At 42.7% G+C, this 144,179-nt stretch overlaps 2 protein-coding genes and 1 long non-coding RNA gene across 3 annotated transcripts; all 3 read left to right on the top strand.

The window, feature by feature from the left end:
• The first annotated feature begins 15,789 nt into the window (after positions 1–15,789).
• Positions 15,790–18,448, top strand: LOC117507940 (dnaJ homolog subfamily B member 9-like). Its single transcript, XM_034167692.1, has 2 exons — positions 15,790–16,038; positions 18,061–18,448. The coding sequence occupies exons 1-2, from the start codon at positions 15,813–15,815 to the stop codon at positions 18,381–18,383; spliced, it is 549 nt and encodes a 182-aa protein (XP_034023583.1). The 5' UTR covers positions 15,790–15,812; the 3' UTR covers positions 18,384–18,448.
• A 24,797-nt stretch (positions 18,449–43,245) lies between these two features.
• si:dkey-28n18.9 (sorting nexin-6) lies at positions 43,246–77,349 on the top strand. The gene is given in 15 exon segments (XM_034166729.1): positions 43,246–43,590; positions 43,707–43,814; positions 52,117–52,224; positions 56,138–56,198; positions 56,371–56,495; positions 66,284–66,367; positions 66,450–66,458; positions 66,461–66,526; positions 73,996–74,026; positions 74,355–74,442; positions 74,533–74,572; positions 74,646–74,732; positions 74,890–74,979; positions 77,018–77,083; positions 77,164–77,349. Coding segments are annotated over 15 exon segments (1,104 nt in total). The 5' UTR covers positions 43,246–43,587; the 3' UTR covers positions 77,302–77,349.
• Positions 77,350–80,577: 3,228 nt separating this feature from the next.
• Positions 80,578–100,123, top strand: LOC117507939. The gene is made up of 3 exons (XR_004559897.1): positions 80,578–81,853; positions 95,198–95,204; positions 100,113–100,123. It is a non-coding gene; the product is annotated as an uncharacterized LOC117507939 (long non-coding RNA).
• Positions 100,124–144,179: the final 44,056 nt, after the last annotated feature.

Raw genomic sequence — 144,179 nt, 5'->3', positions numbered from 1 at the left:
AAAGTACCCAAAGTATAAATCCAAAATGCTTCTCTACATAAAAGTTTTTTTAATGATGTCACCTCCTCTGGGTGGGACTGTAATTTTCTCAATCCCCCAGAATTTTAAAGATGCTGGAGAGCCATGACCGGCCTGTTTATAATGCCTCGCCATGGCATAAGTTAAGATTCTGAGTACGGATTGCTGTTTTATGTTTCGTAGTGATGGGTAGATGAGGCGTCATGAAGCGTTTTGACACATTGCCAAACTGTATTGATACAGTATTGCCCTCTGCCAGGTATCTCTGCACCTCCTGGATGGCATCAGCTGTGGCACTTTTGGTCTGCCTGCCCACTTTGACATCGAGATGATGCCAAAGGTTATCTAACAAACAACAAATTGGCATTTTAGTACATGATTTCCAAACAACAAATAATGCTGAATAACATGACTGAAGTGGTTGCAGACAGCTGTTGTGAAGACGGTCCCGGCTGGGGCTCATTTGTACATCCGATTACAGACGCACATTCTGACCGCAGTCTGCTGATGGCCTCAATGCACTTGGAGAAACTGCGGAACTCGGGTGATTTAAATCTGGGGTCTAGAAGTGTTGCTTAGGCGTTGACAGATACGCTTCCTTATAAACACAGTTTGGCACGTTAGTCTTCTTCTTTGTCTTTCGGCTGTTCCCGTTAGGGGTCGCCACAGCAGATCAATCGTTTCCATCTCACCCTGTCCTCTGTATCTTCCTCTGTCACACCAACCACCTGCATGTCCTCTCTCAGCACATCCATGAACCTCCTCTTTGGTCTCCCTCTTCTCCTCCTGCCTGGTGGCATCCTTCTCCCTATATACCTTGGGTCCCTCCTCTGCACATGTCCAAACCATCTCAATCTCGCCTCTCTGACTTTGTCTCCAAACCGTCCCACCTGAGCTGTCCCTCTGATATGTTCATTCCTAATCTTGTCCATTCTTGTCACTCCCAAAGAGAATCTCAACATCTTCAGCTCTGCCACCTGTCTTTTTGTTAGTGCCACTGTCTCTAAACCATACAACATATCTGGTCTCACTACTGTTTTGTAAACTTTCCCCTTCACTCTTGCTGATATTCTTCGGTCACAAATCACTCCTGCCACCTTTCTCCACCCACTCCACCCTGCCTGCACTCTCTTCACCTTTCTACCACACCCTCCATTACTTTGAACAGTTGACCCCAAATATTTAAACTCATCTACTTTCACCACTTCTACTCCTTGTAACTGCACTATTCCACTGGGCTCTGTTGTGAAAGTGTAGGAACACGGACCCACAACAGGGGGCGCAAATGAACGGACAATGGAGGAATCAAATAACACTGTTTTTACTGTTGTGAAAACAGGCACAACAACACAGCCGATTACAATATTGAGACTGAGTCCAATAACAACGGTGTCGTGTGGGCAGGCTCGACGATAGGAGACGTCTGTCCAAGTCGAACCGGAACCAACCCGATTTCCTCTGCCACCGAACCCCGGGAATACTGGAGCCGCCAAGTCCCGAATCCCCAGGTGGCCACTGCCTCCGCTCGTCGGATCCGGTACTGCTGGCAAGGAACAAAAACAGTCAGGTGTGGATGCGGCTGCACCCAGTAACACGGAGGGTGGAGAGTCCACCTCCACCTCTCGTTAACAACGATACAGGAGTGTAGGAAGGTGAGTACTTATCCAAAAGTCGTTCAGTAGTCAGCTGTCCTACAAATGCTCCACAAGAAATACAACAATGGTTAGTTATATGTATGGGCAGAGATTGTTACCTCTTTGGTCAGGCGATATCTCGGCAAATGAGGTGGAGATGCCGTCCTGCTGATATACCTCTGTATTGATTGGGATCAGCTGTCTCCAGTGATGGATGACAGCTGTCGTCCTGGCTGCTCCCGTAAGGCGGCAGCGCCCTCCGGTGCCTGGAGCCCGCACTCCAGGCAGGGCGCCCTCTAGTGGTGGTGGGCCAGCAGTACCTCCTCTTCAGCGGCCCACACAACAGGACCCCCCCCTCAACGGGCGCCTCCTGGCGCACGACCGGGTTTGTCAGGGTGGCGACGGTAGAAGTCGGCCAGGAGGGCCGGGTCCAGGATGAAGCCCTTCTTCACCCAGGAGCGTTCTTCGGGGCCGTACCCCTCCCAGTCCACCAGATACTGAAAACCCCGGCCCATTCGTCGGACGTCGAGGAGCCGGCGCACGGTCCAAGCCGGCTCTCCGTCGATGATCCGGGCAGGAGGTGGCGCCGGACCCGGAGTGCAGAGGGGTGAGGTGTGATGGGGTTTAATCCTGGAGACGTGGAATACTGGATGAATCCGCAGTGAGGCCGGAAGCTGGAGCCTCACTGCGGCGGGATTGATGACCTTGAGTATCTTGTAAGAGCCGATGTATTGTTCTTGCAGTTTTGGGGAGTCCACTTGAAGGGGAATGTCCTTGGTGGACAACCACACTTCCTGCCCAGGATGATACGTGGGAGCCGGGGCCCGCCGCCGGTCTGCATGGTTCTTCGCCCTCGTCCGGGCCTTTAACAAAGCAGAACGGGCGGCACGCCACACCCGACGGCACTTCCGTAGGTGGGCCTGGACCGAGGGCACACCGACCTCCCCCTCAACCACCGGAAACAACGGGGGTTGATACCCCAAGCACACCTCGAAAGGGGAGAGGCCGGTGGCTGACGACACTTGACTGTTGTGGGCGTACTCGATCCAGGCCAGGTGGGTACTCCAGGCCGTCGGGTGCGCGGCTGTCACACAGCGTAGGGTCTGCATCTGGTTGGCCCGTTCTGCTTGTCCGTTGGTCTGGGGGTGATACCCGGACGAGAGACTGACCGTGGCCCCCAGTTCCCGGCAAAAGCTCCTCCAAACATGCGAGGAGAACTGGGGACCGCGATCGGAGACGATGTCTGATGGTATCCCATGCAGACGGACGACGTGGTGGACTAGGAGGTCCGCTGTCTCCTGGGCCGTTGGTAGCTTCGGGAGGGCCACGAAGTGGGCCGCCTTGGAGAATCGGTCCACTATCGTGAGAATGACGGTGTTTCCCTGGGACGGCGGGAGACCCGTGACAAAATCCAGGCCGATGTGAGACCAGGGGCGATGAGGCACGGGCAGCGGCTGTAGAAATCCCGATGTCTTGCGGTGGTCGGCCTTGCCCCTGGCGCAGGTGGTACAGGCCTGGATGTAACCCCGGACGTCGGCCTCCAGGGACGCCCACCAGAAGCGCTGCCGGACGACTGCCACGGTTCTTCGCACCCCAGGATGACAGGAGAGCTTAGAACCGTGACAGAAGTCCAGAACTGCAGCCCTGGCTTCTGGTGGGACGTAGAGTTTGTTCTTCGGTCCGGTTCCGGGGTCCGGGTCTCGTGTCAGGGCCTCCCGGACGGTCTTCTCCACGTCCCAGGTGAGGGCGGCCACGATAGCGGACTCCGGGATGATGGGATCCGGGGGATCCGACGACTCCGTTTTGACCTCATCTTCATGTACCCGGGACAAAGCATCCGATCTTCGGTTTTTGGTCCCGGGACGGTAGGTGATCCGGAAGTCAAAACGGCCGAAGAACAGTGACCAGCGGGCTTGCCTGGGATTCAGCCGCTTGGCGGTCCTGATATACTCCAGGTTCCGGTGGTCAGTGAAAACCGTGAATGGCACAGACGTTCCCTCCAACAGATGTCTCCACTCCTCAAGAGCCTCTTTCACCGCAAGGAGCTCTCGATTGCCGACGTCATAGTTCCGTTCGGCTGGGGTCAACCTGCGGGAAAAATAGGCACACGGGTGAAGGACCTTATCGGTCTTCCCGCTCTGGGACAGCACGGCTCCTATCCCTGAGTCCGAGGCGTCCACTTCAACCACTAACTGGCGACTAGGATCGGGCTGCACTAGAACAGGTGCAGACGAGAAGCGCCGTTTCAACTCCTTGAATGCGGCATCGCACCGATCCGACCAGGTGAAGGGGACTTTTGGTGAGGTCAGGGCTGTCAGGGGGCTAACTACCTGACTGTAGCCCTTAATGAACCTCCTGTAGAAATTAGCAAAGCCTAGGAACCGTTGCAACTTCCTACGGCTTGTGGGTTGGGGCCAGTCTCTCACCGCCGCAACCTTGGCCGGATCAGGAGCGACGGAGTTGGAGGAGATAATGAACCCCAAGAAGGACAAAGACGTGCGGTGGAACTCACACTTCTCGCCCTTCACAAACAGCCGGTTCTCCAACAACCGCTGCAGGACCTGACGTACATGCCGGACATGAGTCTCAGGATCCGGAGAAAAGATGAGTATATCGTCTAGATATACGAAGACGAACCGGTGCAGGAAATCCCGCAAGACATCATTAACTAATGCTTGGAATGTCGCAGGGGCGTTTGTGAGGCCGAACGGCATGACCAGGTACTCAAAGTGACCTAAGGGGGTGTTAAATGCCGTTTTCCACTCGTCTCCCTTACGGATCCGAACCAGATGATACGCATTCCTAAGATTGAGCTTGGTGAAGATTTGGGCTCCATGCAGGGGTGTGAACACCGAATCCAACAGGGGCAACGGGTATCGGTTGCGAACCGTGATTTCGTTCAGCCCCCTATAATCAATGCATGGACGAAGTCCGCCGTCTTTTTTACCCACAAAAAAGAAACCTGCGCCCATCGGGGAGGTGGAATGCCGGATCAACCCGGCAGCTAATGAGTCCCGGATGTAGGTCTCCATTGATTTGCGCTCAGGCTGTAAGAGGTTGTACAGCCTACTGGACGGGAACTCACTGCCCGGAACCAAATCAATGGCACAATCATACGGACGGTGGGGGGGGGAAGTGTGAGAGCCAGATCCTTGCTGAACACGTCGACAAGGTCGTGGTACTCCACCGGCACCGTCCCCAGATTGGGCGGGACTCTGACCTCCTCCTTAGCTTGGGAGCCGGGAGGAATCGAGGAACCTAGACACACCCGATGGCAGGTCTCGCTCCACTGAACCACTACCCCGGACGGCCAATCGATCCGGGGATTGTGCTTCAACATCCAGGGAAATCCTAAAACCACACGGGAGGTGGCCTGAGTCACAAAAAACTCGATCACCTCCCGGTGATTTCCTGACACCACCAGAGTTAGAGGTGGTGTCTTATGCGTGATCGGAGGGAGTAGGGAGCCATCTAGTGCCCGAACCTGTACAGGCGAGGTAAGCGCCACCAGAGGGAGCCCTATCTCCCTGGCCCATCTGCTGTCCAACAGATTCCCCTCAGAGCCCGTGTCCACCAGTGCTGGGGCCTTCAGGGTTGAGTCCTCATAAAGGATCATAACTGGGAGTCGTGTGGCAATGTGGGTGTGTCCCACGTGAATGTCTCGGCCCACCCCTAGCCCAGTTTCTAGGGGGCGGGCGTTGGAGTTTAACCGCTCGGGGCAGTTTCTCATATGGTGCTCTATTGCACCACAAACAAAACAAGCTCCGTGGGCCCGTCTCCTCTGTGCATCTGGTGCCCTAAATGTTGCCCTACTCGTGTCCATAGCTTTGTCAGCAGGGGGAGCTGTGGCCCCACGGAGCACAGGGGCCGTGGAGCGTGGGGAAGGCGGAGCGCGGTCGGAACCGGAAGGAAGAGGGACGGCGCGTGCCCGGCTACGCCCTTCGTCACGTTCCCGCCGACGTTCTTCTAACCGGTTGTCTAACCGTATGACAAGATTGATGAGCTCATCTAAATCCCGCGGTTCGTCCTTAGCCACCAGGTGCTCCTTAAGAACCAAAGACAGTCCGTTTCAAAGGCGGCGCGGAGGGCAGTGCTATTCCAGCCGGACCTCGCAGCCGCAATGCGGAAGTCGACTGCATAGGCAGCTGCGCTCCGACGCCCCTGTCTCATTGACAGTAGCACGGTTGAAGTGGTTTCTCCTCTATTAGGGTGATCGAACACGGTTCTGAGCTCCCTTACAAACCCATCATATGTCAGAAGGAGCCGTGAATTCTGCTCCCAGAGCGCTGTAGCCCAAGCGCGTTGCCTCACCGCGAAGCAGGTTATTACATAAGCTACTTTGCTAGCATCAGTCGCGTACATGACGGGACGCTGTGCGAAGACGAGCGAGCACTGCATAAGAAAATCTGCGCACGTCTCCACACAGCCTCCGTACGGTTCTGGGGGGCTCATGTAAGCTTCAGGGGAAGGTGGGTGGGGTCGTTGAACGACCAGTGGAACATCGCTGTACGCACAGGGTCGACGGGAGGGAGAGCCGCAGCGGCGCCCGGGGGGCGCGCTTCCACTTGTGCGGCGAGAGCCTCCACCCTGCGGTTCAGGAGGACGTTCTGCTCGGTCATTAAATCCATCCGAGTCGTGAAAGCGGTGAGGATCCGCTGCAACTCACCGATCACCCCTCCCGAGGACGCCTGCGCGTCCTGTTCTTCCATTGGCCGTTCAACAGCAAGTTGACGCCCCTCGGGATCCATGACGCTGGCCGAGATATCCTGTTGTGAAAGTGTAGGAACACGGACCCACAACAGGGGGCGCAAATGAACGGACAATGGAGGAATCAAATAACACTGTTTTTACTGTTGTGAAAACAGGCACAACAACACAGCCGATTACAATATTGAGACCGAGTCCAATAACAACGGTGTCGTGTGGGCAGGCTCGACGATAGGAGTCGTCTGTCCAAGTCGAACCGGAACCAACCCGATTTCCTCTGCCACCGAACCCCGAGAATACTGGAGCCGCAAAGTCCCGAATCCCCAGGTGGCCACTGCCTCCGCTCGTCGGATCCGGTACTGCTGGCAAGGAACAAAAACAGTCAGGTGTGGATGCGGCTGCACCCAGTAACACGGAGGGTGGAGAGTCCACCTCCACCTCTCGTTAACAACGATACAGGAGTGTAGGAAGGTGAGTACTTATCCAAAAGTCGTTCAGTAGTCAGCTGTCCTACAAATGCTCCACAAGAAATACAACAATGGTTAGTTATATGTATGGGCAGAGATTGTTACCTCTTTGGTCAGGCGATATCTCGGCAAATGAGGTGGAGATGCCGTCCTGCTGATATACCTCCGTATTGACTGGGATCAGCTGTCTTCAGTGATGGATGACAGCTGTCGTCCTGGCTGCTCCCGTAAGGCAGCAGCGCCCTCCGGTGCCTGGAGCCCGCACTCCAGGCAGGCACCCTCTAGTGGTGGTGGACCTCCTCTTCAGCGGCCCACACAACAGGCTCCCTCTCATTCACACACATGTACTCAGTCTTGCTTCTACTGACTTTCATTCCCCTTCTCTCCAAAGCATATCTCCACTTCTCCAGACTAGACTCAACTTGCTCTCTACTCTCACTACAGATCACAATGTCATCTGCAAACATCATAGTCCATGGGGACTCCTGTCTGATCTCATCTGTCAACCTGTCCATCACCACAGCAAACAAGAAAGGACTCAGAGCTGATCCTTGGTGTAATCCCACCTCCACCTTGAATGAGTCTGTCATTCGACTGCACATTCTCACCGCTTGTCACATTATTCTTGTACATGTCCTGCCCTACCCTAACCATACTTCTCTGCCACTCCAGACTTCCTCATACAATGCCACAACTATTCTCTTGGCACCCTATCATAAGCTTGTAACTCAATGTAACTCTTTCTGTCCTTCTCTGTACTTTTCCAACAGTATTCTCAGAGCAAACATTGCATCTGTAGTGCTCTCTCGGCATGAAACCATATTGCTGCTCACAGATCTTCACCTGTTTTCTAAGCCTAGCTTCTACTACTCTTTCCCATAACTTCATGCTGTGGCTGATCAGCTTTATGCCTTTCCACTCTTCATCCTCTTCATAGCAGCCCTCACTTCATCCTTGCTAATCTCTTTTACTTCCTGATTTACTCTCACCACATAATCCAGCCTTTTCTCTCGCTCATTTTCTTTATTCATCAACTCTTCAAAATATTCCCTCCACCTTCTCAGCACACTCCTCACTTGTCAGCACATTACCATGTGCATCTTTTACCACCATAACCTGCTGCACATCCTTTCCAGCTCTGTCCCTTTGTCTGGCCAATCGGTACAAGTCCTTTTCTCCTTCCTTACTATTCAACTTCTTGTGCAGCTCGCAATATGCCTTTTCCTTTGCTTTTGCCACTTCTCTTCTCGCCTTACGCCGCATCTCCTTGTACTCCTGTCTACTTTCTTCATCTCTCCGACTATCCCAAAACTTTTTCGCCAACCTCTTTCTCCTTATGCTTTCCTGGACCTCTTCATTCCACCACCAAGTCTCCTTGTCTTCCTTCCACTGTCCAGATGTCATACCCAGTACTGCCCTAGCTGTCTCCCTCACCACATCTGCAGTACTTTTCCAGTTGTCCAAAATTGCTTCCCCTCCAACTAGTGCTTCTCTCACCTGCTCGCTAAATTTCACACAACAGTCTTCCTCCTTCAGCTTCCACCATCTGATCGTTTGTTGAGCTCTCACTCTCTTCTTCTTCTTTACCTCTAAAGTCATCCTACAACCATCCTATGCTGTCTAGTGACACTCTCTCCTGCTACCACCTTACAGTCTGATTTCTTTAGCTTGCATCTCCTATAAAGAATGTAGTCCACCTGTGTGCACCTTCCTCCACTCTTATGTTACCCTGTGCTCCTCCCTTTTCTTAAAGTAGGTATTCACCACAGCCATTTCAATCCTTTTTGCAAATCAACTACCATCTGTCCTTCCCCATTCCTATCCTTGATACCATATCTACCCATTACTTCCTCATCACCTCTGTTCCCTTCACCAACATGCCCATTGAAGTCTGCTCCTATCACCACTCTTTCATGCTTGGGCACACTCTCCACCACCTCATCTAACACACTCCAGAAATCTTCTTTCCCCTTCATCTCACAACCTACCTGTGGGGCATATACACTGATGATATTCATCATCACCCCTTCAATTTCCAACTTCACACTCATCACCCTGTCAGAGCACTCGCTTAACCTCCAACACACTTTTAACATACTCTTCCTTTAAAATGACCCCAACACCATTTCTCTTCCTGTCCTCACCATGGTACAACAACTTGTACCCACCGCCGATGCTCCTGCTGTTACTTCCCTTCCACTTGGTCTCTTGCAACACACAATATGTCTTACCTTTCTCCTCTCCATCATATCGGCCAGCTCTATCCCTTTACCAGTCATACTACCAACATTCAAAGTCCCCACTCTCATTTCCACCCTTCTAGTTTTCTTCTTCTCCCGCTGTTCATGGCAACGTTTTCCTCCTCTTCTTCATCGTCTTTGCCCAGCAGTAGCCCCAATTTCCACCGGCACCCTGTTGGGCAATAGCACCGGTGGCGGACGTTGTTAACCCGGGCCACGACCGATCCGGGTATGGGAATTCGATTCTGAGTCTGCATAGTTGGGTTGGCTTGTTTTACGCCGGATGCCCTTCCTGACGCAAACCCTCCTCATTTATCCGGGCTTGGGACCGGCACTCAGAATGTACTGGCTGCACACCCCAGTGGCTGAGTTTGGCACGTTAGTGTTAATTCAAAACAGCTCCTTGTATTGGTCCACGTGACTTTCTTAAAGTGATACACGCACCGACACGAGGTTTTGCTCTGAGCTCGACGCATGTGCCGACACATTGGTGTTGCCGGACCCATCAATAATGTTCAGCTATCGTTATTTGAGTTGATGTTTTGTTTGGCCTATATATGCCAATCCACAAGAACATTTTAGAAGGATACTACGTGCAAGGTTGGGTAGGATTACTTTGAAGGAATACATGTATGTATGTACATACATTTGGATTACTTGTAATCTGATTACATTTCAAAGTAATCCTACCCAACCTTGACTATGTGTGTAGTGTTACAGTTGATAAAAGAAGAAATGGAATATTGCTTACCAGTACAGGGATGAGAGAAGCATTTCACGTTGGTGTAATTAGAACGTTGTACACAATTACTGCATCTAAAGAAACCTTTCGGTGGACTGGAAAGGCAAGTAGTCGAGACAGCACGTCTGAATAGAAATTTGGGTGGCTCAGCACAGATGTCTTTAAGTGTCTGATCACTCTTAAGAACATGCCAATATTTGTAAATTGTGTTTTTTATTCTTCCCACTAGTGGAGTATACCAGGTAGAAAAAAAAAACAATTTAGATGTTGAAGATTTATATTTCTTCTTAAGTAAAGAGGCATGATCAGTATTTAGAGTTCTGTCCCATGCTTTGACGATATCAGTTTTATCATAACCACGTTGTTCAAACTGATGTGCTAAAAGAGCTGCTTTTGACATAAAATCAGTACTACAGTTTCTTTTAACTCGCAAAAACTGACCCACTGGTATGTTACAAACTAAATGAGATGGATGATACGGTCTGCTCTCAATAAAGTGTTTCTACTAGTTGTTTACAGTAAATAGTAGATTGCAAAGAATTTTTAACATCCTTATAAACAGTGAGATCTAAGAAGTCAGTGGAGTGAAAATTATAATTCATAGTGGAAGAAACAAAATCTGTGGTGGAATTGACATAATTCAAAAATTAATGTAACTCATCAAATGTGGCCCTCCAAATTAAGGACATCATCAATATACCTACGCCATAATGATATTTGGAGTGGAAAGGGTTATTTTCAATACCGATAGTCGTGTTTCTCTTCCCAAAAACCCATCACAAACAGGCGTACGATGGAGCAAAAGCATTCCCCATAGCGTTCCCTGTAATTGTAAATAATATTTACCAGAATATTTGAAAAAGATTAGATAAAACGATCTCAACCAAATTATCAAGAAATTCTGAAGGTGGCAACACATCAATCAATCAAATCAATTTTTTTATATAGCGCCAAATCACAACAAACAGTTGCCCCAAGGCGCTTTATATTGTAAGGCAAGGCCATACAATAATTATGTAAAACCCCAACGGTCAAAAACGACCCCCTGTGAGCAAGCACTTGGCTACAGTGGGAAGGAAAAACTCCCTTTTAACAGGAAGAAACCTCCAGCAGAACCAGGCTCAGGGAGGGGCAGTCTTCTGCTGGGACTGGTTGGGGCTGAGGGAGAGAACCAGGAAAAAGACATGCTGTGGAGGGGAGCAGATATCGATCACTAATGATTAAATGCAGAGTGGTGCATACAGAGCAAAAAGAGAAAGAAACAGTGCATCATGGGAACCCCCCAGCAGTCTACGTCTATAGCAGCATAACTAAGGGATGGTTCAGGGTCACCTGATCCAGCCCTAACTATAAGCTTTAGCAAAAAGGAAAGTTTTAAGCCTAATCTTAAAAGTAGAGAGGGTGTCTGTCTCCTGATCTGAATTGGGAGCTGGTTCCACAGGAGAGGAGCCTGAAAGCTGAAGGCTCTGCCTCCCATTCTACTCTTACAAACCCTAGGAACTACAAGTAAGCCTGCAGTCTGAGAGCGAAGCGCTTCTATTGGGGTGATATGGTACTACGAGGTCCCTAAGATAAGATGGGACCTGATTATTCAAAACCTTATAAGTAGAAAGAAGATTTTAAATTCTATTCTAGAATTAACAGGAAGCCAATGAAGAGAGGCCAATATGGGTGAGATATGCTCTCTCTAGTCCCCGTCAGTACTCTAGCTGCAGCATTTTGAATTAACTGAAGGCTTTTTAGGGAACTTTTAGGACAACCTGATAATAATGAATTACAATAGTCCAGCCTAGAGGGAAAATAAATGCATGAATTAGTTTTCAGCATCACTCTGAGACAGACCTTTCTGATTTTAGAGATATTGCGTAATGCAAAAAAGCAGTCCTACATATTTGTTTAATATGCGCTTTGAATGACATATCCTGATCAAAATGACTCCAAGATTTCTCACAGTATTACTAGAGGTCAGGGTAATGCCATCCAGAGTAAGGATCTGGTTAGACACCATGTTTCTAAGATTTGTGGGCCAAGTACAATAACTTCAGTTTTATCTGAGTTTAAAAGGCAGGAAATAGAGGTCATCCATGTCTTTATGTCTGTAAGACAATCCTGCAGTTTAGCTAATTGGTGTTGGTCCTCTGGCTTCATGGATAGATAAAGCTGGGTATCATCTGCGTAACAATGAAAATTTAAGCAATACCGTCTAATACTGCCTAAGGGAAGCATGTATAAAGTGAATAAAATGGTCCTAGCACAGAACCTTGTGGAACTCCATAATTACTTTAGTCTGTGAAGAAGATTCCCCATTTACATGAACAAATTGTAATCTATTAGACAAATATGATTCAAACCACCGCAGCGCAGTGCCTTTAATACCTATGGCATGCTCTAATCTCTGTAATACAATTTTATGGTCAACCAGTATCAAAAGCAGCACTGAGGTCTAACAAACTACATGGTGAGGTATGCATGTATACAGACTTTGTACATCCAAAGACACAAAGATATCATCACTTTGCACAATTCCAATTATTGATTAAGTTTCAAGTATCAATAGTATCCCCAAGATACAAAGGTAAACTGTGAACAAATTTTCCCAGAAAAAAACAAAAAACAAACAATTGTGAAAGGGGTTCAGTAAGACTCCCTATCCCAGAGACAATAGGTCGTAAAGGGGGATCATTGATTGTTTATGAATCTTGGGTAAACCATAGAATACTGGACAAGGTATTCACTTAAGAAAGCCTTCTCTGTCAAGGCTCGAGGATGCATGGCACAGATATGGGAGGCACAAAGGCAGACTCGAGTGAAAGGTGTTATAAGTAGAAAATTAATCTATCATTTTCACCAGCAGGGTATGGTACACGGAAAGGCAGGCAGCGAAACAGAGGTATAGACAAGTGCGAGGCAAAAACGTGGTCAAGACAGGCTGGGTTCAAAAACACTGAGATACTGTATCATAAGCCGAGGCAACAATTGGGTCCGGTAAACAAACCAAGGTCGAAACACACTGAGGCAGAAAAAAAGACAAAATCAAGACAAAAACCAATCCCACCGAAGGGCTACCTGAAAGGATCCCCGATGCCAAAAACCGAAACAGAAAACCTGCCCAGGGGGAGACAGTCCACAGTCAAAACCACAACCGGGGGATCGACTAAGACAGACCAACACCAAAAGCAGGAGGGCAACCATGAAAACCAAAGGTTCCCAACTTCTTGGGGAAACGGTGGGCAAAATGACCAGAAGCCAGGGCAGGGATAGAGGAAGACCTAAAGGGAGAAGCAGGAGTCAAAACCTCAGAAAAACCAGACCCCTTACTGGGAACAAATCGTTGGGGACCAACATAGCGGCGGGACAAATTAAAGAAATAATGGACCGAAAAGCCATGTGTGCCTACGTCTGGAATGAAAACATAAAGCGGAGAATCAAAAGAAACAAAAAACCAGCCACCAAAAACCAAGTAACCCACCAAAAAAAAAAAAAGAAAAAAAAAAAAGAACCAACTGAGTAAAGGAGGGACAGGCGAAAAACAAAGGGGACCTGAACTCAGGAAAAATGGAATATACCATGTGGAAAAAACAAAACAAAATAAGGATTTCGGCCAGAAGGAACCTAGGTTAACTAAATCAACAAAAGAACTGTGATGAGTGAAAACCAACAAAAGACATAATAAATGGGCAAAAACGAAAAAGTCAGCCATAAAAACCGTTACCAGGGCAACAAATTGGAAACAGATTAATAACCGACCAATCAGGGCCTCCAAACTGAGAAAATGAGGTAAGAAAAACAAACATACCATAAAGGGGGCAAATGAAAACAGACAAACCACTGGAAGAGATGGGAAAAGACCAAAAGAAAAATTTTACTTGGACTTAGGGCCCAACCAACAAAGAAAGCAACATGTCATGAATACACTGGGACACCAATAAGCCAAAACAAATTAATGGGACCCAAACCATAGCAGGCAAATGAAAAAAAAAACAAACTGGCGGAATGTACTTGAGGACTGACAAAAAATGGGTAACTTAAGCCAGGAACAGAAGGAGAACTTTATCCATACGTCATGCAGGGAAATTATTGGTTTCCCTTTTGATTTTAACACAGGTAAAAAAAAAACAGAAAAACAGGGCATACCAAACCAGAGAAAGGATTATAACTGATGTAACATGATGACTTGACGAAAAAGGAACCAAACATTGCTTTAGGATCAGACTGCATGTCTAATGAAAACAATAGAAACAAACACAGCCAGCAGAGTTGTCCAAATGAATAAAAAAAAAAAAAGCAAAACTCAGAGTCATGAAGGCAATGGGGTCATGGTTTGTTTTGGTGAATCCACAGCAGTGCAGGGAACCCGTGAAAGTCCTGAAGTAGTGTTCTGGGGTGAATTCTCCTCCGTGGCGCATGCTGGAGATGAGCTCGGTGCCGTGTGCGCAACTGATTCAGAGGTTGTGCATGGAGCGATACATTCTGGAGCCGCTTTAAGGTGTGAGACTGCTGGTGGGAGTGCTGGAACTGCCTCTGTTGGCACCCTAGATGTCTGTGGAGTGGCGAGCATTGTTATTGCGTCAGCTGATGCTGCTGCTGTTGGTGAAGAAGCGTGCGCCGGGATGGTTTCATCCAAGGCCAGGGAATGTGACAGAGTCGTGCGTGTCGTAGTTGATGCGATCGCTGCTGGTGTGATCCGTGGTGGCGTGTGCCACAAAAGCTTCAGTAGGTGGGGCTGCGGAGAGCCCACTGAGATGCTCCGAGGCATCGGAACCGGAGTTTCCCCAGAGCCGGTGCGCCGGTGAAGGTGGAACAGTTAACGCGTTGCTTCCTGAAGGTCCTGCTGAACAGGGAAGACAGGCAACCTGACAGCTTCCAGAGACATAGGGGGAGTGGTTGCAGGTGGCGTTTACTGGAACTGAGGTGCACGTAGTTTCTGTGGAGCTGGTGTGGGTGTGGCCAGCACAGGTGCTCCGTGGCCATGACTTGGATTCTTTGCGGGTCCCGCATCTGTACCCATGGAGGCAGTGAGCGAAGGGAGAGCACGCGCATTGTGTTCTGCGTGTGTCTATAATCTTCTCGCCCAGAAGAAAAGAGTGTGTTTACACAGGAGAGAAAAGTGATAAAGTTAATGCCTGTTTGAGAAAAGTGTATAAAGTGTGTGTTTCTCCAGGTAAAACTAGCTGCGTCAGGAAGGGCATCTGGTGTAATACCTGTGCCAAATACCGATGCGGATCTGACTGTATCTGCTGTAGCGACCCTGATAATGCGGCAACAACAACAGGGCTCAAAAGTTAGACATTGCTCCATTTTGGTAAGATAAAGACGCAAACTTTTGGTTGAGATTTACAGATTTGATCCTTGATGTGTTTGTCTGATATCTGGTGATGTGACTGCTGAATATCCTTTTTTGAATGAATTTGGGACATCTACATAATTGTGTTCAAAATTATAGCTCCAGACCCCAGAAATGGATTGCACGTGTATAGAAAATGAATAATAATGGTTGCTATTACACTTTGCTTTAAAAAGCAGTTTTAAAAAGCTTCCAAAATTGTTTTCATCATCAGACGTCTGTGCTGCTGATTGTTGAATAAGATACTAATTATTTCCTGCATTTCAAAACATCTGGCAACTAATTGATGCGCGCACTGATAATTTGACAGCGCCGTTTAAAGGGGGGTTGTACGCGCGTTCCATGATGCAGAACACAAATGATCAGTGTAACAACTCTTTACCTTTGAAGTCCGTTTCCTGTCCACTTCTGTGAAGATCACTGACCGTGATAAAAGAACAACCTAACGTGGATTTAAGGGATTGCGTTGCCACGTGCGCATCCAGGTGATGTAAGAGGGCCCAGGTCACAGGATGCAGTGTCTTCACGCTGTGCACCGCTGTTGTCGTGGGCGTGTCACCACGAGTGTCATCAGGAAACGGAAAAAACACGGAACCTGTTGTGCTGACGTGTTGTGTTCTTGGTGTTATTTGCGCGTGTTGGTGAAGGAGCGCACCGAGGATGACCGTGCGTGGTGTTTTCCACGGGAGAGGAGCCTGCATGGTCCTGCTGCTGTGGGTGTCTGCAGCCTCACAGACCCACACTAACTACTACGCCACTCTGAGCGTGGATCCCACTGCCACAGACACGCAGATCAAAAAAGCTTTCCGCGCGCTGGCCGTCAGGTACCATCCGGATAAGAACAAGAGCGCAGATGCAGAGAAGATTTTCAGAGAGATTGCTGAAGGTAAAAAAAAAAAAAAGAAAAAAAAAAGAGCATTCGATACTTCATGGAGGTATAGAACGTCCTGACAGACTGTTAATCTTGAATTGATTTTATACAATACACTAATTCAGGAACTCTGACAATCTGCACAATTATGTTTTTGCCCCTGTTTGTTTTTTGTTTTGTGAACGCCTGGAACCCACAATTCTTCATATTTAGGATCTTTTTAACAGGGAATTCATATCCTGATAGGCAAGAACTGATTCAGTTCAACCCAGTCTCAAAAATTCCTATAACACTGAATGAATTTTCAAAAAATCATAACTCCATCAAAAAATCAAATTTCTTTCATATTTGAGAGCATTATGCAGGATGGTATCCTTTATCGACTGAGAAAGATTGATCCAGATCTGATCTGGATTACAGGTTTTGTGGCCATTGAAAACCCCATTTAATATGTTTTACATTATAGCTTAATCAAATGTGCCCATTAGATCTTTAAGCAAACATGCCCCAATCAGTTCAAATATTTGAAAGTGAGGTGCAGACTGGCACTCACTGTCACCTGACGAAGTATGATCCAGATTGAGGATTTTGTGGACATTTGAATTTAATATTGAAAAGCCCATTTGGTGTACATTTTTGCATTATATCAATCAAAAAGTGCCTCAGTCACTTTGATTTGTAACAATGAGGTGCAAACTGGTACTCTCAATGAATAGACTAAGTTTTATCTGCATCTGCTGTATTGCGGATATAGTGGATATTTGATTTTAACATTGAAAAGCCCTTTAGATCTCTATTTTGTGTTTTATATTTTAGCTTATGAAAAGCCACTTCTAACTTTGACCTTGCATATTTTTTCTATGATAAAAAAATCTGTGGAATTGGAAACTAGTGTTGACACAGGTTTGCGCTCTGAGTGCGGTGCTCTCGTTTTAAATGGGTCTCAGATTTCTTCTTTTTTTATGACACAAGAAAATCAATTTTTACTCATGGAGTATCTACTAAAATGGTTTAATTACACATGCTTAGCTATGTTTTGAGCTGGCCAATAGCAAGTGACTCTATAACTATTTAACAGCTACAAAGTCTTGGCCTAATAATAAAGAATTACTCTGAATGCCTAGACACCAAAGCCACACTCCTCCCTTCTTTGGCACATCTGCTCAGCACATTTTGTGCATTGTGATCCGGACCATAGAATTGTACTACTGTGAAACATTCATGGAAGTGTGCAAAGTTGTGGCCCAGAAGTGAAAGCATTGTTCAGACTTCCAAACGTTGTGCGTAGTTTACAAAAATGTCATTTTAATCCAGACATTCTAATTTGAGCCTGAAAACATTTAGGGTAAACTGTGTTGCAAGGCCACTAAGTGGCTTTTGGTGGTTTTACCTACATTAATGATAATGTCACCAGATAGATGTTGCTCCATTTCAAGAACCTTGAGTACAGTCTGCTGTGGGACACCGCCAATGATGACTAACCTGTTGCTTAAATTAGTATATATACAAAGTACCACTCAGTTTGAATTTACTTTCTCATTCAATTGAGAGGCTCAAAATGGCCACTCTTTCTGCAAAGTTCTGCTTCTGTTTTTTGTCAAATACAAGTTAACCTTTGACATAAGTGTCTAAAACCCAAAAATATGAATTTAAAAACTTTAACCTGCAAGTTGCTCTTAAACATGACAGTGGATTAGTAGTGAAATAATTAACTTCCACATACTTTTCTTTAGTCTGCACTGAAAAAGAGTACCGAATTGAATTGCTTCAGCTGACGTCATTTGTGTGTGTGTGTGTGTGTGTGGGTATTAATTTATTTATTTGACCATCTTAATAAAGTGCTTCAGTTGAGAACATCATTAATAAGGTTATTCCAAAAGAACATAAGTAATATTTGCACCAATTTATCTTAATTTGGATAAACTGAATTCACTTGTGTGTTAGAACTGACAGTTTATTTAGTTGGGCGAACTTTTTTTTCAGTGTGAAAACTTTTGTGCAATATCTATAAACTGATATCTATATCTGTTTTAAAAGCCTACACAGTGCTGTCCAACAAGGAGAAGAGGAGGCTGTATGACCACTTGGGCCATGAGGCTTATCTAAAAAATGAGGCCTCCCAGGACCCCGGCGATGGACAGGACCCGATCTTTCACTTCAGTTTTGCTGACCTGTTTGAAAACCTCCATGACGATCCTTTTATGGAAGAGCCAGTCTTTCGCTGGACTTTCAACCAGGATGGGATGGATGAAGAAAACCTGCAAGAACATTACATTTTCCAAGACTCTTCTATTTTTGAGCCGATGGATTTCATGTTTTTTGGGGATGGTGATGAAAAAGAGGAAGAATCCAACAAGTAGACTAAAATACCAGCATTGAAAGTCTTGTTCTGTGTGGAATATTTTGTCCCTGATGTATTTTAATGGAAATAGAGTGTAAAATACTATCTTTTAATGTTCCACCTGTTTTTCCCAGTAACACAATTTAAATTGTTGTTTAACTGGGGCATTGCTAGGTGTAAATAAAGCTCTACTGGGGCACAGATCCCTGTTATTCGTATCAGATTTGTTTATGTATTTATTTTTAAAATCCTGTTGCATGCATGAAATGTGCTACAGTACATCCTATACCAGCTTCCTTTGCTTAGCTTATTATTACTGTCACACTACTGAAACAGCTACTGGTAAAGGTAAAAATATTGTATATACAGTAGTGTTCAGAATAATAGTGCTATCTGACTAAAAAGATTAATCCAGGTTTTGAGTATATTTCTTATTGTTACATGGGAAACAAGGTACCAGTAGATTCAGTAGATTCTCACAAATCCAACAAGACCAAGCATTCATGATATGCACACTCTTAAGGCTATGAAATTGGGCTATTAGTAAAAAAAAAAAAAAAAGTAGAAAAGGGGGTGTTCACAATAATAGTAGTGTGGCATTCAGTCAGTGAGTTTGTCAGTTTTGTGGAACAAACAGGTGTGAATCAGGTGTCCCCTATTTAAGGATGAAGCCAGCACCTGTTGAACATGCTTTTCTCTTTGAAAGCCTGAGGACAATGGGACGTTCAAGACATTGTTCAGACGAACAGCGTAGTTTGATTAAAAAGTTGATTGGAGGGGGGGAAAACTTATACGCAGGTGCAAAAAATTATAGGCTGTTCATCTACAATGATCTCCAATGCTTTAAAATGGACAAAAAAAAACAGAGAAGTGTGGAAGAAAATGGAAAACAACCATCAAAATGGATAGAAGAATAACCAGAATGGTAAAGGCTCACCCACTGATCAGCTTCAGGATGATCAAAGACAGTCTGGAGTTACCTCTAAGTGCTGTGACAGAAGACGCCTGTGTGAAACTAATTTATTTGCAAGAATCCCCCGCAAAGTCCCTCTGTTAAATAAAAGACATTTGCAGAAGAGGTTACAATTTGCCAAAGAACACATCAACTGGCCTAAAGAAATGGAGGAATATTTAGTGGAGTGATGAGAGTAAAATTGTTCTTTTTGGGTCCAAGGGCCGCAGACAGTTTATGAGGCGACCCCCAAACTCTGAATTCAAGCCACAGTTCACAGTGAAGACAGTGAAGCATGGTGATGCAAGCATCATGATATGGGCATGTTTCTCCTACTATGGTGTTGGGCCTATATATCACATACCAGGTATCATGGATCAGTTTGGATATGTCAAAATACTTGAAGAGGTCATGTTGCCTTATGCTGAAGAGGACATGACCTTGAAATGGGTGTTTCAACAAGACAATGACCCCAAGCACACTAGTAAACAAGCAAAATCTTGGTTCCAAACCAACAAAATTAATGCCTTGCAGATGTGAAGAAATCATGAAAACTGTGGTTATACAACTAAATACTAGTTTAGTGATTCACAGGATTGCTAAAAAAAAAGCAGTTTGAACATAATAGTTTTGAGTTTGTAGCGTCAACAGCAGATGCTATTATTGTGAATACCCCCTTTTCTACTTTTTGTTTTTTTTACGAATAGCCCAATTTCATAGCCTTAAGAGTGTGCATATCATGAATGCTTGGTCTTGTTGGATTTGTGAGAATCTACTGGTACCTTGTTTGCCATGTAACAATAAGAAATATACTCAAAACCTGGATTAATCTTTTTAGTCACATAGCACTACTATTATTCTGAAAACTACTGTATAGTAGTGATTTTGTGTTTACATTTACTTCAATTCTTTTTATTTATTTACATACAGGTGCTGGTCATATAATTAGACTATCATGAAAATTTTGATTAATTTCAGTAATTCCATTCAAAAAGTGAAACTTGTATATTGTACTCATTCATTACACACAACCTGATTATATTTCAAGCGTTTATTTCTTTTCATTTTGATAACTGACAACTAATGAAAATCCCAAATTCAGTATCTCAGAAAAAGAATATTACTTAAGACCAATACAAAAAAAAAAGAAAAAAAAAGAAGATTTTTAGAAATGTTGGCCAACTGAAAACTATGAGCATGTACAGCACTCAATACGTAGTTGGGGCTCCTTTTGCCTGAATTACTGCAGCAATGCGGCGTAGCATGGAGTAGATCGGTCTGTGGCACTGCTCAGGTGGTATGAGAGCCCAGGTTGCTCAGATAGTGGCCTTCAGCTCTTCTGCATTGTTGGGTCTGGCATGTCGTATCTTCCTCTTCACAATACCCCATAGATTTTCTATGGGTTAAGGTCAGGCGAGTTTGCTGGCCAATTAAGAACAGGGATACTTACTTAGCCTATTTCCCCTCCTGGGGCATAGGCCGTCAACCAGGGTTCGCCAAGCATCTCGGTCCTGGGCTGTCCTCTCCAGCTGTCTCCATGACTGGCCCATCGCCTGGATTTCAGCGCTTAGTTCCCTGCGCCAGCTGTTTCTCGGTCGTCCCCGCTTCCTCTTGCCTTGGGGGTTCCAGCTGAGTGCTTGTCGCATGATGTTTGATGTTTGTTTACGTAGCGTATGGCCTATCCATCTCCATCGGCGCCTTCTGATCTCCAGTTCCATTGGTTGCTGGTCTATTATGCTCCACAACTCTGTGTTCTTGATTGTGTCTGGCCATCGTATCTGCAGTATCCTCCTTAGGCACGAATTTACAAAGGTTTTTTACTCTTGTGGTGTTCATCGCATTTGTTCTCCATGTTTCAGATCCATATAGAAGTATGGATTTGACGTTGCTATTGAAAATCCTGAGTTTGGTTTTCCTGGCTATTTCTTTGGCACTCCAAACGGCTTTCAACTGGATAAGGCTGCCCTGGCCTTTCCTATTCTAGCTTTGATGTCCGCTTCTGTACCTCCTAGCCTATACCACACTTCCTAGGTATGTGAAAGAGTCCACTTCCTCAAGTTGGCTCCCGTCGACTGATATTGGTCTGTTTGTTGTGTTTGCCTTCATAATTTGTTTTTCCTTTATCCGTAGTCCAACTTTCGCTGCAATTTCTACTACTACTCGTTTTCTCTTGCATTTGTTGCTTGGTGTGTGACAATAGGACCAGGTCATCTGCGAAGTCTAAATCTTCCAACTGTTTGAAGGGGGTCCACTGAATTCCTGTGCGATTGTCTGCTGTTGCCATTTTCATAACCCAGTCTATTGCCACCAGAAAAATAATCGGTGAGAGCAAGCAGCCCTGACGAACACCGGTTTCTACATCAAACTTATCTGTCAACTGTCCTTCATGTACGATCCTGCATGCCATCCCCTCATACGAGTTTTTGATGATGTTCACGACTTTGCTGGGTATTCCATAGTGCCGGAGAAGTTTCCACAGTGTCTCTCTGTGTAAACTGTCGTACGCTTTCTCAAAGTCTATAAAATTCATGTACAGGGATGAGTTCCATTCCTGAGATTGCTCTATGATGATTCTCAAGGTGGCTATTTGGTCGGTACACGATCTTTCCTTGCGGAAACCTGCTTGCTGGTCTCAACTCCTTGTCTAGTTGATCCTTTATTCTGTTCAGTAACACTCTGTTGAAGACTTTCCCCACAGTTGATAGTAGCATAATACCTCTATAATTTCCGCAGTCACTCAAGTCTCCTTTCTTCGTAATCTTTATCAAATGTCCTTCTCTCCATTCCTGGTATCTGTTCCTCTTCCCAAATCTACACAAAGAGTGGGTGTAGCATCTCCACTGTGGTTCCAATGTCTACTTTTAGCGCTTCTGCTGGTATGTAGTCAGGCCTGGCTGCCTTGCCATTCTGCAGCTGGCCTGTCGCTATCCGGATTTCTGCCTTGGTTGGGGCGCTGCAATCTATCTGTAGATCCTGTTGCCCTGGCTCTAAGTCTGGTGGGTTCGCTCTAAGTCTGGTTGTTTAGCAGCTCACTGAAATGCTCTATCCACCTCTGTTTCTGCTTTGTGGTGTTAGAGATTGGTTTGCATCCTTGTCTTTAATAGGTCTCTCCGGTTTTCCAACTTCCCGACAGCTTTTTGGTCGTGTCATACAACCTCCTTCAAATTCCCTTTTCTTGCTGCCTCCTCCGCCTCCGTTGCAAGTTCTCTACATAGTTCTTTTTGTCCTCTCTAATCTTGTTCACTCTCGTTTGCTGTCGTGTATGCTTCCTGTGGCCGCTGCTTTCTCTGCTTGTGTTCTACTATTGTTCAACTTGCTTTTTTCTCCTTCCTCTCCTCAATCTCCAAGACAAGAAGAACAGGGATACCATGGTCCTTAAACCAGGTACTGTAGCTTTGGCAATGTGTGAGGTGCCAAGTCCTGTTGGATAATGAAATCTGCATCTCCATCAAGTGGGTCAGCAGCAAGAAATAAACCACTTGAAATATATCATCTGTGTGGAATGAATTATACATTATACAGTTTCACTTTTGAATGAATTACTGAAAATAAATCAACTTTTTCATGAGATTCTAATTGTATGACCAGCATCTGTATGATAATAATAAAACGGCCTACTCAAGTCATTCAACTTTCTGGCAAGAATGTTAGCTAACTTGTTGTTGAACTCCAGCCAGATTTTTTTTTATCTCAGTCATCTTCATTTCTCCTCCCTTCTTCTCCGTTTGTTTGGTCTGAATCACAGACCGCGAGGATGGCGTGAGATTCACAACTGTGAAACAGATTAAGATAATCACATTGACTTAAAACCTTACTTTGTTGCATTAGTGTTGTTTGCATACCACAAGTCTAAAACTCCAGTTTCATGCAGTGCATCCGGAAAGTACTAGATAAGATAAGATGCCTTTTATTGTCAATGAATAAAATTCAACAAAATTTTAAGTTGCAGCTTCATCTTGTCTAGCATGAAACCTCATACAATAATTTAAGACAAAGGACAAAATTATTTTACAGCGCTTCACTTTTTTCCACATTTCATGTTACCAGCCTATTCCAAAATGGATGTAATTTTTTTTTCTCCCTCAAAATTCTACACACAATACCTCATCATGACTCCCATGATGCACTGTTTCTTTCTCTTTTTGCTCTGTATGCACCACTCTGCATTTAATCATTAGTGATCGATCTCTGCTCCCCTCCACAGCATGTCTTTTTCCTGGTTCTCTCCCTCAGCCCCAACCAGTCCCAGCAGAAGACTGCCCCTCCCTGAGCCTGGTTCTGCTGGAGGTTTCTTCCTGTTAAAGGGAGTTTTTCCTTCCCACTGTAGCCAAGTGCTTGCTCACAGGGGGGTCGTTTTGACCGTTGGGGTTTTACATAATTATTGTATGGCCTTGCCTTACAATATAAAGCGCCTTGGGGCAACTGTTTGTTGTGATTTGGCGCTATATAAAAAAAATTGATTGAATTGACGATGTACGTAAGTATTCACAACCTTTGCCATGAAGCTCAAAATTGAGCTGGGGTACATCCTGGTTCCCCTGATCATTCTTGAGACATTTCTACAGCTTACAGAAATGGAAAACAGCTGGGGCAACACAGAATAGGTGCTGAAAAGTTTAAGGTGCTAAAGACATAGAAAAAGACTAATGTTTCGATGTGCAAATAACATCTTCATCAGAGTCTTGAAAAGACCTGGATGGTACAGCCCCTAAATACTAACAGAAGCCAGGTGTCATGATGCATAAAGGGGGAGTGACCATCCGTCAATCAAGGCACTCACTCAATTTATAATTCATAATTAGAGACACACCATCCCAATTAAAAAAGAACACGCATAAAAAAAAAAGACAGTAACCCAGAGGGAAAAAAAAAACAAAACATAAATATTAATGTTAAAGAAAACAAGTTAAGCTCAATTCTTCATTCAAACCAAACAGCTCCAAAGTACCCAAAGTATAAATCCAAAATGCTTCTCTACATAAAAGTTTTTTTAATGATGTCACCTCCTCTGGGTGGGACTGTAATTTTCTCAATCCCCCAGAATTTTAAAGATGCTGGAGAGCCATGACCGGCCTGTTTATAATGCCTCGCCATGGCATAAGTTAAGATTCTGAGTACGGATTGCTGTTTTATGTTTCGTAGTGATGGGTAGATGAGGCGTCATGAAGCGTTTTGACACATTGCCAAACTGTATTGATACAGTATTGCCCTCTGCCAGGTATCTCTGCACCTCCTGGATGGCATCAGCTGTGGCACTTTTGGTCTGCCTGCCACTTTGACATCGAGATGATGCCAAAGGTTATCTAACAACCAACAAATTGGCATTTTAGTACATGATTTCCAAACAACAATAATGCTGAATAACATGACTGAAGTGGTTGCAGACAGCTGTTGTGAAGACGGTCCCGGCTGGGCTCATTTGTACATCCGATTACAGACGCACATTCTGACCGCAGTCTGCTGATGGCCTCAATGCACTTGGAGAAACTGCGGAACTCGGGTGATTTAAATCTGGGGTCTAGAAGTGTTGCTTAGGCGTTGACAGATACGCTTCCTTATAAACACAGTTTGGCACGTTAGTCTCTTCTTCTTGTCTTTCGGCTGTTCCCGTTAGGGGTCGCCACAGCAGATCAATCGTTTCCATCTCACCCTGTCCTCTGTATCTTCCTCTGTCACACCAACCACCTGCATGTCCTCTCTCAGCACATCCATGAACCTCCTCTTTGGTCTCCCTCTTCTCCTCCTGCCTGGTGGCATCCTTCTCCCTATATACCTTGGGTCCCTCCTCGCACATGTCCAAACCATCTCAATCTCGCCTCTCTGACTTTGTCTCCAAACCGTCCCACCTGAGCTGTCCCTCTGATATGTTCATTCCTAATCTTGTCCATTCTTGTCACTCCAAAGAGAATCTCAACATCTTCAGCTCTGCCACCTGTCTTTTGTTAGTGCCACTGTCTCTAAACCATACCAACATATCTGGTCTCACTACTGTTTTGTAAACTTTCCCCTTCACTCTTGCTGATATTCTTCGGTCACAAATCACTCCTGCCACCTTTCTCCACCCACTCCACCCTGCCTGCACTCTCTTCACCTTTCTACCACACCCTCCATTACTTTGAACAGTTGACCCCAAATATTTAAACTCATCTACTTTCACCACTTCTACTCCTTGTAACTGCACTATTCCACTGGGCTCTGTTGTGAAAGTGTAGGAACACGGACCCACAACAGGGGGCGCAAATGAACGGACAATGGAGGAATCAAATAACACTGTTTTTACTGTTGTGAAAACAGGCACAACAACACAGCCGATTACAATATGAGACTGAGTCCAATAACAACGGTGTCGTGTGGGCAGGCTCGACGATAGGAGACGTCTGTCCAAGTCGAACCGGAACCAACCCGATTTCCTCTGCCACCGAACCCCGGGAATACTGGAGCCGCCAAGTCCCGAATCCCCAGGTGGCCACTGCCTCCGCTCGTCGGATCCGGTACTGCTGGCAAGGAACAAAAACAGTCAGGTGTGGATGCGGCTGCACCCAGTAACACGGAGGGTGGAGAGTCCACCTCCACCTCTCGTTAACAACGATACAGGAGTGTAGGAAGGTGAGTACTTATCCAAAAGTCGTTCAGTAGTCAGCTGTCCTACAAATGCTCCACAAGAAATACAACAATGGTTAGTTATATGTATGGGCAGAGATTGTTACCTCTTTGGTCGGCGATATCTCGGCAAATGAGGTGGAGATGCCGTCCTGCTGATATACCTCTGTATGATTGGGATCAGCTGTCTCCAGTGATGGATGACAGCTGTCGTCCTGGCTGCTCCCGTAAGGCGGCAGCGCCTCCGGTGCCTGGAGCCCGCACTCCAGGCAGGGCGGCACTCTAGTGGTGGTGGGCCAGCAGTACCTCCTCTTCAGCGGCCACACAACAGGACCCCCCCCTCACGGGCGCCTCCTGGCGCACGACGGGTTTGTCAGGGTGGCGACGGTAGAAGTCGGCCAGGAGGGCCGGGTCCAGGATGAAGCCCTTCTTCACCCAGGAGCGTTCTTCGGGGCCGTACCCCTCCCAGTCCACCAGATACTGAAAACCCCGGCCCATTCGTCGGACGTCGAGGAGCCGGCGCACGGTCCAAGCCGCTCTCCGTCGATGATCCGGGCAGGAGGTGGCGCCGGACCCGGAGTGCAGAGGGGTGAGGTGTGATGGGGTTTAATCCTGGAGACGTGGAATACTGGATGAATCCGCAGTGAGGCCGGAAGCTGGAGCCTCACTGCGGCGGGATTGATGACCTTGAGTATCTTGTAAGAGCCGATGTATTGTTCTTGCAGTTTTGGGGAGTCCACTTGAAGGGGAATGTCCTTGGTGGACAACCACACTTCCTGCCCAGGATGATACGTGGGAGCCGGGGCCCGCCGCCGGTCTGCATGGTTCTTCGCCCCTCGTCCGGGCCTTTAACAAAGCAGAACGGGCGGCACGCCAACACCCGACGGCACTTCGTAGGTGGGCCTGGACCGAGGGCACACCGACCTCCCCCTCAACCACCGGAAACAACGGGGGTTGATACCCCAAGCACACCTCGAAAGGGGAGAGGCCGGTGGCTGACGACACTTGACTGTTGTGGGCGTACTCGATCCAGGCCAGGTGGGTACTCCAGGGCCGTCGGGTGCGCGGCTGTCACACAGCGTAGGGGTCTGCATCTGGTTGGCCCGTTTCTGCTTGTCCGTTGGTCTGGGGGTGATACCCGGACGAGAGACTGACCGTGGCCCCCAGTTCCCGGCAAAAGCTCCTCCAAACATGCGAGGAGAACTGGGGACCGCGATCGGAGACGATGTCTGATGGTATCCCATGCAGACGGACGACGTGGTGGACTAGGAGGTCCGCTGTCTCCTGGGCCGTTGGTAGCTTCGGGAGGGCCACGAAGTGGGCCGCCTTGGAGAATCGGTCCACTATCGTGAGAATGACGGTGTTTCCCTGGGACGGCGGGAGACCCGTGACAAAATCCAGGCCGATGTGAGACCAGGGGCGATGAGGCACGGGCAGCGGCTGTAGAAATCTTGATGTCTTGCGGTGGTTGGCCTTGCCCCTGGCGCAGGTGGTACAGGCCTGGATGTAACCCCGGACGTCGGCCTCCAGGGACGCCCACCAGAAGCGCTGCCAGACGACTGCCACGGTTCTTCGCACCCCAGGATGACAGGAGAGCTTAGAACCGTGACAGAAGTCCAGAACTGCAGCCCTGGCTTCTGGTGGGACGTAGAGTTTGTTCTTCGGTCCGGTTCCGGGGTCCGGGTCTCGTGTCAGGGCCTCCCGGACGGTCTTCTCCACGCCCCAGGTGAGGGCCGGCCACGATAGCGGACTCCGGGATGATGGGATCCGGGGGATCCGACGACTCCGTTTTGACCTCATCTTCATGTACCCGGGACAAAGCATCCGATCTTCGGTTTTTGGTCCCGGGACGGTAGGTGATCCGGAAGTCAAAACGGCCGAAGAACAGTGACCAGCGGGCTTGCCTGGGATTCAGCCGCTTGGCGGTCCTGATATACTCCAGGTTCCGGTGGTCAGTGAAAACCGTGAATGGCACAGACGTTCCCTCCAACAGATGTCTCCACTCCTCAAGAGCCTCTTTCACCGCAAGGAGCTCTCGATTGCCGACGTCATAGTTCCGTTCGGCTGGGGTCAACCTGCGGGAAAAATAGGCACACGGGTGAAGGACCTTATCGGTCTTCCCGCTCTGGGACAGCACGGCTCCTATCCCTGAGTCCGAGGCGTCCACTTCAACCACTAACTGGCGACTAGGATCGGGCTGCACTAGAACAGGTGCAGACGAGAAGCGCCGTTTCAACTCCTTGAATGCGGCATCGCACCGATCCGACCAGGTGAAGGGGACTTTTGGTGAGGTCAGGGCTGTCAGGGGGCTAACTACCTGACTGTAGCCCTTAATGAACCTCCTGTAGAAATTAGCAAAGCCTAGGAACCGTTGCAACTTCCTACGGCTTGTGGGTTGGGGCCAGTCTCTCACCGCCGCAACCTTGGCCGGATCAGGAGCGACGGAGTTGGAGGAGATAATGAACCCCAAGAAGGACAAAGACGTGCGGTGGAACTCACACTTCTCGCCCTTCACAAACAGCCGGTTCTCCAACAACCGCTGCAGGACCTGACGTACATGCCGGACATGAGTCTCAGGATCCGGAGAAAAGATGAGTATATCGTCTAGATATACGAAGACGAACCGGTGCAGGAAATCCCGCAAGACATCATTAACTAATGCTTGGAATGTCGCAGGGGCGTTTGTGAGGCCGCACGGCATGACCAGGTACTCAAAGTGACCTAAGGGGGTGTTAAATGCCGTTTTCCACTCGTCTCCCTTACGGATCCGAACCAGATGATACGCATTCCTAAGATTGAGCTTGGTGAAGATTTGGGCTCCATGCAGGGGTGTGAACACCGAATCCAACAGGGGCAACGGGTATCGGTTGCGAACCGTGATTTCGTTCAGCCCCCTATAATCAATGCATGGACGAAGTCCGCCGTCTTTTTTACCCACAAAAAAGAAACCTGCGCCCATCGGGGAGGTGGAATGCCGGATCAACCCGGCAGCTAATGAGTCCCGGATGTAGGTCTCCATTGATTTGCGCTCAGGCTGTAAGAGGTTGTACAGCCTACTGGACGGGAACTCACTGCCCGGAACCAAATCAATGGCACAATCATACGGACGGTGGGGGGGGAAGTGTGAGAGCCAGATCCTTGCTGAACACGTCGACAAGGTCGTGGTACTCCACCGGCACCGTCCCCAGATTGGGCGGGACTCTGACCTCCTCCTTAGCTTGGGAGCCGGGAGGAATCGAGGAACCTAGACACACCCGATGGCAGGTCTCGCTCCACTGAACCACTACCCCGGACGGCCAATCGATCCGGGATTGTGCTTCAACATCCAGGGAAATCCTAAAACCACACGGGAGGTGGCCTGAGTCACAAAAAACTCGATCACCTCCCGGTGATTTCCTGACACCACCAGAGTTAGAGGTGGTGTCTTATGCGTGATCGGAGGGAGTAGGGAGCCATCTAGTGCCCGAACCTGTACAGGCGAGGTAAGCGCCACCAGAGGGAGCCCTATCTCCCTGGCCCATCTGCTGTCCAACAGATTCCCCTCAGAGCCCGTGTCCACCAGTGCTGGGGCCTTCAGGGTTGAGTCCTCATAAAGGATCATAACTGGGAGTCGTGTGGCAATGTGGGTGTGTCCCACGTGAATGTCTCGGCCCACCCCTAGCCCAGTTTCTAGGGGGCGGGCGTTGGAGTTTAACCGCTCGGGGCAGTTTCTCATATGGTGCTCTATTGCACCACAAACAAAACAAGCTCCGTGGGCCCGTCTCCTCTGTGCATCTGGTGCCCTAAATGTTGCCCTACTCGTGTCCATAGCTTTGTCAGCAGGGGGAGCTGTGGCCCCACGGAGCACAGGGGCCGTGGAGCGTGGGGAAGGCGGAGCGCGGTCGGAACCGGAAGGAAGAGGGACGGCGCGTGCCCGGCTACGCCCTTCGTCACGTTCCCGCCGACGTTCTTCTAACCGGTTGTCTAACCGTATGACAAGATTGATGAGCTCATCTAAATCCCGCGGTTCGTCCTTAGCCACCAGGTGCTCCTTAAGAACCAAAGACAGTCCGTTTACAAAGGCGGCGCGGAGGGCAGTGCTATTCCAGCCGGACCTCGCAGCCGCAATGCGGAAGTCGACTGCATAGGCAGCTGCGCTCCGACGCCCCTGTCTCATTGACAGTAGCACGGTTGAAGTGGTTTCTCCTCTATTAGGGTGATCGAACACGGTTCTGAGCTCCCTTACAAACCCATCATATGTCAGAAGGAGCCGTGAATTCTGCTCCCAGAGCGCTGTAGCCCAAGCGCGTGCCTCACCGCGAAGCAGGTTTATTACATAAGCTACTTTGCTAGCATCAGTCGCGTACATGACGGGACGCTGTGCGAAGACGAGCGAGCACTGCATAAGAAAATCTGCGCACGTCTCCACACAGCCTCCGTACGGTTCTGGGGGGCTCATGTAAGCTTCAGGGGAAGGTGGGTGGGGTCGTTGAACGACCAGTGGAACATCGCTGTTACGCACAGGGTCGACGGGAGGGAGAGCCGCAGCGGCGCCCGGGGGGCGCGCTTCCACTTGTGCGGCGAGAGCCTCCACCCTGCGGTTCAGGAGGACGTTCTGCTCGGTCATTAAATCCATCCGAGTCGTGAAAGCGGTGAGGATCCGCTGCAACTCACCGATCACCCCTCCCGAGGACGCCTGCGCGTCCTGTTCTTCCATTGGCCGTTCAACAGCAAGTTGACGCCCCTCGGGATCCATGACGCTGGCCGAGATATCCTGTTGTGAAAGTGTAGGAACACGGACCCACAACAGGGGGCGCAAATGAACGGACAATGGAGGAATCAAATAACACTGTTTTTACTGTTGTGAAAACAGGCACAACAACACAGCCGATTACAATATTGAGACCGAGTCCAATAACAACGGTGTCGTGTGGGCAGGCTCGACGATAGGAGTCGTCTGTCCAAGTCGAACCGGAACCAACCCGATTTCCTCTGCCACCGAACCCCGAGAATACTGGAGCCGCCAAGTCCCGAATCCCCAGGTGGCCACTGCCTCCGCTCGTCGGATCCGGTACTGCTGGCAAGGAACAAAAACAGTCAGGTGTGGATGCGGCTGCACCCAGTAACACGGAGGGTGGAGAGTCCACCTCCACCTCTCGTTAACAACGATACAGGAGTGTAGGAAGGTGAGTACTTATCCAAAAGTCGTTCAGTAGTCAGCTGTCCTACAAATGCTCCACAAGAAATACAACAATGGTTAGTTATATGTATGGGCAGAGATTGTTACCTCTTTGGTCAGGCGATATCTCGGCAAATGAGGTGGAGATGCCGTCCTGCTGATATACCTCCGTATTGACTGGGATCAGCTGTCTTCAGTGATGGATGACAGCTGTCGTCCTGGCTGCTCCCGTAAGGCAGCAGCGCCCTCCGGTGCCTGGAGCCCGCACTCCAGGCAGGGCACCCTCTAGTGGTGGTGGACCTCCTCTTCAGCGGCCCACACAACAGGCTCCCTCTCATTCACACACATGTACTCAGTCTTGCTTCTACTGACTTTCATTCCCCTTCTCTCCAAAGCATATCTCCACTTCTCCAGACTAGACTCAACTTGCTCTCTACTCTCACTACAGATCACAATGTCATCTGCAAACATCATAGTCCATGGGGACTCCTGTCTGATCTCATCTGTCAACCTGTCCATCACCACAGCAAACAAGAAAGGACTCAGAGCTGATCCTTGGTGTAATCCCACCTCCACCTTGAATGAGTCTGTCATTCCGACTGCACATCTCACCGCTGTCACATTATTCTTGTACATGTCCTGCACTACCCTAACATACTTCTCTGCCACTCCAGACTTCCTCATACAATGCCACAACTATTCTCTTGGCACCCTATCATAAGCTTGTAACTCAATGTAACTCTTTCTGTCCTTCTCTGTACTTTTCCAACAGTATTCTCAGAGCAAACATTGCATCTGTAGTGCTCTCTCGGCATGAAACCATATTGCTGCTCACAGATCTTCACCTGTTTTCTAAGCCTAGCTTCTACTACTCTTTCCCATAACTTCATGCTGTGGCTGATCAGCTTTATGCCTTTCCACTCTTCATCCTCTTCATAGCAGCCCTCACTTCATCCTTGCTAATCTCTTTTACTTCCTGATTTACTCTCACCACATAATCCAGCCTTTTCTCTCGCTCATTTTCTTTATTCATCAACTCTTCAAAATATTCCCTCCACCTTCTCAGCACACTCCTCACTTGTCAGCACATTACCATGTGCATCTTTTACCACCATAACCTGCTGCACATCCTTTCCAGCTCTGTCCCTTTGTCTGGCCAATCGGTACAAGTCCTTTTCTCCTTCCTTACTATTCAACTTCTTGTGCAGCTCGCAATATGCCTTTTCCTTTGCTTTTGCCACTTCTCTTCTCGCCTTACGCCGCATCTCCTTGTACTCCTGTCTACTTTCTTCATCTCTCCGACTATCCCAAACTTTTTCGCCAACCTCTTTCTCCTTATGCTTTCCTGGACCTCTTCATTCCACCACCAAGTCTCCTTGTCTTCCTTCCACTGTCCAGATGTCATACCCAGTACTGCCCTAGCTGTCTCCCTCACCACATCTGCAGTACTTTTCCAGTTGTCCAAAATTGCTTCCCCTCCAACTAGTGCTTCTCTCACCTGCTCGCTAAATTTCACACAACAGTCTTCCTCCTTCAGCTTCCACCATCTGATCGTTTGTTGAGCTCTCACTCTCTTCTTCTTCTTTACCTCTAAAGTCATCCTACAACCATCCTATGCTGTCTAGTGACACTCTCTCCTGCTACCACCTTACAGTCTGATTTCTTTTAGCTTGCATCTCCTATAAAGAATGTAGTCCACCTGTGTGCACCTTCCTCCACTCTTATGTTACCCTGTGCTCCTCCCTTTTCTTAAAGTAGGTATTCACCACAGCCATTTCAATCCTTTTTGCAAAATCAACTACCATCTGTCCTTCCCCATTCCTATCCTTGATACCATATCTACCCATTACTTCCTCATCACCTCTGTTCCCTTCACCAACATGCCCATTGAAGTCTGCTCCTATCACCACTCTTTCATGCTTGGGCACACTCTCCACCACCTCATCTAACACACTCCAGAAATCTTCTTTCCCCTTCATCTCACAACCTACCTGTGGGGCATATACACTGATGATATTCATCATCACCCCTTCAATTTCCAACTTCACACTCATCACCCTGTCAGACACTCGCTTAACCTCCAACACACTTTTAACATACTCTTCCTTTAAAATGACCCCAACACCATTTCTCTTCCTGTCCTCACCATGGTACAACAACTTGTACCCACCGCCGATGCTCCTGCTGTTACTTCCCTTCCACTTGGTCTCTTGCACACACAATATGTCTACCTTTCTCCTCTCCATCATATCGGCCAGCTCTATCCCTTTACCAGTCATACTACCAACATTCAAAGTCCCCACTCTCATTTCCACCCTTCTAGTTTTCTTCTTCTCCCGCTGTTCATGGCAACGTTTTCCTCCTCTTCTTCATCGTCTTTGCCCAGCAGTAGCCCAATTTCCACCGGCACCCTGTTGGGCAATAGCACCGGTGGCGGACGTTGTTAACCCGGGCCACGACCGATCCGGTATGGGAATTCGATTCTGAGTCTGCATAGTTGGGTTGGCTTGTTTTACGCCGGATGCCCTTCCTGACGCAACCCTCCTCATTTATCCGGGCTTGGGACCGGCACTCAGAATGTACTGGCTGCACACCCCATGTGGCTGAGTTTGGCACGTTAGTGTTAATTCAAAACAGCTCCTTGTATTGGTCACGTGACTTTCTTAAAGTGATACACGCACCGACACGAGGTTTTGCTCTGAGCTCGACGCATGTGCCGACACATTGGTGTTGCCGGACCCATCAATAATGTTCAGCTATCCGTTATTTGAGTTGATGTTTTGTTTGGCCTATATATGCCAATCCACAAGAACATTTTAGAAGGTATACTACGTGCAAGGTTGGGTAGGATTACTTTGAAGGAATACATGTATGTATGTACATACATTTGGATTACTTGTAATCTGATTACATTTCAAAGTAATCCTACCCAACCTTGACTATGTGTGTAGTGTTACAGTTGATAAAAGAAGAAATGGAATATTGCTTACCAGTACAGGGATGAGAGAAGCATTTCACGTTGGTGTAATTAGAACGTTGTACACAATTACTGCATCTAAAGAAACCTTTCGGTGGACTGGAAAGGCAAGTAGTCGAGACAGCACGTCTGAATAGAAATTTGGGTGGCTCAGCACAGATGTCTTTAAGTGTCTGATCACTCTTAAGAACATGCCAATATTTGTAAATTGTGTTTTTTATTCTTCCCACTAGTGGAGTATACCAGGTAGAAAAAAAAACAATTTAGATGTTGAAGATTTATATTTCTTCTTAAGTAAAGAGGCATGATCAGTATTTAGAGTTCTGTCCCATGCTTTGACGATATCAGTTTTATCATAACCACGTTGTTCAAACTGATGTGCTAAAAGAGCTGCTTTTGACATAAAATCAGTACTACAGTTTCTTTTAACTCGCAAAAACTGACCCACTGGTATGTTACAAACTAAATGAGATGGATGATTACGGTCTGCTCTCAATAAAGTGTTTCTACTAAGTTGTTTACAGTAAATAGTAGATTGCAAAGAATTTTTACCATCCTTATAAACAGTGAGATCTAAGAAGTCAGTGGAGTGAAAATTATAATTCATAGTGGAAGAAACAAAATCTGTGGTGGAATTGACATAATTCAAAAATTAATGTAACTCATCAAATGTGGCCCTCCAAATTAAGGACATCATCAATATACCTACGCCATAATGATATTTTGGAGTGGAAAGGGTTATTTTCAATACCGAAGTCGTGTTTCTCTTCCCAAAAACCCATCACCAAACAGGCGTACGATGGAGCAAAAGCATTCCCCATAGCAGTTCCCTGTAATTGTAAATAATATTTACCAGAATATTTGAAAAAGATTAGATAAAACGATCTCAACCAAATTATCAAGAAATTCTGAAGGTGGCAACACATCAATCAATCAAATCAATTTTTTTATATAGCGCCAAATCACAACAAACAGTTGCCCCAAGGCGCTTTATATTGTAAGGCAAGGCCATACAATAATTATGTAAAACCCCAACGGTCAAAACGACCCCCTGTGAGCAAGCACTTGGCTACAGTGGGAAGGAAAAACTCCCTTTTAACAGGAAGAAACCTCCAGCAGAACCAGGCTCAGGGAGGGGCAGTCTTCTGCTGGGACTGGTTGGGGCTGAGGGAGAGAACCAGGAAAAAGACATGCTGTGGAGGGGAGCAGATATCGATCACTAATGATTAAATGCAGAGTGGTGCATACAGAGCAAAAAGAGAAAGAAACAGTGCATCATGGGAACCCCCCAGCAGTCTACGTCTATAGCAGCATAACTAAGGGATGGTTCAGGGTCACCTGATCCAGCCCTAACTATAAGCTTTAGCAAAAAGGAAAGTTTTAAGCCTAATCTTAAAAGTAGAGAGGGTGTCTGTCTCCCTGATCTGAATTGGGAGCTGGTTCCACAGGAGAGGAGCCTGAAAGCTGAAGGCTCTGCCTCCCATTCTACTCTTACAAACCCTAGGAACTACAAGTAAGCCTGCAGTCTGAGAGCGAAGCGCTCTATTGGGGTGATATGGTACTACGAGGTCCCTAAGATAAGATGGGACCTGATTATTCAAAACCTTATAAGTAAGAAGAAGAATTTTAAATTCTATTCTAGAATTAACAGGAAGCCAATGAAGAGAGGCCAATATGGGTGAGATATGCTCTCTCCTAGTCCCCGTCAGTACTCTAGCTGCAGCATTTTGAATTAACTGAAGGCTTTTTAGGGAACTTTTAGGACAACCTGATAATAATGAATTACAATAGTCCAGCCTAGAGGAAATAAATGCATGAATTAGTTTTTCAGCATCACTCTGAGACAAGACCTTTCTGATTTTAGAGATATTGCGTAAATGCAAAAAAGCAGTCCTACATATTTGTTTAATATGCGCTTTGAATGACATATCCTGATCAAAAATGACTCCAAGATTTCTCACAGTATTACTAGAGGTCAGGGTAATGCCATCCAGAGTAAGGATCTGGTTAGACACCATGTTTCTAAGATTTGTGGGGCCAAGTACAATAACTTCAGTTTTATCTGAGTTTAAAAGCAGGAAATTAGAGGTCATCCATGTCTTTATGTCTGTAAGACAATCCTGCAGTTTAGCTAATTGGTGTGTGTCCTCTGGCTTCATGGATAGATAAAGCTGGGTATCATCTGCGTAACAATGAAAATTTAAGCAATACCGTCTAATACTGCCTAAGGGAAGCATGTATAAAGTGAATAAAATTGGTCCTAGCACAGAACCTTGTGGAACTCCATAATTAACTTTAGTCTGTGAAGAAGATTCCCCATTTACATGAACAAATTGTAATCTATTAGACAAATATGATTCAAACCACCGCAGCGCAGTGCCTTTAATACCTATGGCATGCTCTAATCTCTGTAATACAATTTTATGGTCAACAGTATCAAAAGCAGCACTGAGGTCTAACAAACTACATGGTGAGGTATGCATGTATACAGACTTTGTACATCCAAAGACACAAAGATATCATCACTTGCACAATTCCAATTATTGATTAAGTTTCAAGTATCAATAGTATCCCCAAGATACAAAGGTAAACTGTGAACAAATTTTCCCAGAAAAAAAACAAAAAACAAACAAATTGTGAAAGGGGTTCAGTAAGACTCCCTATCCCAGAGACAATAGGTCGTAAAGGGGGATCATTGAATTGTTTATGAATCTTGGGTAAACCATAGAATACTGGACAAGGGTATTCACTTAAAAGAAAAGCCTTCTCTGTCAAGGCTCGAGGATGCATGGCACAGAATATGGGAGGCACAAAATGCAGACTCGAGGAAAAGGTGTTATAAGTAGAAAATATAATCTATCATTTTCACCAGCAGGGGTATGGTACACGGAAAGGCAGGCAGCGAAACAGAGGTATAGACAAGTGCGAGGCAAAAAACGTGGTCAAGACAGGCTGGGTTCAAAAACACTGAGATACTGTATCATAAGCCGAGGCAACAATTGGGTCCGGTAAACAAACCAAGGTCGAAACACACTGAGGCAGAAAAAAAGACAAAATCAAGACAAAAACCAATCCCACCGAAGGGCTACCTGAAAGGATCCCCGATGCCAAAAACCGAAACAGAAAACCTGCCCAGGGGGAGACAGTCCACAGTCAAAACCACAACCGGGGGATCGACTAAGACAGACCAACACCAAAAGCAGGAGGGCAACCATGAAAACCAAAGGTTCCCAACTTCTTGGGGAAACGGTGGGCAAAATGACCAGAAGCCAGGGCAGGGATAGAGGAAGACCTAAAGGGAGAAGCAGGAGTCAAAACCTCAGAAAAACCAGACCCCTTACTGGGAACAAATCGTTGGGGACCAACATAGCGGGCGGGACAAATTAAAGAAATAATGGACCGAAAAGCCATGTGTGCCTACGTCTGGAATGAAAACATAAAGCGGAGAATCAAAAGAAACAAAAAACCAGCCACCAAAAACCAAGTAACCCACCAAAAAAAAAAAAAGAAAAAAAAAAAGAACAACCAACTGAGTAAAGGAGGGACAGGCGAAAAACAAAGGGGACCTGAACTCAGGAAAAATGGAATATACCATGTGGAAAAAACAAAACAAAATAAGGATTTCGGCCAGAAGGAACCTAGGTTAACTAAATCAACAAAAGAACTGTGATGAGTGAAAACCAACAAAAGACATAATAAATGGGCAAAAACGAAAAAGTCAGCCATAAAAACCGTTACCAGGGCAACAAATTGGAAACAGATTAATAACCGACCAATCAGGGCCTCCAAACTGAGAAAAGATGAGGTAAGAAAAACAAACATACCATAAAGGGGGCAAATGAAAACAGACAAACCACTGGAAGAGATGGGGAAAAGACCAAAAGAAAAATTTTACTTGGACTTAGGGCCCAACCAACAAAGAAAGCAACATGTCATGAATACACTGGGACACCAATAAGCCAAAACAAATTAATGGGACCCAAACCATAGCAGGCAAATAATGAAAAAGAAAAACAAACTGGCGGAATGTACTTGAGGACTGACAAAAAATGGGTAACTTAAGCCAGGAACAGAAGGAGAACTTTATCCATACGTCATGCAGGGAAATTATTGGTTTCCCTTTTGATTTTAACACAGGTAAAAAAAACAACAGAAAAACAGGGCATACCAAACCAGAGAAAGGATTATAACTGATGTAACATGATGACTTGACGAAAAAGGAACCAAACATTGCTTTAGGAGATCAGACTGCATGTCTAATGAAAACAATAGAAACAAACACAGCCAGCAGAGTTGTCCAAATGAATAAAAAAAAAAAAAGCAAAACTCAGAGTCATGAAGGCAATGGGGTCATGGTTTGTTTTGGTGAATCCACAGCAGTGCAGGGAACCCGTGAAAGTCCTGAAGTAGTGTTCTGGGGTGAATTCTCCTCCGTGGCGCATGCTGGAGATGAGCTCGGTGCCGTGTGCGCAACTGATTCAGAGGTTGTGCATGGAGCGATACATTCTGGAGCCGCTTTAAGGTGTGAGACTGCTGGTGGGAGTGCTGGAACTGCCTCTGTTGGCACCCTAGATGTCTGTGGAGTGGCGAGCATTGTTATTGCGTCAGCTGATGCTGCTGCTGTTGGTGAAGAAGCGTGCGCCGGGATGGTTTCATCCAAGGCCAGGGAATGTGACAGAGTCGTGCGTGTCGTAGTTGATGCGATCGCTGCTGGTGTGATCCGTGGTGGCGTGTGTGCCACAAAAGCTTCAGTAGGTGGGGCTGCGGAGAGCCCCACTGAGATGCTCCGAGGCATCGGAACCGGAGTTTCCCCAGAGCCGGTGCGCCGGTGAAGGTGGAACAGTTAACGCGTTGCTTCCTGAAGGTCCTGCGTGAACAGGGAAGACAGGCAACCTGACAGCTTCCAGAGACATAGGGGGAGTGGTTGCAGGTGGCGTTTACTGGAACTGAGGTGCACGTAGTTTCTGTGGAGCTGGTGTGGGTGTGGCCAGCACAGGTGCTCCGTGGCCATGACTTGGATTCTTTGCGGGTCCCGCATCTGTACCCATGGAGGCAGTGAGCGAAGGGAGAGCACGCGCATTGTGTTCTGCGTGTGTCTATAATCTTCTCGCCCAGAAGAAAAGAGTGTGTTTACACAGGAGAGAAAAGTGATAAAATGTTAATGCCTGTTTGAGAAAAGTGTATAAAGTGTGTAGTGAGGGGTTTTACACGAAGCAAGATTACACGAAGCAGGATTTGCACAAACGCCAGACCAAATCAAGCACCGGTGGAAGACGTGTGTTGCTGTTTAGATGGGGATATTCCAAATGATACCAATGACCATGTATACAGGAGTAACTCTGTCTGCTTAAGCATGTAAACGGGTTATTCGTAATGATACAGAAACCGGAATATTGACCTTAACCCGAATATTAACAGCATGTAAACGTCACACAGATTTCATGGCCTAGTACAGTGAGAAAAATAAGTATTTGAAGACCCTGCGATTTTGCAAGTTCTCCCACTTAGAAATCATGGAGGGATCTGAAATTTTCATCTTAGGTGCATGTCCACTGTGAGAGACATAATATAAAAAAGAAAAAATCCAGAAATCACAATGTATGATTTTTAAATAATTTATTTGTATGTTACTGCTGCAAATAAGTATTTGAACACCTGTGAAAATCAATGTTAATATTTGGTACAGTAGCCTTTGTTTGCAATTACAGACGTGAAACGTTTCCTGTAGTTTTTCACCAGGTTTGCACACACTGCAGCAGGGATTTTGGTCCATTCCTCCACACAGATCTTCTCTGGATCAGCCAGGTTACTGGGCTGTCACTGAGAAACACAGTGTTTGAGCTCCCTCCAAAGATTTTCTATTGGGTTTAGGTCTGGAGACTGGATGGCCACTCCAGAACCTTGATATGCTTCTTACGGAGCCACTTCTTGGTTATCCTGGCTGTGTGCTTTGGGTCACTGTCATGTTGGAAGACCCATCCATGACCCATCTTCAATGCTTTAACTGAGGAAAGGAGGTTGTTCCACAAAATCTCGCAATACATGGCCCCGGTCATCCTCTCCTTAATACAGTGCAGTCGTCCTGTCCCATGTACAGAAAAACACCCCCAAAGCATGATGCTTCCACCCCCATGCTTCACAGTAGGGACGGTGTTTTTTAGATGGTACTCAGCATTCTTCTTCCTCCAAACATGGTGATAATATGAGTAGTAAATTAAGAGTCACTTTGAAATTAATATGAATTCAGATAGATCAAGTGGAAACTCTGAGAGGAGCTGGATGAAACAAGGAAATTAAAACATACCTTATTTTCCGATATGACATCAAAATGATCCTACACGGCAGAAACTTTCCTATTTGTTTGGTTCTGCTCCATGATGTTTGGTGGATTTGATGATATACTGCAAAAGATGTGAGATTCTTTTGGCAGATACATCCCGTTGACAGATACGCTTCCTTATAAACACAGTTTGGCCACTTTGGCGCGTCAGCATCAGTGTCAGTGTCAGTTCAAAACAGTTCCTGTATCGGTCACGTGACTTTCGCAAAGCGATACGCACACCGACACGGGATTTCGCTCTATCAGCTTGACGGATGCGCCGACGCATCGGTGTTGCTGGGTCCATCACTAGTTGAAACACACTGAGACAGAAACAAGACAAAAATCAAGAGGCTGGAACATAGATACATGGATCACGACGAACTGGCAGGGGAGTGGAGAAAGTGAAGGCCTTAAATACACAGGTGGTGTAATTAGGTTAACAAGGTGCACATGTGGAAGAAAGTTCTAGAACGGAGGTGTGGTCAGGTGAATCCAAGAGGAGGGAAGAGATGCAAGAGAGTGATGGAGTGATCAAGGCAGACAGACAAAGATGAAACAGGCAGGTGCAAGAGTGTCAATGAACACACAGGGAGTAGAGACAAAGATGAAACAGGTAGGAGCAAGAGTGTAAGTGAACACATGGGGGGGGGGGGACAGAGACAAAGTTGAAAAAGTCAGGTGCAAGGGTGTAAGTGAAGGACATACAAACGGAGAACAAAATCAGTGGCTACTAAGGTAACAAACTAAACACATGGCTGAAGTCTAAAATATAATAACCATAACAAAGTAACCTATAGATAAACAGCATAATAGAAAACAAAACCCAAGACAACTGTATTAAGTGTAGCACAAAAAAGGAATGAAACAATGAAAGACTGCATAATAAGAAACAGAAAATAAAACCAGAAACAAAAACATAATACAATGGAAAAAAAAAACCAATAACTGGACAGAGCCTACAACTGAATAAACCACGTGACTAAAGTAACAAAAACAGAAAATACATAATACACAGGAAACAAAACCAGGATACAGAATACTGAACAGAAAATAAATGATGAACTCAGAATGAAACTAATAACTAGAAAATTGAGCTGTGGAAAGGGGAAATAAGAGAACCGACCCCACCCCGGGGTCGGAACCTGACGTTCTCTTTTTCTGTAATCCAGCCTTTCTTATAAGATGCATCAATAAATTCATGAATCATGCTGTTGATATTAGAAGTGGGATTAGAAAGTAAAGGTTGACAGTGTTTTATATTGTTTAGCAGTTTCAAATCAAATCTAGTTGCACAGGATTTTTGTGCTGTACAGAAGTGCAAACTCTCCTTTTTTATTTCTACAGCTTAATTGGAGTCCACCTGGGGTAAATTCAGTTAATTGAACATGATTTGGAAAGACACACAGCTGTCTACATATAAGGTCCCACAGTTGACAGTGCATGTCAGAGCACAAACCAAGCATGAAGTCAAAGGAATTCTCTCTAGACTTCTGAGAAAGGATTGTCTCAAGGCACAAATCTGAAGCATTTCTGCTGCTTTGAAGGTCCCAATGAGCACAGTGGCCTCTATCATCCATAAATGGAAGATGTTCAGATCCACCAGGACTCTTCCTAGAGCTGACCGCCCATCAAAACTGAGTGATCGGGGAAAAGGTGAACAAGAACCCGATGGTCACTCGGGGAGGTGTGTGTGGATCGGGAGGTCTGGGCGGCTTTGCTTGAGCTGCTGCCCCCGCGACCCGACTCCGGATAAAGCGGAATAAAATGGAATGGTATGGAACATTAATTAAATTTCCACATGTAATATCATATTAAATAGGGCAGATAAAAGAAGAATAACACACAATTTAAATCCCATAGCGTTGTTTTATCATGATTACATCCGAAAAACAATCAGATATTTCAGGTCATTTTTAAACTTTATTACAAATGTGAAAATCTTGTTTTTATGAGCTATCATGGCCCACATGCAGTATACAGGATGATCAGGAATGATTAATTGTAGTTGACTCAAAAACTTATTTCACCTTACAGTAAATACAGATGGAAATAGTTGTAGTGTTGTTTACTTTATATCAACTGGTCTTTTTTTAATAATTTGTTTAAAATCCACATAAACTGGCGGTGTATTTTCTTCATTAAAATCGTTTCAGCTTACTTGAAAAACTAAAATAAAAACGCTTTGAACTTCATCTATAATCATTTTTCTGTCTTAGTAAGATTTACTCAAACAAATGAAAGAGTTTTAGAGTTTGTACAATGTTAGCATATTGAGCAGAAAAATCTGATGGTTGCTTAAAAACTCAACTTGTTTGATTCAACACATTTGATCTGTAATGTCACACAATTCATTCACTTTTACCCGATATATAACCTACAATATCGTATCTTTTGCAGCCCGTCGCACATTAAAACGTTTGTCCACGTAGTTGCCACATCTTGAAAATGTTGAAAGCACTCCTAGGAATAATTTCTGTTTGAAAACGATGAACATTCGATTTACAGTCTCACCTGTACAGCCAGCAGGTGACTGCGATGTACTTTGCATACAAAACAGTTTATCCAACGCACCATCAACGAAACATTACTTTAAAAGTAACCCAGGTAACTCAAGACCTGGCAACACTGTATGCTGCTGGACACGTACGCACACTGCTGTGCACAGAAATACAAACGTCTGTATGGGATTAATGCTTTAATACATTTGGATTAGAAAAGTATCGATTATTTTCCTCGTATTGTCAGTCTAAATCAATCCACTGCCAAATAAATGATGTTCTTTAAACTTGAGCCTGGGATTTTTTTTTTTTTTTTTTTTTTTTTAATGGGCATCATCAGATAGATCCGGGGCACGTGCCTCCAGTGAAAGGGTTCTGACCACGCCCATGTAACGTTTTTGATAGCTGCGGAAACGATCCGACTGTTATGTCGGTTGGCTCTCGTGGGCGTGTCAGTGGGCCTGAGTTACTGACTAACGCACCAGTTACTCTTCTTTTTCCCTGCGCCAGCGTTTTGTGTTTGGTATTGTTTGTCTCACAAGACCAGCGTGCACTTTGACCTAAAGGATATCCTGTGCCTGCTCGGCAGCTGGAGACAGAGAACACTGTCAAACAGCACGGGACTGAAGCTTCGTACAGCTTTTACGCACATTTACTAACATTAAAGGGGATTTTTTTTTTCTTTCTGCACAACAGAAGGTGGAAACGTTAACTTGATGGTAAGTTTGCTGGAAAATCTCAGCATGCTGTGACTTCCCTGTGATAATGTTTAATGTTTTCACAAAATGTGCTGTAATTTCACAGATTTCAACTAGAATATTTTTTTTTATTGCAGGAGGAGACAAAAGAAGGGACAACTCTGCCTGTGCACAGCCAAAGCATCAAGGTTACAGACGTGCTGAAAGATGGGGAGACGCTTACTTTTGTAGTTGTGTCTCAGAAGGTGGGAAAGTGATTTGTTTAGTGATGTCATGACTGCAAATATAGATATAAATACAACCGCAAGTAATATATCCACAGCTTGCACCTTGCATTTGTGTGCTACTATTAAGCAAACTTAAATAAGATTGTCTTTACACACACCAGTTGTCACGTTCAGTAATTGTATTGTATTACATTTAGCTTGATTAGTTTGTTCCTGACCATCTGAACCACTTTCCTCTCAGCTGAGTGGGAATATTTGGATTTTCTTCCACAGGTTGGCAAAGTAGCAACATCTGCCAACTTGTACTTGCACACATCTGTTTGAAGTGATGATCTTGGAATTTCAGACCCCTACGTCATCATCAAAAACCATAAAATCAAATAGAATTCCTTGTTCTTGGCTTGTTTCCTATTAAAGCTGTGTTGTTGTAAATCAATCTGCTCCAGAAAAAGAACAGTTCATAGAGATCACTGAAAGTCCAATTTTATCCCGAAATGTCTGTGATGTGTGTATGTAAATGTCTGACCACCACTTGTAATGGTTGCAAGCCACCTTTCTAACAGTTCCATAGGTGTAAACAGTGGGGGAATAAGCATTTCTATGTTGCAGCTCAATTTTACTCTGTTTTAAACTTTTATATGCCAATTTAAGGTTGTTTGCCAAAATAGAATACCTAATTTTACAGACAGTTTTCTTCACAACCTGAAAATCTGGATATTTCTTATGATTTGTTTGTTTGACCATGACAATTTTTATTTATGTCCACTATGGGCTTCAATTTTTCACTTTAAAAATTTTTTTAAGAATTGTGCATACTGTAAATTGTTTAAAAAAACAACATAACTTAGGCACAACAGTCCCACTCCCCAAATGCTTTGTGTGTGTGTGTGTGTGTGTGTGTGTATATATATATATATATATATATATATACACACACATCAGTAGCGGATGCTGGTCTTTCAAGGAGGGGAAGCTCAATTTCGGCCTACATCATAAAATGTGTCGGTTTATTTTATACGTAAATTCTACCCTCCGTTCCTTTTCAAGAAAATGATCTGTGACCCTGTCGTACCAACAAGGCGTCTTTTCCAGGGACTTGACTAGTGTCCTCTCAATGGCCAGCAGAGCTAGGCTGCTGAAACGGCCTTGGCCCATGGTGTTGTGGGTGTAAGACTTGAGCCGCTTTAAACAGGAGAAGCTCCTCTCTGCACCTGCAGATGTAGCTCCAATCGTTGCCACTAATGACAATAGTTTGTACACCTGAGGCATTGCACTGTCCAACTCCATGTCTTTCAGAAACAGCAAGAAATCACATAGCTTTCCCCTGTTGCCCTGCAAGTCCTGGTTTGAATATAGGACTTGAAGTTCAGACCTCAGTCTCCCTGAATCAAAGAACTGGCCAAAACTTTTCAGGACACTCTGAAATGCCTCCTCTGGAAACACTTGTCTCATCTCATCAAATTTCCCTGGATTGACCAATTCCAAGAAGCGCAGACTTTCCAAATTTGCAAAACGCCGAGGTAGCTGCTCTGTGAGATTGTCTAGGATGGCCATGTACAGATTTCTGTAGCGCTCCTTGGGATCCTGTAGTTGTGACAGACGACGTTTTCTCATGGGCTCAGTTTGTGGGTCTGATGTGAGATCTGCTGCTTTGGCATAAACAGCTTGGAAAGCCCCCTCTGACCTCTTCTCTGACAAAAGCAAGAAGAGACTCAGTTCTTTTCTTGCAGTACAGAACATCCATAGCTCTCTGCTGGACAATGTCAAACACCACATCAGTCTCAGAGAAGATTTGTTCATATGTGTACAACATGAAGACAAACTCAAAATCCTCCAGTTTCATCAGAAGGCCTTTGGCACAGTCTAATGTGTCATCATCCATGGACTTATGTGCAATGATCATCTCAAAAGTTTGCAGGAGGGCATCATAATTGTTTGCCACAGTGCTCACTATCCGTGATGTGAAATTCCATCGAGTAGGAGCATTTTTGGGCAACCTTGAGCAGCCTGCTGACTCAAGAAAAGACATCCTCTTTGTGGATTTCGAGAAAAATGTGGCAAACCCAGAGAGTGATGCAAAAAATATTCTGCACTCAGATAATAATTTAGCCCCCTGAGACAGAACCAGATTCAGTCTGTGTGCATAGCAATGCACAAACATTGCACTGGGGGCTATTGCTTTAACTTTGGCCTGCAAACCATTGAGAGCTGAAGTCATGACAGCAGCCCCATCATAGGTTTGCGCCACAAGTTTCTCCCTGAAATTGTAGCCCTGCATGTTCTCATTCAAGACTTCAAAAACAGACTGAGCATCTCTTCTCCCAGAAACATCAAAAAATCCAATAAAGCCCTCCTGAATTTTACCTGCCCTATCCACATAGTGAACACTGACAGAGAGTTGAGCATGGCAAGCTATATCAGTTGTTTCATCCACCTGCCATGCAAAAAAGGGAGCAGCCTGGATTTCATCCTTGATCTCATCAGAAACAGTGGCTGAAAGAGCAGAGATCAAGTCATTTTGGATTGCATGGGACATACCAGAAAACACAGCTGATGACTGGAATTGTGTGGCCAGGACAGAGACATATTTAGCTAATGTTTCATTAAACTCCCTGTAATTCCCCTTGTTGGATGATTCAACACTCTTATCATGCCCCCTAAATGACAGCTCCTGACGGCCAAGCAAGGAAGTCACATCAATAAGGCGGTTTAGGAAAGCTCTTTTGTTTAACTGCTTCATTATGTTTTGCCACTTGAATGCGAGCGCCTTCATTGATAACATGCTCAACCCTGACTCTGCCCAGGCAACTTAACCTTGCACATGCACTCACATGTTCATTGCTTTTTTTCATGCCTTTTGTATGCCCTGTCAAAGTTGGACAGATCCCCAAAACCCACTTTTGACCAGACAACACATCCCTGAGATGGTTTCATCAAGAGGCATGGCCAACAGTACATTTTATTTGTTACAGCACTTCCAGTCAGCCAGCTCACTTTGTCATACCAGGACAGCTGAAAAGACCTGTTACTTTTCCCCACCTTTTGCACCAAATTAATCTGAGGAGTTGATCTGCCCTGCTGTTTAACTCTAAGTTTTTCTTCGTAAGGAAGACTATCAAATGGCTTCACCAAAATCCGGTCCACAACATTCAAATTGTCTGCCATTATGTGCAGCTTGCTACCTAGCTAGCTCGCTAGCTGGGACTGGCGCGAGGCTAGTGTGAAGTTTGTCCGCCTGTGAGTGCTTTGTGACGGTGGAGGAGCTCAGCAGCACCTGCTGCTCGGTAGGGACAGAAACTGCGATATAAGTCAGAAACAGTCCAAACACAAGCAGCTACAAAAAAAAACAAAACAAAAAAACACCAGAAATAGAAGCTTGATTTGTCGCTAGTCTTTTTAACAAAGAAAATGCCGCTAAGAGGATTAGTAAAGTCTCCGGTTCAACTCAGAACAGAATGAAAATTAAAAAATGCTCCCATGAATGTTTACACCAAAAGATCGCTGATTCGCTCATTTCACTGTCAATCAAAAAGGGATTCAGCCTCAGACAGATCATCCAATCATCATGCAGAAGCTGAGCGTCCGGGCCAGCCGAGTCCAGCCCACTGCCCCATAGACCCCCAGACACGCTGAGCGTCCGATGGGCGGGACAAAGCCCAGCATTTATCCAATGACTCGTTTCGTTTCGCTGTATGTTTTGTGTCGCTATTGAAGTCTGTGATCAGCGTCCACACTGTTTAAAGCTCTGTGAAGCTGCGGGTTTGAGTGAGTGGAAAGCTGCGTCGTTACCAATGATAAGAAGCTGATTCTGAACAAAAGTTGAGCGCGTTGTAGCGCATATTTAGTCAATGACATGTACACACAACAGTATATACAAGGGCTGTCAATAAAGTATAGGTCCTTTTTATTTTTTTCAAAAATTATATGGATTTCATTCATATGTTTTTACGTCAGACATGCTTGAACCCTCGTGCGCATGCGTGAGTTTTTCCACGCCTGTCGGTGACGTCATTCACCTGTGAGCACTCCTTGTGGGAGGAGTCGTCCAGCCCCTCGTCGGAATTCCTTTGTCTGAGAAGTTGCTGAGAGACTGGCGCTTTGTTTGATCAAAATTTTTTCTAAACCTGTGAGACACATCGAAATGGACACGGTTCGAAAAATTAAGCTGGTTTTCGGTGAAAATTTTAACAGCTGATGAGAGATTTTGAGGTGATACTGTCGCTTTAAGCACTTCCCACGGTGCGAGACGTCGCGCAGCGCTCTTAGGCGCTGTCGTCAGCCTGTTTCAAGCTGAAAACCTCCACAGGAAAAACACCTCCGTGTTGATAACCATTTGTAAAATCCAGGCGGCTTTTGATGGCTTTCAGTGGAGTGAGTATCTGAGAAATTGTTTAACAGCTGGGCATGTTCCAACTTTTCCTTAAGGCTTAATCTGTCCGCACGTCTTTCATTAAAAAAAAACAAATCTCCTTTAACAGTGGAATATCCGGATAAAATGCTGAAACCAACTTCTTATGAAACTTCTGTTCTGTCACGACATCCTGGATCAATAGAGCCTGAAATGTGGAGGTTTTCAGCTTGAAACAGGCTGACGACGGCGCCTGGGAGTGCTACGCGACGTCTCGCTCCGTGGGAAGTCCTTAAAGCAACAGAATCACCTCAAAATCTCTCATCAGCCGTTAAAATTTTCACCGAAAACCAGTTCCGCGCTTCATCACGGCGTTGCGTCATCACGGCGTTGCTTTGCGCCATGCAGCTCCACCGCAACGCGCGGAATTCCTTCGCACGTCTGTCTCAATGTGCGGAAAAAGTGCTGATGTCCACGTCTTTTCACAATTCCTGTGCTAGTCAGAGGACATACCTGATCAAGACAGCGTCCAGTTTAAAAATGAACGGCACATTTCACTGTTACAGGAGTTTTTGTCATGGAAAGAGGAACAAAGGTCGCGGCGGAGCTGCATGGTGAAAAGAAATGCCGTGATGAAGCCTCACAGGACATGTTCTGGCATGTTCAGCTCATGCCCAATCACAATCGGATATTCACACAACTGGAAAGCAACCGGAATCCGTCTGAAATCCACCTTTAAGCCGTCCTGTGAGACCAACACCGAGGTGGTTTTGTCCCGCGTAATGAACGGCTCCGTGACGCGTCCCTCGGCTTCTTTTTCCATGAAAAAAAAAAACTCCTGTAACGGTGGAATGTGCCGGAAAAAGTGCTGATGTCCACATCTTCTGCCTTTTTGTGAAAGTCAGACGAGGTCCCGGATCAACAAAGTTTTCACGTTGGAAATGATCTGGTTGTTTGTGCAGGGTGTCAGCCTGTCCATTGGCGTTGGGAGCGCGCCGCGCTCTCAGCAGTTGTGGGCCGTCCTTAAAGGGGCAGTAAGACTCCTTAATCTGTTTAATCCCCATAAAATCGTCCCTGAAAGCCATATTAATTTTTCGAACGGTGTCCACCTGGAGGTCTCTCACAGTTTCTGGAAAAAAATTGATGCAGCAAAGCTCCATATCGTTAATTTATTCGCAATAAAAAATAGACGAGAGGGGTGGACCACACCTCACTCAAAGCCTGCTCACAGGCGAATGAAGCAACCAACAGGCGTGAAAAAACTCACGCATGCACACGAGGGTTCAAGCTTGTCTGATGCAATCACACGTGATTCAAATCCATATGGTTTTTGAAAAAAATAAAAAGGTCGGATACTTTTCTAACAGACCTCGTGTGTGTGTGTGTGTGTGTGTGTGTGTGTGTATATATGTATATATATGTGTATATGTATATGTATATGTATATATATATATATAAACTAAAATTGCATGTACATAAGTATTCACATCCTTTGCTCAATCCTTTGGCAGCAATTACAGCCTTAAGTCATCCACACAGGATGCTGCCACCACCACTTCACTGTAGGGATGGTGCCTTGTTTCCTCCAAACATGATGCCTGGCATTTCAAAGAGTTCAATCTTTGTCTCATCATGGTCTAAGAATCCTTCCAAATTGAAACTGTTTCCAAATTTTATGTTAATCTCATTCCAAAATGGAGGAAATTAATTTATTTTCCCCTCAACATTCTACTCACAGCACCCAACATGAAATGACAACATGAAAAAGGTTTTTGGAAATGTTTGCAACTTATTAAAATAGAAAAAAATAATAAATGACATGTACGTATTTATTCACACCCTTTGCTCCATAGTTTGTTGATGCACCTTTGGGAGCGATTACAGCCTTAAGTCTTTTTGAATATGTTGCTACATTTATTTTCAGATCTCTCCAGAAATGTTCAACCAGATTCAGGTATGGACTCTGGTTGGGCCACTCAAGGACATTCACAGAGTTGTGCTGAAGCCACTCCTTCAATATCTTGGCTGTATGCTTTGGATCATTGTCCTGCTGAAAGATTAACCATCTCCTCAGTCTGAGGTCAAGTGCACACATTGCTGCATTCATCTTTCCCTCAGTCCTCACAAGTCTCCTAGTTCCTGCCGCTGAGAAACATCCCAACAGCATGATGCTGCCACTACCATGCTTTAATGTAGGTCACCATAACCACTGTACTGTGGTTGTGGTGCCTGGGTTCCTCCAAACATGACGCCTGGCATTCACGCCAAAGAGTTAAATTTTTGTCTCATCAGACCAAAGAATTTTGTTTCTCATGATCTGAGAGTCCCTCAGGTGCCTTTTGGCAAACTCCAGGTGGCCTGCCATGTGCCTTTTACTCAGGAGTGGCTTCCGTCTGGCCTGATTGGTGGATTGCTGCAGAGATGGTTGTCCTTCTGGAAGGTTCTCCTCTCTCCACAGAGGAATGCTGGAGCTCTAACAGTGTGACCATCAGGTTCTTGGTCACCTCCCTGATTAGCCCCGGTCACACAACACTAACAAAGGTCACCGAAGCCAAAACGAAACAAGAAATCTGGACTTACGTTGACTTTTAGAAACATAGTTTAACTGTCATCCAGCTTCTTTTCTGTAGCGCTTTATCAGAATTTTCAAACTGTTGAAAAATGTGAACGAATCCTGACAACCTCAATTTGTCCGTATTCCGTTTTGCTTTGTCTTGATGGTTCCTCATCGTTTGCGTCCAACTTCGTCCAACCTCCAGCCTCTCAACATCTCTTGGCTGTGATGTGCATGTGCGTGCACACGTTATCAAAACAGTGCAGCTGCAGGTGGCTGTGAACAGCACAGAGTTGCTACAGAAATGATCATATGCTGACGCTTCGTTTTGATTTTGTTTAAGCATAAGGTTGCTGTTTGCTTCATTTTTCTTTTGTTAGTTTCGGTTTCATTTCTGTCTTTTATGCGCTGTACACTCGCAGGCTTTTCGGTGACTGGCGAAGTCCAGGCTCATTCACCCACTTTTTCTCAATGATTTGTGACTTTGGGACTTTTTTCCTTCGTTCAGCAAATGCTGTGTGCCGTGTGACCGGGCCTTAAGGCCTTTCTCCCCGATCACTCAGTTTAGACGGGTGACCAGCTCTAGGAAGAGTCCTGGTGGATCCGAATTTCTTCCATTTGTGGATGATGGAGGCCACTGTGCTCAGTGGGACCCTCAAAGCAGCAGAAATGCTTCTGTTCTCTTCCCCAGATTTGTGCCTCATGACAATCCTGTCTTGGAGGTCTACAGACAATTCCTTTGACTTCATCCTTAGTTTGTTCTCTGACATGCACTGTCAACTGTGGGACCTTATATGTAGACAGGTGTGTGCCTTTCCAAATCAAGTCCAATCAACCGAATTTACCCCAGGTGGACTCCAATTAGCTGTTGAAACATCTTGATGATCAGTGGAAACAGGATGCACCTGAGCTCAGTTTTGAGTTTCATGGCAAAGGCTGTGAATACTTGTGATTTCTTGTGAAGTCTTGGAATTGTTTTTCACATTATTATGGGGTACTGTGTGTAGAATTTTGAAGAATAAAATGAATTTATTTTATTTTGGAATGAGGCTGTAACATAGCAAAATGTGAAAAAGTGAAGCCCTGTGAATACTTTCCAGATGCACTGTATATACAGAAATGTATTATTGAATAAAAAATATAGCTCACATATTGACTTTTGTTGGAACTGATTCTGTTGACATTCCAATAAATAAGGGGGTGGAGGGAGGGACATCAAATGCTACTTTTATTATAATTCGTTGGTGCCGTGTGTGTGTGTGTATATGTGTGTGTATGTATGTATGTATATATATATATATATATATATATACACTGTATTTTTCAAGAATTTAAACTTCTTTAGTATAGTTCTTATGTATTTGAAAATTAAAAATTTGTGTAGTTTATATTGTGCATCTTTGTGTGTGGTGAGTTAGCACTCTGGGATGGGGGAGTACCATGTGCACCGGACCTATGATGACTTTGAATGGCTGCAGCAGCACCTGTTCTCACAGGAGGATGTTCCTGGGATCCACGGTGTCATAGTCAGTATTTTGTTTGCTCTTAATCCAGGTTTGAAAGATGAATGTAGACACACTTTGGGCAATAATAAATCAGGAAACTTTAAATCAAATTAAATTGTAAATTTAAATTGTAGTTGAACTCTTGCACCAAAGATTTGTTTTCATTTACAATGCACCTTAACCTGTCCTTTGTAAAAGAAATATTATGCTTCCCTCAATTCCAATACAATGGTTTACTTAAAAAATAAAAAGTCAAAACAGTCATTCCCACCTGAAAACAATATTATCTGCAAGAGCTTTATGCTGCTTGTGTTTTCTGAATCATTTTACACTGTGGCATTTGTTCACTTACCCTCTAAGTGTTTTGCAACTTCAATATGTACAATTACATATTCCAGTTAATATAGGAGTGAATTTGAGGAACATTTCTTGGAGGTGATGGATGGATGAATGTAGTCTCTAGCGTCTGTGACATCTGTTGTCATGCAACAGGATTTTGAGATCCCTTGTTTTACACATTTAAGCTCTTTTGTGACATCAGATTTAAAAATGGAAAGAAAAAAAAAATCAGGCTTTTCTGGATCAAAATTTCAAAAATGATGTCCTGTAAAACAAATTGTGATAAGTGTGTGTGTTGAACTTAATTTCCACAAATAATTAAGAAATACAAATAGTATAATGTTTGGTAAATCTGTCTAGAGTCCACAATTCTCTCCACCAGCTGATTCTGTATTGTATGAAAAAAAAAATCCACTTTCATTGCCTTCAGCCCATGGGGAACTTTGTAAACATAAACCTAATCTGAGACATCTTGCATTCATTAGGACAGAATCGCTCTCGAACTCTGCTGATCAAATTGGCTTCTAAAGTCTTTAGCCTTTGTTTTATTTGATTTAATAAAAAGGTCACTGTCCTCAAAATCATTGCTGATTAATGATCTAATTGTGGAACATCATTTCGTCATGATTGACTTATGTGAAACCTGGTTGGATACCCCCCCCCCCCCCCCCCCAAATGAAGCCTGCCCACCTACATACATATTTAGCCATGGTCCTTGTGATACAAAGCAAGATGGAGGTGTCGCTTTAATTCATAAATCTGGGTTTCGCTTAATGGCTCCTAGTCGTCCCAAATATAATCCATTTGCACAAGTCTAGAAATCTTGATTACAAATGGTGTAGTTCAAAACTAGAAGTCTTCCATTTTGCATGACATGATGCTATTCTGGACTATAAGCGTGCACTATTGGGCACTGTAGTTGTTTGAGGGTGGGCACTGAAGGGTTCAAATATGATGCAATAATCCTACATCCAGGGACAGCCCTCGTCTGTCCCCATCAGAAACATGGCACTTTCTCTGAGTTTTTGGCCAAATTACACAGCAAACAAAATGAAAATGCAAAGAAAAAGTGAAGATGCGGCAGAAAGTGGGCATGTGTTGCGGTTTGTTTAGGACCCGGAGCTCAAACATGTTGAGGCGGTTGCACAGGATAGAGACCGCAGATACTCTGGCCAGGTGTGTAGGCTAACACTTACCGACACGACCTCTCCTATTTGCTTCGTCTTCCCTTCTCCACTGGGAACTGAAAAATCTACACTTTTCGTGACTGCTTTAGTGATTGCAGCCAAAAACAAAACAGTACACCATTTTTCCATTAGACGTGATGCTGTGTTTGTCCAGGCTGTCCCCGGAAATGGTCAAATCCCGTGATGTCACGCAGGGGTTCAAACGAGACTGCGCTGCCCCAGTGGCTACTAAGTGGGTCTATATCAGGGGTGGGCAATCATGTGCCATGAAGGGCCGAGACCCTGCAGGTTTTCCTTGCTACCAATAAACTCAGCAGGTGATTTCATTAATGATCAGGTGTTTATGCTCAAGGGAGAAGCTAATCAGCAACCCACCTGCTGAGGTAATTGGTTGCAAGGAAAACCTGCAGTGTTTCGGCCCTCGTTGCCCACCCCTGGTCTATATACTACTCTGATTAACATAAACAAGCATGATTCACTTGTTTGACACTGTGGCTACACTACAATTCCACTTTCCATTTACTATTCAGTGTGTCTTAGGTTACTTTGAAGAGAAAATAGGATATTAGGTCAGATATATCCCAGCATGTTCTAGTTCCACCACTAGATCCTGCTGCTGATGTGGGTGTCATGTCTGACAGGTGCCGAGACATTCTGAATGTGATACTGTTCTGCTGGGTGTACTGACAAAACTTCTGCTAAAAGCACAACCTGTCTTTCTGGTCTGTTTTAAGGACCTGCAGGTTACACTTGGGCCTACTATGTTGAAATTTTTAACCTGTCATTAGCCTCCGGTTCTGTTCCTAAAAGTTTGATATCTGCAGTGATTAAACAATCCTTAAGAAACCTAACATGGACTCTGGTTTAATGGAAAAGTATAGACTAATATCAAACTTATCCTTTTGCTCTAAAATCTTTGAAAAAAGTGGTTTCACAGCAGCTTGTGGTCCATCTTACTGAGAAGGACCTTTATCCACTGTAGTCTGCTTTTAGAATGCACCATTCTGTGAAAACAGCACTTACTAAAGTATTGAATGATCTTCTGCTTGACTTATGTTTGCACTTTGTTCATTTGCACTATATTTCATGCCCTCTGTTACTGTTAGAATGACCTGAGCAGTGGGCCACCCCTCTGAGTCTGGTCTGCTTTAGGTTTCTTCCTCAAAAACAAACAAAAAAAAAAAAGGCAGAGGGAGTTTTTCCTATGTGCTTGCTCAGGATGGGGGGTGGGAGTAAGGTTAGATCTTACCAAAGAGAAGTGCCTTGGTACAGTATAAACAAATTGAATTCTCAAATACTGAGTGTGGGAAGCCACTCAGACACCTTTTACAATTCTGAAAGTATTATAGGCTTCTATGGTTGTGATTAGAGAGACTGAACAAAGTGCAGCTTTTATCTTTTGTATCACCACTTACAGAGCAGACTTTGTTACAAGAAAATAGATTAAATTTAAGGTAAGTCTGCGAGTCATAGAGCTTTCTCTTATCGTGTCCTGTTCTGTGGAATGATCCTCCTGCCTCAATAAAACAGTCAGATTCTGTAGAGACTTTCAAGTCTCTACAGAAACTCATTCATTCAAGTCCAGACTTAAGACGCACTTATTTTCCCTTTCGTATAACTGGCATAGTATGTTTCCTCACTTTATCTAAATTCTGGGTCTTTTAGTGAAGCTTAGGGCTAGTGGCCGTCAATCACCTTAGTATTTCTTCTGTGTTTCTTGTTGCTTAATGCTGACAAATTACACTGTATTTGTCTTTCTGATGCTTGATTCTGCTTTTCTTTTTTTTCTTTTTTTTTTTCTTTTCCCTCTATTTGAGGTGTGGCTCCATCCAGAGATGGTTGTGGTATCTGTTCCAGAAACCGTCCTGTGCACCGGCAACATTTCCTGTATGTTCGTTTTGTGAATTGTTTTGTAAATTGTGTCTGTAGCATGGCCCAAGCAGAGGGTCACTCCTTTGAATCTTGACTTGGGACTTGCAGATTCATGATTTGAGAATGACTTGACAGTGACTTCATCCCACCTCTGAATATATATAATATAATGAGATGGTGTCTTGGTGGCTTCCCCCATCATCCTTCATACATGGGCTCTCAGTATTTTACAGTAATATTCTACACAGATTTACTGTCATGATGTCATAAAAATTCTAAATGTCTGAAAGTCCAAAGTTTTCCATGCAGCTGTATTTTTCCAAAATATGAGCACACACAATCATATATGATTGAACACAAAAACATCTGCCAACTTTGTGTTATGTAAAGCCGCAACGAAAAACCCTGAGCCCATCAGTAGTGGCCTTTTATAAGCCCCACTCCCTAACTGACCCGCTAACACTGAGCTGTAAAAAAACAAGTCATTTTTTTTAATACTGTGATGAAGTGATATTCCTCCTCTTCTCCTCCACAAGTTTCCTCCTCTTCCTCCAAAGGCTCAGCTGAATGCATCTGGGAAGGTTCTAAAACAGCTTGGTGAGTGCATCAAACAACCCAAAACCTGTATCAGTGGGGGGGGAAAGTAAAATGAACCAATATCATATTTAAATGTCCATGTGGTTCCTGCTACATTATGTTGTGTTTTTTGTATATGTGTGCTGTTTGATTAGAAGTGTTAGAATCACAATGTTGTTGAAAAACCCTGCAGGCTTCCTCAGTTTGGGAGAGTGGCAACCGTACAGTACAGCTTTGGAAACTTTTCTCCATCAGGTTGCTGCACACAGCTTACTCAGTAAAAATAAAGCTGTGGAGATCTTTCTCACAAGCTCTGAGGCAAGTACACACAAGTAGGTTAGTAGTTTATTTTTAATACACCACACAAAGAGAGCAAACATGAGTTTTATGAGTGGAAAAGACAAATGGTAGTTAAATTTTTACTGACGCTGCTTCAGAAGAAAATGCAGATGGTGAATCTATCACAGTAATTTGCATTTCTGTCGTAATGTGTGTGTGTGTGTGTGTGTATATGTATACACACACCAAGCAAAATGTCCAATGTAGAATAAAAATATTCCAGTATATGAAGAAAGACGGACACCAGATTCCTTCAGTATGGGTTGTGAACTGTTAACAGTTTTTCCTCTTGTGCTCCTGCTTGTAATCCATATGGGCTCAAAACTCTGAGTCAAATAGTTTTGACCTTTTAAGGTCACGGTTCATGTTACCCAAAGAAAGGTGATCTTTGACTTCATTTTTGCGTTTCATAATAACCATGGGTGTGCCTTTAACCACTTCCTTAAACGTTTACATTCGGCTGTAAATATCTTTGATAAGCACTGGGCCAAAATTTTGACCTTAGCCTGTGATGACCTTTTAGATTTTTCTCCAAATCACTTTGCACTTGGCTGAATCTCAAACATTTCATCAATTTTTTGATCCAAATTGGATCAATTCAAAAACTGTGAATTGTATACATGCACACCCAAAATCAAAAATAACCTGATATTTTTAGACACTGAAGTTTCATTTTTCTCTTGAATAATTTGGGCCTTGTTGCCTTTAATGGAGAAAAGTTATTCATGTTTGCATTCGACACATGGTACACATAGTTTGTTTGTCTATAGAAAAGTGTATTTTTGTGCTGAAGTGTTGAAAGGCCTGATGATTGTGATGATGATATATGAACTTTCTGCAGCTATAACTTGCTGTGTGGCTGAGTCTCGTGCAGTGTGGAATGCGGCATATCAAGGTTTTGTTTGTCCAGCTCTTCTCTGCAGTTTATAGATGACACCATACACAAGAATGCAGGGACTTGGAAACAACACACTATTATATTTTAGAATAGTGGAGTCGTAGTACATGGAAATACCAGGCTGTTTAGGGAGCTGGGAAAGTGGGCTGTGATGCCCCTGAATAGAAAAGGAGGCATTTTTTGAGAAGAATCTGTGATGAGATGATACATCGATAGTCTAGTAACCCTCAGCCTGCTTACAGAGGAATCAAAGTGCTACAGTCCTCCAACCCTGCAGTTTATAGTTATGGCAGCTGATAGCTGGTTCCATACATTTGGTACCATTGCACTCTGCATGCACGCACATGCAACCCAATAGATGGGGATGGGGAAATGATGGGGATTTGGGTGCTTAAATGGTTTTTATTTAAACACAAGATCATTTCAGTGGTGTTCGGCTTGAGTCTGTTCCTGTTCTTTGTTGCTTCCTCCCCAGTTGTGGAGAAGACCCTTTCACACAGCACAGACGTTACTGGCATATGAAGATTTTGTCCATCTTGTAAAGAGTTGGATAAACAGCTGCCTCCATCCTCCTTATCTCTCCTTTCCTCACACTCACTACACAGACTGTCACACAAACACTTACTCATCCACTAACTAACCTATTAATCTGTTTCTGTGTGTGTACGTATATATAGTGTCTGAATGTCTTTGTGCTAACGTGAGTGTATAAATGTATGATGTTTATTTAATCTAATGTTAATCTGACCTAAATCTCTCTCTGGTTGTCAATCGATGAAAATATACTAATAACACACAGCAAAACTCTCCTCAACACACCCACAAAGTTCAGAGGGATTGTGCCGATTTATAAGCTCTACGAGGGTTTGATAACTCCCGCCCTGAATTCAAATCAGTGTGACACATCACCAATACGTGTACAATGTAATGAAACTTCATTTGGAGCGTCACGTGATTTTTCACAGGGTGAAGGGACACTTCTGCTTTGAAAGAGCGATGCAGTGTTGAGCCGTCTGCTTCAAGCATAACATCACTACATGACAGATGCATCTGTTGTACTGTCCAATTACTGTGGCTACTTTGAGCAGTTGTATAAGGTTGATACTTCTGCCAGGAAGAAGACCTCCAGTACTTGGGATCTGGTGGCAGGTTCTCCGGTCAACTGAGCCAGCAAATGTTACTGAGATCGCAAAGGCAGTGAAGCAGCTATTCACAGCTTTTGCCATGAGCTCAAAATTGAGCTCAGGTGCACTTTTCCCTGATCATCCTTGAGATGTTTGTATGGCTTAATTGGAGTCCACTTGGGGTAAATTCAGTTGATTGGGCATGATATGGAAAGACACACCTGACATTAGCCCACAAACCCCTGCCTTGTCCCTTCCATTACAAAGAGGTGAAAACTGTCCACGGCGCGTCCCTCCCTTTCTTTCACCTCACTTCTGTGAACTCTGACAGCAAGTAGGGTGCCTGCAGGGGGCACCAATTTGCCAATTCCCCACCCAGTGACAAGAAAACCATTTTGCGGTGGAGATTTTCTTTTTTCCTCCAGTGCTTGTGCCCACTGTGCAGCCCCACCATAAATGCCACTCCAGGCAGCGGCCCGGATGGTCTGTACTAAAAACCGGCACTAGTCTGTCGACCTCCAAGACAGGATTGTCTCGAGACACAAATCTGGGGAAGGGTACAAAGATAGGTGCACCAAATAGACCGGGAGCCCACAGGGGTCAGCCTAGCTGGAAAGGAAACAAAATTTGTTGTGCCCAGCAAGGATCTTTGTACTTGGACAAAGAAAGAAATGAAAGTCTGCAGGTCCCTTGCTGGTGGGTGTGGTCCTCAGGGGCAGGATAATAGATGGAAAACTTGAGCTAGCTTAGCTCTTATAAGTGACAAAGAAAGCAAGTCAAAATGTAATAAGCATGATAAAGTGTATTAGAAATGACCAACACCAATGACAGAAGTTTTTGGTGGTGGTGGTGCACCTGCCAGACCTAAAAAAAAACAAAAAAAAAAAACCAAATCGTGCTAGATCAGCTTGTTGGGGTAACAACTTCAAATTCATCAGTAGGGCCCATTTTAACAGAAATGAGCAGTGACAGACATTTTCAGTGGTGGGGGTCCGAGCCAGACACCCCCAAAGTACCATGGCCTGAGGCTGAGCGAGCTCAGCTTATGGGGTAACAACTTCAAACCAGCTTCAAATTTATTAGTACGGACCACTTTATCAGAAATGAGCAATGACAGACATTTTCAGTGATGGGTGGTCCGAGCCAGACACCCAAAAGTAGAGTGCCTTGATAGAGAGCATGGCGACATGACGAATCGAAAAAAAATCTGTCATGTGACTCTTGGTGCCATCTTGGGTTCAAAATGGCATTCGCTGTTAATGTCTGCATGTAGCTCTAGCTATTTTATTTATTTATTCGCTGAAAATGACGGGTTTTTGTGCATTTGGAGGCGCAAATCGACACTACAAGGGCTTCAAGATGTACAGATTCCCTTCAGATCCGAACAGAAGAATAATTTGGGAAAATAAAGTCAGCTGTGTGTGATGGAAGCAACTTCATCGTCAAAGCTTTGAGAGGTAAATTCATTGTTCAGTCCCATGTACAGTAAAACTCACCTAAACCGTCACTGTATAAACCAGATATTCGCAGTCACTGTACAGCAGATTTTTCACTCACATCAGATAAAATGTCCCATCCGATCGCAATGCATTTCCATTAAACCCCTCGCATGTGGGACTGGAGCGAGTCATTTATGTGATTAAAAGCCCATCACTTTCCATGAGAAAACTTGATTTGCAGTAACCCTTTACTAAGCCTGGCTCCATATAGTTGCAACATATTGCGGCAGTCCACCATCAAAGATCTGTGCATACTCCTGTGGAAGGTCCTTTTTCTGTAAACAGTATCATCTGCATGGACTCCAGCTTGTTGAGCAGCGCTGCCTTGTCCGTCATCACACGTGACCCATCACAGTGTGCAATTGACAGGGGATACGAGATGATCGGGAAGTAAAGGACATTGCAAAGGTCGAAGATTGTTTCCTCTGCGACTGCAACGGTCAGATGGATGAAAGCATCTTGCAAGCTCTCAGCATTGGTAATGTCTTTCTGCAGAGCTGGTACTTTGACCTTTCTCTTGACATTTTCAGCAGTGAAGTTCTGTACCTTGGTCCTTTTGACTGGCTGGAGAAAACGTCCACTGTTACTTTTCCACTCTTCTTTGAATTTTTCCCTGGCATCCGATCCCCGTTGGAGAGTTGTCAGCAAGTAGTCCTCAGTGGTCTTGGATGCTGCATACCCAGTCGCAACATTAACTAAGTTTGTCGGAGCATGCACTGTAAAAGGATTGCAAGACTCATCAATCTTCTCACTGAGGGATTTCATTTGGTTGTTGTCCTTCCTGATGCATGAAGGCCGGGCATTGCGCAGTTGCCTCTTCACTAATTTCATGTCAGGTGAGTGCTTGAAGTTCAGTCACAGTCAAAGCTCTGTGTCATTGTGATTGACCACTGTCGCAATGCAGTTTCAGAGTTCCGGAAAGAAACAACACCCCTCATACTTGATGTGGAATCCCTATAGATGGACTGCTTGAGAGAGAGATCAACTGCACATCTGCTGTAATTCTTTGAGGTTCTCTGTACAGAAAAAGCTCCTTTTTGAACAACGTCTCACAAGGCTGTGTCCACAGTCAACAATCTTTGAATGAAGAGTGTCCCCCATCTGGCATAATTTTGGACGGTGTAGGGGAAAGAACATATCTACACGTGCTGGAAAGACACTGATGTAGCCATCCACATCATGCAACTTTGCAGCTCCCTGTGGATGCGATTGATGAGGAACATGTATATTCCCCAAAATTGCGCTGTTGTGCACCTCCAGAAAGAAGTCCTCGAACTTTCTCAAATATTCCAAGATGACTGGAAAAACCACCCAAAAATTTATCGGAAGCTACAGATTGTCTCCGGTACACTTGCATCAAGCTGTTTTTGAGTTTTAACACCACAATTGCTTATGGTAGCATCAAAGGCAACTACAGACCCAAACAATGAATCTTTGAGCACCCTGCCCACTGCTGGAAGCTCCTGTTTATTACATGGCTTCCAGTAACAAAGCAGTTGAGAGAAGCAGCGAAGCTCAACTCTCTACTCAGTAACAGTGTTGCTGTGAGGCGAAGGTCTTGGAAAATAAAGCAGTGCTGACTCATAGTTTTGAGTTATAAATAAAATTAATACTGATAGAATAACTCCATTAATGTCAATTCTGTCATTTGTACAACGTTAAAATATAACACATCTTTTAATGTTGAATAATGCACTAATTCTGAAGTTTTGTAACAAACACAGACAGATGGCAAAGGGTTATGGGTAAAGTGTGCCTCCGCTAACACTGATTGGTTGACTCATTCATTCTATGTTAACCAACATGTTAATGTGAGGTGTGTTGTGTGTTCGTGTTTACAGATAAATGTGATTTTGTAAAATATGCCATTTTTTTTTATTTGTAAAAAAAAAAAAAAAAAAAAAGCATTTAAAAAAAAAAAGCCAAGTTGTAATTAGATAACGGTCTGCTATAACCGGTGTCAAAATAAATAGAACACTGCCATCTACTGGACGCTCAGTACTAGGGTGAATACTGTTATGAACACTACTGGGCGCATGCCAGTCTGTGGGCCCCGTGCCCTGCCTCCCTGGAGGAGTTTCATTCATCCAGGAACAGTTTAGGGGGAAGTCCACATTTGAGTGTGAGAATATATTCACGAGAGTTTTAGGCACAATATACAAAGAGTTGAATGCTGTTGTCCATCTGGAGCCTGATCAGAGCGTCTCAAATGCATTTCATCAGTCGTGAATGTACTGAGGTACCCATAATGCACTGGGCACAGCATCTCCACACTAAAACCTTCAAAATTAGTGCATTACTTAAAACTAAAACATATCTGATATACATATCTTTATAAAAACTTAAATAACTTGTCCGAAATTAGTTTGGTTAAAATTTTAACCATAAATTAAAATTTATGCCTCTGGATGACTTGGGTGATAATTCCAGTGTATTAGTATGGGGTCAAAAGAAATGAGTTTTTTTTTAGTTGTTGTTTTGTGACCAGTTCTCCTTTGCCCGTAGAGGATAGAGCAGTTTCTACTAGAACCAGCTCTCCTCTGTTTATGGAGGATAGAACTGCGCATCTTCTATAAAACATTTAACAGGTAGGTACTCAACTGATTTTAGAGTTCATAGATGTTTGTAACTATTCAGCTTTGTTTACCATGGACCAAAACTTATCGGAAGATAATTAGTCCAATTTCAAAGTTATCTGAAAAGCTAATCCGATAATGAAAACATTATCTTCAATAATTAGCGGATTAGCAGAACTGTGCCCACCACTGTGTATCAGTAATGGATCCTGTACATACAAGCTGATGAAGCCAGAATGAAGGGGTGTGTTTCTATCCCGGAGCCTCCAAAGCCAGTACAGGTCAAGGGGTTTCAGCTGGATCTTTGTCTCATCAATGTTGGTTACATCACTTCTGCATACAAACGTTGCTTCTTCAGAGGTTGTCTGAATGGTTCAGTGTCACGTGGAGCCTCTACAAATTGTCGTCCGTTCCTTCCCTCTCAAATGCCACTTGCATTTGTAGTTGGGCGTGTCATGCCTGGCAAAACATTCTGGTACGTGTGACCAACAGTTGTGTGAAGGGTTGCCTTTCCCTCCAAAGTTTCCACATTGGCATCATTATCCCACACAGATGCTGTTGCAAGGCCTGGATTCAACTTTATGCCATCTGGTGCATGGCGATCGCAGGACTCCACAGAATAAGCAAATTCTGTTTCTAGACCCTTTGCCTTGCTGTAATTTATATTGTGCCTGACCTGTTCAAAATTTGCAGCATGAGCCTGGATCCGTAAGTGAAGCTATCCTAATCCCAAAGCACCCTTGTGCTTCCATGGTTTGACTGTTCCTCTAGTGACATTAAAAATGGCATTGGATGCCATCAAAGTTATACTTAATTTATAGTCAATACCATCCTTATGCACCCCATGGAAATTTGGTGTTAGGACACCTAGAAGACTCCTTTAAAAAAAAAAAAAAAAAAAAGTCTAACTGTGCTGGAATGTTTGAGGCAGACTCCTTCAGATTCTGAATGGTAGCTGGATTTTGTGTCCTTGATTTAGAGAGCTTCAATATCTGGCTTCTTAAATTAGAGCTTTGAAGTAATCAGGAAATTCCAGACAGATTTGGTTGTATACATGTTTGTGATTTATCTAAGCCTCTTGACCCAAGCTTGAAAATATCCTCTGGCATTGGTCATGTGAGATTCACTGGATGGGTTATGTGTTGATACGAGGTCTGTCCATAAAGTATCGTACCTTTTTTATTTTTTTTTTAAACTATATGGATTTGATTCATATGTTTTCACGTCAGACAAGCTTGAACCCTTGTGCGCATGCGTGAGTTTTCCACGCCTGTCGGTGATGTCATTCGCCTGTGAGCACGCCTTGTGGAAGGAGTGGTCCTGCCCTGTTGTCGAATTTTCATGTCTGGAAATGGCGGAATGATTTGGGGTTTTTTTTTCCATCAGAATTTTTTCAGAAGCTGTTAGAGATTGGCACCTGAAACTATTCGAAAAATTTATCATGGCTTTTCGGTGAAAATTTTATGGGCTTCACAGAGAATAAGAACTGTTACTACGCTTAAGGACCCCTTTAAGGATGCTCAGCGCGCCGAGCTGCGACGATACGGCACAAGCCACCGGACCATTTCTGAGCTGATGGCTCTGTGGATACGAGAACCGCCGTGGCTCTTTCTCTGGTTATCACAAGAGCTGGACATCAGCCATTTTCCGGCCGATTTCGCTTTTAACAAGAGATTTTGGTCATGGAAAGCTGCGTGGAGGCTTGCGCGTCACGACTGATTTGCTTTGGAAGCGAGACAAAGGAACACCTCCGTTTCAGAGTGTCAGAGGACAAGTTTGGGACATGTCTATCTCGGCTTTCAATGCTTACCAGTCCAGTAAGTATCAGTGAAATGTGTGCGGTGGCGGCGGCACAGAAAAAAAACACCTCCGGGTTGATAACCATTTGTAAAATCCAGGCGGCTTTGATGGCTTTCAGTGGAGTGAGTATAGAGAAATTAACAGCTGGACATGTTCCAACTTGTCCTTAAGGCTTCCAACAGGAGGTGTTTTTCCTTGGTGGGCGAGCGTCGCTGCAGCTGCGAGCCGACGCTGCAATCCGCCCCACGTCTTCATTAAAAAAAAAATCCTCCTTTAACAGTGGAATTCTGGATAAAATGCTGAACCGACTTCTTCTGAAACTTCTCTGTTCTCTCACGATGTCCTGGATCAATAGAGCCTGAAATGTGGAGGTTTTCAGCTTGAAACAGGCTGACGACGGCGCCTGAGAGCGCTGTGTGACGTCTCGCACCGTAGGAAGTCCTTAAAGCGACAGTATCACCTCAAAATCTCTCATCAGCCGTTAAAATTGTTCACCGAAAACCAGCTTAATTTGTTCGAACCGTGTCCACTTCGATGTGTCTCACAGGTTTAGAAAAAATTTTGATCAACAACGCGCCAGTCTCTCAGCAACTTCTCAGACAAAGGAATTCCGACGAGGGGCTGGACGACTCCTCCCGCAAGGAGTGCTCACAGGCGAATGACGTCACCGACAGGCGTGGAAAAACTCACGCATGCGCACGAGGGTTCAAGCATGTCTGACGTAAAAACATATGAATGAAATCCATATAGTTTTTGAAAAAATAAAAAGGACCTATACTTTATTGACAGCCCTCGTATGTCCATTTTTGGGCTGGAGCAAAGAAAAAGGTTTAGATTTACCCATGCTGACCGGGTATTTAATGGAAAAAAAAGTTACTGGCATGGTATTTGAGGGTGTCTGGCTCGGACTCCCACCACTGAATATGTCTGTCCTGCTTATTTTTGATAAACTAGGCCTTACTGATATATTTGAAGCTGGTTTGAAGTTTATTACCTCATAAGCTGAGCTTGCTAAGCTGCAGGGCATGGCACTTTGGGGTGTCTGGCTCGGACCCCCCACCACTGAAAATGTCTGTCACTGCTCATTTCTGTTAAAGTGGGCCCTACTGATAAATTTGAAGTAGGTTTGAAGTTGTTACCCCAACGAGCTGATCTAGCATGATTTTTGGTGTCCTTTTAGGTCTGGTAGGTGCACCCCACCACCAAAACCTCTGTCATTGCTCATTTCTAATACACTTTATCATACCTATTACATTTGACTTGCTTTCTTGTTACAAAAGCTAAGCTAGCTCAAATTTTCCATGTATTATCCTGTCCCTGAGGACCACACCCACAGCAGGGGACCGGCAGACTTCCTTTCTTTGTTTTTCCAAGTCCATAGATTCTTGCTGGGCACAACAAATTGTACCTTTCTGTGGGCTTCCAGTCTAAAACTTGTGGTATCATATTCAAGAAGACTTGGAGGCTGTAATTGCTGTCAAAGGTGCATCACCGAAGTATTGAGCAAAGGGTGTGAATACTTATGTAACATGTGGTTACTTACTTTTTTATTATTAATAAATTTGCAAAAATTAAAAAAAAAAAAACTTCATGTTGTCTCAATGGAGTCTTGAGAATAGAATTTTGAGAGGGGAAAAAAATTAATTTACTCCATTTTGGAATAAGGCTGTATCATAAGGAAAAAGTGAAGCGCTGTGAATACTTTCCGGATGCACCGTATGTTTGGCAATTCAAAAGTGGCCGTTTAGCTTTGCTGTGTTGTTATGCGTCTATCCGTCCATTTATGATTGTAGTTTGTTGTGCAGCATGTACTGTTTCTTCATCTGTGTTTTTGGGAAACTGTTAAAATTGTTATGTGCTTTGTGTGCAGCCACCAGGGAAAGACAAAGTGAGGAAAAACATCTTCAACCGACTGAGTCAAGCTGTGGAAGAAATGAGAAAAGAAGGTCATAAGGTAAACTTCTGGACTCCCCCAGACACTCAGGACTTAGAGCCTCTGCCACCTCATGTCCTTTTAAATGCGACTGTTTCTGCAGGATGTGGATTGAGTTCTTTCAAACTGAACTGTGATCATAACCTCCTTCTAACCGGGCTCACCAAAACAGCAGCTGAAGTGAGGCAAGTACCTTTTTTTTTTTTTGGATATTTTTGGATGCATTTCCTGTTTAATTCTCTCATGATATCACTTATGTCTACAGACCTATATAAACTCTGTGAACACTATGAAAAACAGTATTTTAATAGCTTTGCATCACCTCACTAATGTTTTGAGTTCCTTTTACCAGCAGCATCTGTGGTGTAATGTGGTTTGTTGGCAAAAAACACAAGTTTTTTTTTTCCAAGGTTTTTTGTTACATTTGTGAATTTAATTTCATATAATTTCTGATGTTTTATTTTCTTTTTCTGTTTTCTCTTGAAGGTTGCATCTTTAATTTCAGAGAATATTCACCAGTTTTTTTATGATAGATTTGTGGTATTTTTCTAATAAATGTGCAACTTTAATCTCAGAAATTTTAAGTTTTCAATTTTGTATTTTTTCCACAATTTTCATAAATTGGTCTATATAATTTTAGAGAATATGCAACTATTTTCCTGCCAGGTTTGAGTCCCCCCCCACCCCCCACTCATACATATGGCAAAAAACATTTTTTAGATATCTTATTTTAAATGCTTAAATGAGGATTTTTTGTTGTTTGTTTTTTGTAAATTTGCGTCATAAATTTCTGACTATAATCCGGTACGTTTGTCTTTATTATTTCAGAGAATATTTACCTCCCCCAAGGAAGCTGAGTGGAGGTTATGTTTTTGCCCAAATGTGTTGCAGGCATCCATTTCAAAATGAGCAAATATTTGCACAAAAACAACAAAGTCTATCAGTTTGAACATCAAATCAAATCAATTTTATTTATATAGCGCCAAATCACAACAAACAGTTGCCCCAAGGCACTTCATATTGCAAGGCAAAGCCATACAATAATTACAGAAACACCCCAACTGTCAAAACGACCCCCTGTGAGCAAGCACTTGGCGACAGTGGGAAGGAAAAACTCCCTTTTAACAGGAAGAAACCTCCAGCAGAACCAGGCTCAGGGAGGGGCAGTCTTCTGCTGGGACTGGTTGGGGCTGAGGGAGAGAACGAGGAAAAAGACATGCTGTGGAGGGGAGCAGAGATCAGTCACTAATGATTAAATGCAGAGTGGTGCATACAGAGCAAAAAGAGAAAGAAACACTCAGTGCATCATGGGAACCCCCCAGCAGTCTAAGTCTATAGCAGCATAACTAAGGGATGGTTCAGGGTCACCTGATCCAGCCCTAACTATAAGCTTTAGCAAAAGGAAAGTTTTAAGCCTAATCTTAAAAGTAGAGAGGGTGTCTGTCTCCCTGATCCAAATTGGGAGCTGGTTCCAGAGGAGAGGAGCCTGAAAGCTGAAGGCTCTGCCTCCCATTCTACTCTTACAAACCCTAGGAACTACAAGTAAGCCTGCAGTCTGAGAGCGAAGCACTCTATTGGGTGATATGGTACTATGAGGTCCCTAAGATAAGATGGGACTGATTATTCAAAACCTATAGTAAGAAGAAGAATTTTAAATTCTATTCTAGAATTAACAGGAAGCCAATGAAGAGAGGCCAATATGGGTGAGATATGCTCTCTCCTTCTAGTCCCTGTTAGTACTCTAGCTGCAGCATTTTGAATTAACTGAAGGCTTTTCAGGGAACTTTTAGGACAACCTGATAATAATGAATTACAATAGTCCAGCCTAGAGGAAATAAATGCATGAATTAGTTTTTCAGCATCACTCTGAGACAAGACCTTTCTAATTTTAGAGATATTGCGCAAATGCAAAAAAGCAGTCCTACATATTTGTTTAATATGCGCATTGAATGACATATCCTGATCAAAAATGACTCCAAGATTTCTCACAGTATTACTAGAGGTCAGGGTAATGCCATCCAGAGTAAGGATCTGGCTAGACACCATGTTTCTAAGATTTGTGGGGCCAAGTACAATAACTTCAGTTTTATCTGAGTTTAAAAGCCGGAAATTAGAGGTCATCCATGTCTTTATGTCTGTAAGACATCCTGCAGTTTAGCTAATTGGTGTGTGTCCTCTGGCTTCATGGATAGATAAAGCTGAGTATCATCTGCGTAACAATGAAAATTTAAGCAATGCTGTCTAATAATACTGCCTAAGGGAAGCATGTATAAAGTGAATAAAATTGGTCCTAGCACAGAACCTTGTGGAACTCCATAATTAACTGTGAATTAATCTGTGAAGAAGATTCCCCATTTACATGAACAAATTGTAATCTATTAGATAAATATGATTCAAACCACCGCAGCGCAGTGCCTTTAATACCTATGGCATGCTCTAATCTCTGTAATAAAATTTTATGGTCAACAGTATGAAAAGCAGCACTGAGGTCTAACAGAACAAGCACAGAGATGAGTCCACTGTCTGAGGCCATAAGATCATTTGTAACCTTCACTAATGCAGTTTCTGTACTATGATGAATTCTAAACCCTGACTGAAACTCTTCAAATAGACCATTCCTCTGCAGATGATCAGTTAGCTGTTTTACAACTACCCTTTCAAGAATTTTGAGAGAAAAGGAAGGTTGGAGATTGGCCTATAATTAGCTAAGATAGCTGGGTCAAGTGATGGCTTTTTAAGTATGGTTAATTACTTGCCACCTTAAAAGCCTGTGGTACATAGCCAACTAATAAAGACAGATTGATCATATTTAAGATCGAAGCATTAATTAATGGTAGGGCTTCCTTGAGCAGCCTGGTAGGAATGGGGTCTAATAGACATGTTGATGGTTTGGAGGAAGTAACTAATGAAAATAACTCAGACAGAACAATCGGAGAGAAATAGTCTAACCAAATACCGGCATCACTGAAAGCAGCCAAAGAGAACGATATGTCTTTGGGATGGTTATGAGTAATTTTTTCTCTAATAGTTAAATTTTATTAGCAAAGAAAGTCATGAAGTCATTACTAGTTAAAGTTAAAGGAATACTCGGCTCAATAGAGCTCTGACTCTTTGTCAGCCTGGCTACAGTGCTGAAAAGAAACCTGGGGTTGTTCTTATTTTCTTCAATTAGTGATGAGTAGTAAGATGTCCTAGCTTTACGGAGGGCTTTTTTTTATAGAGCAACAGACTCTTTTTCCAGGCTAAGTGAAGATCTAAATTAGTGAGATGCCATTTCCTCTCCAACTTACGGGTTATCTGCTTTAAGCTGCGAGTTTGAGTTATACCACGGAGTCAGGCACTTCTGATTTAAAGCTCTCTTTTTCAGAGGAGCTACAGCATCCAAAGTTGTCCTCAATGAGGATATAAGACTATTGACGAGATAATCTATCTCACTCACAGAGTTTAGGTAGCTACTCTGCACTGTGTTGGTATATGGCATTGGAGAACATGAAGGAATCATATCCTTAAACCTAATTACAGCGCTTTCTGAAAGACATCTACTGTAATGAAACTTATTCCCCACTACTGGGTAGTCCATCAGAGTAAATGTAAATGTTATTAAGAAATGATCAGACAGAAGGGGGTTTTCAGGGAATACTGTTAAGTCTTCAATTTCCATACCATAAGTCAGAACAAGATCTAAGGTATGATTAAAGTGGTGGGTGGACTCATTTACATTTTGAGCAAAGCCAATCGAGGCTAACAATAGATTAAATGCAGTGTTGAGGCTGTCATTCTCAGCATCTGTGTGGATGTTAAAATCGCCCACTATAATTATCTTATCTGAGCTAAGCACTAAGTCAGACAAAAGGTCGAAAATTCACAGAGAAACTCACAGTAACGACCAGGAGGACGATAGATAACAACAAATAAAACTGGTTTTTGGGACTTCCAATTTGGATGGACAAGACTAAGAGACAAGCTTTCAAATGAATTAAAGCTCTGTCTGGGTTTTTGATTAATTAATAAGCTGGAGTGGAAGATTGCTGCTAATCCTCCTCCTCGGCCCATGCTACGAGCATTCTGGCAGTTAGTGTGACTTGGGGGTGTTGACTCATTTAAACTAACATATTCATCCTGCTGTAACCAGGTTTCTGTAAGGCAGAATAAATCAATATGTAGATCCATTATTATATCATTTACTAACAGGGACTTAGAAGAGAGAGATCTAATGTTTAATAGACCACATTTAACTGTTTTAGTCTGTGGTGCAGTTGAAGGTGCTATATTATTTTTTCTTTTTGAATTTTTATGCTTAAATAGATTTTTACTGGTTGTTGGTGGTCTGGGAGCAGGCACTGTCTCTACGGGGATGGGGTAATGAGGGGATGGCAGGGGGAGAGAAGCTGCAGAGAGGTGTGTAAGACTACAACTCTGCTTCCTGGTCCCAACACTGGATAGTCACGGTTTGGAGGATTTAAGAAAATTGGCCAGATTTCTAGAAATGAGAGCTGCTTCATCCAAAGTGGGATGGATGCCGTCTCTCCTAACAAGACCAGGTTTTCCCCAGAAGCTTTGCCAATTATCTATGAAGCCCACCTCATTTTTTTGGACACCACTCAGACAGCCAGCAATTCAAGGAGAACATGCTGCTAAACATGTCACTCCCAGTCCGATTGGGGAGGGGACCAGAGAAAACTACAGAGTCCGACATTGTTTTTGCAAAGTTACACACCGATTCAATATTCATTTTAGTGACCTCCGATTGGCGTAACCAGGTGTCATTACTGCCGACGTGAATTACAATCTTACCAAATTTACGCTTAGCCTTAGCCAGCAGTTTCAAATTTTCTTCAGTGTCGCCTGCTCTGGCCCCCGGAAGACAATTGACTATGGTTGCTGGTGTCGCTAACTTCACATTTCTCAAAACAGAGTCACCAATAACCAGAGTTTGATCCTCAGTGGGTGTGTCGCCGAGTGGGGAAAAACGGTTAGAGATGTGAACGGGTTGGCGGTGTACACGGGGCTTCTGTTTAGGACTACGCTTCCTCCTCACAGTCACCCAGTCGGCCTGCTTTCCCAGCTGCTCGGGATTTGCCGGGAGGGAAACAGCGGCTAAGCTACCTTGGTCCGCACCGACTACAGTGGCCTGGCTAGCTGTAGGATTTTCCAAGGTGCGGAGCCGAGTCTCCAATTCGCCCAGCCTGGCCTCCAAAGCTACGAATAAGCTACACTTATTACAAGTACCATTACTGTGGAACCACAGTTAAAGAAAGCTGGATTGGATTCTACAGAGCTCAAGAACTTTAGGCCAATATCTAAAACCCCTTTCTTGGCCAAAGTCTTGGAAAAGGTAGTCTGTGCTCAATTGAGATCGTTTTTGCAGGCTAACAACATCCATGACACTTTTCAATCTGGGTACCGTGAGTTTCATTCTACTGAAACAGCCCTGTTGAAGGTGTCTAGTGACATGATGATGGCAGCTGACACTGGCAAATGTTCTGTGCTGATTCTGTTTGATCTGTCTTCGGCGTTTGATACCGTTGACCATGGCATTCTGATAAACAGATTGCGGGATTTGGTTGGAATGTCAGGTTGTGTTTTAGAGTGGTTTACCTCTTACCTGACTGGTAGAACTTTTAGTGTGACGGTGGGCAATGCAGATCTTCTGTGGGGTGTGCCACAGGGATCGGTCTTGGGACCTGTTTTGTTCTTGTTGTATCTCCTTCCTCTCAGCAAGCTGATCCAGCAGTTCAGTGATGTGTCCTATCATTTGTATGCTGATCTGCAGCTGTACTGCTCTTTTAAGACAACTGAGCCACAGAAACTCTGCTCTCTCACAAATTGTTTGGCCAAAATTAAGGAATGGCTCACTGAGAACAGTCTGCAGTTAAATTCCGATAAGACTGAGACTCTGATTGTAGCACCAGATAGTGCTGTACCTGGAATTAAGCAGCATCTCGGTAGCCTAAGCTGCACAGTCAAAAGCAGCCTGCGTAACCTGGGTGTCATTTTGGATGGAGGGATGTCTTTGGAGCAGCACACAAATTACCTGGTTAAGAACTGTTTTTTCCGAATTCGGAACATCTCTAAGCTTCGTAAGATGGTGACTTTAAAAGAGCTTGAGATGATTGTTCATGCGTTCGTCTCATCGCGTTTGGATTATTGTAACAGTCTCTTCACCTGTCTGAATAAGGAGTTGGCCCGCCTGCAGGTTGTGCAAAATTCTGCTGCGCGCCTGCTTACCCGCACCCGAAAGAGGGACCATATTACTCCTATTCTTAATACTTTGCATTGGCTGCCTGTCTCCTACAGGATTCATTACAAAATCCTGGTATTGACTTTTAGAACTCTGCATGGACAGGCACCGGAGTACATCAGGGACCTGATCCAGCCTTATGCTTCCTCCAGGAGCCTCAGGTCGTCCAATCAGAACCTGTTGATGGTTCCTCTGACCCGTTTTAAAACTCGCGGGGACAGATCTTTTAAAGCGGTGGCGCCTAGCCTCTGGAATGAGCTTCCCTGTGCCCTTCGTTCTCTGGATTGTATAGATACTTTTAGAAGGCAACTAAAGACTAAAGTATTTTATTGTTTTCGTATGTTATTTTTAGATTGTTTTTGTATGCCATGTGCAGCGCTTTGTGACCCTGGTCTGTGAAAGGCACTTTATAAATAAAGCTTACTTACTTACTGCTAAAGGATGCCGAGGAATAACTAAATATTTCACACCCAGAGCAGAAAAGTGCGGGAGAGACAGGAGAAGCCGCCATGCTAAACTGGCTAAGAGCTAGTAGCTGCACTAAGCTAGCAGATTCCTAAAAACACGCAAAGTGAATAATGTGTAAATAATTTAGAGGTGATTCAGCAGAGGGAGTACTTTAGTTAAGGCACGTGAAGATTACACTGTGAAACAAATCGTTATCTAGTTATCTAGATCAATCTAACTGCGCAGATTAAACAGCTAACAGATACAGAAAAACACCGCTGTGCTCCAGAACAGGAAGTGATACAATACCGCAGTGAGAGCCAACCACCAGTTAAATATCTTGTCTTTGTGGTGTATTCAATTGAATATAGGTTGAAGAGGATTTTCAAATCATTGTATTCCGTTTTTATTTACATTTTACACAAAATCCCAACTTCATTGGAATTGGTGTTGTAAGTAAAGTGTGCTGCTTACTACCTGACCTGAGTACCATGTAAACTGTGAAAGTAAGGGCTCCAGTGAGCGGGTCGTGATCTAATATGTAAGGGTGGGTGTGTGTGTATGCGTGCGCGCACGTATGCTTTCAACCTAAAGGCCCCAGTAACCTCCCCTTTGGTGCCCCAGTCACCATAGCAAGTTTGGTGTTGATTGCTTAATCACTGTGGCAGTGTATAGCAAACACACACGCGGTCAGCTTTATATATATTCTATAGTGTATAATAAATGAATTATTAACCTCGCTGGCTCAGTCTATATGGGAATATCAGACCTCTGTTTTTCGCGCTGATCTCACTAACACTCAGTCCATACTGTCAACACCTCCGGTCTGATATTTTTTCATACAGACCTCACGCTCAGTTAATAATCCTGTAGTATTATTATTATTATTGGCCATAATGACGCTAGTCGAGGTGGATTTAGGCTTTTAGTTTTGAATGTGTCCCCTTTCTTTTTCTTTCAGAGATTCCTGGATGTGGTACAAACTGAGCAAAGTAAGAAAACTTGTTTTAATTCCATAATGCACAACGCAAACTCAGACACATGGTGCCGCCGATTGTTTGTCGACCCGCCCGTTGTTTGCCGCATTAATGAGCAAGCAAAACTGTATACGTGTATACTGTTTCTAAGTATCTTTATGTAGTTCTACAAGTGTGGAGTGGCTATTTTATGCTGTGAAAATATATTGCACATCAGAGATTTAAAACTTTTTGCCCCTTTTTCCATCGTGCCCCGTTTTAAACCCCAAATTCACATTATCTAAATTCCATCATGGCTGTAAATGATGAGCTGAGCTGTGGTGTTTGTTCCGTTTGTTTGCAGAAATAGCAGTGGCCTGTGGGCACTTCTCAGCTGCTCTGCACCTCTGTGTGGAACCCGGAGATGATCCTGACAAGCAGGATTTTTCTAAGTGAGGCCCGGAACACCACGTGCTTCAAAATCAATTGCTTCTGGACAATGAATGTTTATAAGTTTGATTAAAACTGCACTGTTATTACAGGACCTGTGTGAAAATATCAGAGGTCTTTGAGTTAATTAAGGTATGATAATGCACCCTACAGAGTGAAATCCCTGTGCACTGTGTGTGTGATGATTGTGTGTGTGTTTGTTCAGAAAAACATGAGCAGTGTTGCTGAGAATAATGTGTGCACTCTTGGCTTTGGCCTGGACCTGGAGTCACGCTGCCAGGATGCAGAAAAGGTTTGACCTGTTTTCTCTTTTTATGCTGTATTTATTTATTTATTTGTAGCTTTAGTTTGATCATTTGTTTCTCTTATGAGCACATTCTGTGAACACTGACTCATGACGTGTTGCCAAGTGTGTGTTGTGTGTGAACCCTCATTTTGTGCTAATACAGGAAATGTTGTTCAGAAGAACCTGTAAACTAGTGGAAATGGAGACGGCCATTAGGAATGCAGAGAAAGCGAAACCTGTAAAGAAAGCTGCTGTGAGTGTCTGTTGCCGTACGCACTTGTTTTAACCGGATCACGTGCTCAGAATACGGCAGCCAATAGTGGGCGCAACACTTACATATTAGGACACCAGCAAATACAGATTATGCTGACAAATACAAAACAAAAAACACCTACATCAGTTCAACAAGGGTCAAAGGTTAGGGGCTCTTTGCTTCAAGAACGTCTTGCAAAATTTAAAAAATGCTATCAAACACAGAAAACACAATATAACCTGAAGCACATGCAACAACTGAATGTGATAATGTGTCTGCTGCAATTTCATATTTTGCATGCAAAAACACACACACTGCAAATGTCTCTACCACATCTGAAGTACTAGAAACACAAACACAGGCGAACTTTAAGTTGAAATTGTAATGAATTGCAGTTGGGGGGGGGGGGGGGGTTAAAGCTGTACAGTCTTTCAAATTTCACAAAACTGACTGACAAAATTTAGTTTCTACCAAAATCCAAGCCTTATAATGTAGGTTTATTTTTGAAACATGTTGCAAAATTACATTTCATCTTAATGAAGAAAGCATATCTACCTGGGGGGATTTTATTTTTCTTTTAACATTGTCTACCAGAGAGTGTGCATGCAAGAGATTTTAAAGTTACCATAATTTACCTTTGACCTTGCATGATATGTGTACATGGGGCATGCACGCTAACATCCATGAGATGTCTTGTACATCACCTTATTTCTTGCTACCTTTTACAAAATATATAAAACATATTAGATTCATACAAAAATAAGTTGTTTCAGAGTGTTTTCTGCCATCTTCATTTATTTTGTTCGAGCTAGCTGCCAACGATGTCACTGTGCCTCTCTGTACTCTGATTGGCCGTCGCTGTGTGCTTCTCAGCATCCCTCACACAAGCCGGCGGAAGCCCCCGCGTGATCTATGATGGTGCTGTGGTCCCTACCGTAGACTGTATGGGTCACTACCAACTGTAGTTCAAGGCTGTCTGTTTGACAATTTTTTTAATTTTTTTTTTAAATTATGATTCATCTTTTACAGACAGTGTGAATTTTGATCATATTGGCAATGCCATATTATGAATCGCTTATTTAAAGGCTAAGGAATAAAATTATAGCAGCTCAAAAGAAAATTCTTTGTTTGACTTAAATCTTAAAAAGTCCAGTGGCTCTATACTTTTTAATGTTTGAACATCTTGAAAATTAAGCCATTAAAACAAACAGCACAGTGATGGAATATCTCACTTCACCAAGGAAACCTTCCCGGACACTGTACAGTTTTCCAATGCCAAGGTTTTACACTGTCAGCCTCTAGGATGCATATCTGTGAACAATGAGAATGGAGGTCAGTCACTGAATAGGTCTGCAAAATTTCTGTAACTCTGTAAAAATCCACTTCATATTAAAAACCACTGCAAATTCAATTCTGACATTGTGGGTTCCTATAGGACCAGTGAATACCCTATGATGGGTAACATTGGCATTTTTTTAGCATGCACAAGGCAAACAGCTCAGTGGTTAGAATGCTGGCGAGGCTTACCATGTGAGAGGTCACTTGTTCGAGTCCTGGCTTGGCCTGGCACCTGCTGCCCACTCGGCAGTAAAAAGAAAACCTATCTGTATACAAGTATGAGGCAGTGAGGTTGTCAACTGGCCACCTTACCTCATCATGCTGTGGTTCCTCATATGTGCAACTCTATCTAGCATGTCCCTGTGGCCCAGTAAAAAGAACATGGGTCTTACCCTTAACCTTTAAAGGCAAAGAGCCTGTGTTTCTCTTGAAGACTAAATTCAGGGTGCTGTGGTCATTAATGCCATTGTATTGGTATTTAAATTATTAAAATTTAAACTTGTAGAATCTGCATTCTGGTTTGTTTCAGTAACAGCACACTACCAGAGCAGTTGTGCGTCTTGCTTGTGGCCACCAGGTGTCAGAAGTGCTTTGCTGGTACTTAATTGGGACCTGATAGTTGATAAGAATGTAGGCACATGACAAATAATCAGTATCTTTAGTCTGATGGCGGTGTATTATGCCCCTTTATTTTTCTCAGATGGAGGAGTTGAAGAAGGCAGCAGAGAAGGATTTTGCACAAATCTGTGAAGTGGCTAAACAGGAGGTACGTGCAGCATCCATATTAAAACTAGATTGTTCACAGATCGCCTGTCTCATTGTCTTCAGTGATTTGATGTGTCTCAGATTGCACAGTTCCAGGAAAAGCGTGTGGACGCGCTGCAGTGTGCTTTGGTTGAGTGGTGCAAGAAGCAGCTTCACACAGCCAAGGAGAGCGCCGCCCTCTACGACCAGCACCTCCAAGCCTTCAAAGCCATGGCCTAGTGACCTCACGAGCACGCCTCTACCCGAAATAAAAACCTCTTCAGTACATCTAAACATAGCCTGTTCTTGCACAAACATGCCCCTCGTGCTGAGGTTTGCTGTTTTTGTTGCATTTTCCTGCACTTCACCTGCAATTTATTATAGAATTCTCAAGGATGTAAATCAGTGGTGGTGGGCACAGCAATAAGTTAGCTTTCATAATCGCTAATCTGCTAACTGAAGCATTAAGAGTGTTCATGCTAAACTGCAAAAAAAAAAAAAAAAAAACATTTAGCTGAAGGTACTGATAACCGCAAGCTTTTATTATATAAATTTAGCTTGGATTCTTGGGGCTCCAGAAACCCTCAGTAGCAGATGTAAAGAGCTGAAATTTAAACATGTGTAATCATAAACATAGAACTTCCCAAAAAGATTGTGTGCCGAGATCAGCTGAGCAACAGGTACATAAATAATTAAATTAACAAATGAAAATAAATGGTAGTTTCCATTCAACATACAGTTTATTCATAATACAGAAAGTATTAAACTAATAAGAATACACATGGTAAATGATTTTCACAATTTAATGAATGTATTTACTCTAGCATGACCTCCTGCACCTTCAACACCTTGAGGTGATGCTTGTTGCCTTTAGTAGAGAAGCTTGAATCTTCGACTGGACTGGGTTGCTTGACGCGCTTGTGTCAAGCAACCCAGTCCAGTCAAAGATTCAAGCTTCTCTACTATGGACACCACCTGGACAACTGAGAGCCTACACAGAAACCTGTTGCCTTTGCGCAATGTATTTATTTACATATAGACCATTTCATGGCTCTGTAATTCATTGCGCATGTGATGTTCCTGTCTGAACCTGCATTAATTCAGCTGTCAACAGATGCTTGAAAATCAGTTATCAAAAGCTTTCAGAAGCAACGCAGTTTTTGCTGTGTGCCGTAATCAGAACAGAAAAGGCACGTTGAGTATAATTATTGTGTAACATATACTATATATAAAATATGTAATTTTTTTAAGGCTATATAGTGACAGAATACGCACACCCTATGAGCATTATCATAAAAATCTAAATTAAAACACATAAAACAGTTTATCTTGTGAGGGAACAATTTGCAGTTTGAACAATTAAATTCATAGAGTGCATCCAAGGTCTGCTAATGTTTTTTTTTTATATATATATATATATATATATATTTATCCTACAACCCCTGGCAAAAATGATGGAATCACTGGCCTCGGAGCATGTTCATTCAGTTGTTTAATTTTGTAGAAAAAAGTAGATCACAGACATGACACAAAACTAAAGTCATTTCAAATGGCAACTTTCTGGCTTTAAGAAACACTATAAGAAATCAGGAAAAAAAATTGTGGCCATCAGTAACGGTTACTTTTTTAGACCAAGCAGAGGGAAAAAAATATGGAATCACTCAATTCTGAGGAAAAAATTCTGGAATCATGAAAAACAAAAGAACGCTCCAACACATCACTAGCATTTTGTGGCACCTCCTCTGGCTTTTATAACAGCTTGCAGTCTCTGAGGCATGGACTTAATGAGTGACAAACAGTACTCTTCATCAATCTGGCTCCAACTTTCTCTGATTGCTGTTGCCAGATCAGCTTTGCAGGTTGGAGCCTTGTCATGGACCATTTTCTTCAACTTCCACCAAAGATTTTCAATTGGATTAAGATCCGGACTATTTGCAGGCCATGACATTGACCCTATGTGTCTTTTTGCAAGGAATGTTTTCACAGTTTTTGCTCTATGGCAAGATGCATTATCATCTTGAAAAATGATTTCATCATCCCCAAACATCCTTTCAATTGATGGGATAAGAAAAGTGTCCAAAATATCAACGTAAACTTGTGCATTTATTGATGATGTAATGACAGCCATCTCCCCAGTGCCTTTACCTGACATGCAGCCCCATATCAATGACTGTGGAAATTTACATGTTGTTTTCAGGCAGTCATCTTTATAAATCTCATTGGAACGGCACCAAACAAAGGTTCCAGCATCATCACTTTACCCAATGCAGATTCGAGATTCATCACTGAATATGACTTTCATCCAGTCATCCACAGTCCACGATTGCTTTTCTTTAGCCCATTGTAACCTTGTTTTTTTTCTGTTTAGGTGTTAATGATGGCTTTCGTTTAGCTTTTCTGTACGTAAATCCCATTTCCTTTAGGCGGTTTCTTAGTTCGATCACAAACGTTGACTCCAGTTTCCTCCCATTCGTTCATTTGTTTTGTTGTGCATTTTTGATTTTTGAGACATATTGCTTTAAGTTTTCTGTATTGATGCTTTGATGTCTTCCTTGGTCTACCAGTATGTTTGCCTTTAACAACCTTCCCATGTTTGTATTTGGTCCAGAGCTTAGACACAGCTGACTGTGAATAACCAACATCTTTTGCAACATTGCGTGATGATTTACCCTCTTAAGAGTTTGATAATCCTCTCTTTTGTTTCAGTTGACATCTCTCATGTTGGAGCCATGATTCATGTCAGTCCACTTGGTGCAACAGCTCTCCAAGATGTGATCACTCCTTTTTAGATGCAGACTAACGAGCAGCTCTGATTTGATGCAGGTGTTAGTTTTGGGGATGAAAATTTACAGGGTGATTCCATAATTTATTCCTCAGAATTGAGTGAGTCCATATTTTTTTTTCCCCTCTGGTTGGTCTAAAAAAGTAACCGTTACTGACTGCCACAATTTTTTTTCCTGATTTCTTATAGTGTTTCTTAAAGCCAGAAAGTTGCCATTTGAAATGACTTTAGTTTTGTGTCATGTCTGTGATCTGCTTTTTTTTTCTACAAAATTAAACAACTGAATGAACATCCTCCGAGGCCGGTGATTCCATAAACATTGCCAGGGGTTGTATTTTTCAAGTACTGGTCTTTCAATGCTTAAACTTTGTTAACCCTCTGGGACCTGAGGGCATTTTTTTTGGACAGTTCACTCGCCTGGCATAAATATTTTATTATCGTGGTCAACAGCTCTCCCTGCATTCCACAATCAAGTTTTATGTCTCTTTTTTTCAGGACAACCTGTACTTTCAAAATATATATGCTATAGTTGTGTTTTATAAGTGTAATAAAGGTTTACAATCAGAAATAAAGGAAAAAGTAAAGCAGAAAAGAATTTTCCACATACATTTATTCAAAACACACAGCAGACTATAATAAACTAGTAACACATCACTCCTAAAAACAATCTTTGGTGTGTTATGTGAGGTGAATCTGCCCTACGATTGGATTTTGGAATACCATGTGATGGTGAACCAATTTTGATTGAACACTTACATTGCTCACATCATCACACAGCTTCTATGAGGAGTACAAAGATGGTGGACGGTGGCTCCAAAGGCGTTGGCCCCAGAGGGTTAAATAAATATTTCTGTTCATGTTAACACAGGCGCTACTGAGACCCGAACCACACACAATACATACTGGAATAACCTTGAAAGACACTACTGGATTAGTTTATAAACTCCAACAGGAATGAACATTTATGATTTTAGGGTTTACAATCATTTTTGATAAACTTGATTTAAAAAAAAATATCGAGACTTAGTTAACTGGCCCACCAGCGGCTTTCAAAGCTGGCGCAAGAGTTAGCTTTGAGAATGAGCTGATGAACTGTGCCCACCACTGAAGTAAATGACACTTTAGTTCGAATTAAACAGAAGCTGTGTCATTTGTCAGTCGAGTAAAACATATTTTTCCCATCAGTCACACTCTGAGTGTAATAAATCTCCAGTGGAAATAACATCTTAGTCTGGTTTGGTGAGGTGTATTGTGTGAGGGCACCTGTACGTTTGTGCTCAGTGTTCTCTGGCCACTACATCAGCCGGGGTCACACAAAATGAAGTGTGATGAATTGATTCCCAAAGTACTTGCTTGCCACTCTGTGTGTTTCTTCCTCCAGGATCATTAATCAGTCGTTTTCACTGTTCCTGCAAGGACATGGCAGTAAGGACACTGTCCGCTCCACTCTTCAGCTTTCCACGCGGTTCTTGCTTTGTGATCTTGCTTTAATGATCTCACCTCCAGTCACTATTTTCCATATTTTAATCTCACACTAAGTGCTTTTAGTCTCAAATTCTGACGCTCAAATTCTTGCACACTGGAGTACTGATCATAATGTCTCTCTGTCTGTCTGATGTGGTCTTCATGTCCGTACAGTGGATCTCAGCACTGCTGCCTGCTTCATTTCATCTGTTCTGGTATCTAATCTCTCCTTTGGGAGAATATGGAGGAGTGGTTCCTATCTGAGGGAATGATTCAGAGAGATAGATGAGTGGTCACGTGAAGAGAGGGAGGAGAGGAGGTTTGGCTCATTTGACAGTGAAGGAGTAGATGGAGGACAGTCAACTATCATGCACCAAGAGCCAAGTTTGTTCCATCCAAACACATTATTTATAGGTTTTGCTCCATGAATGCAAGAGATGATGAATTAAAGGGCAGAATAATTTGGACTAGTTTTTCATTAGAATAAAAAGAGACTATTCTTGGGAGGTTTTGCCTGCGTGGGCTGCCATCCAAGACCACATGACAGTCAGTGTATCTTGTATGTAACTTCATACATAAACTACAAAAGCAATTTTTTTTCACCTGGAAAAACATGTCTTAAATTAGGGTTAGGGCCTGTGGCATCTTTCATATTAGTCACAGACATTCATTGCACCTCGAAGGTATTCACAGCACTTCACTTATTCCATATTTTCTTATATTACAGCCTTATTCCAAAATGGAGTAAACAAATTTTTTTGCCCTCAAGATTCTACTCTCAACTAGTTCATGGGCCAAGCAGGTTTTCGGTACCACTTAAGTGGACAAACGACACTTACAATCCAGCCTGAGTGTACCATGACCTACATAAAAATGTGTGATACCCATCCCAGGGTGGAAGTTATAGCCAGATAGGGATCAATGAAGAATTACACAGGGGTCAAAATTTAAAAACGCTCCAATCATATTAAAACTATCATCAAAACTATACCACATTATTTGTTTGAACATAAAGATTCCAAAAAGGTATAGTTTGGAATACCTATGAGTAAGTACTTGTATAATGGGGTAAAAATAGCAAGAATGGTGACAAAAGTCAATTTCAGTTTGTACAGTGGTCAAAAGTTAAAATTGTTTCAATTTTCGTAAAAAGTGATGGAAATTATTGAGTTAATAGGATTTTTAAAACGAGTAGTTTGCACCATGTGTCATGTTTAGTTATCACATTACAGGGTAACGTATGTCATAGAATTCAATGGACGTTGACATTGTTTGACCTTTACTTTGGAGACCAAGCATCCAACACAGTCAAAACTACTCCATTTATTCATCCCATTAGGACACAGACAGGTAGCGTGAGCAGGGTTCAAACCCAAGTCTACATATTGGCAAGACAACTTATCTACTCAACTACCTGCTCTACAAACTCAACAACTAGTACTTTAACACAAATTGTCCTCTCATATATGTTGGTGTCACAATTTAGTAAAACCTTGTTCTAAAAATTTGGTTTATGTGGAATATATTTATTTTGTGTGGGCTTGGGCATACAGGAAGTACACCACCTGATTGTATCTATAGACAGAAGACTCATGAAGGACACAAAGCATTATGGCCATTATCTTGACAATCTTGAGCACATGGTCTAAGACATTAAGGATGTGACCATATTTTGCTATTTACATGATCTATAATCTGAGAGCAAAATAAGCTGCAGAAATGTTTGGCGTAACATAAAATCTCCCAATCAGTGTCATCTGTCAGCCCCTTTAAGATCACACAAGCAAAACAATATGGATGAATTGATGTTGTCATCAGGATTCATTCACATTTTTCAAGAGTTTGAAAATTCTGATGAAGCGCCAGCTACATAAACGAAGCTGAACGAAGGTTAAACAATGTCTCCGAAAGTCAACGTCAGTCCAGATTTCTTGTTTCGTTTTGACTTCGGTGTCCTTCTTTAGGGCCGTGCGACTGGGGCTTAAAGGCGGATACTGTAATATGTGTGCTGTGCTCTGCAGTTTCTGCAGTACATTGATGCCTTCCATTAAGGTACAAGTACATCACATTATCATGTAGTGAATAGCCAGTGTCGCAGACCGAACGGTCCCCCCTAAAAATCAGTCTGCCCTGCCTTCGCTGCGCATGCGTCATCAGCTGCGGTTCACCGATTATCACCTCGTTTCTGCTTAAAACTGCACTCTAGTCATCATCTCAGTGATTGATATCTGAAGCTTTTGTACAACAATCATTTCCACATAAATTTAGCATTATTTCATCATAAAAGACGGGGGAGCGATCACAGTGCCGCAGCCACATGGGCTGCTAGCTGTTGCATTCACTGCGTGTCACCGAATATCGCCTCGTTTCTACTTAAAACTGACTTTAGAATGATTTAAGAGGTTTTACCTTGTCATCTGATGGTTAATAATCCCATTAAACCATTTGATCGCTTTGGGTGGAGAGAGACTCTGTCTCAGATGAGCTGCTGAGCTCCGAAATGACGCATGCGAAGTGGAGGCAGGGTGGACCAATTTTTAGCGGGTACCATTTGGTCTGCGATACCAGCTTAATACCCCTGTCTCATAGCCGGATCACGCAGAATGGCGTTGGAATTATGAATCGGCGCACATCCGAAAAGTGTCCGATTTCAGTTCCAAAATGTTCTGACGGCCATCTGCGGAAGTCGACACAGTTGGACGTGAAGCCGGGATAGCCGCCTGCGGTTAAAATCCTCTCACCCAAAAGAAAAAAATTAATTCCATGTGATAATCCAACCATCGCGGTGTCCAGAGTTGCGTTGTGCTCCTGAAGTGGACAAACGAGATAAAAGTTCCCTGGAAAGGCGCTGCATCTGAGGGACTGCACAGCAAACTTTGAGTGAAGCGGTCCAGTGCACCCCGAGTGCACACGCTTAGTCGCCCATGCAGCGTTATGCATACACACACGGCTGAGTGATAATTACAACCCCACACGTGTGTGGAGCGCACGTGCGCGCGCATGCGCATGAGGGACACAGCGCGTCGGTCTGTGTTTGCCATCCAGACATTTGAAGATCGGGCAGTCTGCAGCACCTTTTATGGCCATCTGACAGCAGTCTGTGTGGTCTATATACGCTCTGGATGCAATCTGACAGGCGTGGACACGGCAGTTTGTCTTCTGCGCTCCGACACTGCTGACCACGCCTTTTTTCCTCCCGACTGTGTTGGATTATGGCAATATTTGCCATGTCGGTCATGGCTCTCACACCTTCTTGCTATGTGTGATGGGGGCTTAAGAACAGTAGTTGCATTGCACTGTATGCATTTTTTTCTGGTAGGTATGAGGCTCACTGTCAGTTTCACAGAATGTCATGTGACTGCTGAGAGATCCGCAGAGACATGTTTACACATGGCTGTCAATGCCGTGGTGGCAGTTAGCCATGATGCCTAGTTAGTTAATGGTACCGGTTGTTGTCTGTTTAGAGACAAGTGCAAGTTCAGTGTGTTGGCCGTGCAGTACACCTACTTTCTGTGATAGCCCACAATGATATTTCATAAGAGTTGTGAATTTTTAGCTTCCAAACAAGCACAGACATGATGCCTGGTATTAGCATCTCTAAAATTGTGTGTGTGTGTGTGTGTGTGTGTGTGTGTGTGTGTGTGTGTGTGTGTGTGTGTGTGTGTGTGTGTGTGTGTGTGTGTGTGGTATCAGTTGCTTATTTTATGTTCGCATATTTTAGCTTTAGCCTGGTCAGTGGAAATACGTTGATTTAGGGATGTGATTCATTAAAAAAAGGCCAGTGGCGAAACAAAAATCTATTTAACACATCGCAAAAAGTTTGCATGGTTATATATCGCCACTTTGTCCATGATTTGTGGTCGTCCTTCCACACACCTGCTGGCTGCTTGTACAGGTATAACCAGCGCCGCTGTTCGGCATAAGCAGACTACGCAGCCTGCGTGGGGCACCAACCATGTTGCACTAGTTTGCAGGGCCTCCAATTGACTTAAAAATGTGTTGAAATTATTACATTTCAAAATCAATATGAATTATTTATGAACAGACCCATCATTTTTGTCTTTAAACATTGTGTAGGCCCCTACTCCATTACTTAATTGGGGCAAATTAACAGTAGTTTTTTTGCCTAATATAAAGCCCTCATCCACCCCCGTCCCGATTCCCTGAAGTGGTACAGCCCTGTTTGCGTCTTTCTCTGTTTGCTGTGCCGCCTAACCAGGGTTGCCAGATGTGACGATTTCCAGTCCAATAAATGCTCAAAAATGCATGGAGGCACTAAATCCTGCGCAATTTGAACTGATTTTTAAAATGTGTGTGGCAATTCTATAAAAAAAACTCGTCCAGGACCAGTGCCATATTTTTACCCTAAACAAACCAATTGGATGGGAAAACACCCAATCTGGCAACCCTGCGCCTAACTGAAGTAGCACTACTATTCCACAATTAAACAATGAAGCGACAGCAGGAGTCTGGAACTGAAAAACGGAGGAAAAAGAAACAAAAAGATGATGCCCGTGCATCCCTTGCTGGTAAGTACGTGTTAAAGGTTTAAATTGTTCTGATTACTTAATGTTCAGTGGTGCTAGGGTTGCGTTGGCTTTGCTGATTTGATGTAGCTTTAAATGCTAAACTAATCTGGATATTACAAGACGTGTGGCACGTTTGCAAATAGTTGGGCAGTGTAGTTTGAAGATTATGAGTGCCTTATAAGTCAACAAAGTCCTAGTTAGCCGTCAGTGCACTACTTAGGTCCAAATCTATTCTGCCTGACAACATGATCAGATAGCAACTATAAATTTGACAGGCTGATAAATATACCAAGAATAGTGAGAATAATTTCAGAACTTTTATTTAAGGCATATGTATGTAAATTACGTATCCACTGCTTAAAATAGACATGCATGCTTGCGTGCAGTCAGCAGAATGCTGGAAAAGAAACGCAGTTTAGTTGGTGGGGGTACTGTAGAGTGCTCCATTCCCCCTTAGGGTAAGGAAAGGGTGACACCTGCTGGTAAACTTTAGCATTTGTTGTGGTTGTGTATGGTTTCACAATGCTACCACTGTTTTGCTTGATGTGTAGTATTGAGCATTTTAATATTTAGGTATTTTTCTATGTGTCCATAATTTAATATAATGGTTTCATGTAGTTTTCCTATCATTATCGGGGGGGTTCTCTTGTATGGGGGTGGGGGGGCCTCCCTGACCAGTTATGCTTAGGGCCTCCAAAACCTTAGCAGCGGCCCTGGGTATAACTCCATTCCGGCAGTCTATAATTGTGCTAAACTCCATCCAGTTAACTGTGGTTCAGCCTTAAGTTACTTTATGTGAAGGTTTAAACAAGAATTAAAGATTTACTTGCATATTATAACTCCCATGTGAGAAGTGCTGCTGTGTTATGTTCAACCTGCACTTTTACAGGAAAAAGTACTGACCAAAAAGAAATGCTGGCACCTAACTTGACAACAACACTCATGTTTAGTTGAAGAAATCAGAAAAATATTTTTACTCATTATTGTTCACAATTTCAGTGTTAAAGCCAAGTATTTCATCATTTAAGGCTTTTTTAACTTCTGTCTTGATTTTATGAGACACAGTAAAAGTTGATTGCAACAAGGTTATGGAGCATTTTTATGGTTTCCCCCTGGATGTTGAGTAAAACAGTCTCGGCTTTGAGAACTGTGAGATGTAATGTACAAAGTGCACCATGCAGTCCTGACTCAAACTCTACAGTTTTTTTTTTGTTTGTTTTTTTTTTCACAGGGTGGCATATGTCGAAATAAGATTTGCTGAAATTCATTCAAAGCCACGATGCTTCCACCCCTGCTGCTCATCACCGTATTAAAGTAGCTGAGTTTCACAACAGGGGGTAGACATTGTGTTCATTCTGGTGCACATGGTGTGCATGCTCGCACTCTAATGAGAACCCCTCTCTAATGCTGAGAGCATGACCCAGATCAAGGACGGGGAGATCATGGCAACCGTCTGCATCCCACTGAAGACGTGCGCTTGAAGCTGATTTGCAGAAGGAGCTCATTACTGTGTGGAAAGACGGCACTCTGCAACAGCCGATAGATTCAGCCGGGCCGGCTCTTCAAGTGCAGAGTGAAGGCCGTAACCTGGCTGAATGACTCGGTCATTAGAACAACACATCACTACACCAGCTATGAGATGAGCTGTGTGCAAACAATAATAAGACACAGTCTGCCCTTAATTAGCAGTTTTAATCAGTATTCACTGGTTCTCATTCCTTCATTTTAAGCCCTAATAGCTCACAGGATGATTTACATTTTGCTGTAATATTTTAATGAATGAATCTCTTGGAACATGACTTCCACTAAAATTTAAATGAGCATGTTTTTATCTTGATGGAGGTTCGGTGAGTAGATTAATATTTATTATCTCAAGCTCGAGAAGTGACAGTTATTTGGTTTGTGCATGTTCACACACATTGTTTTATTTGACAATATGTTCTCTGCAATATCTGATCAATAAATGCACATATGTCAGGCCAGGTTTGGGAGCATGCGCTAATTATACTCTTCACTGCATCCACAGAAGTGTTCCTGGATAGCAACCACTCAGACAGGCCATCTACGTAGTAACCATCTATATCCTGCTGCAGTCATGTAAAACTTGCCACCCCCAGGCATTCTCCAGTTGCTGTGGTGCTGAATGGTGAGGCGCAGGGTGCTGGATCATTCCCTGTTCAAAACTTTGTAGCTGATGTTCCCTCACAATAGATTGATTTCCAATGCCAGAACTTGACCTTCCTCCCAGATGCCATGAATGTTTACATGAACAGCCCCACAGTTGGCCTTCTCAGCTGTTGTTTCACTACTGCAATGAAGACCCACTGGGTTCCTACATCTACATATACAGTGATGTAATAAGGCTGCGAGGATAATACAATAATACTTGCTCACTGGTCCATCTGTCGTCTCTGTTATCCATATTCTGTTTCATTTCTTCTGCTCTTGCTCATGTTTTGCAAATCTTGCTTGGTGCTTGTTGTCTTTTTCTGCACAAGTTAATGACAGTGAGTGTTGACCCCCATCCAGTGATATCTCAGGGCCACTCAGAAATACCTACCCCAGAGCAGGACGTTATCTCACCCCTGAAAATTGCCCCATGAATCAGCTTTCAGGGGTGGCCCCTGTGCTAGAGACATCCATAATGTTATAGGACCCCTAGAATACCCCATGAGTTCCTGTTGTGAAAATCGGCTTATTGCAAGTGATAGTCCTCATCTCTCCCAAAGTAACTTAATTTGACTCATTCCAGTGAGGATCAATCCAAGGATCTTCCAAAGAAACCTAGCACCAAAGACATCCAGTTGTTCCCTTAGGTCACTGGTTAGACTATAAGTCTCGCAACCATACAGTACAATAAAACAGGAAACACAAGGACCTTAAAGACTAAGACTTTTAATCTTCTGCAAAGATATGGGCTGGATCAGGTGACCCTGAACCATCCCTTAGTTATGCTGCTATAGACGTAGACTGCTGGGGGGTTCCCATGATGCACTGTTTCTTTCTCTTTTTGCTCTGTATGCACCACTCTGCATTTAATCATTAGTGATCGATCTCTGCTCCCCTCCACAGCATGTCTTTTTCCTGGTTCTCTCCCTCAGCCCCAACCAGTCCCAGCAGAAGACTGCCCCTCCCTGAGCCTGGTTCTGCTGGAGGTTTCTTCCTGTTAAAAGGGAGTTTTTCCTTCCCACTGTAGCCAAGTGCTTGCTCACAGGGGGTCGTTTTGACCGTTGGGGTTTTACATAATTATTGTATGGCCTTGCCTTACAATATAAAGCGCCTTGGGGCAACTGTTTGTTGTGATTTGGCGCTATATAAAAAAATTGATTGATTGATTGATATGGTTTTCGGCAAACACCAGGAAACTCATGGCTACATAAGGTTTAAAACCATTTTAAATTAATCTACTATTGTTTTTTAAGGGGCAAAATATGACAAGAGATACAACCACTCAGTACCCTATCTTGACAGCAAGTGCATAAAATGGTGCAGATAATTTTGTTCTGTGTCTCCATTCTTATTGTTTCTTACAAATTAATCACTTAAATCTCAACACAAACCAGGCTGCTGTGCACAGAAGGGGCTGGATTACATATCCATGTTATTCATGGTGTATTGTGTCCTCATTGTGGGTGCACCATAAATTCAACCAAACAGAGTGGCATCTGTCACTGCTGTTAAACCAGAGTGTATCTACTTCTAGTTCAATGCTTTTAAGGTGGTGCAGTGAGCAGACACAGGTTTCTGGTAAGGGAATGAAATTGCACTCACCCAGCAAACAAAAGTAACACAACCCGCTTTGTATGTATTGACTGCTATGACAGTTGAATTATCTATAGGTACTCACTGGGATATAGGAAGATTATTCACTTCTCAAGGTGTAAGTCTTACAACCATTGAGATGGACCTCACAAATTACTGAATGAATGGAAGTACAGAGACCAGCCACCTGCAGTACCTTTTAAGGTAAGTTAAAAACTGTATAGGCTGTCCACTGGACATTTGCTGTCGCTGCACACTGTGCACTTTGGCACAGATGTAAGCTTTCTTTTTCTGTAAAGATTGAAGTGTGAAATTAGAGTTTGTGATGTGTTTTTTTAATCAAAACATGAGTGGTTACTCAAAGATGAGTGAAAACTGTAGAGCAATAATAAAGAGAGAACATTTTTCTTGGTGCCACAGTCTAAGCCTTCACACTGATAGCAGAAATTAGTATTTGGCAGCTGTGTTGAGTCAATGCAAGCTTATTGGCACCCTATTAAAAGTAATCACTAATGTATACAGTTTATGACTGAGTAAAGTAAGTCCCTTCGGCTGCTCCCTTGTTTGCACTTGGGGTCGCCACAGCAAATCCAAGGTGGATCTGCATGTTGAATTGGCACAAGTTTTACGCCGGATGCCCTTCCTGACGCAACTCCACATTACATGGAGAAATGTGGCAGGGGTGGGATTTGAACCCGGAACCTTCTGAACTGAAACCAAGCGCATTAACCACTTGGCCACCACTGCAATGCATGATTGTGTAGACAGTTTATGTAGCATCATAAGACATATTCTGTTCCCCTGATGTAAATGCCTCTACTGAATCTGTCAAATCATTTAGATAGTGGATTCTGTGTCAGTTTTCTCTGCTTGCAGTGCATTTACAGCATTGCAAAGCATTAGACTTGCTAATTTAGTCCATTTCGCTGTTCACAAATGAATGTGCATAAATATTAATGCATTCCTCCCCTCTCAACTGCTTCTCGTGCATTCATTGGATTTTGGCATGATGTTATAATTATTTTTGCAGGAATAATGTCAGCCCTAAGCCTATGGACAGACTACTATGCTAAAGTAATGACTAAGCTGCCGTTCTTTGACATGGTAAAACACTAAGAAAAACCTGTGCATTTTCATATAACTGGTTCCTTTTAAAAATTAGAAGGGTGCTCATAGATTACACACTTCTACCAACACTGAATGATCCTGGGAATTTAAAATGGTTATAACTCTTCCAAAATAACAGAAAAAATTTCAGTGACATAATCGTCTGAATGTGTATATCACAGAAGGAAATTTCACATGCTGATTGTCATTCCATGTCTTACTGACAGGGTCAGTCAATATCACAGTGGTAGTTTTTAACAAAGTGACTACAATGCCCCATAATAATCATCACCCTGCTTGGCATTCAGTGACGTCTCCCTTGTGCAGACAGGCAAATCAAAGCATTGCCTTGAAAGTGCATTTAGGGTCTGATTTTCTAAGATCCCAAATAAGAAGTGCTAAATTGCATGAGCAATCCAAACTTGTAAATTGCATGGGTAATCCAAACATTTGCACATTAGGGTAGAGACAGTTTTGTTTTGACTTGCTAAAACGAACCACGCAATTGATACTCTGTGGTAACAGGACATAGGCAGCAGTATGTAATTAAAATTTTCAGTCTGTTAATGGCTACAAGCGCAAAGTGAAATTCACTCAGCATCTTGCAAGTATGAGCCTTGTGCTTCCTTGGGGCCCCTTCACACATAGTGCGAAGTTTGGATGGCGTTTGGATGAAAATGGTGAAACATTTTGCAATTAGCGCATGAAACAACATGCCAACGGGGAGACGTGCATGAACCCGTGCGAGAGTTTGTGCGCGTGCCGATGTCTATCGAGCAGGAACAGTGCCAGATGCAGCACATGGCGCCGCTTATGGGTGATTCTTTAACTACGGGCACTATTGGCCTTGTAAATGTAATTTCCACCACACCATTGCCTTACAATATAAAGCACCTTGGGGTAACTGTTTGTTGTGATTTGGCGCTATATACATGTGCTCTGATGTCACTGTTTATCTCCATAGAAACTACCCAAACAATCTTTCATACAAACTGTTTAAAGGGACATTAGTGTTGTGGTGGAAATTACGGTAATAGTCTGGAACAACTACATTTTGTTTAAAAAAATCACAACAGTTGTATGACATTGAATACCCCAATTATGTTTTAATTATTTTACTGATATTTTATTCAGAGATATTTTAAAACATTAGAAAAAATGTTTCTTTACCATTCATTTTTATCATTGAAGATCAAAAGTCTGGGTGTGGGACAAGCACAAAACAGCAATATTTGCATATAATGATGCTGAAAAAAGGTGAAAAGGTCATCATAGACTACTAGGACAAATTTCTTAACACACTTTCATTGTAAAGATAACTATAAACGTGTGAAATGTCCCCTTTTTTCTGTTTTTCATACAATATGATCAAAGGACATAAGTGCCCGTAGTCTAAGAATCACCCTTATGTGGAAGAAATAAAACTAGCTGGTATGTGTGGAACCACATGACGCCTCTTATGTGGAATAAGTAATACAATAAAAACCAACCGGTACCTGTGGGACCACATCACGCCGCTTATGTGGAATGATTAAAAAAAGAAAACAAAAAAACACACCACCCGGGACGCAAACTCCCGTAAAAAAGATTTTACCAAGCAACGGAGCTGTTCTTTGAATGCTGCAGGAAGCTGCCTCATACCAGGAAGGACATGGAAGTATTACAAAAAAAAAAAAAAAAAAAAATCCCACACCATATAAAAACACCACATTTATCAAGTGAGCAATACAAATATGATCTGTCTGTTCCTCTGGTGATGACCCATGGTCACAGACATACAATCATGAAATGACACGAATGAGACGCAGTGACGCTCTGATCATGTCCACATCTATTGGTCAGGTGCGTCCAGTCGGCCGCGCGCGTGTTCTGCCCGACATGCGTGTCTTGTGAACGGCACATCACAGCACAGACACCGCGTCATGTGGAACAGAGCTCACGTGGGTGACGTGATGGTCAGATCGCCCGCTGTGTGTTCTGATCTGTTGGTCCGTTTCAACCTGGGGGCTGTCAGTATCCGCTCCATGCACGCGCTCGTTTGCTGCAGCTTGTCGCCACCACGGCAATATATGTTTTTATTTATGTCCACATAAATACAGCAATCAGACACACACGCCTCACAGTGGACAGTTGTTAGTCCATAACTGTCCAAACACAGTAAGTGTTGTGAAGCTGGAATCTCCAGAATGACAAATCACCACAGCTGCTTCTGTCAGAAGCCACGCCTCCCGTGAGTGGAGAGCACACAACCACATGTCAGTGTGTGTGGTTGCAATGTCACACTCCTGGGGAACTTAGACAAATTTCACAGCAGTATGACAGTGATTGTCTGCAGTCTGTTGTCGTGCCAAGAGTGCGACTGGCCACACATTTTCTAAGTGCCATGCAAGCCATATTAGGTGTTTGTGCGTGCCACCTGGAATTTGGCCGGCACCTGCTGCGAGACGGTGTGATGGGTTCGCACAGTGCACACTTTGTCTTTCAGGCACTTGTGTGCGCAAATAGTTGTAGCTACAGATGTACGAGGCGTTCACACGGTTTGCACACGATTCCTGCATCATGCGCACTAAGTGTGCACTTCGTCCAAACTTCACACTATGTGTGAAGGGGCCCTTATGCACAGACATGGCAACATACCAGAGTGTATTCATGCATTGCCAATTAAAAAAAAACAATGACAACAACAAAATCTCTGATCTCAGATATTGTTGTTCCATCCATGTTATTTAAGCAAACTGGTTAATAATTTTGCATTCTCCCAATGGAATGCATACAGACAACTGTGCACACTGCATGCAGAGGTGGAACGCTCAGCTGTCTCTGTGTACTCCGTGCATTCAGTTGTCTGTGTGTGTTTCATGGATAGAATGCATGCAGCATGCACAGACACCTGTGCATCATCTTCTCACACAGACCAACTGTGCATATGTGTGTGTTTATTTGAGTGAACCAATGTGACACATCAATGCGAGTCATGATCACGAATCACACCAAAATGTACTATGGTCCACATGGAGACATTTATTATCCAGTAGTAGCAGCCTGTCAAGCGCAAACATTTACACCAAAGTGTGCTAAATACAGATGCTATCTGCAGCAGCTCAATTTCCTTTTGACCTTGATAAATTGTGTTGCATGTGTAAAGCCTACTGTATTTTTCACTCTCACAATTCAGTTGCAATGCAAGCTTGGTGTAAACGTAAATAACAGATCAAAATGGAGACCAGCCAAGACTTGTGAGAGCTGACAAAATTCCATGATCTTGTAGGTCTTATTTAGGTCCCAGTCCAGTGTAAAGGGGGTATTAAACAGCTCTAACACCTGGCAGAGTTTGTTGTAGAATTTTACAGAAAGGCTCTATTGGGGGAGCTCAGCATGGTTCGACACAGGTTGGGAGCTTGGGTTGACTCCTGGCTGACTTGGTTTGACTTGAGTTACCCCAAGCTATCATGACTTCAGTATGAAGTTTACACCAGAGTTTGGTTGGAATTAGTCTTGAGTTGTGCCAGGCTCACCCTGTGCTTGGTGTGGATTGGGGCAAGGTGATTGATATTTATAAGTGGAATATGCAGCACTATTATGTCTGTTCTTTAATCAAAGATGTTTTTATGGTAATGTCTTCATTGTAAGAGCAAAATTTTTGCACAGAGAGGTCAGCTTCTTTGCCGAGTGCCTGGAGCTGATCGGGATTGCTCTTCTGTTCAAGGACACCTCAGTGGGCTATCACTTTCTGCCAAACAGGATGCAAATCAGAGCCCTGCAATTGAGCTCTCTCTGGCTACGCTGCTTTTATCTTCCAAGCAAAAATACAAAGTCAAATCAACCAGATGGAAAGTCAGATCACAGCAGACAGCAAGCAGAGGTTGAACATCTGTTGCACTGATGTACCCAAAGACTCGCTGGAATTCAAGACTAGCCTCTTCTCACCTTTCCTGCTGCTCCTTCCTCTGACTCAGACTTGGCAAGTTGACAACCAGATACAACTGGTTTCTGCAAACCTCCTGGAAGCTGCAATTAAACTTTGAGATAATGCATGGTAAAACTCTCATTAAATCCTAGTCAGAGATAATGCATGTTAAACTCCCATTATGGTTTGTTTGGAAGGCAGAGCTTGCAGTTGTGCTGACTGTATTTTTCTTCATCAGATCTTTGGAGGTGCAGAAGGAAAAAGAAGCGTCAAAACAAAGATTGCTGAGTCAGCACGACCAATTTTCTTTCCCTCAGAGGAACTGAAGTGGAATTGTTGTGTATTGTTTTAACTTTAATGGAAGTACATGAGAAAGGCTTTTCACTGTATGAGTGCAGAAATTATTCATTCAGTGGAACAGCATCCACTGTGCCAGCAAAAAGACATTTTTTTTTCTTTTTGATGAATTTAATAGCCTCCAGTGTTATAAGCAAATTAAAAATATTACCGTAACATTTCTGGATATGTAATGATTCTGAATGAATATCTGTCATTTTACAAATTTAGAGAAAATTCTATGTAAAGTAACAGTGTGCAGGATTTTAGGTTTTTTTTTTGTTTGTTTGTTTTTTTTAGCAGAAATGGAATATAGCTTTCATAGCCATCTGTTCATTGGTGTATAATCACCTGCAATGATGGGTTGATGGGTTTTCATGACCTTAGAATGAGCCCTTTATAGCTACACAGGAGTAGGCCCCCTCATGGAAGCCACCATGTTGCTACAGTAACTCAAAAGAAGAGGAATCAGCGGGTGCTCCTTTGTACACTGTCTACTTGTTGCTAGTGCAGGCTAACAAGTTTGGGGAGCCTCATTTTTGTGAAATGGCAGCTTATACATATTGCACATCACAAGACAAGGGAGCGTGAATCCTCCTCAGCACAGAAGCAAAAATGTGGAAGAAATGGAACAAAAATGTGACCACCTTGTGATGTCCAGAGGTGTCAAGTAACGAAGTACAAATACTTCGTTACTGTACTTAAGTACACTTTTTAGGTATCTATACTTTACTCCATTACTTATTTTTCTGCCTACTTCTGACTTCTACTCATTACTTTTTCACACAAGTATCTGTACTTTCTATTCCTTACATTTTTTTAATACATAATACATAAATACATTTTACATTTTTTAAAACAAACAGTCTCGTTACTCTTGGCTTCAGTTTAATGTTTAATTTCACTTCATGTGCGCCTGTAATCAACTTTTCTGCAGCACGGCTTTGCTTTGAACCGTGAACCAATTGAAGCAGTGGTTCGCAGATTGAAGCAATGCTTCGACCTATTGCTTCATTTATTCTTTCTTTCGCTTAATTTTCCCCCGCTAAAACCCTAAAGAGCCTACTTCTGTGAGTATTATTTACCTTTTCTATGTTAAACTGACCTGTTATGGTCTTCTGAAACAGTTGATAGATGTATTTTATAACTTAAAAACAGGAGCGATGCTAACGTGTTAGCATGTCTATGGCATTTTCAATGTTAAAACTTAGCATTAAGCAATTCCAGCCGTCATCACGTTCGGGTGCATTTGTTTTCAGATTGTAATATTTCTTAAATTTATTTTTGTTTATATATTAATAATCTAATGATTATTATATACAATTTTAGAGAAAGAGGCAAAAAGAACCTGAATAGAAACACAACAGAAAATATAAAAGCAACTAACAATGAACATACATAAATAAATACATACATACATAAAGTGTTTCCTGTGAACACCTAGTGACTCTTACACCTCCACTTCATCCATGTCTTATTTAATGACAGTTTGTTTCGGTCAAACCATATTTTCAATGTGTTAATTTCTTCAGTGATTTCCTCCAGAACTATCTGCCAAACTAGAAAACTGCTGCATCCTAGTAAGAGCAGAATACTACTGGAATGAATTTGAATAAGGAACGTTGTTTTTTTTGTTTGTTTGTTTGTTTGTTTTCCTTCACTAAATGGATGCTGCACTCACTGCAGTTTATTGTCTGGAATAGTCCCAGATTGCATTTCAGAGCTTCTAGAATTGAAACATTTTCGTGCAGGTGGTGTTGGGGGGTAATTTTGGGTTTTGGGTCTTGGGCCACATGTAGAACGAATCAGTTTTTAAATTAAGCTTTCAATTCATATAGTGGCATGTACCTTTTCTTTTCTTTTTTTAAAGGTTACTTTATACTTTTATACTTTAAGTAGGTTTTGGAGCACATACTTTTTCACTTTTACTTGAGTAAAGATGTCAAGTTAATACTTCAACTTTTACCAGAGTGTTTTTAAACTGCAGTATCTATACTTCTACTTAAGTAACAAATGTGTGTACTTTTGACACCACTGGTGATGTCATACTGTAATTTGTAACCTCACTAATAAATGACACTAAATCTTACACACTGTGGCTTTAAAGCAACTTTATGCATATACTGTATATTTATATTAAACATAGTAAGCATAAACAATGTGAGGATATTTATTTGACCTGTATGTTTTAGAACCACCTGCTACGAATGCAGATAAATCTCATACACATAACATTTGAATTCAATTGTATGTTCAACAATTGTGTAACTCAGCGACATCTTGGGAACAGTATAATGTCAAAAAGTCAGGTCGCACATGTGTGTCAAAAATGTTACTATATTACATTTACTTCATGTATAACAGTAAAAACTTTGTGCACAAATATGACACAGAAACAACACTGGGTACTGTGCATCAGTTTTAGACCCCCCCAAAAAAGTATTTTTTTATTTGAAAATAAATGTTTGAGTAAATATTTGATTTGCTTCTTCAATTTCAAAATATAACGCTAAAATACCCTTGGCCACATGAACATAACAATAGGAAACAGAATGTGACCTTTTCACGTCTTAAAATCGGTCAAGGTTAGCCATCTTTGACCTTGCCGAGGACTGTGTCCCAAGAACGTTCCCTGTGAATTTGAAGATGGGACTGGACTGAGCACAGACAGACAGATGGACAGACAGACTCACAGATTGATAGATGGATGCAAGGCCTTCACAAGTCCTGTTGTGATTTGGCGCTATATAAATAAAATTGATTTGATTGATTTGAATACCCGATGGTCATATTTTAGCCTCAGGTAAAAATGCATTGGATTTGTGTTTTAACAATGCGTGGACATGTCAAATAAATTATGTTAACTAACTGATTTAAAAAAAAAAAAAGTTAAATCATCACTACATTATTGTCAATATTCTAGGGTGCTTTACATTTTCACATTACTGGACATTTGCTGCTCCCCAGGTTTAGAATTTGCTCAAGTGAAAATTCAGCAGGCCTAAAGCTTTCTTCACCAGCAAATTGAACTTTCTGTCCAGTTTTGCAATGAATTTGCAGATGGTATGCAGATTTTTAAAGCATCGCCGAGCAGACCTGAAAAGAGTCAGCAGCTGTCTTCCTGTTCCTTGCTTGTTCAGACTTTGTGATTTATCATTGCCCTACGCATAATGTATCACTTATTGTTGTAGGACAGCAAACTGCTGGATGTGCTGCTTAGCAAGGTCATATTAGGTTGAGATTATTTGTGTACCAGACGTGTAGCCAGCAGGGTTCTAATGGGTTCCTGAGATCCTTCATCCTTCCCTATATGTTTTACCGGCAAATATGCAAGTGAATTACTGGACTAAGCTTCAGCATTTTAAACGTTTTGAAAGGCTGATTCATTCAAACAATGTCTGTGTCAGTGTAATTAGTGCAGCAAATAACTGAAACAATACTTCACATGGTGATACGAGCACCAAATCCAGCACAAATTCTCCTGAGACATTGCTCTTTTGAAAAAAAACGACGGGCCACTTGAATTTTCAATAGGCGGCCACGTAGGGGTCAACTGAAGAATTGCACTGGGGTTAAAATATAAAAATGCTCCAATCAAATCAAAATCAAATCAAATCAATTTTATTTATATAGCGCCAAATCACAACAAACAGTTGCCCCAAGGCGCTTTATATTGTAAGGCAAAGCCATACAATAATTGCGGAAAAACCCCAACGGTCAAAACGACCCCCTGTGAGCAAGCACTTTGCAATAGTGGGAAGGAAAAACTTTAACAGGAAGAAACCTCCAGCAGAACCAGGCTCAGGGAGGGGCAGTCTTCTGCTGGGACTGGTTGGGGCTGAGGGAGAGAACCGGGAAAAAGACATGCTGTGGAGGGGAGCAGAGATCGATCACTAATGATTAAATGCAGAGTGGTGCATACAGAGCAAAAAGAGAAAGAAACACTCAGTGCATCATGGGAACCCCCCAGCAGTCTAAGCCTATAGCAGCATAACTAAGGGATGGTTCAGGGTCACCTGATCCAGCCCTAACTATAAGCTTTAGCAAAAAGGAAAGTTTTAAGCCTAATCTTAAAAGTAGAGAGGGTGTCTGTCTCCCTGATCCGAATTGGGAGCTGGTTCCACAGGAGAGGAGCCTGAAAGCTGAAGGCTCTGCCTCCCATTCTACTCTTACAAACCCTAGGAACTACAAGTAAGCCTGCAGTCCGAGAGCGAAGCGCTCTATTGGGGTGATATGGTACTATGAGGTCCCTAAGATAAGAAGGGACCTGACTATTCAAAACCTTATAAGTAAGAAGAATAATTTTAAATTCTATTCTAGAATTAACAGGAAGCCAATGAAGAGAGGCCAATATGGGTGAGATATGCTCTCTCCTTCTAGTCCCCGTCAGTACTCTAGCTGCAGCATTTTGAATTAACTGAAGGCTTTTCAGGGAACCTTTAGGACAACCTGATAATAATGAATTACAATAGTCCAGCCTAGAGGAAATAAATGCATGAATGAGTTTTTCAGCATCACTCTGAGACAAGACCTTTCTAATTTTAGAGATATTGCGTAAATGCAAAAAAGCAGTCTTACATATTTGTTTAATATGCGCTTTGAATGACATATCCTGATCAAAAATGACTCCAAGATTTCTCACAGTATTACTAGAGGTCAGGGTAATGCCATCCAGAGTAAGGATCTGGTTAGACACCACGTTTCTAAGATTTGTGGGGCCAAGTACAATAACTTCAGTTTTATCTGAGTTTAAAAGCAGGAAATTAGAGGTCATCCATGTCCTTATGTCTGTAAGACAATCCTGCAGTTTAGCTAATTGGTGTGTGTCCTCTGGCTTCATGGATAGATAAAGCTGGGTATCATCTGCGTAACAATGAAAATTTAAGCAATGCCGTCTAATAATACTGCCTAAGGGAAGCATGTATAAAGTGAATAAAATTGGTCCTAGCACAGAACCTTGTGGAACGCCATAATTAACCTTAGTCTGTGAAGAAGATTCCCCATTTACATGAACAAATTGTAACCTATTAGATAAATATGATTCAAACCACCGCAGCGCAGTGCCTTTAATACCTATGGCATGCTCTAATCTCTGTAATAAAATTTTAGGGTCAACAGTATCAAAAGCTGCACTGAGGTCTAACAGAACAAGCACAGAGATGAGTCCACTGTCTGAGGCCATAAGAAGATCATTTGTAACCTTCACTAATGCTGTTTCTGTACTATGATGAATTCTAAAACCTGACTGAAACTCTTCAAATAGACCATTCCTCTGCAGATGATCAGTTAGCTGTTTAACAACTACCCTTTCAAGAATTTTTGAGAGAAAAGGAAGGTTGGAGATTGGCCTATAATTAGCTAAGATAGCTGGGTCAAGTGATGGCTTTTTAAGTAATGGTTTAATTACTGCCACCTTAAAAGCCTGTGGTACATAGCCAACTAATAAAGATAGATTGATCATATTTAAGATCGAAGCATTAAATAATGGTAGGGCTTCCTTGAGCAGCCTGGTAGGAATGGGGTCTAATAGACATGTTGATGGTTTGGATGAAGTAACTAATGAAAATAACTCAGACAGAACAATCTGAGAGAAAGAGTCTAACCAAATACCGGCATCACTGAAAGCAGCCAAAGATAACGATACGTCTTTGGGATGGTTATGAGTAATTTTTTCTCTAATAGTTAAAATTTTATTAGCAAAGAAAGTCATGAAGTCATTACTAGTTAAAGTTAAAGGAATACTCGGCTCAATAGAGCTCTGACTCTTTGTCAGCCTGGCTACAGTGCTGAAAAGAAACCTGGGGTTGTTCTTATTTTCTTCAATTAGTGATGAGTAGTAAGATGTCCTAGCTTTACGGATGGCTTTTTTATAGAGCAACAGACTCTTTTTCCAGGCTAAGTGACGATCTTCTAAATTAGTGAGACGCCATTTCCTCTCCAACTTACGGGTTATCTGCTTTAAGCTGCGAGTTTGTGAGTTATACCACGGAGTCAGGCACTTCTGATTTAAAGCTCTCTTTTTCAGAGGAGCTACAGCATCCAAAGTTGTCTTCAATGAGGATGTAAAACTATTGACGAGATACTCTATCTCACTTACAGAGTTTAGGTAGCTACTCTGCTCTGTGTTGGTATATGGCATTAGAGAACATAAAGAAGGAAACATATCCTTAAACCTAGTTACAGCGCTTTCTGAAAGACTTCTAGTGTCATGAAACTTATTCCCCACTGCTGGGTAGTCCATCAGAGTAAATGTAAATGTTATTAAGAAATGATCAGACAGAAGGGAGTTTTCAGGGAATACTGTTAAGTCTTCAATTTCCATACCATAAGTCAGAACAAGATCTAAGATATGATTAAAGTGGTGGGTGGACTCATTTACATTTTGAGCAAAGCCAATTGAGTCTAATAATAGATTAAATGCAGTGTTGAGGCTGTCATTCTCAGCATCTGTGTGGATGTTAAAATCGCCCACTATAATTATCTTATCTGAGCTAAGCACTAAGTCAGACAAAAGTTCTGAAAATTCACAGAGAAACTCACAGTAATGACCAGGAGGATGATAGATAACAACAAATAAAACTGGTTTTTGGGACTTCCAATTTGGATGGACAAGACTAAGAGTCAAGCTTTCAAATGAATTAAAGCTTTGTCTGGGTTTTTGATTAATTAATAAGCTGGAATGGAAGATTGCTGCTAATCCTCCGCCTCGGCCTGTGCTACGAGCATTCTGGCAGTTAGTGTGACTCGGGGGTGTTGACTCATTTAAACTAACATAATCATCCTGCTGTAACCAGGTTTCTGTAAGGCAGAATAAATCAATTTGTTGATCAATTATTATATCATTTACTAACAGGGACTTAGAAGAGAGAGACCTAATGTTTAATAGACCACATTTAACTGTTTTAGTCTGTGGTGCAGTTGAAGGTGCTATATTATTTTTTCTTTTGAATTTTTATGCTTAAATAGATTTTTGCTGGTTATTGGTGGTCTGGGAGCAGGCACCAATCATATTGAAAACTGTACCACATTATTTGTCTGATCATAAAGATTCCAAAAATGTATAGTTTGGACTATCTATGACTGAATGTTATGGAGTTATGGGGTAAAACACCTTAAGAATGGTGACAAAGGTCAATTTCACTTTGTACAAATTGCTCCAATTTTAGTAAAAGATGGTGCAAATTGTTGATTGAGTTACTTGGATTAATAAATGGAATAGTTTTGACTGTGTTGAATGCTTGGTCTCTAAAGTAAAAGTCAAATAATGTTGACGTCTATTGAATTCTATGACATGTGACATATGTTACCCCGTAACGTGATAACTAAGCATGATACATTTTGCAAGCTGTTCCTTTTTGAAACCCTATTAACTCAACCAATAATTTGTATCAGCTTTGAACAAAATTGTAGTAACTCTAATTTTTGACCCCTGTACAAACTGAAACTGAACTTAGTCACCATTCTTGTCGTTTTTACCCCATAACTCTATAGAATTCAGTCATAGACAGTCCAAACTATACCTTTTTGGAATGTTTACAATCAGACAAATATGTGGTATAATTTTCAATATGACTGGAGCATTTTTATATTTTGACCCCATGTAATTCTTCAACTGACCCCTACGTGGCCGCCTATTGAAAATAAAATAAAATAATATTGAAAATAAATAAGGTGTACTTTTGCCAAATTTGGTGCTTGTGTCACCATTTGCAGGATTCCTCTGTAAATATTCTGTTATCTGCTGCACTAAATAGCCCATGGACACAACAGCCTTTGTTTGTAGTGCTAAACATAACTTAAGCAGTCAGCACTTGTACACACGCAACAGAAATGATGCACTGATAAGAGTAGGCGTAGATGCACGTCAGTGTATCAAACAGCCCATGTTTCCCATAAGTCTTTGCATCAGCCTCAGCGCTGAAGTAGAAACAGATATTTTCTTAAGTGGGAGGAAGTCACTGAAAGCAGTGAGACTGCTGTTTCGGGGGAAGATGGTGGCAAAATGCACTGAACCTATCAGACCAATTAGGGAGTGTCTGACACGTTCCACCTTCTTGGCTGAGATTACATTCCATATGCACATATTTAAAGAAACCAAAGAAGCTTTGGTGATCAATTAATAATTTTGACTATGATGTGTTTTTTGAGTAAAGACCACCCACAAATGATCTATGGGGTTTATTTGCTAACTAGTGTAAAGTAGGACAGGTAGGTACTCAAAATGCACAGCATGCACTGGTGCAGTGCCATACCACAACATGGAAACATTTTGGGTCCTGGATGGTATGGAGCTCAATCCAGGCCAAAAGTTTTGTAATCTGAAAAAATAAATAAATAAATGAATAAATAAAAAAATAAATTTTGAAACTGAAAATTCAATGTTTGTTCTTGAATTTTCTAATCATTTAAAAAGTATTGTTAAAATAAAAATAAGTGTAAGATATATATTTTTCAGTTTAAATATACTTTTGATTCAGCTCTGTAATTATTTTGATCAAATAGTTTATTTTCATTTTTTACTCTGAAATATATTTTAACATGTGATGTGTCATTTTTATCAGTTGCAGGATTAAATTTTTCAGAATCAAAGCTTATCTTTTTGGTTTCATATTTCTTTTTTTCACCTTCAGATTGAGTCATTATCTAGCAAAGTACCCACGTTTCCTGAAAGCAACATCATGTGAGGACTGTTGCTCTGCTGTCACTCACAATTCCAAACCCTTCTCAATCGAAGCCACGCCCTCCCACACCAGAACGGGGCCAAAAGTTTGAAACTGAAAAAATAAGATCTGAAAGCGAAAAAAAGATCTGAAGGTGAAAAAAGAAACATGAAACCAAAAAGATAAGATTTGATTCAGAAAAATTTAATCCTGCAACTGATAAAAATGACACATCACATGGTAAAATATATTTCAGAGTAAAAATGAAAATAATTTGATCAAAATAATTACAGAGCTGAATCAAAAGTATATTTAAACCGAAAAATATATATCTTACACTTATTTTTATTTTAATAATACTTTTTAAATGATTAGAAAATTCAAGAACAAACAATGAATTTTCAGTTTCAAAATTTATTTTTCAATCTTTTTTTTTTTTTTTTTTTTCCAGATTACAAAACCTTTGGCCTGGACTTAGCTCCATAGGATGTAACTACTCAGGCAGACAACTGATCCATCCCCACCTCTTTAAAGTAATCTGTAACAGTGGGTGAAATGCAGTCGTCCCCTTGGCCTTCTTCAGCCTCTGGTTTCTTCAAAACCTGTGGGCTCAATCATGACTCAAAAAATGTGCCACAAGGCCAAAATGTTGCAAAGCTCTGACCAAGAACAGCATCCAGTGGTTAAATTATGTCACTGGACAAGTTCTGCCTACCAGCCAGAAAAACACTTAAAAAAAATAATAAAAGCACTCTGCTCACACACTGTGTCCATAAATAAATAAATCATGCAATCTTTAAAAAACTGAGATTTTTACATGGCTGTGGTGTTATTAGTTAAAGCAGAACATCTGACAGCTTTGCCTGGGAGTGATGATGAATGACAGTGTTCAGTCTTTTCTGAAAAAGCTTTTGTGCATGCGTCTGTGTGTGTGTGTGCAGATTAAACCGTCACTCATTCATGCACAGGGAGCTGGAGGAGCACAATGACATCTATCATTATTCTATTAACACCAAAGACAAAATATGTCACTGACGTTTTCTAAAATGGTCATAAACTGTTTTTAAAAAATCAGAAAAACATCATGACCAAGGAATAATGCAGCTTTGTGCCACTGATGATATATACAGTTGTGGTTGAACGTTTACATGCACTCATCATGGGCATGAATATGATGGTAATTTTAGGCTTTCCATGATGTCCTTGAACTGTTCTTTTTTATGGTGGAATGGTTGCACAGTATACACGATTAATGACTTTAAAGAAACAAGAACTGGGTGCACAAGTTTGAATTTATTTTAGATCTTCTCTAATTCACACAGGGTCAAAATTATAGATACAGGTTAAATATATATACATACACCGCCACTGATATGCCCCTTAGCAAGTTGCACCTCAACCAGATGCTTTTAGAAGTCATCAACAAGCTGCTCAGACAATTCTGGATGGACATTTGACCACTCTTCTTGGCAGAATTGGTAGAGTTCATTTAAATTGGTTGGTTTCCTGGCACAGACATGGTGTTTAAATGTAGTTCCCAAATTTTCAATAGCATTGAGGTCAGGGCTTTAGGAAAACCATTCCAGAAGCTTAATGTTAGTCTGCTTTATCCCACAACTAGTTTTGATGTCTGTTTGGGATCATTGTCCTGTTGGAACACCCAGTTGTAGCCAAGTTTCAACCATCTATGAGGGATGATTGAGACATTTTGAGCCTGGCCCACGTAGGTTGTGGTTCACATGATTTGACACAGAGTGCAATGTTTATGGTCAGGTGACCAAAAAACGTCTCTCCAGAAAGCATTTGGCTTGTCCATGTGGGTAACTGAAAATTTTCAATATAGTTGGAAGGTGTTGCTTTTTGAGCAGGGACTTCTTGATGTGTTGGTGATGAGAAAGTGATGCTGAAAACAGGATTTTTGAATGGTAAATGTCAATTTTCGGGTTGGGTTATGATGAGGCTTCTGCAGTTTGTGACGGCCATTTGCGGCGGTCCTAATGTGCTTGTTGTGCTGCTGTCTTAATGTGTGTGTTTTGTGTCTTGAGGTCTCGGCCATCGGGAGGCGCTGGTCCTGTTTCCTGTCCTGGGTGCTATAAAAGGGGGGAGTTCTGCTCTCTCCGTCGCGCTCTTCCTCCTCCGGATCGCGGCGTGGGGTGAGGCCGTGTGTGCTTGGTCCTCTGGCTTATTCTGCTTCGCCTTCCTTTCTTTTTCTTTACTTTTACTTTTTATAATATATGGAGGTGATGGTCTAGTGATTAAGGCGTTGGGCTTGAGACCAGAAGAGCCTTGGTTCAAATCCCAGTCTGACTGGAACATCACTAAAGGCCCTTGGGCAAGGTCTTTAATCCCCTATTGCTCCCGGTGTGTAGTGAGCGCCTTGTATGGCAGCACCCTCACATCGGAGTGAATGTAAGGCATAATTTGTAAAGCGCTTTGAGCGTCTGATGCAGATGGAAAAGCGCTATATAAATGCAGCCCATTTACCATTTACCCTACAAAGGGTTAAAAAGATCTGTGCTTCCGTGTGTGCCTTACTTTTTGTTGCGGCTTTTGAGCCGGGCTGTAACAAGTTCTTTTAGTTGGGGGGGGGCTACAGTGCCATCCCCCCCACCGTATGTTTTTAAACTGATTTGATTAAACGTACCACAGAGCTTAATGCTTAATGAGGTCAGTCTTATGGCAGATGAACAGATGAGTGATTTTATGGTGCAAAGGCCAAGGGTCAAAATCTCACAATGACCACATCATTAAATGAACACACTTCAAGGAAGCAAATGCTTGACACCACCGTGATCTAGTCAGTGTCATGCGGCACTCAGTCCCTTAAGTGTAACGTGTCTGTAAACCCAGGAGCCCTCCTCAGACTGAAGCCTCTGAGTGGTTCATTACGGCGCTAATGCAGCGTCTCATGTTCCTACAGCATGTGGGATCATTTACCACCTCTTTCCCTTGTGTTCTCCCAATTTACACCAGGCTTCCTATTCCCCATAATGAGGCAATATGCACAGCCCCGAAACCCCACCTTCTGTGGGACATTGACTGTGTAGCCTTGATCTCTGTGAGAATATCTGTTGGAGATGAAATGTCTATGCACCTTCACATCATGTCTGACTGACATCAGAGGGCGTTTTATCACCGCGCTCTCATTAACAGAAGGAATGAGAGGTCTTTAGATCACGTTTTGCTTTAGCACAGACGCAGGTATCATGGAATGATGCAGGGTGCACCCCCATCCCTCCCCATTAGAAAGCAAAACAAATCATAAAGCTGACATATGAACAGGTCAGCACAGTCTCATTTGAACTCCTACATGATATCGCCAGATTTGACTACGTCTGGGGACAGCCAGAATGAACATGGCAGAGAATCCCCGGGCGGAGTGTTGGAGTTTCAGCACAAACCATTCAGCCCGGCTCAGCAAACTTAAAAGCATACTTGCCGTCACCTAGCGGACTTGCCGGTTTAAATTGGTTTGAGGTGAAACTCCCATCCTCCGAATGGTTTGTGCTGACACTCCCATACTCCACCCAGGGATTAGTCTCTTCCCACAATCAACGTCAGTTCTAATGGGAAAATGGTGTACTGTTTTGTTTTCGGCTGCAATCACCAAAGCGATCACGAAAGTGCAGTTTTCTTCCGTTCCCAGTGGAGAAGGAAGGACGAGGCGAATGGGAGAGGTCATGTAGTGTTAGCCTACACAGCTAACCAGCGTAGCTGAGTTCTCTCACCTGCACAACCGCCTCAACACATTTGAGCACCACATGTCCACTTTCCACCGCATCGTCACTTTTTCTTTGCACTTTCACTTTGTTTGCGTGCATTTTGCCCAAAAAACTGAGAAAAAATGCTGTGTTTCTGTCCCCGAAAGTACAGAAATTACATCATATGCGTCATATTTTACCCCTTTAGCGCCCGACCTCAAACAAGACTGCGCTGCCCAATTAAGAAGCCATTCTTGTTTTTTAACTGAAAAGCAATGAGAAAGTGAAAGACTGGGAAAGAAAAAAGAGTGAGAGTACAAGTAAGAAAAAAGGAAAGAGATACTTGCTCAGAAAGCAGTTCATATCAGATTTCATTTTCATTTCATTTCATTTTTATAACATTATATTTCATTTATTTTATGTATTTCATTTATATATAAGATTTCTATGAAATTTTCTTTGAAAAACTATTCTAAGAGTGTCACTTTTCTATGACTTTACTCTGTTAAAATATCAAATACTCTGGAATTAATATTTTTAAAAATACTTTTTGTTATGAACTCAGGAGTCGGCATTAAATATGGATCAATTTTTATGAATCAGTCTTTTATTTACACGTAGCCGCAGAAGAGAATATTAGCAAGAAATACACAGCTTTTAGCCAAAGTGTGGAAGGCACTGAAAGTAAAAGTGTGAGTGAGTGTGTGATTGCGACAAAGCCACGCCCCCTTTCACCCAACATTTGGATAAAGAGGCAAACTATGTTTTGAAGTTTTGCCTCATGGTCCAGACTCATCTGACATGGTTTAATCTGACCTCTACCTGTTTCCCAAACTGAAATCCCAGCTGTGCAGCTGCTGTCAGGTTGATGTTGTCATCCAGGCTGTTGAGCCGTACTGTCCTGCATGTGGTGGCAAAAGATGGAACAAGGTTGCAATGCTTAAAGGGCATATCTCAGTCCAGTCAACACTATTAAAAAAATTAATAAAAATCTATACCAGCCTTTAACTTGTGCGGGCCCTGATATAGCTGATAAAAATCAGTTTAGCCAAAATGCGTCTGAAAAATGCAAGTCAGATTTACAGCTATTTTGAACCAGAATTGTGACGTAACCTTGGGAACCAACTTTTAGCTGCCTGAAGGTCAGTACGCACAGGCAATCCGGGCTGCTTTTTTATTTTAATAGCTTCACTGTGGGAAGGAGACATTTCATTTAAAGAAGATGAAGGGATATTGGGTGAAGTAGGACTTGAGCTCTCTGGTTATCGAGATTCAGACAGAAGTGATGATGGTGACATTTCAAGTCAAATTGTTGTATTTTCCTGATCACTGTATTTACATCTCTGCATTCTTTGTAACCCGCAGTGTTTTCAGAACACCACCCCACCCCATCAAATATGCCTAAATAAGATTGGAAAAGCACAAACAAAAAAGTAGTAATAAATACATACCCTGAAAGACACCTGCAGCCGCTGATTTTACTTCTCCTCTGTTTGCACACAGCAGCCATGTAATGTCGCTCTGCTTTCTGCGCTGCTCCGGTTCCACATGTAAACAGTTATTTCCTTCCTTCCTCCGAGTTCAATCACAGTTGAAGAGTTGATGTGTTGCCGCAATGATAAATAAGGTTATTGTCCCACTAAACACGGCAGCAGATCAGAGACCACTGATGCAAGAGGCGTGATGTCAATATTTGTGACAGCAATGCCACGAACGAGGACCAGATCCAGGGTATTTCCACTAATGTATGTCAAACCTTGACTGCATTGCTGGAATCCTAATATAACCATAATGTCCATAAATGATTTGCAGAGGGGATCAAGAGGCTTATTTATATTGTATGAATGTTGGAATCACAGACAGACAATCAGAATGTTATTTGCACAGGTTGACAAATTAGAGATAAACTCACAAAATTCATCGGCGGAACTATTTTCAGACATCATGTCCACAATGAGTTTTCATCAGGCTGTAATGACGAATCTGACTGAAACAGCATAACAGGTAAGATTAAGACTTCGGCTATGGCTCGTCCCACGTTTAAATCAAATCAAATCAAATCAATTTTATTTATATAGCGCCAAATCACAACAAACAGTTGCCCCAAGGCGCTTTATATTGTAAGGCAAAAGCCATACAATAATTACAGAAAAACCCCAACGGTCAAAACGACCCACTGTGAGCAAGCACTTGGCGACAGTGGGAAGGAAAAACTCCCTTTTAACAGGAAGAAACCTCCAGCAGAACCAGGCTCAGGGAGGGGCAGTCTTCTGCTGGGACTGGTTGGGGCTGAGGGGAGAGAATCAGGAAAAAGACATGCTGTGGAGGGGAGCAGAGATCAATCACTAATGATTAAATGCAGAGTGGTGTATACAGAGCAAAAAGAGAAAGAAACACTCAGTGCATCATGGGAACCCCCCAGCAGTCTAAGTCTATAGCAGCATAACTAAGGGATGGTTCAGGGTCACCTGATCCAGCCCTAACTATAAGCTTTAGCAAAAAGGAAAGTTTTAAGCCTAATCTTAAAAGTAGAGAGGGTGTCTGTCTCCCTGATCCGATTTGGGAGCTGGTTCCACAGGAGAGGAGCCTGAAAGCTTGAAGGCTCTGCCTCCCATTCTACTCTTACAAACCCTAGGAACTACAAGTAAGCCTGCAGTCTGAGAGCGAAGCGCTCTATTGGGATGATATGGTACTATGAGGTCCCTAAGATAAGATGGGACCTGATTATTCAAAACCTTATAAGTAACACTCACTGAAGTCAATTAACGTTGGGACTGCAGTATCTTTCGGCAAGTTTTTTGGTTTTGAACCCATTTTCAGCAGGACAAGTGGGGAATTGTGAGTAGGCGTCACGTTAGTGGCTGCATCTATAATTAAGTGAGTCAGACTCTGCTTTTAGACAAGCGTATAAACAGCCAGCAAAGTGTACCCAGACACAGAGGCTGTTTGTGACAATCGTGCTGATCGTAGTTGATCTTGGTGAAACTTTTCTCAGTCCGTCTTATTGACATTCCGCCTCTCTTGCACATAGAATTAAATATGGATACATTAAGGCAGGAGCTTGGTCCCCACATGCATACATCATAAAAATTCTGACGTTCTTAAAAATGTTAAATTCTTCTTATGGTCCTCATTCCTGGTATTGCTGGCACAAATATTCAATATTATTAAGTTTGCAGTTTCAGTGCCATGCTTAGTGGAACAAGAACCTTATTTATCATTGCGGTGACACATCAACTCTTCAACTACGACTGGACTCAGAGCTAGACTGATATCTTAGCTTCACTTTTGGAAAATGACCATTCATAAACATGTATGTTATTAGATAAAATAAGAATTATTTCAAGCTAGCCCTTTTTTAAAGCTCAATTTGTAGCGAGAGCTGGTTTCCCTAATGTTATCGGCGCTATTGACTGCACACATATTCCTATAAAGGCGCCATCACATGGTGAATTTGTTTTTGTTAATGGGATACATTTTCATTCCATCAATGTTTAAATCATATATGATGTGCAAATGCATCTAACTAACGTTGTGGCTAGGTGGCCTGGTTCAACCCATGACTCATTAATTCTGACTAACAGCAGGGTTGAGAACAGGCTACAGGCTGGTATGGTGCACGATGGGTGGCCGCTTGGTGAGTAAATAGTTTATTTATTATCTGAGCCAGCACCATTTACAGCATCACACACATGCTCCCACTCATTTATTTTCCGTTTCATATTTATCCCGTTTCACAGGGTACCAAATAAAATATCCCCATGTGTCTCCACTTCATTTCCATTCGTCTGTAACTCACACTTGGTATAATTTCTTTTCTTTGTTCATGTGGAATGATTGGACACAGAGGAGAATCCCAGGTCCCAGGGCCTATTTTTAAAAATCTACATATTTAAATGGGGGCGTGGACAGGGAGGAGTTTGGTACTTCTGTATGTGTGCTCAATTCCACGCTGATTGGGCTGCACAAAAGGCACGTGCTTGGATCCATGCGTATGCACACTATGATCCATCTGAATTTTTTTTGTGCGTAGGACAATTTCTGGGTTTTAGCATATGCCATGCTTCAGTAGGAAATCCACACAAGTCTGTGTACATGAGGCCCAGGGCCCTCTGATGGGAGAACAGGGTACATTATAAGTATACTCAACAAAAATATAAACGCAACACTTTTGGTTTTGCTCCCATTTTGTATGAGATGAACTCAAAGATCTAAAACTTTTTCCACATACACAATATCACCATTTCCCTCAAATATTGTTCACAAACCAGTCGAAATCTGTGATAATGAGCACTTCTCCTTTGCTGAGATAATCCATCCCACCTCACAGGTGTGCCATACCAAGATGCTGATTAGACACCATGATTAGTGCACAGGTGTGCCTTAGACTGCCCACAATAAAAGGCCACTCTGAAAGGTGCAGTTTTGTTTTATTGGGGGGGGGATACCAGTCAGTATCTGGTGTGACCACCATTTGCCTCATGCAGTGCAACACATCTCCTTCGCATCATCCGTGAAGAGAACACCTCTCCAACGTGCCAAATGCCAGGGAATGTGAGCATTTGCCCACTCAAGTCGGTTACGACGACGAACTGGAGTCAGGTCGAGACACCGATGAGGACGCCGAGCATGCAGATGAGCTTCCCTGAGACGGTTTCTGACAGTTTGTGCAGAAATTCTTTGGTTATGCAAACTGATTGTTTCGGCAGCTGTCCGAGTGGCTGGTCTCAGACAATCTTGGAGGTGAACATGCTGGATGTGGAGGTCCTGGGCTGGTGTGGTTACACGTGGTCTGCGGTTGTGAGGCTGGTTGGATGTACTGCCAAATTCTCTGAAACGACTTTGGAGACGGCTTATGGTAGAGACATGAACGTTCAATACACGAGCAACAGCTCTGGTTGACATTCCTGCTGTCAGCATGCCAACTGCATGCTCCCTCAAATCTTGCGACATCTGTGGCATTGTGCTGTGTGATAAAACTGCACCTTTCAGAGTGGCCTTTTATTGTGGGCAGTCTAAGGCACACCTGTGCACTAATCATGGTGTCTGATCAGCATCTTGGTATGGCACACCTGTGAGGTGGGATGGATTATCTCAGCAAAGGAGAAGTGCTCACTATCACAGATTCAGACTGGTTTGTGAACAATATTTGAGGGAAATGGTGATATTGTGTATGTGGAAAAAGTTTTAGATCTTTGAATTCATCTCATACAAAATGGGAGCAAAACCAAAAGTGTTGCGTTTATATTTTTGTTGAGTGTAGATTCTATTTAAAACAGTATGTGTGTTTGTGAGGTTTGTGCATCATAAGAAGCTGACGACAGTTTGCACCAGTGAAATCGCATCACCTGCAAGAAAACGTGATAATGCGTGTTTACATAAATGTGCACATTGTGGCTTCCTGATCTGACAGACGTTTTGATGCAAGTCTCACACTGAGTCAGCCTGCCACACTGCTGAAGAGCAATCCAAATTAAAGCCTGTACCCACCGCTGGTGTCACCTATATGTCACTGCTGTCTAACATCCACTTCCCACAGCCTCCACCCTGTCATTTCCTGGATCCTTTACAACAAGGGGATGGGACTGACAGTGACAAGTGTGAGGGTGGAATCTGTGAGGTGTATCAGTGGTGGCAGCGCACAGAGGGTTGACAGGGCTGTCTTCCCTGTGTCATGAGATAGTACGTCAAAAAATGTGTGGGACATTCCTCCAGAGGCCGCTTGTGTGAAACAGAAACTAAAAACACCAACGTTCCTTTTTAATGCCTATTGCATGTCAGCACACCGAATGAGAGGCTGGAAATTATGACTGAATCGTTAATTAGATGCCATTGTGCACATAATTACTTGCTAATCCTCTGCTGGAAATATAATCCTCTTATGTGCATGAATCTCTTTGTACAAACCCTCTCTGAGGGGTTTTATGCCACCGTAGGTTTTATCATTTTGGAGTTGGACGTTTGTGCCTGTTTTTTTTTTTTTTTTTGCTTTTTAATTCACACTCAGCAAAGATAAAATGCTCACAATTTGTGCAAACAGTAAAAACCTCTATCATGCCCATTAACTTGGCATTACAGACAAAATGTCCTCAATGAGATCATGCACGTAAGTTTTTTCATCTGAAAATTGGCTCTAAATTCAAAGCATATGCTGACAAACGGGGACAGTTTTTTAAGTTAAGAAACTGCGTCCTCAAGCCTTATAAATCAGACTTTTTTCTCCGGCTGTAGTCTAGAGCCAATTAGTCAGATGGATTGTGCAGCGTTATCTTCACTCTGGCTCATCTCCACTATGCAGGAGCACAGTCTGTAAAGTACTGCGGTGCAAGAGGCCCAGATAAGATCAGTAATAAAGAAACCCACCATGATGGTTTTTCTGTAACCAACAAGAAAGCAAAGGCTCCCTCGGCGTGTGTCATATACACTATCATTTTATCATATCACTTAGTGCCACTCAAAATTGCAGTAGTACTGAGTGGGCGGTAAACTGCCTGTTTAGACTCAACAACCCTCTGTGGGTAATAAATTACTTCCTGTGTGCCGGCTTCTTTGGCTGCAGTGTTCATCAAAATAAGAATTTCATATCTGAGCAATAACCATGAGGAGAAAATGCCATTTAACTGATCATTTAAACAGGTGTGTAGAAGGAGGCGGGGTCAGGCCTGTGTGGGAGGTGACAGATTGTCTCCAGCAGCAATGGGGTCATCGCTAGTGTATGTGAGCCAGACTCCAATCAAACAGGTGGTGTTTACGATTGACAGAAATGACCTGTAAAGAGCCCCAATTCATTACCAAAGGCACCACCACTTGCAGTGCAGCAGAAAGAGAAAAACCACACACCACTGGAGAAGATAACAGCTGAATGAGGTAAACCAGTTTAAGGAAAAAAGCACCTGGCCTGGAAATGTAATCTAAAGTGACGGTAAGCATGAAGGAGACCAAATAAGGGAATAAGCCAGTGTGACTGAGGAAGAAAAAGAGAGAAGGAGCTCTCAGCTGGACAGGAGATTGATTTATTTATACGTCTACAAACAGTGGAATGCTTTCATTTATCTTTATTTCCATCTTGTCTGTTTCCTGTGAGTGAACCTGTTACAGGATCATCCTGGTCTAAAATGTTTTTATATATGCTTTTTACCTATAAATATGGGTGGAGTTTCATATTAACCATCCTCAAAGTCCTGGAGCTCTATGCCTATGAATGGAAAAACTCATCTACTTTGAAAACATTTCGGCGTAAAGAGTTTGTTTTAGACTTCTGTGATGGATGTCACAGAGAGTGACTTTTCCAGGATATAGACAGTGGGGTGTGACAGAGTCAATTTGGCACTCATCCTCCAACCATCCTCATTCGGGGCATCTATGATGTTTAAAATAAAATCAAGCTGAAGAGAAAGAAAGTCCACCAATCCTACAAGGAAACAGGTACAGACTCAGTGGAGCTTTTGAAGGACGATTGTTATGTTTCGGAAGCGGTCGGAGCACCGACCCAGCGTTTGAAGGACCCAGCATAAAATAAGCAGAGCACGGTTCAAAGGATAACAGAATTTAATAAACATAACAGTGAGTGATATTAAACAACTAAACAGTCCGCGGTCTGGTGAGGTGAAAACACGGCGCGCTCTCGTGAGCTGTCACGTTATGCTAATTGTCTAATCAGCTTCTGCTGCAGTGGAGATTTGAACTGTGTTGTTCCGTGCCTGCAGGGTAAGAAGCTGATGTATAGATTTAAGCCAGGAAGTGAGGGACACCTAATCCACTGTCATTACTTCATAAAAGTCACCAAAACCAAATTACCTCAGGAAGTGTGCTGAAGAGCGTGAGACCTCACCCAATCCTCCTCCACAGACTGTGGCGTCAAACCTGGAGCGGTCTCTGCATCCGTGATGGTGAGATTGTTCTCCTGACGTCGATCTCACACGTCTGCTCACAAGGTCGAGTCTCTGGCAATCACACACTGTGCATTCAAGGTTTAAATGCAGCAATCTCTGATTAAGACAAAATACACCACAGCTGTGAGTCCTGATGACCTGCCCCTGATAACAAGCCTCAGGTGTTCAGGGTGAGGCCCTAATGCTCAGCCACTCAGTCCTGAATGCATACCACCTGGTGGGAGAAACAGAAAACAAAAACCAAACCAGCCAAACACCCCAGCCCACAACAGACGATGGCACAATTGCCCCTGTCACATACCACCATCTGTATCCTGGAGAAGCCACCCCTCCCTGTATGAACACGACAGAGAGATTCCACTAGGACCAGTAGTCTGCAGCATCTGCTCTTTGACTTACATTTTACAATGGGCACTATGGCATGGCGCCCTTAAAATATTCAGTTTGGTTAGTGAGAGTAAAGCCCACTTCCTGTCAAAAGAAAGTCCATGGAAGTTTGGAAACTTTTCACAATCATGTGACACAACGCTGAGTTTTAATTTCAGCATCAAACGTTTTGCTCAGGGATGCAGCTCCAGACCAATTGACACTGCTTTTCATGTTTTTTTATTTATTTTTTTTTGGGGGGGGGATATTGGACAAGTCACACACACCCAGAGCAGGAGTTTCACTCACCTACATTCACAGCGGTAGGTGAGCAAAAGGTATCCTACGTTCACAGATATCAAAGTAGGATACTGTAGTATAACAGTGTTATCACAGTTACTTTGAAAGTTTATTAGTTACTTCATGCAGTTACTTCATTAGCAGCTTTATGCAGTTACTTTATTAGGAGCTGCAGGCAACTTGTATCCAGTGTTGCCACAGTTACTTTGACAAAGTAATCCAATTATTGATTACTGATTACTCCTTGAAAAAGTAACTTACTTTACTGATTACTCAGTTTTAGTTACTTTATTACTTACTTTCAGTAGCTGCTAACAGCACCCCCCCCCCCCCCCCCCCCGCCACCTCAACATGAAAATGATAACCTGTTTTGCCAGTACTCACTTATAGTTACCCTTTCTTGTTTTAGGGTTTGTAAGAGTAGAATGGGAGGCAGAGCCTTCAGCTTTCAGGCTCCTCTCCTGTGGAACCAGCTCCCAATTCAGATCAGGGAGACAGACACCCTCTCTACTTTTAAGATTAGGCTTAAAACTTTTCTTTTTGCTAAAGCTTATAGTTAGGGCTGGATCAGGTGACCCTGAACCATCCCTTAGTTATGCTGCTATAGACGTAGACTGCTGGGGGGTTCCCATGATGCACTGTTTCTTTCTCTTTTTGCTCTGTATGCACCACTCTGCATTTAATCATTAGTGATTGATCTCTGCTCCCCTCCACAGCATGTCTTTTTCCTGGTTCTCTCCCTCAGCCCCAACCAGTCCCAGCAGAAGACTGCCCCTCCCTGAGCCTGGTTCTGCTGGAGGTTTCTTCCTGTTAAAAGGGAGTTTTTCCTTCCCACTGTAGCCAAGTGCTTGCTCACAGGGGGTCGTTTTGACCGTTGGGGTTTTACATAATTATTGTATGGCCTTGCCTTACAATATAAAGCGCCTTGGGGCAACTGTTTGTTGTGATTTGGCGCTATATAAAAAAATTGATTGATTGATTGATTGATTGTTTTATAAAAAATAAAATAAACTAGAAGTGACAAGTGTGATAATGTAACTGTAAAAAGAAAATAATAAAGTAACTTTTCAAAGTAACTGTGGCAACACTGCTGTATAATTTGAAGCAAAGATTGCAGCCAAAGCACTATGGAGTAGTTGAAGCTTTGAATCAAAGTTAGTCTCAAACAAGAAGCCAGTATTTAGCAGCATGCAGCCGAACAACTTCATCAAACTTCAACAGCTTCATCAAACAATGGGTTTTAAAGCAATTAAATGGCTCCAATACTTTAGATATGTTCCTAAAGCCCCCATCACACATAGCAAGAATGTGCAGGAACCAGGCTGAAATGGCAAAAATTGCCGTAATCGGACAGGGTTGGGAGGGAAAGAGGCGTGGTCAGTGGTGTCACAACGCATCAAGATTACCTTGTCCACACCTGCATGATGGTATCCAAAGCGCATGTAGACAACAGGTAGATGACACAGACTGCTGTCAGACGGCCATAAAAGACGCTGAAGACTGCCGGATGTCCAAACGTGGATGGCAAACACGGGATCGGAGTGGGAGGGAGCACTGTGTTCATCCCTTTGTACAGTCCCTGCTGGTGTCGCAGACCGAACGGTCCCTACAAATCGGTCTGCCCTGCCTTCACTGTGCATGCGTCATTTCAGAGTTCAGCAGTGTCATTTTTGAGCATCACCAGCAATTCACTGATTGTCGCCTCGTTTCTGCTTAAAACTGCACTCCAGTCATCATCTATCTCAGCGACAGATATCTGAAGCTTTTGTACAACAATCATTTCCACATAAATTTGGCATTATTTCATAATTAAAGATGGCAGACCAATCAGAGCGCCATAGCTGCAGCCGCACCTATGTCATTTCAAAGCGTCAATAACGACTTGCCAATTATCACCTCATTTCTGCTTAAAACAGCCTCATTTCAGTTTAAAACTGTCTTTAGAATGATTTAAGAGGTTTTACCTTGTCGTCTGATGGTTAATAATCCCATTAATCCATTTGATCACTTTGGATGGAGAGAGCCCATCTCAAACGTGCAGCTGTGGTCCAAAATGGCACATGTGCAGTGAAGGCAAGGTGGACCAATTTTTAGGAGGGACCGTTTGGTCTACAACACTGGTACTGGACACCAGAGTACAAGCAACATAAGGACCAGACTCATGCCATATGTGTCCAAGCTCCATCTGATGCACGGTGTGACTTCTTAGCCCACTGTCAGCAAACTTTCAGCAAAGGTGTCCAGTGGCATGCGCGCCACATGTGCACGTGCACAATCGTGCACACTTAGTGGCTCATGCAGCTGTTATGAACACACACACAGCTGAGTGATCATTCCACATGTTCGCATGCCACTGGACACCTTTGCTTAAAGTTTGCAACAGTGCCACACCATGCATTAGATGCAGCCTTTTTAGCGAACTTTAATTTATTTTTTCTTTTTTGCTCACTTCAGGAGCACAATGCAACTCTGTGCACTGTGATGTCAGTTGGATTATCACATGAGATTGAATTTTTGCGTGGTTATTTGCACGTGAGGCTTTTCACTACAGGCTGTGGTTTGGATCCTCTGCACTTTGCGCTGTCCTGGTTCCATGCTGGAGGTGAGTTACAGTTCCACGTCACACCTCCTACAGAGTTTAGATGGTGATCAGGTAATAATATGCATATTATAGCGGTGAGATCCATTCAGCTCCATGCCTGACGTGTGCTATGACGCATTACTGCGCATGAGACCATGAAGAGGCGCAGTGGCACACAGTGATTTCGGTTTGATTGCACACTGTTCACACCCACTGTACATGATGAATGTGTGCCATAAACATGTTATTACATATCAACATGCCCTTTGCCCTCCATGGCCAGGGTCCAGTGGAGGTGGACATCCAACAACATGCCAGCAGGCTTTGAGGTGACCGATCAATCTCAGAGCTCAGTCAACCGCAATCAGATCATTTCAGATGTTGTTTTGATTCCGTCAGAATATGTAGACTGCGATCAGAGGACGCAAAAACTGCATATACGAGGTCTGTTAGAAAAGTATCCGACCTTTTTATTTTTTTCAAAAACCTGATGGATTTGAATCACGTGTGCTTGCATGAGCCAACCTTGAACCTTCGTGTGCATGCGTGATTTTTTTCACGCCTGTCGATTGCGTCAGTTGCTTGTAAGCAGCCTTTGTGTGAGGATGGGTGGAGTCTCTCGTCATTTTTTCTTTGCAAGGAAATGGCGGAACGACTGGAGCAGCGCGACTGCATCAAATTTTGCCAGAAACTGGGCGACAGCCAGGTGGAAACCATTCGGATTATTCAGACAGCTTTCGGTGATGTTCCTATGGGCATCACACAGATTAAGGAGCGGTACAAATGGTTTAAAGATGGCCGCACAACGGTGGAGAGCGCGCCACGCTCCGGTCGGCCATCAACATGCTGAAATGACCAGATCATTTCCAAAGTGAATGCTGTGGTGATGTGGGACCGTCGTGTGACTATCCGAGAAATTGTGGAAGAGGTGGACATCAGCACTTTTTCGGCACATTCCACTGTGACAAAAGATTTTGCCATGAAAAGAGTGGCAGCGAAATTCATGGGCACGAAGCTGATGGCGCAGCAAACGCGCCTCTGTGATGAAGTCTCACAGGACATCTTCTGACATGCTCACCTCGTCCACAATTTCTTGGATAGTCACACGACTGAAAAGCCACCGAAAGCCATCTGAATCTTCCGAATGGTGGAAGAGCTGGGCATGTCACAACATGTCCTGTGAGGCTTCAACACGAAGGCGCTTTTGCTGCGCCATCAGCTTCGTGCCCATGAATTTCGCTGCCACTCTTTTCATGGCAAAATCTTCTGTCACAGTGGAATGTGCCGAAAAAGTGCTGATGTCCACCTCTTCCACAATTTCTCGGATAGTCACATGACGGTCCCACATCACCACAGAGTTCACTTTTGAAATGATCCGGTCATTTCAGCATGTTGATGGCCGACCGGAGCGTGGCTTGCTCTCCACCGTTGTGCGGACGTCTCTTAAACCGGTTTTGTACCGCTCCTTAATCTGTGTGATGCCCATAGGATTGTCACCGAAAGCCGTCTGAATAATCTGAATGGTTTCCACCTGGCTGTCGCCCAGTTTCTGGCAAAATTTGATGCAGTCGCGCTGCTCCAGTGGTTCCGCCATTTCCTTGCAAAGAAAAAACGACGAGAGACTCCACCCATCCTCACACAAAGGCTGCTTATAAGCAAATGACGCAACCGACAGGCGTGAAAAAAATCATGCATGCGCACGAAGGTTCAAGGTTGGCTCATGCAAGCACACGTGATTCAAATCCATCAGGTTTTTGAAAAAAATAAAAAGGTCGAATACTTTTCTAACAGACCTCGTAGACCGCTGTCAGATGTGCGTCGCATCTCGATGGCGCCAAGAGTGTTTTCAACATGTGCAACACACTCGGGACAGGTGAGCGAATGGGACCAAATATGTAGATACACAGACTGTCGTCCCTTGGCCTTCAGACTGCACCTGAATATTTCCAGATTGTGGCCGGATGTGTCATTCTGACGCAATTCGGCCTCAATCAGCGTATGTGTGATGGGGGTATAAAAGCCTAACAGAGTAATAATAATATGATCTGAACAGTCACCTAACCACAGGTGATACTGTATGTGTGTGTGTGTGTGTGAGAGAGAGAGAGAAACATTTTCGTACGGTAGCAAAGTGAAGGAGTGAAGGTGTGCCCTCTTAAACATCACTTCCCATTGGGTGGGACATACATTACAAAATCACAATCTAATAGTGTGAGACTAACCTGCCAATACAACATACGAGTTACAGTACAACCTCACTGTGTTTGTTATATATTGTCACTGTTAGATGGGACTACAGCTTCACGCAAACAAAGCAACACAGTGATGCAGGATGGCCTCTCTGACAGCAGCATGCTGCCAGCAAATGCAGCCATTAAAAGGAGCTTCAGGCTGTGCTTTAGGGATGAAAGAGAAACTGTATCTGTTTCTCACATCTACCATTCACCAGGATCACTGTGCAATATGAAGACACATTTATTTTTCTTTCTTTAATATTATCAACAGATTTATTGGTTGTATTTGTATTTGTGTAAGATTTTCATCTTTAAATCCTCAGATTTAAGAACAATATGTTTGTGTTTTAAAAGAACTAGTTTGCTTTAAATCACTAAAGCTTCTGAGTAGCACATGAGATGTCATATATTGCAACAATAAATGTGTTCATAACCTTGCATTATGTGTCCTGCAACGGCATTTGAGAACAGAACTCGTTGAATCTTCGAGGCATCTGGGCTGCAATTTTATCTGATAAAGCCTGGATTGCACACGTAAGAGGTTGTTACCAAAGCACAATGATGAATGTGTTGTGACTTTAGGTGTTAAAATCTGACATCTGTTTTGTTCCTCATAAAACAGTTTGTTTGACTTAGTCTGCTACAAATTTGCTCGTTTCATAAGAAACTGGACAGCAGTACCAAAGTCCCAGTGGATCCAAAATGTACTTACTGATCTTGTTCCATTCTTTCTGTTTGAAATCACACTCCCTGCTTTGTACAAACTCACAATACATTAAAACTTACAGCGTCACACATCAATGCCCTGACCGACTTCTGACTTTTTCCTTTGGCAACAGAAACTGTATTCATTAATCAGCACAACTTTTAATTCACAAGGTCTGAATTTACATTATTATGAGGACTAATCCCTGTGAAGGTTCCCATAGATCCAGTGCCTTCACCAAAACATCCTGCAGGGAGGTCAGAGTTCACGGTAAACTCTTTCACACTGTTGGCACGGTCTAACGTCATTAGTCTGGTTTCTTTGCACACCAAACAGTGTGCACGCCTCAGTGCATCATGCTCCGTGTGGCTGGGACAGATGTTTGCTTCCACAGAGCCTGGGAACTCATGTGATGACTTGTCTATTTTTGGGCTCACTCTGGTGTTCACACAATCCATCTAATGCCTTTACTATCAGGGGTCAGCCGTACACCCACATAGGGGTTGGTGGGCTTGGTGTGCTGCTTCTCCCTCTGCACTTTACCATATCCTATTATATCCTACAGAACCCAGTTTAGAGGTCAGCCCTTCAGAGGTCAAACTTTCTCTCATGAATATGGAAGACAACCACGCTCAGGAGACCATCTGCTGTGCTCTATTGGAAGCTAAACAAATGAGTGTGTAGAGAGAGTCCACTGTCAAAGCAAGTGGGATTTTCCGGGCCCAAAACAAAAGTGCCAGTACTGGAGTGCTTCCCTTCATTTTGTATCCAGACTCTGCAGGTGCGTCAAACGGACACTGAAACAAACAAACAAGAAACTGCACAGTGGTGCCAAAGTCCCAGTGGATCCAAAATATACTAACTGCTCTTGTTCCATTCTCTCCATTTGAAGTCACGCTTCCCCCCCTTGTATAAACTCACAATAAATTCAAACTAAATTAATTCTAGTTAATTATATTAGTTTGTTGTGAACAGGGGTGGTGGCCAAGTGGTTAGGGCGCTTGATTTCAGTATGAAAGCCCCACCCCTGCCACATTTCTCCATGTAATGTGTTGTTCTGTCAGGAAGGGCATCCAGTGTAAAACTTGTGCCAAAACCAATATCTACATCCACCTTGGATCTGCTGCAGTGACCCCGAGTTAAAAAAAAACCAAGGGAACAGCTGATGGGACTTACTGTATTGATTTACTGTGTCTGGTTTTTTTGGTTGTTGTTGTTGTTTTGTTAAATAATAGTTTTAACAAGAGTGTCCACCATTCCTAATCCAGATCACCTCCAAAATTTACTGGAGTCTTCCATGCCCTAATATCTATCTCTGGTGCAAATTTGGTAAGAATCCCTGAAGTAGTTTTGACGTAAGCCTTCAAAGCCTATATAAAGTGAAACTTGATCCAGAATCTGGATCCAAATCAAGATCACCCCCAAAATTTAATGGAGTATTCCTTGGTCTAATATCTATCTGTGGTGAAAATAATAACCAATGAATTAACTCACTAAATAAATACATTTTAATACTTACCCCCATGGCCCTGAATTTAGTAGCTTGTAAGTAAGACGTGTTATATTACAATAGACAGAATATGACCGAATAGTGTACATAGAGTGGCATACAAATGTTTTGGCACCTTTGTGATTTTACAAAATGTTATATCATTTAAAAAAGCAGTTAGGCTTCTATATAGTAAACAATTACAGCTATGCTTTAACTTTACATTGACAACAAATCTCTACAAGATTATATAAATGAAATAAAAACTGGGGCTGGGCTAAGTTAACGCATTATTATCGCGTTAACGCATTAACTAATTAATGCCAACAATTTTTTATCGCACATTAACGCAGTTGTTTTTTTTTTGTTTGTTTTTTTGCATTTGTTTTGTTTTTGTTTTTTTTGTAAGAGTCTGTTGCTCACACCAAAGTTATTTCCAGCCATTGCAAAGCTGCATTTTCTTATCAGCAGAGTACTTCGAGTCTTAAATATCACCTAAATGCAGCACACAGCTAATGCCAGCAAAACATTCAACGAAACACACTGTGGCGCGAGGCTATGGCAGACTACGTTAAATGCAGCGTTTGGGAGAACTATAGATAAACAAAGGCAAGAAAGGCTCGCAAATGCGACAGCAAAATGGATTACTACAGATTACAGGCCGATTAGTGTTGTGGAGGACATTGGTCTGACAGACATTCTGAGAGTCACAACAAATGACGGCACGTATGAGATTCCCTCATGATGCACCATAAAGGAGAGGACTACAAAAGCCACAACTTTACAACGTGCACCCGCTGTTGCTCTCGCTGGGGACTGATGGACATCACTGAGTAACTATAATTTATTTTTATTTAACTGCAACTGCATAAACAAAATACTGTTGTTAAGTGTTTGCAGAACAAACGTTATGGCACTTTCATTCATATGGCAGAACATTTAAAATAAAATTGTGCTGTACACTACTTTTGAATTCATTTTTGGATTTTGCATATAACAATGCGACTAACTGTGATTAATGATGGAAATCATGTGATTAATTGGGATTAAAATTTTTAATCGTTGCCCAGCTCTAATAAAAACACAAAGGAATCTTCACTTGGGGCAGTTTTCCTGAGACATGTCTGTGACTGTGAATGAAATGTGTATAATTGTAGAAATTGTAAGATAAAGAGGCCTGAATTTTTTGATAGAACATCTGAAGTCCTACAAAATTACAATCCGTCAACTGTGCCCAAACTTTTGCATGTCCCTGTAAAAACAACAACAACAAAAAAGAATAAGAATTTATAGTCCACATTTTCACATCAGGGGCAGCACGGTGGCTTAGTGGGTTCACTTCCCACCTGGTTCTTTCTGTGTGGAGTTTGCATGTTCTCCCTGTGTTTGCTTTCTTCCACTTTCAAACACATGCAGGTTAGGTGAACTGGAAACTTTAAACTGATTCTAAGTGTGAGTAAGAGTGTGAATGTGTTTGTCCGTCTGTACGTGAACTGGCGTCGTGTCCAGGGTGTACCCCGCCTCTCGCCCAATGACTGCTGGAATAGGCTCCAGCTACCCTATGACCCTTAACTGGAATAAGTAGGTATAGAAATAAATGAACTTTCACATACTATGATGATAGTGTTTGTGTGAACTGACACTTTGATGCAAAGTGTAAAGAATTTCTGCAGGATTTGAATGTGTAAAAAATGTGATCACACTCTGGGAGCTGCTGAAATAAATTAGAATTTTTTCTTATCTGTACTTCTTGGTGAGAAGTTTTGCAAGAGCTAAAGCACACTGTGACTTCATGCTGTAATTCTGCTCTTCTTTCTCTGTATCAAACATGTTTACACCTCCCAGGAGGGAAAAATCACAGTGCATCACTGCGTGTTAGTGACCGTGTACCTATTTGTCTCAAGTGTGTTGTTTTCATATTTGAGTGCTGTGAACAATGTTCCTGTTCTTTTTCTGTTGTAATACAAGTGGCCTGGAGTCAATGCTGAAGTACCAGCCTGCAGGCTTCAAAGGAGGACTCTGAGTTTGGATTGCACTACCTTGGTACTGTGTGTAAGTCTTTTGATGAAAGAAATAAAAACACGGACAAAAATGGTATCCGAGGAGACAGAAATTATTGTTTCCAATCTTTTTGTTCTGAACTTATTCTCTCTTGTGGCCTTAAACTTGGTAAAAAAAAAAAAAATCAATTCGCAATGTTGCTTGTACTGTATATATACAACCCCTGGCAAAAATTATGGAATCACCGGCCTCGGAGGATTTTCATTCAGTTGTTTAATTTTGTAGAAAAAAATCAGATCACAGACATGACACAAAACTAAAGTCATTTCAAATGGCAACTTTCTGGCTTTAAGAAACACTATAAGAAATCAAGAAAAAAAGATTGTGACAGTCAGTAACGGTTACTTTTTTAGACCAAGCAGAGGAAAAAAATATGGAATCACTCAATTCTGAGGAATAAATTATGGAATCACCCTGTAAATTTTCATCCCCCAAACTAACACCTGCATCAAATCAGATCTGCTCGTTGACATTGACCCTATGTCATGAAATTGACCCTATGTGTCTTTTTGCAAGGAATGTTTTCACAGTTTTTGCTCTATGGCAAGATGCATTATCATCTTGTAAAATGATTTAATCATCCCCAAACATCCTTTCAATTGTCCAAAATATCAACGTAAACTTGTGCATTTATTGATGATGTAATGACAGCCATCTCCCCAGTGCCTTTACCTGACATGCAGCCCCATATCATCAATGACTGTGGAAATTTACATGTTCTCTTCAGGCAGTCCATCTTTATAAATCTCATTGGAACGGCACCAAACAAAAGTTCCAGCATCATCACCTTTCCCAATGCAGATTCGAGATTCATCACTGAATATGACTTTCATCCAGTCATCCACAGTCCACGATTGCTTTTCCTTAGCCCATTGTAACCTTGTTTTTTTCTGTTTAGGTGTTAGTGATGGCTTTTGTTTAGCTTTTCTGTATGTAAATCCCATTTCCTTTGTGTGAGAGGATGAGATGAGATCTCCATGTCACATTGTGGTTCAAGGGTACTCCAGGACCGGACGGTAACTATGAGAGCCTGTTGGAGGAAGTAACCACAACATCTGCAGTAGCAGACTGTATTTACCATGATGGGAAAAATAGAGCTGCAATTGCGGTCTCTCATGTTCCTCCAGAAATTCAGAGATTACATAGGACTGGGACTCCCTTCCATGTGTCCCTCTTCAAACCATATCTCGTGACTTGGCAAAGCCTAGGGTTTATGGTCAAAGAGGGCATAAATGCAACCGATTGGGTTGAATCCCATCCAGGGAGTGGAGAATTTTTCAGTCCTTCCACCGGTCTATTCCGTGTACTCCTTCTCCATAGAACGGATTTGGAAGCAGGGAGTAGTGTTGACCATTGCGATAATCCTCAACAGACAGCATGATCATATTTATTGAATCCAGAGGATGAGCAGAGGTTGGTGGAAGTTCCACCTACCCTCTGGTCCCAAGGACCCTCTGATGTAGGGCTAGTAAAAGGAGCCCTACCAGTGCAAATTAGACCAAAAAACGGAATATCGCCCATGTGTCCGGCAGTACCCTTTGAGACCCGATGCGACGGAAGGGATCCGACCGGTAATACAAGATCTATTGAAGGCAGGAGTCTTGATCCCCTGCCCCGATTCACCATGTAACACACCTATCTTTCCGGTAAAAAAGGCTCCTCCCTCCGTAGGTTGGAGAATGGTGCAAGACCTACAAGCTGTCAACAATGCTGTTGTTCAAAGAGCTCCTTGTGTCCCGGATCCGTACACGTTGTTAAATTCGTTGCAACCAGATGCTAAAGTATTTACTGTCGTTGATATTAGTAATGCTTTCTTTTCTGTCCCGGTTGATCCAGACAGCCAGTTCTGGTTCGCTTTCACATACGCAGGACAAAGGTATACATACACACGATTGCCACAAGGATATGCTGAAAGCCCAACCATTTATTCGCAAGTAATGTCAGCTAGTATGGCCAAATTTGTACCACCAGGTGGTAGCCAGATTTTCTTGTACGTAGACGACATTCTGATAGCCTCTCATGACAAAGATACCTGCATCACAGACACTTTGGCCACCTTACATCACCTAGCCAGGGAAGGACATAAGGTCAGCAAGAACAAATTACAGTTGTGGTCCCCGACAGTAAAGTATTTGGGACATGAATTGAGTGCACAAGGACGCACTATTGTTCAAGACAGGAAGACGGCTATTCTCCAGGCACCCAAGCCATTGACAAAAAAACAGATGATGTCCTTTTTAGGCATCACTGGCTACTGCTGTAGCTGGATTCCAGATTATGCGCAAATTACGTCTCCTCTCTTGAAATTAATGTATGACGAAAGTATATCCATGTCAACAGCATTGAAGTGGACCCCAGAGGCGGAAGCGGCATTTGTGCAAATCAAACAAAGTCTGGTGTCTAGCTCGGCTCTAGCCCTACCAAATTATGACAAACCATTTGTTCAAACTGTTGATTGCAAAGGTCATTTTATGACTTCTGTATTGACGCAGCAATATGGAGAAAGGCTTCGCCCGGTTGCCTACTATTCTTCCAAATTAGACAGTGTTGCTTGTGCACTTCCTCCGTGCGTATGTGCAGTAATAGCAGCCTCTATGGCTATAGAGAGTTCTGCCAGAGTTGTGCTTTTCCATTCATTAATACTAAAAGTACCCCATGCAGTGTCAGCATTGCTGCTACAAACAAATATGACATTTCTGTCTCCAGCACGTCATCTTTCTTGTATGGCTACGCTCCTATCTCAACCCATTTGACTATTGAACGCTGCACAACATTAAATCCTGCCACACTCTTGCCCATCCCAGTGGATGGAGAACCACATGACTGTGTGGAGGAAGCCCAACGAGTATCTAAATGTAGACCCGATTTAAAAGATACATCTCTTTCAGAGGGCACAGTGGTATTTGTGGACGGCTCCTCAAAGAAAAATCATCTAGGAGAAATGATGACTGGGTACGCGGTAGCGACACATGATAGTGTCCTACAAGCTGTCAAGCTACCTGCTAACATGTCGGCACAAGCGGCCGAACTGGTAGCTCTCACCGTAGCCTGCCAAATTTTCAGAGATCAATCTGTCACAATCTATACTGATAGCCAATACGCATTTTCCACGGTGCATGTGTTCACCGAACAGTGGAAAATCGTGGAATGGTCACTTCAACAGGGAAGCCTGTCACACATGCCACTCTGCTCACCAAATTATTAGAAGCAGTCCAGCTACCCAGTCAATTGGCTATTTGTAAATGTGCAGCGCATAGAAAAGGGATTGATCTTATTTCCCAAGGTAATGCGTTCGCTGATGAATCTGCAAAAGCTGCTGCTGAAGGCCATCTTCATGTGGTTGCTGATCCTAACACACTTACAATTGATAAAGCAACTGAAGTAACACCTGATCTCTTGGTAGAAATGCAAAATCAAAGCCCGGACAGTGAGAGGAAATTATGGGAAAAACATGGAGCCGTCAAAAACAAGGACGGTCTCTACATGTGACCCCTTAACAAACCTGTGTTGCCCAAAAATTTGTATAAATGGGCAGCTATTTCAAGCCATGGTGTTTCCTATGTCTCGACAGGGGGGATGATTAAACAAATCGAAACAGTGTATATACAACATTTGGATTTAATAATTTTTCAAAACAATTTTGTAAAGCATGCATGATATGTGCAAAACACAACGTGCAAGGGAATTTGAGACCTCTACGAGGAAAGTTCCCTGAACCACAATATCCATTTCAGACCATACACATGGATTATATTCAATTGAACAAAAGTGAAGGGAAAGAATTTGTTTGGTCATTATTGATGCATTTTCAAAATGGGTCGAGATCTTCCCCACAAAACATGCAGATGCATTACAGTGGCAAAAGCACTGTGCAAAGACATAGTACCTAGGTATGGTATACCAGAAAAAATATATAGTGACAATGGACCGCATTTTGTAAACCAGTCGTGAGAAACATTGGACAACTGTTTTGCATAACCTAAAAACCACTGTGCATATCACCCGCAAAGCGCAGGACTAGTGGAAAGAATGAATGGGACAATTAAAAAATAGGCTAAAGAAGGCGATGGAAGAAACAAACAGACCATGGACACAGTGCGTGGACTTAGTAAAAATGTATATAAACATCACAAGTACAGCAGGATTAACACCATATGAGACCTTTTTTGGCCGACCGTACAGATATCCATGGGAAATACCAAAAGAAGCAAACCTAGCTGATTATATGAGAAAGATGCTGGAAAAGCAAAAGGACAGGACCTCAAACATTGATGATCCCATCTCTCCACAGGACGACCCTAAAGTGGTACCTGGAGACTGGGTACTGATAAGAAGCATCAAGAGGAAACACTGGCACTCACCTAAGTGGGAAGGTCCATTCCAAGTACTGCTCACTACACCCACAGCCTTAAAAATAGGAGAAAGACAAACGTGGATACATTTAACACATTGTAAGAAAGTGATCTCTGTAAACCCAGTGTAAGTACGGAAAGTGAGCAAGTCTGATAATAGTGTGTGGCTCTGGTGTTAAGATCCAGGGCAGACACGAAAATCAGCAGAAGAAATTACAAGCCACTGACCAGAAACTTAGGACACTGACTTTAGGGAGATCCTGACTATGTCGCGCCATACACCATTATGGATGAAAACAGCATTGAGCTGCTAGGCATTAGTGTTAGGAGCCATAACAGTCACTATATGGGGAATGCACGTGTGGACACCATTAATGAAAAAGGGAATTGACTTTGGGGAAGTAGAGAACATATGTGGTTACCTCAAAGGGAGTAACCTGCTACAATCATGGGAGGCAGATACTACGCGGACTAAATCCTTGTGAAGACCAGGAAACATCCTACCAATGGTTTTATGCCTGTTACACCACGCCCAGGATCTATTATGTTGTACAGATACCCTTTTTGGCCCTCAGACAAGATAGCTGGATTGGTGATCCTGGACAATGGCTGGCTTATGATTTCTACATGACTATGGGTTTTCCCGTGCCAGTCTTGGTGGGGAAATACCTTTCTGATGAATGGGCTACCCGTCCGCCTGGCCACAAAATTCCTATGGGTGGACAGACGAAGCGTATAGTTGGAAAAATATCATATCAAACCTAACAGTCAGCGGCCGAACCAAAACAGTGACATTCACAATAAACTCGTTAAAATTCCCGATAAGCAGACCAATCGAATGGATATGTCACACGTTTGCACTGTGTGCATACAAAGCGGGGTATGATCCTTGCTGGAAGATTGTGCTATGCCCAAAGACACCAAATACAAATGCCTCAAGAGACAACACGAATCAAACAATACTGGGTGACCTTCTCCCCGGACCGGGGTCTGTAAGAGCCAAGCAGGCCCGCTTGCATAAAGGGCCTCTGTCAGCAGATGATTGGTTTTTGGTAACTACGGGAATTAGCGGACAAAATAACAATTGGCTCCTGATGGCGGAGCAAGCAGTAAAATCCACAAAACAGGATTGCGTAGTATGTATGGGGCCACGACCAATTTTACAGGTGATTCTAGCAGCGATATCGGACGACTGCCTATTGGTGGTAATGAAAAATACAACAATACACCGAAACCACAATTGTTCAGTATGGGACCACATTTACCCCGTTGCGGCTGCGGTAAAAAACAAACCAATATTCTCAGAAAAGGTAGCTTTGGGAAATTTCTCCTGTATCAAACTGCCCGGAACAGGGAAACCACTGGGAAATCTGAACGAGACTAAGTGGTGTAGTCGAATAATACAGATAAACGGTTCATTTGTACCAGTCAGCCAAAGTGACGTGTGGTGGTGGTGTGGAGATAATAGAATTTTTGACAGATTGCCTAGGAATGTGTCAGGCTACTGTGCTTTAGTGTCCCTACTCCTCCCAGTAAAAGCCATTCCCATTTTAGCCAAGGACTTGCTGACGCACCTAAGGTCTGTGGTGCCTGAAAATTGGCATAGAGTAAAAAGAGATTGGAAAGGAGTGGGAGATCCAACATATATTGACGCAATAGGAGTCCCCAGAGGAGTGCCTGATGAGTACAAACTGGCTGATCAGATAGCAGCTGGATTTGAATCCTCCATCTGTTGGTGGTGCTCAATTAATAAGAACGTAGACAGAATAAACTACATCCACTACAACATGCAGAAATTGGGAAATTGGACAGAGGAAGGTTTTAAAGCGGTACATTCCCAACTGGCAGCCACCTCACTGATGGCCTTCCAGAACCGCATAGCCCTGGACATGCTACTCACTGAGAAAGGAGGAGTCTGTGCAATGTTTGGAGAACAGTGTTGCACATTCATACCGAACAACACAGCAGCTGATGGAAGCCTGACCCAGGCCATTGAGGGCCTGCGGACACTGAACAAGAAGATGAAGGATCACAGCGGCATTAATGCCGAATTCTGGGACTCGTGGCTGGACGTGTTTGGGAAGTATCGCACTTTGGTCTCCTCTGCGCTTATATCTATAGCAGTTTTTGCTGCAATTCTGACCTTGTGTGGATGCTGTTGTATTCCTTGTCTACGTGGGCTAGTCAATAGAATGATAACCACTGCTATCTCACCAGCCAGACAGGATTCAGCTCAGGCATACCCCCTTCTGGGTAACCATCCAGGCAATGACGATGATGAAACTGATGAAGAAGACGACTACGACCACTATCTTCCAGATCTGTTCCCTGATCCAGGTGATTATGGTGAACCTGACGATGACCTCAACACCAACGATAAGACCTCCCGAGTGTAAATGTATTCTTACCATTGTTTAATGACCCTGCAGCTGAAAATCTGAATAAGAAGTGGTTGCTTAGTAACAATTGTTTACTTTTAGGTGAAGATGTAATACCGTTGGAATGCATGATAAACAGGGGGGAAATGTTGGAGTTATTCTGTAGATACACTGTTTTATTTTATCATGCATGTTTTGTGTTCTCTGCTCTGGTAGAATGTAGTTCTCTCTGCTCTGATAAAGTGTATTGTACTGATGTGATGGGTGAAGGTTACTTAAGATATGTGACATGACGTGTTTCTGCAAGTTGTGGTATCTCTGTGTGCACGCTAAGCTCTTTTTAGGACATGTGAAGATGACTCATGCAGGACGCAGCCGAAGCTGAGCAGTAAGATAAGAATAGAGAATTGAATGTTCCAACCACAGTGTGATTGTGATACATCAGTCCTTTTGTCAGAAGAAGTGTGATTAATCGTTAGATGTCTTAAACACATCTTAACCGAGCCCAAGATTAAAAAGGTTCTGAACATCCTGAATGTATTGTGCAATCAGCAGTTCTGCGGCAACAGCTCATGCGCTATCACTCTTCCCCTCAGGAGCTGTACCGCCCATGTATGTAGGGAAGTCCTAAATAAAAAGAGCGGGAGCGCAGGCCAGACTTTAGTGTAGCTTTGGTGTACAGCCTGACTGCACTCCTCGCGAGCTTAAATTGAATTCTATCTCTCACTTGTTTTATTGCCTGGTTGTCTCTTCCTCTTATCAAAGGTACAGTATTCTAAACCCGACACAATCACACGTGATTCAAATCCATATGGTTTTTGCAAAAAATAAAAAGGTACGACACTTTTTGGACAGACCTCGTATTAAGCCATGGAAGACTCCACCTAATTTTGGAGATGATCCGGATCCAGTTTCTGGATCAAGATTTCCCTTTATATAGGCTCTGAAGGATTACTTCAAAACGACTGCACGGATTTTCACCAAATTTGCACCACAGATAGATATTAGGGCATGGAAGACTCCACTGCATTTTGGAGGTGATCCAGATCCAAATTGGCGGACATCAGAAATCTCTGATTGCACTTGTTTAAAATCTTTTCATAGCTATACGGGTGATTTTTTAACTACGGGCACTATTGGCCTTGTAAATGTAATTTCCACCACACCATTGCCTTACAATATAAAGCGCCTTGGGGCAACTGTTTGTTGTGATTTGGCGCTATATACATGTGCTCTGATGTCACTGTTTATCTCCATAGAAACTACCCAAACAATCTTTCATACAAACTGTTAAAGGGACATTACAGTGTTGTGGTGGAAATTACGGCATTAGTGTGGGACAACTACATTTTGTTTAAAAAAAATCACAACAGTTGTATGACATTGAATACCCCAATTATGTTTTGATTATTTTACTGATATTTTATTCAGAGATATTTTAAAACATTAGAAAAACGTTTCTTTACCATTCATTTTTAGCATTGAAGATCAAAAGTCTGGGTGTGGGACAAGCACAAAACGGCAATATTCAATCAATCAATCAATCAATTTTTTTATATAGCGCCAAATCACAACAAACAGTTGCCCCAAGGCGCTTTATATTGTAAGGCAAGGCCATACAATAATTATGTAAAACCCCAACGGTCAAAACGACCCCCTGTGAGCAAGCACTTGGCTACAGTGGGAAGGAAAAACTCCCTTTTAACAGGAAGAAACCTCCAGCAGAACCAGGCTCAGGGAGGGGCAGTCTTCTGCTGGGACTGGTTGGGGCTGAGGGAGAGAACCAGGAAAAAGACATGCTGTGGAGGGGAGCAGAGATCGATCACTAATGATTAAATGCAGAGTGGTGCATACAGAGCAAAAAGAGAAAGAAACAGTGCATCATGGGAACCCCCCAGCAGTCTACGGTCTATAGCAGCATAACTAAGGGATGGTTCAGGGTCACCTGATCCAGCCCTAACTATAAGCTTTAGCAAAAAGGAAAGTTTAAGCCTAATCTTAAAAGTAGAGAGGGTGTCTGTCTCCCTGATCTGAATTGGGAGCTGGTTCCACAGGAGAGGAGCCTGAAAGCTGAAGGCTCTGCCTCCCATTCTACTCTTACAACCCTAGGAACTACAAGTAAGCCTGCAGTCTGAGAGCGAAGCGCTCTATTGGGGTGATATGGTACTACGAGGTCCCTAAGATAAGATGGGACCTGATTATTCAAAACCTTATAAGTAAGAAGAAGAATTTTAAATTCTATTCTAGAATTAACAGGAAGCCAATGAAGAGAGGCCAATATGGGTGAGATATGCTCTCTCCTTCTAGTCCCCGTCAGTACTCTAGCTGCAGCATTTTGAATTAACTGAAGGCTTTTTAGGGAACTTTTAGGACAACCTGATAATAATGAATTACAATAGTCCAGCCTAGAGGAAATAAATGCATGAATTAGTTTTTCAGCATCACTCTGAGACAAGACCTTTCTGATTTTAGAGATATTGCGTAAATGCAAAAAAGCAGTCCTACATATTTGTTTAATATGCGCTTTGAATGACATATCCTGATCAAAAATGACTCCAAGATTTCTCACAGTATTACTAGAGGTCAGGGTAATGCCATCCACAGTAAGGATCTGGTTAGACACCATGTTTCTAAGATTTGTGGGGCCAAGTACAATAACTTCAGTTTTATCTGAGTTTAAAAGCAGGAAATTAGAGGTCATCCATGTCTTTATGTCTGTAAGACAATCCTGCAGTTTAGCTAATTGGTGTGTGTCCTCTGGCTTCATGGATAGATAAAGCTGGGTATCATCTGCGTAACAATGAAAATTTAAGCAATACCGTCTAATAATACTGCCTTGGAAGCATGTATAAAGTGAATAAAATTGGTCCTAGCACAGAACCTTGTGGAACTCCATAATTAACTTTAGTCTGTGAAGAAGATTCCCCATTTACATGAACAAATTGTAATCTATTAGACAAATATGATTCAAACCACCGCAGCGCAGTGCCTTTAATACCTATGGCATGCTCTAATCTCTGTAATAAAATTTTATGGTCAACAGTATCAAAAGCAGCACTGAGGTCTAACAGAACAAGCACAGAGATGAGTCCACTGTCCGAGGCCATAAGAAGATCATTTGTAACCTTCACTAATGCTGTTTCTGTACTATGATGAATTCTAAAACCTGACTGAAAACTCTTCAAATAGACCATTCCTCTGCAGATGATCAGTTAGCTGTTTTACAACTACCCTTTCAAGAATTTTTGAGAGAAAAGGAAGGTTGGAGATTGGCCTATAATTAGCTAAGATAGCTGGGTCAAGTGATGGCTTTTTAAGTAATGGTTTAATTACTGCCACCTTAAAAGCCTGTGGTACATAGCCAACTAACAAAGATAGATTGATCATATTTAAGATCGAAGCATTAAATAATGGTAGGGCTTCCTTGAGCAGCCTGGTAGGAATGGGGTCTAATAAACATGTTGATGGTTTGGATGAAGTAACTAATGAAAATAACTCAGACAGAACAATCGGAGAGAAAGAGTCTAACCAAATACAGGCATCACTGAAAGCAGCCAAAGATAACGATACGTCTTTGGGATGGTTATGAGTAATTTTTTCTCTAATAGTTAAAATTTTATTAGCAAAGAAAGTCATGAAGTCATTACTAGTTAAAGTTAATGGAATACTCAGCTCAATAGAGCTCTGACTCTTTGTCAGCCTGGCTACAGTGCTGAAAAGAAACCTGGGGTTGTTCTTATTTTCTTCAATTAGTGATGAGTAGAAAGATGTCCTAGCTTTACGGAGGGCTTTTTTATAGAGCAACAGACTCTTTTTCCAGGCTAAGTGAAGATCTTCTAAATTAGTGAGACGCCATTTCCTCTCCAACTTACGGGTTATCTGCTTTAAGCTACGAGTTTGTGAGTTATACCACGGAGTCAGGCACTTCTGATTTAAAGCTCTCTTTTTTAGAGGAGCTACAGCATCCAAAGTTGTCTTCAATGAGGATGTAAAACTATTGACGAGATACTCTATCTCACTTACAGAGTTTAGGTAGCTACTCTGCACTGTGTTGGTATATGGCATTAGAGAACATAAAGAAGGAATCATATCCTTAAACCTAGTTACAGCGCTTTCTGAAAGACTTCTAGTGTAATGAAACTTATTCCCTACTGCTGGGTAGTCCATCAGAGTAAATGTAAATGTTATTAAGAAATGATCAGACAGAAGGGAGTTTTCAGGGAATACTGTTAAGTCTTCTATTTCCATACCATAAGTCAGAACAAGATCTAAGATATGATTAAAGTGGTGGGTGGACTCATTTACTTTTTGAGCAAAGCCAATAGAGTCTAATAATAGATTAAATGCAGTGTTGAGGCTGTCATTCTCAGCATCTGTGTGGATGTTAAAATCGCCCACTATAATTATCTTATCTGAGCTAAGCACTAAGTCAGACAAAAGGTCTGAAAATTCACAGAGAAACTCACAGTAACGACCAGGTGGACGATAGATAATAACAAATAAAACTGGTTTTTTGGACTTCCAATTTGGATGGACAAGACTAAGAGTCAAGCTTTCAAATGAATTAAAGCTCTGTCCGGGTTTTTGATTAATTAATAAGCTGGAATGGAAGATTGCTGCTAATCCTCCGCCCCGGCCCGTGCTACGAGCATTCTGACAGTTAGTGTGACTCGGGGGTGTTGACTCATTTAAACTAACATATTCATCCTGCTGTAACCAGGTTTCTGTAAGGCAGAATAAATCAATATGTTGATCAATTATTATATCATTTACCAACAGGGACTTAGAAGAGAGAGACCTAATGTTTAATAGATCACATTTAACTGTTTTAGTCTGTGGTGCAGTTGAAGGTGCTATATTTTTTTTTCTTTTTGAATTTTTATGCTTAAATAGATTTTTGCTGGTTATTGGTAGTCTGGGAGCAGGCACCGTCTCTACGGGGATGGGGTAATGAGGGGATGGCAGGGGGAGAGAAGCTGCAGAGAGGAGTGTAAGACTATAACTCTGCTTCCTGGTCCCAACCCTGGATAGTCACGGTTTGGAGGATTTAAGAAAATTGGCCAGATTTCTAGAAATGAGAGCTGCTCCATCCAAAGTGGGATGGATGCCGTCTCTCCTAACAAGACCAGGTTTTCCCCAGAAGCTTTGCCAATTATCTATGAAGCCCACCTCATTTTTTGGACACCACTCAGACAGCCAGCAATTCAAGGAGAACATGCGGCTAAACATGTACATTATATGTTTACATTATACATGTAAATATAATATAATACATTATATTCGCATATAATGATGCTGAAAAAAGGTGAAAAAGTCATCATAGACTACTAGAACAAATTTCTTAACACACTTTCATTGTAAAGATAACAATAAAAGTGTGAATTTTCCCCTTTTTTCTGTTTTTCATACAATATGATCAAAGGACATATTAAGTGCCCGTAGTCTAAGAATCACCCACAAACTTTTTTCTAAGCATGTCTGGATTTGGTGCTTCATGGAAGATGTTCAAAGTTGGTAAGAGTGAGCATTCAGCAAAAATACTAAAAGTAAATAAGTAAATAAATAAAAGAAAATGACATTGCTGTATCATGCAACTGCCACTTGGAATGTCAATGGTTTGTGCTCAAAGGTGCCCGGTCTGCTCACCTTGAATCGGACGTGCACCAACCTAACGTCAAGGGACTAGATGGATTGATTTGAAGAAGAGGCATCAAATTGCATATTACCTCACCCAGGATGAGTGTTCCATGCAGTGGAAACGCCTGTCCATAACCTCTATAAGTATTCGTGTATTGCCTTCCGAAGGATCAAACCATAAACAGAGAGTAGTACTATGCCATCTTGTTGATGCAGTTGCATAAGTCTATCAAGATCAAATATCCAGGAATGCTGATGTAGGGCGTCTTACTTCATTGAGACAGTGCCCCAGCTCCCAGGTTGGGAGCTACCATGGCTGCTGTCATTACTGTGGTTTCCAGCTTTTTGATTACCCACTACAGTCTTTTGATTTTGAGAATCTGACATCCATCTGTTTCCAAAAAACATCTGACAATAAGAAATATCTTGACGATGATGATATGATATTGGCTGTTGAGGGCAGTGTTTCCATAAATATTAGACCTTCTTCTAAGCACTGTATGACCAGGGGCGTAGCACCAAATTCTGGGCCCTAGGTACTAGCCATATGGAAGACCCCCCCAAACTGTTCTTTTTTATTAACGCAAACACCAAATTTCTAATGCGTAGTCAAACCAGGTCTAAATCATGTATACCTTAGATCACACCTGGGAGTCAGAACCCTTTTTAAAGTTCAGGGAACAATATTGAGTTGGTGGGTTTGGGGGACCAAATTGCACCATTTTCTAGAAAAATGGTGCAGTTTGGTTCCCCAGACCCCCCAACTCAATATAGCTAGCTTTCAAGCTCACCTCTCTTTTCAAAGAATTTGGTGCATTCCCGTCTGTTAAAATGCACAGGAATGCACCAATTTGCACCATTTTTCTAGAAAATGGTGCAGTTTGGTTCCCCAGACCCCCCAACTCAATATAGCTAGCTTTCAAGCTCACCTCTCTTTTCAAAGAATTTGGTTAGCAGCTGCTTTCCCTCATTTAGTTTTCTTTCCTTGTCCTTTTTTCTCTTCTTTTTTAAAATCCGGACTTTGATTTTTTTTAGGGAAGACATATTTTATTTCAGCCTAAACACTAGGGCTGCAACTAACGATTATTTTAGTAATCAGTTCATCGGCCGATTATTTTTTTGTTTTTTTGTTTTTTACTTACATATGCATTTTACCATTATTTCTTTGAGTTATTATTAAAAGGCCTTTGTCACACAACATCAACGCTTGAGCTTGTAACAAAGTTATGATGTTATATTCTTGTCAAAAACATACCTGGAGTAATGTTTTGTTTTATTTTGCACATATACATCACCGACACACCACAAAGAGATTTTCATCAGGTTTCACCCGATTATGAGCATTTTTAGATGCCTACAGCAACTATCTCAACCACTGACAACATATTACAGCAAGAGTACACGAAAGTATTTTAAAGGCCTGACGAAAGTATATGTTATATTTAATAAGATATTTTCATGAAAAAAGACACAAATGTGCAGTTTACTGCATTTTATTTTTTTCTTGTGTAAAAACACAGCTTAGATGTGGTTTGACCAAAACAAATTGTTATTAAACTTAAATAAAACAGGGATGAAGTGGAGGTGTAAGAGTCACTAGGTGTTCACAGGAAACACTTATTTCTTTATTTATTTATGTTCATTGTTAGTTGGTTTCTTTTCTGTTTTGTTTTATCAGATTCTTTTGTCCGTTTCTTTAAAACTGTATTGTGTCATTATTAGTTATTATTACTATTATTGTTGTTGTTGCTATTATTATTATTATTATTGATATATAAATACAAATAAATGAATAAAATATTACAATTTGTAATACATTTGACTCTTTTACGACAACAAACGCTGAGCCATGAATTATTATACAGAAAACAAATGTGCTGACAGCTGCAACAGCTTAATGCTATTCTTCAACATTGAAAACGCCATAGACATGCTAACGCGTTAGCATCGGTCCCGTTTTTAAGTTATAAAATACATCAACTGTTTCAGAAGACCATAACAGGTCAGATTAACATAAAAAGGTAAATTTTACTCAGACATATGCTCTTTGGGGTTGTAGTGGGGAAAATTAAGATTAAGCGAAATAAAACAATGAATCAACCAAGCACCAGATCGAAGCACTGCTTCGATCTGCGAATCACTGCTTCGATTGGTTCAAGGTTCAAAGCAAAGCCGCGCTGCAGAAATGGTTGATTTATATGGAAGAAACGAAACATTTGCGGTAAAACAAAGTTATTTAACAACTAATTGATGACTAAATTAGTTGACAACTATTTTAATAATCAATTAAATCGATTAGTTGTTTCAGCACTACTAAACACCTCTTTCTGTGAGATCCCGTTTGGGATGTGTGTGTGTGTGTGTGTGTGTGTGTGTGTGTGTGTGTGTGTGTGTGTGTGTGTGTGTGTGTGTGTGTGTGTGTGTGTGTGTGTGTGTGTGTGTGTGTGTGTGTGTGCCACCTGTGCGCCTGGACTAAACCATTGTACAACTCTGCAGGGGTGGGAAGGACCCTCAGAGATCTTTCAATATTATTGTTAGAGCAGAATTATGGACATTTCTAACATGCAACACAAAAATGTATTTAATGCCAGTGTTTTGTGCCCCCCCCCCCCCCCCCTCCCCCATGCTTTGGGCCCTGGGTACATAGTACCCTTTACACCCCAGTCCGACGCCCCTGTGTATGACTGCTGGAAGAATGCTCTTTATTTCTAACACGTAAAAACAAAAATTATATGCAAGAGAAATGACAGCAAATGGACACAAAATAAATAATAATAATACTCCAAATAACAACCTAATATTACAAATTCCATCTTCTAAAAAGAACAGGAAGACGTTTTTACTTATTCATTCCTACCCCTAACCCATTCAAAATCTAGCCAATATGAATCAATCAATGGCATCAATTTTTCAACTGACTCTCATACTGTTTACTCAATGACTAGGCTGTGACATGTAGCATCAATTAAAACTGGATGGGCCTTTTATATAAACATATATTGCGATTATATTTATAAGACATCTTTATTTCTTTTCTTGACCAACAATCAGAACATGCATTGTAGTATCTTGTACAGTGTGATGTGTTCATCTTGTTTATGTTGTTGTCACTGTCTCTGTCATAGAAATTCTGCAGAAACATTTTTTTTTTTTTTTGAGTTATATAAAGCTATATTCAAAAATAAAACAACTACATACAGGAAAAATAATGGGACTCTCTAAGAGTGTATATTGTATGTTTAGTATGTAATGAAGGCATGTCTGGGTGGGTTGAGGGGAGGGAGGAAGAATTTGTGTTCAGAAGGGGAGCCTGGGGCATGCCTGTCAGACTGATGGCACTAAAGAGTCAGAGCATGAATAAATCACCACAGTTTGACCCATTTAAATACCAAATGGGACCAGTCTCTCCACCTGGGACCGACGAGCATGCTTCAACACATTGCTTCATTTCCATGATGGAACCAAGATTCCTATACTAGGCAGTGGGATTGTGGGTGTTCTGCATTAGTAGTGTGAGTGCATGGCTGTTGGTGTGGGTCAGATGAATAGAGGAGTCTCCCCATGCAGCCTGAGGCGTGCCATAGCGTCATGATCTAACGATACTATAGCCTGCAAGTGAACTCCGTATTCCTCATCTGCAGTGGCCGAAGGATCATTTGCAGTCACCCCTTTTATTTTTATTCAGCTCCTGTACACTCCATCAGATCGCAGCTTCCATCTCTAATTGGTCATGAAGTTGCTCAGCAGCACAGTCATCACCGGCTGGCTAGATAGCTAATGGCTAATGGCAGGCTGTTCCCTGTAGTGCTTAAGCAATCCACATAAAGTAAGCCAACTGTAGCTCCATTAATTTTTCAGTTATAAGGGCAGACCTAAATTTAATGATTTTGCACCGTGCATCCCAACTGAGCAACGAGCAACGAGATTTTCAACAGGACATTGTGGCCACCTCGTGTCTGAAAAAGTGTTGACTGTACGTCTGCCGTGATAGCTGGTTTCCCAGCTGCTGTCACCAACACTCTCTGCTGCTGTCCCAGAGCGTATGTCATCTCTTGTCTGAAGCGTTGGTTAAAATTTAACTTTCATGTTTCTGTAGATGTGGCAACCAACAACAACCACAGTGATGTGATGGAAGGGCCTGGGAGGGGATTACTGAAGAGGTGGAGAAAACTGAGGACAGTAAAAGTCATTGATATAAACGTGCTGATTGCTAATCATTTTCTCTGTTCATGTTCATTTGGAGAGAGAAGTGGGGAACTAAGTTTATCGCCTCTGGCACCATTGTTGGCCAATATGTTTGATTTGTCTTTGTACTGTAAATAAAACAAGAGTGAGACCATCATATTGTACCAGATTCTAAATGAAACAGCCACTGGCAACCTCAAAATAAATTACCTCCTTGGGACTGCACTGATGGAGGGAAACATTTTTCACCAGAAGTGGCAAGGGAAAGATTAACAGTGCAGGACAACACTGCAGAACATCTCGTGCAAGGATTAGCCCTCAGGTCTGTGCCATGGTAGCTATTTCAGTAATGGTCAACACAGCCCCAGTAATAGAAACAAACTCCACTCATGCTGTGTTGGTGTCTGGTGCATTCAATGCGTGATCTCAGTGCCTGAGCTGGTAAAGGATGGTTCAAGGAGCAAGAACTTAATAATAAGGTTGATCCAGACAGATTGCGTTTCAGATTAGCTGAGCCGATGGGACTTTTGACAATTGATAGCACATACAACCCCAATTCCAATGAAGTTGGGACGTTGTGTGAAATGTAAATAAAAACAGAATATAATGATTTGCAAATCCTCTTCAACCAATATTCAATTGAATACAGCACAAAGACAAGATATTTAATGTTCAAACTGATAATCTTTATTGTTTTTGTGAAAATATTTGCTCATTTTGAAATGGATGCCTGCAACACATTTCAAAAAGCTGGGACAGTGGTATGTTTATCACTGTGTTACATCACCTTTCCTTCTAACAACACTCAATAAGCATTTGGGAACTGAGGACAGTAATCATGAGTGTCATGATTGGGTATAAAATGAGCATCCGTTCACAAGCAAAGATAGGGCAAGGATATGGAGCTAAATCCATGCCAAAACTTTTGTAATCTGAAAATAAAAAGATTGAAAAAATAAATTTTGAAACTGAAAAGAATTTTTGAACTGAAAATTCAATATTTGTTCTTGAATTTTATAATAATTTAAAAAGTATTATTAAATAAAAATAAGTCTAAGATATATATTTTTCAGTTTAAATATTTTTTGATTCAGCTCTATAATTATTTTGATCAAGAATTTATTTTCATTCATATTTCTTTTTTTCACCTTCAGAACTTTTTTCACTTTCAGATCTTATTTTTTCAGTTTCAAACTTTTGGCCCCGTTCTGGCGTGGGAGGGGCTTGGCTTCAATTGAGAGGGGCATGGAATTGTGAGTGACAGCAGAGCAATCAGTCCTCATATGATGTTGCTTTCAGGAAACATGGCTACTTTGACAGATAATGACTCTGCTCCCGTCTCCATCATGGATTACTACACGGCTGGCGCGTGAAAGAAAATAGAGAGAATGAAAGCTTATTACGAGGCTTTAAACCCTCGAGATAAAGCTGTTTATTGTGATCGATGTGTAGCAGTTGGTTCAGCGGATCCGTATGTTGTACCGGATAGTGAATTTAATGACGATGTAACGAAGTGGCCAGCAGTTTCACAGCATAAACTTAATGTGACCAGAACCAAGCGGACCGCCCGTAAATCCAAAGCCGGAAGAGCGCTCCGGCTACCAGCGGTGTGAAGAAGCCTCACCGTTACAGGCCCGGCACTGAGGTGCTGAGAGAGATCTGCCGCTACCAGAAATCCACGGAGCTGCTGATCCACAAGCTGCTGACTAGGTCAGCCTTGCTGGCCTCCTGCAGAGCATCACAGCGGAGCTCTGAAAGCAGAGGATGGTCTTGAAGTCCTGAGCGATTTCTCTCACCAGGTGCTGGAAGGGCAGCTTGTGGATCAGCAGCTCAGTGGATTTCTGGTAGCGGCAGATCTCTCTCAGGGCGACATTGCCGGGCCTGTAACGGTGAGGCTTCTTCACACCGACAGTAGCCGGAGCGCTCTTCCAGGCGGCTTTGGATTTGGATTTACGGGCGGTCTGCTTGGTTATGGCCACATTAAAGCTTCCTTCAGATCTGCTGAGCCAGGTCTCTCTGTGTGTCACTTAGAAAGCTCGTAATACTTCACTGCTTGATGGACAATAACTGCTGGCAGCCTGTAAAATGAGCGACCTGCCTCATTTTTATGCGGCGATGCGGCGCTGCGTTCACGGTCTTGTGTGAATTTGGGACACATCACTTTTTTCAGTGTAGGTGTTAAACTTTGCAATCTTGCATATTTTCCAGTTTTTAAACATCAAAAATGACCAAGAGTGGTCTAGAATTACTTGTAATTGACATCTTTGTCCTTAGAATCACTTTATTTACAGATATCAAGACAATACAGTGGAGAGAAGTCTATCAAAGTACCCACGTTTCCTGAAAACAAACTCATGTGAGGACTGATTGCTCTCCTGTCACTCACAATTCTACGCCCTCCCATGCCAGAACGGGGCCAAAAGTTTGAAACTGAAAAAATAAGATCTGAAAGTGAAAAAAGATCTGAAGGTGAAAAAAGAAATACGAGGTCTGTCCGAAAAGTAATGGACCTTTTTATTTTTTTTCAAAAACTATATGGATTTGAATCATGTGCACTTGCATCAGCCAAGCTTGAACCTTCGTGTGCATGCATGAGTTTTTTCACGCCTGTCGGTTGCGTCATTCGCCTGTGGGCAGGCTTTGAGTGAGCACTGGTCCAGCCCCTTCGTCGGATTTTCATTGTCAGGGA

The sequence above is a fragment of the Thalassophryne amazonica genome, chromosome 3 (genome assembly GCF_902500255.1).
Source record: "Thalassophryne amazonica chromosome 3, fThaAma1.1, whole genome shotgun sequence".
Classification (NCBI taxonomy): domain Eukaryota; kingdom Metazoa; phylum Chordata; class Actinopteri; order Batrachoidiformes; family Batrachoididae; genus Thalassophryne; species Thalassophryne amazonica.
The sequence above is the reverse complement of the archived record's forward strand: the minus strand, read 5'-3'. Positions and strand labels throughout refer to the sequence as shown.

What these genes read in the sequence shown, in the direction of transcription:
- LOC117507940 (XM_034167692.1), top strand. Translation starts at nt 15,813, where the DNA reads ATGACCGTGCGTGGTGTTTTCCACGGGAGAGGAGCCTGCATGGTCCTG. An exon ending in TTTCAGAGAGATTGCTGAAG is followed by an intron (nt 16,039 to 18,060) that starts GTAAAAAAAAAA and finishes CTGTTTTAAAAG; the next exon opens with CCTACACAGTGCTGTCCAAC.